Consider the following 144,179-nt stretch of genomic DNA (forward strand, 5'->3'; position numbering starts at 1 on the left):
GATCCTGATCTTGATGTAAAACCTTCAAAAATTATTTTTTGATTGGTGATAATGCGATGATCCATCTTGGACTGTAACAAGTTTTCTTGTGGTTGTGTTGCAATAATTATTAAATGCTTCACAACCTTAGAGACAAACCGGTAACCTACTTTCTCATACATCAAAATCCGTCTTTTTTACATTGATTCAACGTCTGCAGACGTAAAGCGTAACTAACCTAACGTAAAACACATCGTAAAAAAGACAGATTTTGCTATCTGGGTTGTTTCTAAATAGGCTATAACCAACATTATTACCGACCAGATCCATTTTAGATAAGCTTTATCGATTGGATCCACAATGCGTTTTAGTGAAAAATGCTTTTAATTTAGCCAACTTTCGTTCGCTGATTTTAGGGCAATTGCAACTCTATGATAAGTTGATAACTATGAACAACAAAATCCGGTCAGAAAGCAAAACTCTTCGAATTAACACGTAGATATGTGAAAATTACTCTCCGAATTTTAAGGTCATAATGCATTGAAAGCAAGGAATTGATGGGAAACGTTTTGTTGTTTGGGACGGCTAGAAAAGAAATTCTGGTCCCAGGGCTCACCATTGTGACATTATTTCATTATTTGCAATATTTAGTATTGTAGCCTAGTTATCGAGCTTGAAAATTTAAATATTTAATATTGATTTAAAAGTCGCTAGCATATGTACTGTAACTGTAACACAGCTTCAAACATTTTATATTTATTTTTTATTGTTGCAATTAAATGTATTGTTTAGACTATAAGTTAAATGCAAAACTACAATGAAAAATTTTCCTAATTCTTCTAAAATACACCCATGACTAGATACACTATATCTAATACAGTTTTAAAATATATCAGAAATTTGATACCGTAAGAAATTGTGTTTACGAGCTTACTTTTGTCAAAACACGGATGGAAGACCAACTTTACCGATCTGTAAAAAGTTCTTCCTTCTTCGTGAATATTGGAGATGTTCCAGATTCCCATGACCACGCTCACCATTTTATGATCTCTGAAACATGAGCCTAGATAAAGCTTCTTGCCACTTTTGTGCATGGCAGTTGTCAACAGGCGTTTGATAATTTACCAATATTGTAACAAAATGTAAAAACAGGCGAATAACGAGATTTTTTAAACGAATTTGAAAATTTTTTAGCGAAGAGCTAGGCCTAATATTCCAATTTATTGTATCGATGACACAAGTCTGTACTAAAAATGGCGGAAGCAAATTTTAGACAACAAAAATTCACATGTGTTCAGCACTTTGTTGGTCAATACAGCAAAAAGAATTAGATATAATTTGTTTTATAAATGTCAGAAAAAAATTGAAACCAACACGAAAAAACGCAGTATTGGCATTAAATACAACTAGACTGAGTGTTAAATGCAACACCGCTTTGCTAAATAATATTGCCTTAAAGGATATTGTTACATTAATTAGGTTATTGTTACTTTAAACATTATATTGTTCTATCACGCTTTTGTTACAACGTAATCAATAAGCACAAGAAACCAAACAATAACACCTCGTTTATGATCTCTCTAAAAAAAACTGCAAACGTTTTCGGCTATAGCCCTCATCATTTAGCCGTTATGAAGTTAAAAGGGATTTATATTGTAGACTACTTGAATAAGCAAATAACACGGCAATTTATTTATTGTTGTTGAGAATGGTGTGCAGTCATTGGGAAAAAGACTGATATAATTTTATATTTCCAAAAAAAAGCTAAACAAGGACGTATAGTTCTAAAATTAAATAGTACCGGTAATTTAAATTTAATAAAACTTTGTTAGCAAATAATCATATTATTTTCATTTTTACCTTATGCAATGTGCAGACGTTAGGACCCATTGTGAATGGACCAATGTCCCGCCACACAACGACAAACCAGAGCTGTCTTCGTTGAACAAAATGACCGCAGCTTGCCACGGCCACTGCCCCGGTACGCTGTCATGTCCACCTACTATTTTTGCAACTGAAACAAAAAAAAGAAGTTTTTAATAACAAATTATCACCTTTGACAAGAAATGCGAATTAAAATTTAAACCGAAAAAATTTCATTGGGAATTGACATGGGCTTACGACTTCCTTCAGAATAAAAAAAAATTAGAGGCAGCTTGCAACATTTTGATCCATTTTACAATAAGAGCAATACGTTGTTCTACAGTACAAATGGTAGGCTTTCCTTTTAAAGTTAAATGGCAATGCTGTTCAAAATTAAAAATCGAAGAAAATTTGAGTTTGCCAAAAATTTTGACATGCAACTGTTTTAATTCTCAACTATCAACAAACTTGACTGATTTAAAAAGAAATTCTCAATCAAATAATTAACGCATTTATTACATGCTGTTTAGCGATAAATAAGCCAACACATCATTTAAACGTATAAAAATAAGGTTCTTTTTTCTCAAATTAAAACAATTGTGGTTTTGTAAGCTACGTATGTTAATTTTTTTGGATTTTCTAAAAACATTTGTGTCGAGTTAATATTTTTCACAACTTTATTAAACATTTAAGATAAGACAATCTTTCGTGGGATCCTTTGCACTATTTCAATACAAAGTTGCGATATCACGAGAAAGACATGGCCAATAAATTGAAAGCAAATGAAAAAAATACGACACATAGCATTTAGTCAATCATATTAAATACAGGATGCATTTCACGTACGTGGGTCATCCGCCACTGTGGTCGTGTCAACAGGAGCGGAAAGAACAAAAAGTGGAAAAAATGCTATAAGCAATAATGCCCGAATAGCTTGGCTTGACATGTTGCTTGCTGTTGTCGAATCTTTGGATGATGTTTTCACAACGTTTGAATGCATACGTCACTTAATGCTGAGAGCTAAATTGGCAAATATATATTTTTTTTGTTATTACTTCCGTCACGTTAACTTGCCAATTTTGAACACAATAACTTATCGATCAAATTTCCGATCTGAAAAGAACATTTTAACATACTCTCAATGATGACGTTGTGATATTGCTTTTGCTAAAAATAGAACGCACAGGTTTGAACTGTTCAAACGCGCAATTTCTTGTCTGTGGGCTTATAATTTACAAGAGAGGTGAAGTTTGGGTAAGAGAATGTTCGAAACGTATTCTACTGAGAAAAAGGAACATTTTGTTCCACTAAAAGCGGCAGTAAACAGATTAAGAAAAACGAGTTTTGCTTTAAAGCTAAACGAAATTGCGTTCTGTTTTGGAATATTTTTATTTCCAATTGCCCTATTTCTTGTTTGGGTCATAATTTTTCTACCCACTGCAGGTAATTTACTGCAGAAGTCGCTTTTTCACCTGGAATTTGGGAAGTTCCTCAATAGAACTTTCAAATAAGTTTACAAAATATACACGGCATGCCTTGGAAAAATTAAACAAAATATGATTGTTATTGTTGTCAAACTTGGTTGTAACCTTCAGATTGATACGTTTGGTTCTTTTGTTACCGATTACCTCATGCTAAAACCCTATGTTTGTTATAAACTGTTTATTTTGCTTTTGTTTTGTTGTTTCAAGCAAAAGTAACTCCATGCTAGAGAATGATAAAGAAGTTTTTCCCGGTTTTTCTGGGCATGCTTTGACGTACATGAGATAGTTTCACTTGTAAAACATTACGCATTAGGAATAATAAGAAAATGAAAGCTGAAGGTTACGTACCTTTCACATAATTAATAAATTAAACAATAAATACTATTAATACTATAAAAAGTACTCAATGCCAAGCAAAAAAAGCCAAGCAGAGAAAATTACATCAAATATAATTATTACTTTCTAAAACCTCTACAGCCTTTTAGGGTGAAGTAAAGACTTATTTAAATAAAGACCTTCTGATGATCTCCCTTTAAGATCTCCTTTTTAGGGTGAAACAGGCTGTAGAGGTTTTAGAAAGTAATAACTATATTTGACGTAGTTAATAAATTATATTATTAATATGGTTTGAGAAAATATCAGAAGATTTAATGTTACGTTCTGCTTTTCCTTTTATGTCAAGTTTATTCCTTTTATTAAAAAATTGTAAATTGTTGATTATTATAAAGTGTTCATAGTCACTTATTTAATTGCTATTGAAAGCAAAAAAAACAAAAAACAACGGAAACAAATATTTAAAAAGTTTTAACATTTGGTCTCATTTTTGTTTTGACAAAAGAAAAGACCTCACTCCGCTGCAAAAGCTTAATAAATTAAATCGTAGACATTATTGCAATTAAAAAATGCTTTTTACGTTTTAATCTGTCCACTTGTCACCATATACTAAAATAAATAAATCGATACCAAAAACTGATTTCTAAACTTTTACAAACACGCTTCTATCGAAAGAACAACACACATTCGCTGCTTTCCCTGCAGTTAAGAAATTAAAATGCCTACCACCAACTTAAAACCGCGGTTATTATTCGGGTAAGTTTTGCCCGGGGCGCTACATTTTTTCATACTTTTTTTTCTCCAAAAATCGACATCAACGCAACAAAATTATCGATCTCGTCGACAACTTTGTTAGCACTTCCAATCCAACCTCCCAGCCAGCAAATCAATCACGTTTTACATTGATTCAAAGTCTGCAGACGTTGAATCAATGTAAAAGTGATTGTTGTGCTCGCTGGGATATTGCCCAGTGCTGAAAGCATCAGTCGTACCAAAAACAAAAAAAATTTCGGCATGCCTGTATGGTTTACCCTTCTATCCATTTTTCTGAAAAGACATTTAGTTTCAATAATTTTTTTTAATATAATTGCTAAAACAGATGCAAGATACGACTTAATCATTAAACTTTTCTTCAACTCACCTTTAGATATGACGAGTAAGTGCTTAAAGCGTTTTTTTCGTTTAATTTTTTAATTGAAATGTCATGAAATAAGGTCGTAACACCAAAGAATGAGAATTTCTGCTCCTTTTTTTGAACAAGTTTATAATCAATATAAAACATCCACGAGGCAGTATACCTAGATCCAGGAGAGCATGATTTGGCCATGCACCCCCAATGCAAATTTTCTCACTTGCTCAATCTTAGGCCATTACATTGCCGTAGTCGCAATTTTAAACCAAATGTTTTCATTGCAATAATTTCTGCAGCTAGACTTGATTTAATAAATATGGTCAAATATACAAAAGTGTCGTCTTTTGAACAAAAAGTATTGTTAGCTCACAATATACACAAAATACGACTAAAACAACGTAAAATCGTTCAAAATATTCTTGGAAAAAAATCCCCAGACTTCTTATGAGATGGTCGTTTCTTTGTACCTCAGCTTTTACTTTTTTGTTTTATTTTAGAATTTCATTTTGTCGGAACTATGTAGTGACCTGGCCTTCCCACTGGTCTTTTCTAGACCCACGTTTCTGTTGCAAGACCTCAATGAATTCATTGTAGATACAACATACTGTATTGTAGGTATAGTTACGGTAGTTTAAACTGAATGGTTGTAAGTGTAGCTTACCTTGTTTCTTTAACCTTCCAGAAGCAGGGGGTTAATTTCGCTAAAAACAATTGCTCAAAATTTCGTTAATTAAATTCTAAAAAAGCACATGACTGAACGTTTTTAAATTCTATAGCAATTACTTTATTACATAAATTTGCATGAAAACATTTTTCAATCAAAAATTTTAAATATTAGAAAACTTTGCCACTCCCGGAAAATGCAACTGTTTACGTGTCTGATGGCGATAGCAGACAAATTGTTAATTAAAGGTTTGCGATAACTCTCGGCTTTGATCAGCCTGTTAATTTCCCATAATTCAAATTGAGTCTGTAAAAACCTCTTACCGTTTATTGCATCAAAGTTATTTAATTCGCTAGTAAACAAAATTCTTCGACAGCGAGTATCACGATTTTCATCACACAAAAAGCAAGTATTCAAAAGCGCTTGCTGATAGCTTTAGACTTTCCGATACAAAAGCTAGAAACTAAGTTTTTTTTACTACATGTGAAAAAAAAAATTTCATCAACCAATAGTCTTAGCCTAACAAAATGGATGACTAACCAAACTATATAACTTTGCCTGTGTTGTCTATAACTTTAAGATATCCTTAATTCCCTACGTAATGACAAACACCATTTGTCACAGAGAAGAAATTGTCTGTATTCAGCTTCACCTAACGAAAAGTTTTTTTGTCTTTGTATCTGTATTCCAACAGTTTGCTTATGCATACACCAAAACGATTTATGGTTGGCTTTGGTTGCACAGCGTGGAAATAATACCAACAAAATGGATCTCACAAAATTAATGAATCAAATAAATTATACAGTATTTAATAAGATAAATTTTAGTTAAAACATTTAATTTGGTATTTACAATCTTACCTAACATCATCTTCAAATGTCATCATTCATCTCAAAATCATCTTCATCATTTGAAGATAGTTTGGTATTTATGTGGTGTTTTATCTACTGATACCGTTTATTTAGCCTACTCATTCACACATCCCGTGCAGCGGCGTAGTCAGGGAGGGCAAAGGAGCAATTGCTTCTCAAAATATTTTGAACAAACATTTTACACTTTGTTAAAACATCATTTGACTAAGTTTTATTATTTTTTTAGGCTGAAAGTACTCTCAGAACGCGCAATTTTAAAGTGTTTTTTTTTTTAATTTTCTGGGAGAGGCCCCCTGTGGGTGCTCCGCCTTCAGTGACTCGTTGCCGGGTTCACTCAGATCTGCAAAAATACTTATTGGCCTCCCAAATTTTGTGCTGGCTACGCCCTTGATCCTGTGACACCCCATATGCAACAGCTTATGTGAAGCATGCGGTAAATTTCTTCAAGCAAAAACGATCAGGTTCTAGCCCTTATTGAAGAAAGCCAAATAAACTTTACTAATCCAATTTTTTGATTTTTCCTTTTTTTTGTAAAAAAAGAGGTTTTGTTTTATTCAGTTATGTACAAGCCAGAAACTGTTTTCTTCGCTTGTGATCGTAAAAACTAAACAGTAGGTATAGAGTGTAGCAATCGATTTCAGCCGAAAAATGATATTAAAGTTTTTTTACGAATATTGCTCCATATTTCAATGACAATCTTAGCCTATTTAATAAACACCACCGTTGACAGTTAGATCAATTGAATGTTTTTAGACCCGGAATCTTATTAGTAGCACAGAAAAAAAATTATGAGGGTCCCAGGATATATTATAAATACCACTTTCTTGTTCTCCAGTAGAAGAGCTTTTTTTCGTTCTTTAGATTTTTTTCAGAGGAGATCCGAATATTTCTTTGTTGCCATACCAGATCTGGTCTTTCAACGACTTTGATAAGAATGCTTCTGTTTCAACTTTGTGCGCCTGCTGTAGACCACCAGATAACAAAAGTAGCCTACATTGTATTCAAGAAAATGAATTATTTTTTGACTGGTGTCAAACCCACAACAATATGCTTGATATGAACAACTCGGTTACATGTCTTGCAATACAAACGAATTTATTTTCACACAAGTCAGTTCAATCACGAACATTGTAGTGTAGTTTACAGCCTACTTCTTTCATCATATACAGTTTATGGCTCAACTTTGACAAAATCTTTGCCAGCAAGATAACTTTCTACCCTATGAATTACAGTATACTTGACAAAATATTGTGTCTGAAACCTAAAGGCTAGTGCTAGAGAATACCCATTGAAAAATTTAGATATTAAATATAAAAAGATATTAAATCAGTTTAATTATTCACTTTTTTATGACTATTGCCATTGTTAAGAGGAGATGCTTCAAAATGCGAAGATGCCTGGATAAAATTGCACGCACTGAGACAATCACTTTTGTTATTATTACAAGCGATCACCATAAAGAGTCATAAAACTTATATCAATCGTTTAATTTTTTTTTGCCAAAAGCAACTATTTTTTCAGACATTTCAATCGGAAATACACTTCAGGCGATGCAAATCTGATAAAAATTTGTTGTTGTTTATTATTTTTTTTTTTTTCGTAACAAAGACCTCCAATCTTTCTGCTTATTACACTTAATTCAAGGACCGTGAAATTCTAAAATGTAACTCACCAAAACTTAGTTAAATAATAAAAATATCAAGTTTATTTTGCTAACTCTTAATTTTGTAAGCAAATATCCAACCAAGCTCAACAAGAAACTAAGACAATTCGTGCAACCGAAAATCCACCAATATCAATCCAAACAAGAGAACTATTTTTCGAGGAGAAGTGCTTATGTATCTGTAACTTCTTGTATAGAAATATCTAGGCTATCAATAAATAAAAATATTTCACTACGAAATCAATGAATTTTGTTCTATTTGGAGCTTTCGCCACATACATACTGCTTCTTCCAAATAGATGCTGATTCAGAAATATATTTTCAGCATCTTTATCTCTGACTGGTATCATCACGCCAGAGCAAGGCCTCCAAAGTTGCATTTAAAGGCTTCTTTGATTTAAAATTGAACTAAAATTTGAAACCAACTTGTTATGACGAAAGAAACATTTCAGTGATACAATTTTTGATGAAGTTAGGACTTCGAAATATCGTAGCAACCTTGTTGACTAGCTTAAGGATTATAGAAAGTTCGGACGGAGAGAAAACTAGACAATCTATTTTCAGTGTTTTTTTTTTCTTTTTTCTTCCCGTCATGTGTTTTTTTATGATAATAAAAGTGACTTTGCTTGCTAGTCATGTTAGTGTTTTTTTTCGATAAGAAAAAACAGGTAAACTTTAACATTTTTTCCATTTTTTTCCCAAGTTCAATACATCTCACAGTGAAAAGCTCAAAGCGCTCACAACAGTGCAGTGAAATATACAATAGAAATTTTAGTCTGCTATTATAATGATAATAACAGACAATTATCAAATTGAAGGGCACGGTTTATATAACTTGACCATTTGTCGGTAAAGCGTGACCATGGTCGGTTTTCAGACAGAGTGTTTGAAGTCGTCAGCATAATATGCTACTGTCTCAATGTAGTAGAAAAATGTAGGCTATCGCCTATATGCATAAACGAAAATCCGATTAAGTAAATCAAAAATGACAAAAAATACCTAGCTGTAGCCTATGTAAACAGCTTAATATGTATTTGGTCAACTACTGTACATTAATCTTCAGCTAAACTACAAACATTGAAACACTTCATATATAGGAAAATAATCTGCTTTTTATTTATTTTCTCCTTTCTGTGTTGGCAAAGCTATACGATCGGCTATTTCAATTTGTAATCTTTTTATAAGTATGGTTTTTAAATAAATTAAATTGTGCTCTGCACATGTACACTGAAGTTGTTTTAATCAAGCCGAATGCAATACGAATCTCCCGAACCAATCAAAATTTAATACAATTTTTATTCGTTTGCTGTTTTTGTTTTTCTTGAGTGGGACTTCTCCATCTTTCGGATTATCGACTTAGGTTTCATCACATGCTGATTCTAAAAATGCAGTAACTTGCATGAAAACTGTAACAAATAATGCAAATATCTGGTACATTTGGCAAGCTGTTAATTTCGTAAGCAAATGTCCGGCAAAGCTTTGCAAGAAATTGATAGGAACAGAAATTGAATCAATGCTTCCAATCAAAAGCAATCTAACATATCGTTTCTTGACATTAAGGCCCAATAGAAAAGTAAAAATGTTAAGCTTAAAGCTTTCGTTGATAATGGCCATTTTAGAGCCAGATTGCTTAATTAGCCGTTCAACAGAAATAAATTTTCAGCAAGGGTTTCTTAAATTGGGAGGTGCCTGAAAAGTCTCTTAGCGAGTCGCGAATGTGGTACTGGCTGTATCTTACGGTATTGTACAAGTCGTGAACAGAAATGTTAACTTCCCTGGTGTCACGATTAGTGACTAGTGGTGTGACTTATAGTTTTTACTTTAGTTCCTAGCAGAGGTGTACAGAAGCCTGAGTTTCAGAGTATTTAGGAGCCAGAATATTGGGCTTCGGCCGGAGCCGGAGTCGGACTGGAGTGGGAGTCTGACATTCTTGAAAAAAAAAAACAGGAACCGAACTCTGATATTTTGCCTGTTAATACTTTAGCATACAAATATTTGCGCTATAGCCAAGTTGGCACATTAGTAACTTTTTTGGACTTCTATGATTTTCTTTTCCAAGCAGAAATTTTTTCATGTAGGAATATGCTTGGTGGGTAGGCTATAAGTGTTGGTGGTAGGCTATAAGTGTTATTGCATAAAAAAAAAAAGATTGTGGTTTGCGTTCTGAATCGAAGCTAGAAGTCAGTATCCCCAAAATAAGCAGGAATTGAGTTTGGAGTCACAGACTTAGGAGTCGGAGTGGAGCAAGAGTGTAGAAAACCTGACTCCGTGCATATCTGGTTCCTAGCGCATATTCTTGCAATATTGCATATTCCACTGTTCGGTAACAATGACCGTTTGTGACGATTTTTCTGCCAATTTGAAAACTTAAAAAAATTACTAAACCAGACTAATATAACAGCTATGGCTTCAATTTTGGTTAATTTGTTAAAATAGCTGTAGGCTAGGAAAAAAGGGCAAGAAACCCCTTTCATGTGGATGTGGAAATTCTGCCAGAAGAAATAAAGAACGAATGCAACTCTGCTAGCTAAGAGGAATTAGGAGCAATATGTCTCTTAACGATTTCTGGGCTAAGTAGGTTACGCACTTGTATACACAAATGTAGACAACGTCGCAATGCGTAGCCTAATCTACTACTATTTTTGGCCGCTTATATTTGTCTGCGTGATAGTGGATTTTCTATTTTTATCAATTAAAATCTTTACAATGACTGAATATTTTACCTTTAAATTGATAAATTGTCTTTCTTGAGACCCCAATATCCCTAGCTACAGCAATCAAAGAATCTCCCTTCTCTAACAAAGTCAAGGCACAAGATTTTTCTTCCATTTGCTTCTTCTTTCGACCCATTTTAGTTTTTGAAATTTTTTTTGCAAGACCTCGAAACTTTGAGAAAATGAAAAATATTGTGCGATTTCACCGACCTTACTATTCACGAAGCTAGAAAGCAACACTAGGCACGCAGAGCAATGGCTTTACGGTGAAGTGTAGCCGGAGAGGAGCTAATGATGTAACTATAAGCGTTTTTGTGACGCAATGCTTTTGGCGTGAACACTGAACAGTAAGCCAAGATTTTACATGTAAAGTTTTTTTTTGCCGACTGAATGTAAAGATTTTTTTGCCGTCACTGTATAACTTTAACAAGAAAAGGGGGCAGCAGTTTTTTTACAATTGACGTCAAGGGGGCGTAGCCTAAGAAGTTTAAGCATCGCTGCCAGTATGAAGCAATATTTTTAGTGCTTTCAAGCTCGTATGAACGATTTTTTTTATTGGCAACTGATCAATAACTGTCGTGTTTATGACGTCATAAGCTTTATTGTTTTTCTCAAACTAAAGAGAAAATTTTGCATTTAAATTTTATTGTTTTCTTGGCGGGTGTTTCAGGTTAATAAAACTGAATTGTATTTTAGCGGAGACCAAATGAATCACAGAGCTTATCAGCCGTTAACTCCGGGCAACAACAAATTCTTGAAGAAGAGGTGGGACCAAGATCGGTATTATATTCATCGAAGCAGGGTGGACAATGGTAAATATTGTACTGAAAGTTTTATCGTTCATTATAACAATTTAAAATAATTTATTTCACACCAATTGGGTACAAAATAGCGCCAATTAAAAGTCTCGATAATTGGCAATTAATTCAAAGTGGGTCTGCTAACAATTGCCAATTATTTAACTACAATTGTGTAAAATAAAAATACTAGAAAAATATCGAATATTTGTTTTAATGCAAAGTTTTTTTCGCTTTGGTTTCGTTTCTAATCGTTTATCTAGCAACGAATTTCTTCTTTCGCATTTTTATGGCGTAGCCTACAAGGCTACAATTGTATTTGTTTCATTTCGATAAATCATTTTAAATGACGTATAGCCTGTTGTCAGATTTTCACTGGCTATGGAGTTAGACTAAAAATATCAGATCCTGAAATTCGCTAACACCTACTACAGAAAGTCTAAATCTTTTCAATTCAAACTTTAAAGTAGTTCCCACAAGCCGATAGCGTTGAATTAAAATATCCGACTGTGACTTGAGCAACCAACCCTGCGATATTTTAAGAACCGGTTTTCGTAGTCCACAGTTGTAAATTTTGTTTATCGGGAAAATAAAAGTCATTTTAAAATATTTCAATCTACTAAAAAATAAAAGAAAGAAAAAAACAAAACAAGTAGGCTATTGAAAACGTGTTTAAGCATCCCAGACAACGCGCGGTGTGTTAGTTTAATCTGGTCGATTTATTTGTACTGCAGCAGCTAAATGCTAAAAGATCTTGTTGCATGGCTCGTCAGCTACCACCTTAGTTATCTACTCTAATTAACACAGCAATACCTGAACATTTACATTTTTCATCTATTCGCTTGAAAATCATCGGTTTCATTTTGCTCTGCTCGGTGGCAAATAAAAAACGTTAATGGCTAGTTATAAGTAAACAGTTGCATGCTTATCGCCATAAACACCTCTATCAAGGCGTTATAAAATACGACAGCTTATAATTTTCTAATTGCTATATGATGTCGGATGTCCACGGGGTGTGGTGAATTGAAAAAAACATGGGAAAAGGCCCCATTTTTCGCCTAGTACATCGTGATCTGCGTCTTTATTTTTTTGTGGAAAGCAATCAAGAGGGGAAATTACGGGCAAATTGTTTCGAAGCGTGTTCACAAGGTGCAAAGTATTTTAACAATTAGTTTCAGTCTCACACTCCGGGTAGAGACGTTCACCGACTGGCGAATTGCTATGTTGTGTTCATCATTGACGTCAGTATAAAAAATTATATTGGTTTGATATAATTCCATTTTTTTTATAGATATAGTTTCAGTCAAATCACTGCGAGGTGATATTTCATATTCATGGTTTTCTTCATCTGATTTGCGACACTGGAATCAAGAACTGCGCTTAAACAAAAGCAAGAAATGCGGTTTGCTTTTTGCAACAATAAAAAGAGAAAATCAACCACACTAAAGCTTTTCAAGTCGGTTAAATGCAATAAAAATGTTTTCATTTTTAATAACTGTAAAACGTCACCATTAGCCTATGTAGAATGCGATTTCACGCTTATACCTTGTTGAATCATGGTCACCTGGTTGAATTATAGTCATCTCCGTTTGAAATGTACTTTTCGCCTCTTTTGCCGAAGCAGCATGCATAAAGCATCAACGAACGTATTATGAACATGCAAAACTAACTTTCTACGTTGTTTAAATCAACTTTTAGCGCAAACATGAAGTTAAAATGCTGTACACATGGCTCTGTCCTCGTTAACAATAAAAGATTTGATACACACCGCAAAGTACACTGAAAAGACGATAAACCATGTTTCTACCTGGAATTTGCTTTCTGTGAACTGATGCTTGCTTGAGCAAGTCGAGCATGTTGATTTACATAATAGCATAATGCTTAAACGATAAGCCAGATAAGTAGGTAAACAAGAGCTATGTGAATATATACTTTTGTAAGTTTTGTGGGAAAAATGTGATGCTTAGATGTTCATAATGCTGATACGATATTAAGCACGAGTTTAGTATTATTCTTGGTTATGAAAACGAATGATCTAAAGAGAAAACTTCCTTTAAGCGTTTATACTTTTTTCTTACAGTATGTCACAACTACAGTACAGCAGCTTACACTGGAATATTCAAAATAAGAATTTTTAAATTAACCATTGACTTAGTATAGCATACAAAGGGAACTTATGCTTGTCAAAAGACTTTTCTAATTGAAACAAAACTTTTGGTCCAAACTAAACTTAATTTTAAAAAAACATTTTTAAAATTTTCTCTAGGTTTTCACGATCATAAAAAAGTCAAAAAATAAAAGCAATTGAGTGACATAATTCTAGTTCGTTAATTTCGTTATTCATTTGGTCCAGCCGCCTGTCTTTAAACACCGATTGGCTAGTGTTGATGCCTGAAACGGATATACGTTGGATTGCTACCATGACCTTAGTATCAACATGACTTAGAGAAAGAAGTATCTCATCTTCTGACAGGCGGCATACCCATGATAAAGATTTTTGTTATTCCTTTTATTTCAGACTGAAGGAAAGTTTGGTAATCGAATTTTAAATAAACAACTAATTTAATGTGTTTGAATTGCATCGAGTAAAACTTATTGAAAATCAATTGTTGCAGCACAGCCAGGCATAGACAACCGCTCACCTGAGACCTACTTACATTTGCACGTCAAGCTAAAAAAGCTCCAACTGGAAGAGGAGCGGCTGGCATCAGTGGAGAGAGACAACAGAGCTCTGATGGAGAAGATGAGTTACGTCATGCGCACAAAAGTAAGTTTTTACGTCAAACACTAATCAGAAAATCAGTCTTTTATCACATTGATTCGACGTCTGTAGACGTTATATCAATGTAACTTAGAGACGGATTTTCTGGCTGCAGGCAGGAACAGTTATCGTCGTCGGAAGACGGAAACCATCCGTTGCAAACGCAGCTAATTTTCCAGGCAGAAAATCAATCGTTTTTTACATTGATTTAATATCTTTAAACGTTAAATCAATGTAAAAACAGCTAGTTTGTGGAGTTGCTTCAAGCTCCTATCACGTCAAGAGTTTTAATTAAAGCATCAATTAATCATGATAACAACATTTCGAATGAATTTTTTATTGACTTGGCAAGATTTTGCAATTTTTTTAGTTTATTGGTACCTTCATTTGCAGAGTGCAAACTGCATAGCCATCATGTTGAGCTATATTGAACGCATTACACCCAGTGCAAGTACCTGACCGTGTCACGTAATTAATCTCAACAACATAATTTTTTGCTGAAAATTTTAATCATTTTTTTTTCTATGCAATTTGAAATATTCTGGCTTGTGCATTTGTGCAATTGAAGTCAGCCAATAAGAAAAATCGACGTCAAAATCTGATATTTTTATTATTTAACTCCTAAGCGATTGGCTGGACTGTGGACATGGCTAAATGCATTTTGGTGTTTGCAAAGTCGCTCATTAAACAATTGCAAAGTCAGAATCGAAATCAGGTGTTTTTGATTCAATTTAAACAAGTTCAAAATCCATCTTATTCACTGCGCAACTCAAATTGACGTCTTGAAAATGAAGAATAAAGCATATAATACACAGACAGAGCGTTGTTTGGAACGAATTAGAAATATATCAATAGCCAAAAAATGTTTGTTTGTTTTTTTATGATTATTTAGTTTAAAGTGTCGGCTGTAATTTTTTTTTTCAATGAATTTGTTTAATGCTGAAAATTGAATGAGGCTGTTCACCAGGCATTAAATTAAATAATAGGAGATGTTCTACTGGTGCAAACATCTTGTGATAGTTTAGCTCAATTTGCACCAGTAGAACATCTCCTATTATTGAATTTGTTTAATGTTTACTTGGTGTATGTTGAAGTTTGATAAAGCTTTGGTAAAAACAAAGTCAAAAACAAATAAAATAAAATATGCAACCTATCTAATGAAAGGCAAGAATTGATAAACTGAAATATCTTGAAATAAATTTGGGCTTTATTTCGCTGGGTTCTTTGCTTGTATTGTGTATCCAACATTTAGTTATTTGAAATTTCGCTTCTTAATTTCAAACAAATGCTTTTCACATGTAACACAAAATCAAAGGAATGCCTTGACTCCTTTCGTGACATGAACCTTTCGCTGTATCAGGCGACAAGAAATAAAAAGCATTTTTTTTCAGAGATGAGTTTGCTGATTTTTGTCTTACGAGGCTGTTGCTTTGTTTAACAAAGGAAAAAAAAAATTAACACAGACTTAACATAAAACTTATTTTGAAGACTCTAGGCCTGAAATTTTTGAATGGGATTAAAATAAATAAATAAACTTTTTATCTTTAATAGATACATTTCAAGTGCATTTTCTTGGAGATCACTACAATAGTTTGAATTTGTTTCCGAATCTTCTTAGTTTTAAGTAGAGAAAACTCAACAAATTTGAAAATGGTCGCTCGGTAAGCACAAAAACAATGTGACAAGCATCTCTGTTTTGGCGCTATCTCAGAGTGAAACCACTTGAGCACTTTATTATTTTGATATTAAGCTTAACTTTTTTCTTTTTTTCTGCATTAAATAGGCTGTTTTTTGACGAAGACACTATGATAAAGACAAAAGAGTTCAAACTTGCTATGTTTTGTCAATCGCTGCTCAACTTAATTACCTTGTTTTTCATCGTCTATTTATGGTAGAAAGGTGTGCTCCTTATCTCCAGAAGTTACATTTTCCATCTGGCAAACTTACACCTGTTACATTGGTTTGCTCAACGTCTGCAAGCATTGAATCAACCTAAAATATACTCACTCTGCCAACAGGATGAAATGCCAGCCCCCAGCCAGGCCCATGAGATTGTCTCATTAATGTATGCGTAATATTAAGCAGCCTACTTCGTAAAACTAGAAAATGGTTGATATAACTTAGTAGAACTTTTAATTTTCAACCAAAAATGTTGAAGAAAAAGCAAGTTTCAAAATTATGATATTCAAAAAAAGTTTGTTAACTTCTTTATAGTCATGTTATGCACTTCTGCATAGCCGATACCTGGTCAGTTTGTGGCAATGTGCAAATTACATATTGTAACACCAGGGAAGGGTTGACAACTGGAACCGGTATGAACAGAAAAGCTTGAACAAATCGAAACGACAAAGAGATTTACTTCGAGTTACCCACGAAAACCAAGCTATACTGAAACGAATCTCAACCAAAGAACCATATTACAACCATTTCTTATGGGAGGACGACTGGCGAGTATGTGCTGTGTAGCATGAACGAACCTGTCCGTTTCATTAGTTGATCATTACGCTTCAAGCACGCTACCAGAGTTGATAAATGTTTGACATGAACAAATTAACATTGATATCAAAACTTTCTTTTCCTGGTTTTATTGAAAAATAATACCAGAGAAGTTTATCGGATCATAAAGCAGTTTGTTTAAAATATCGCCTTAAATTTTGCCGGACTTGGAAAAAAATCCTTGGGATTGTTCTCCATCGTCCAACTCTACAGTATGTCAATTGTCAATGTGTTTATCAAGTAGAATCTCTTCAAGTGTGTCTCAATCACGTCGACAAGATTTCGGTGATTTTTGTATAAGAGCAGATTAATTTAATGTGTGCTTATTGCTTCCTGCTACATTAATACAATTTCATCAATTGCAGTAGATCTTTTAAGTCTCTATAATAATTGGTAGCGGTGTACTGGAAAAACTATCAACATTTTTAGAACCATTTTTCTTTGAAAACTTAATAATATTCCATTTCTTCCACCATCTACTCTCATCTTCCAAATGATAAAACACTTCATGATTTTAATAGACGGACATTTAAGAACGTCTTAGTTGCGTTTGTTATAAAGTTTTTCTGCAAATTACGGTAATTTTGGATTTTTCTTTCAGATGTACCAAGGCTACATGGCAAATATAGCCAAATACCCGCAAGACTGGGGTTACACTCAAAACTCACTTGCTTATTCGTCGCAGCCCAAGTCGTACTACACAGCCAGAAAAACATTTAAACGGGTATGTAAGATACTTTGAATTCTCATTGGTAAAAATATCAACCATTATCACAAAATTCCTTGTAATGTGCATTAGATTTTTTTTTCACAAATGATTCAAAAGCCATCTTGTGCCACAATTAACAATTGACCTGAGTTTTTTGTTACACTGCACATGTCTCTGACGATGGTTCATTTGTGATTTGCCTAAAAACATGATAACCTAAATAGTAGAGAAAGTAGCCTGGTCAAAGTGCTATAGCTGATAATTTTACTTTGATGAAGAGTTAGGGATTTTGTAACATTCGAAATACAGTGTTGCTGAAACAAGCGAACAATGTTTTGGTTGGAAAAATATCAGCTTCCCTTGTGATGAACTTTGCGAAATAAATTGTTTCATGCTATCAGTTGAGTCCTGCTACTGAGAGGATGATTAAGAAAAATTTTGTTTATAAATTTTTTCCGAAATTGTAGGATTTGCAGGCCATCTGTCAATTAATTTTTTATGTTTTTATATTAAGCTAATTGATAGATATAGAGCCGTTTAGAGAACATAATTTGGGCTCGGTACCAACTGTAGCACACCCAGCATGGGGCTAAGGGGCTCAAGCCCCCCAAAAATCCCCCACCAAAAATGAAGTTTTTGTATGTTTTCTATTTATACCTTTTGCTTACAGGTTAGATATGAATATGTACCGGAGGAATAAGTACAATTGTGACTTCATAGATATAGACTCTGTGCGATCATAAGTGAACGTTCGCTCTGCCTCGTAGTCAACTATTTAAATCAAATATTTTTTCCAAGAGAGCTTGAACGCTCCGCTAGACCCCTGGCACAGGTATCGGCAACCGGTGGGTTGTGGGCCGTGAGTGCTTTTAAATATTAATCAAAGGGATGGGCATTGGCCTATTGTCACTGTCACTATTGTCGCAAATCACTCGGCCGACATTTCTGAATTAGCCCCTCCTAATTTTTTTTCTGGGTGCGCTACTGGGTACCAATGAGATCCTCGAGCCCCAAATCAAGATAATTCTAAAAAAACGCATTATATCCAAAGAATGCGCGTGTTTTTTTTCAAGCTCGCGGTCACTTTGGCCCCTAAAATTATCCCTGGCCGGGTCCGAAAATCTCATCTGGATTCCTCTGCACTGCACCGCTGCTGGGCAGATATGATATCTGTCCAGATCATTATATCTGTAAATTAGATTACATACAGAAACATCAAAAGTGTAACACTCGAAACCTCATGCATAGAAATATCAATAGTTTTTTATGATTGTGAAACTCTCCTATCTATTGTGTAAATGTTAAGCATCGTTTTGTTAATGGAGTTCTAAGTTGAAAAGTGATGTCAGTTATAGTTGTCGAATTTTCACTTTAAGCTGATGCTGTGTAATGCTCAAAGCATGTTCTAGTGACAAACCAAAAAGACAACAACATAAACCAAATTGACTTTGTTGCAACATCTCAGACAATATGCGATTTTCTGCAAATTTGAAAGCTTCAACCTTATGGTGCCCAAAAAGTCATGTTTGTTACACAAGTAATCTTTTCAACTCATATTATTAGTTTTGTATCTAAAATGCAGCTTCTTAAATTGAGTAAATATTCTTTCAGGTGACTCCAATATTGGAAAAAGGAAAGAAGCGAACTCGCTCAGTGTAACAAGCTTTTGTGAATCACTTTTCTGTTCACTGGAGTTTAAATATAGACGACCTTATTATTGTTTCATGGTGCTTCTTTTCAATGAGCATAAAGTACAACTCACAATGCACAGAATAAAAAAACTTTTTCTGTCAATCAACGGTTTAATATCATCTTTAGCAAAATGTATTTACTGGTTTCAGAAATTTAGCTTTTTGTTTAATAAAACGTTCTTTATGAAGAATGAAGCTATCTAAAAAATCATTAATTATTATCCAAAAATTTAACCTGCCCGGTAACGTAGAAAAGCCAATATCTTCAGCGCTACTCATAGTTATCAATTAGCTTTAGAAACCAATTGGATTTCTTGCCATCCTATGATGCCGACACGTTTAAAAATAATGATATGATTATCCATATTTGGAGGGACAAAACAAAGAATTGCCCAAACCTGAGGAATTTTATTGAAATTTCCTAATTATACAAAGTAGGCGTGCATCGAAATAGTAATCTACCAGTAGCCTACTGAGCTTAACAAACTTTATGTACAGTAGTATGCGGAGATGCGAACACGGCTACTGTGGCCTGGGTAAAAGAAATTCTGAATTACGATGACTCTGTCTTGTATGCAGCAGTCTACGAAAACCTTTTGTAGAATACTTACTTTGAAAGTGTAATAATTTCGGTTACAAGAAAAACAGCCTATGTTCTTTGCCATATCGCCTTGTAAAAGTGTTAGGCTAATTTAGATCGCCTTTTAAAAGAGTTGTTTTTTCTGTTTATTCAATGTTGTTTATAAAATATCTTTCATTATTGATTATGGCTGAAAATAAAAATAAACCAGAGTTCCTGTTTTACAAAATAACGAATGTAAATTTTTAATTTAAAAAAAAGAAGCTTTTTAGCCCGGCTTTTTAGCTGCAGACAAAGTGGCAAAAATTGTAGTCAGTGTTTTTTAAAACTTTTTTGTATTAAGGTATTGTTTTGGGCAGTTAGCCTACATATGAATTTGAAAATAACTTCAAATCCGTGATTACAACACAAAGTGGCTTACTACTGTAAGCTGTAGGCTAAAACAATTAAATGAGCACATATATAGCCTACTTTATCTGAGTTATGCTTGTTTTTTCGCTGTCTAAACAGCATCATACGGCGTAGGATCTCTTCATTTCAGTTCAGTTCTCTTGAGTATAATAAGCTGCCATGTTCAACAAAATAAGAAATCAGCACTCCATGTTAGTTTTGGCAGTCGGATAAACGGATTGACCAGATTCAAATAATTTGGCATTTTATTTTTGCACTAGCCAAAAGGCAGCACAGAGGTCAAATGCCTCTCTGCCCCCACGGCTTGTGCCCCTACAATAATTCTATGATTTTTGTTTATTCTCCTTCTTATTGTGGACGTTTGTCATCAATCAACCTCTCTTGCTGAAGCCTGGGAGTATTTTTTTCGCGGCTGGAGTTTGTGTCAGGTGTTTCAGTGATTTGAAGCAAAGTAATAGTTTTTTAGGCAGTGAGACCCAGTGATGGCAGTACTTGCGCGCATGTCTGGAGTTATCTCAAATGTGTTACAAAAGAAAACCCAGCAAAAAAAACCGAAGAAACTTCTTGGAATTGACGAGATTGCGGGTATGCCTGAAAACTCAAGAGCCACATTTTAAACTCAATTGCTCACAAAAACCCACCAAATTTTTCGCATTAAAATATTTTTTTCAGGTAATATGTTGGTGTTTGTGCTAAGTATGCCGCAAAAAGACAGATTAATTATCTAATGTACAACAGGCTTAAAAGTTTGAGAACCACTGCCTTAGGGCGTCGTATCGTGTTTGAATGACTTTTTATCAAACGCCTAATTGTAGTAAATAACTTTCCAGAAGTTAAGAATCTGAAATTTGTGCAAATGCGAATGCGTTTTCAAGACCACAAACAATTTGTTCATCCTACAACAATTGAACAACCAAAATAAAAAATGCTTGAGGGTAAAGAACTTAAAGAGAATGTGGTCAATTCCTTAAACAGAAAGACGTTGGCCATTCCTACCGCACGAGAGTAGACTATTAGTTGTTACCTTCCCACAGCAACTTTGAAAAAAATTTTTCTTGTCAACGACGAAAATTTCTTCTGTAAAAATGACCTTTTACTTTTAAGTTTATGAATTTTTTAAAAAACGTTTTTATGTAATTTTTTGAAATATTGTGATTTATAAATCCTTCGGGTAGGTTTATGATTACCCAAATATCAATCTAATATGATAGCTTCTGCTTGTGTAAAAATGTATTGAACTTCACAATACAGCCAAGCTTTGTCTTTAAAGCAGAATCAAAAAACGCAAAATAAAAGTAGTTTTCCACAGCAAAAAAAAAAGAAAAAAAAAGAGGAAAACATCAAGGTTGGCTAACTGTATTTATCTTCTGTAATAGGCTACCACACTTTTTGAAGCGTCCAGATATGCAGTAAGATTACGCACCCTAAACCTTGCTTTACAAATTTCAGACTTTAGCCTACTACTGAATGTAAAATTTTGTTATAGGCCTAACTAGTTATATTACTGTACATATTGAAAACGAAATTTCATTCTGTTAGCTAGGTAGCCTACCATAGTCTGAAGTTAATTCATCCAATCAACTACATATGAATTGCAATGATATTTAGGCTATAATTCACACCATTGGCTAATATTTAGCCTATTATAGTAAAATTTATTTGTCGGCTGGCTGCCCTTGTAAGAATTTTTTACTATTTTCTTTAACTAATAATATGCTCATAGACTTGATTGTACTAATGTACACGCAATAGTCTTGCAATGATAAGGCCTAAAACTGTAGCTAAAAAAATAAAATTATAATTTGTCTGTTTAACGTAAAAACAATTGATAGAAAAAAACATGCATTTTGATTGCATTCTGTGAGTAACTACCACAAACGAACAGCTTTATTTAGTTAAAAAAAAAGGTTTTGTGGGAGTGTAGGTCATTAGAGGCAAACAAATAGTTCAACTGATCATTGGCCATTTAAAACCTGAGACGATTGCCAAGCTAGTGGCCAGGTTTATGCTCGTTTAAAAACTGTAAACATTTTCAACACAAACGCAGTGAAGAGACAAATAACTGTGGATAATCGGCAAATAATCTGTGCTCATATCACGAGTATTTCATTGCTACAATTAATAAATGTTAGGAGAAAGAATAGTTTTTACGAAATCTCAAAATATTTCTACTAAGTACTTAACTGAAGATTGGCTGGAAAGCCCATTAGAAAATTTTATTTCAAACAATTTATCAATTTGCATTTGAAGCTTTTTTTCATCGCAAAGCAGCCTATTGGCTCAATTGTGCTTGTCTCAGTTTGAAATCAAAGCGCGGTCACTACAGAGTAATTAGCACAGTTTCCCTTCGTGCAACATGATTAGCCTACCCACAATTTCACAAATAAAGTTTTTTTTTTCAACAGCAAATAAGTGGCAAGAATGAACATTAATTATTTACCGTATGATTTAAGTGCATTAAGGAGAAAAAATAAATTTCTTGAGGGTGGTTTTGTTACCGCAGTGCGATAAATAACGGTAGCGATTAAGGCGAGATTCACACCGAACATACAAAACTGTCTTCAGCATACAAAAAGGTCGCACGAAAAATGGCGCATGTTTGTTTTCTTTTACTATTTATATCAGAAATTGTACTTGCCCAGCGCTGAAACGTACGTCTAGATTTTTTCCTGAAATTGATTAATTTGGCCTGAAAGCAGTTTTGGTTTTTTATTTTACATTTTTATGCTCTGGATATTTTATTTTGAAATAAAATTTACTTTGGTTCAATAAAATAACTAGAAGCAAAGGTTATGTGGCACATCACAGTTAAAAGACATAAAACGATGTTTGAAAATCCTTATCAAAAAGCGGGTACACTAGGTAGTTTTGAACATTTGATATTTTAAACAAAAAAACATAGTGCATGGCCATGGCCCCAATTGACAAGGAGTGAACCCAATGGTGCTTGGTGGATTGAATAAAAAGTAGGTAATCTCTTTTTTCAAACTTTGTACTTAACAAGACCCTGTTTTTTTCGTTTGCCCGAGTTGTTAAAATTTTTAATCAGCTAACAAATTCTCCTTTCACATAGATTCAACATCTTCATCTGAGTAGTTATGCAACTGGTCTACAGTATAGTATTTTTTATGACCAGAAAAATACGACAACAACTTAAGAATTTTTTGCTATTCATCTTGTTGACCGGATCCAGTGTGACAGTAGCCTATGTCACGCCTCTATACTATAAGTGTGAATAACTGCTCAGATTAAAATTTTCAAGTGGCTTTTTCTATTTTGACAACGAAAATTTACTCCTCTCAATCAAAACTAATTACACCTTTAAGAACAAGAACAGAATTCGTTTTCTTGTCGACAAAGTATCTTTTATGTAAATTACAGAAGAATAATCTGAAAAAAATTAGACCAGTGGAAAACGTTATTTTGGTAACTTGCTATTCGGCTTATTTTAAAAACGTTGTTAACGTCAGCAAGGTCACGACTTTAAGTGTGTTTTTCAAGCATATATTGCAAGTTCTAAGTAAAAAATAGCCTAAATAACATGCAGTAGTTTTGTTTTCGCGACAATTATTAGTCTCTATAGTTTAAACTGCAAGCCACATGATCAGTTTTTCAAAGCATATATGTTTTTGATACGGTTTTCAAAAGCAGCGAACCAGCATGCAAAAGTTGCAGTAATACCTCAAAAGTGCAATATTGCAGTGAACTGAAATCTTTCAAACAAACTCCATCCGCAGTACAATTGGCTATCCTAGCAAAGACGACATCAACATTTCTTGCGCAATATAGCCTACTTTGGCTATAAGCAATAGAGTTAGCCTAATTGGAAGGGTCCAAGCGGTATTTTTAAGCCCGGGTCAGGCATTTCTCCAGGGGATCTGAGAACGAAAAAAATACCGCATATTATGTGGTATTACTATACTTTTTTAAAGATCTGTTTACATAGAACTACTTTCTCGTTTGTACGGGCTCAAAATATCCTTTCATCGGACCTGGCCATAGGCCAAAGAACAAACATTCTTATCAATAGCACAAGTTAATGAAAATAGAGTTCTCTTCTGTCGTATTCAAGTAATGCATGATTTGAAGCAATCAGACAAAGACCGCCAAAAAAAACAGAAAGCCAATATCCGTGTTGCACTTGCCAAGACACCCCCAAGCGATGCCGATGGGTATCAAACCGACATTCTATCGAACATCGGTCAGAAGCTTGTATCACTCGGTCGCGTGGCCAAAATTTATGCGTGCACAATTACTGGATCAAGAAAGAATCATTGACTTACGGCTTTGGTTTGGTTTTGAATCTTTATCCTCGGACTGACAAAGCCTTGATAGGTTATTCCTGGTAGTTTCGCATACTTGTAGAGGCTTTTGACGCAGGGCCGGTTACCGAGATTGACAGAGTGAAATTTCCGATTGTTGAAGTCTTGTTGCTGGAGAACTATTCCATCCATTTAGTGCCGCTGAATGGAGAGCAGTCCTTAGAATGCGTTGCTCAAGCACACACCCCGAGAGTCGAACCAACGCCGCTTGATCTTGAAGCTTCTTCGTTCACGAAGTCACGCGCTAACCAGCTGAGCTATCAGGGCGGACACGGTCACGCTCATAGTCATAGCCATCTTCAGTTAGAAGAAGGTCATGGTCACGCTTCAAACATGGTGGTTGGCTGCTGTGAATATACGCGGAACGTCATCTGTTCGGCCATTTTGACGTGTTTCACGTTTAGCGCTTTTCGACTACTGCACTGTAGGCTATGTATGGTTCTTAACCTGCGCGCTACGGCGCATTGCGAAAGGTCGCCAGGTGCGCTGCAAGGAAATCGAAAAAATATTCAAAAAACCTGTAACAAAATATTTTTAGAATGAGGGATAGAAAGTATGAGTTTTCTGAATCTGAGGCAATGAAACGGGCAGTTCAGTTTATTAAATGGCGTCAGTGCTGAAATTTTTTCAACCGAAGGTTGTGCTGTGTGTTTTCATAATAATAAAGCTTTATTTCTTATAACTTTTTTTGATTTCTTTTTTGGCTTATCTGATTGAGCATACACTACTTTAAAAATAATGCAACAATGAGCCATATGTAATAAAAATTTGCAAGCAAATCAAGAAAAATACTGGTAGCCTACCCAAAAAATTCGCTTTGTTCGCCTGGGGCGCCATCACATTTTCAGAGGTCTACAAGTGCGCTCTGAGGCAAAAAAGGGTTAAGAAGCACTGGTATACTGTAGTCCTATGAGTTTTAAATTGAAGGTAGTTAGAGTCTAGTGAATGGGGCTGTTGTTAAAGAGGAGCGTTTTTGGTCCAAACAAAGTGAAATTCTTCACAAATGGAATTTAATTGTAATGAAATCAAGGCAAGCGATGTTGGGTCGAATCGTCACTGATCATTTAAAAATACTTTTGATTTGAACAGCTCTAAAGTTAAATAACTTCTATATTAGGCTACATCAGGCGCGGATCTAGGATTTTTTTTTGGGGGGGGGCCAGAAAATTTGAAAATGAATTAAAACGTAATAAAAAGATAAAACAGATATGAACAATCAGTGGCGTAGCCAGGAATTTGGGGGGTTTTGACGGCCAGCGGGCGAAGCCCGGCGGCGTGTTCTCCAAAAGCGACACCCAGCGGCGGGGGGCCTCCCCAGAAAATTTTGAAAAATTACTTTGAATTTGGTGCATTCTGAGAGCATTTTCAACAAAAATGTGGGTATAAATATTCCTGTAAAATGGTGCTGTCCGGTGGCATAGCAAAAGGATAAGATCATGTTTTCTTCGGCATTTTTTCAGTAATAAAGCTAAGGCTCTATGTTTTCTTGTTGCTAATTCCTGGCTGAGATGTTTGAATGTTTGGTATTGGAAAACTCGCTCTTTTAATGCAGTTTCGCTTAAAATTAGGCAAACTTTGTTTTAGAGACATAGAGACTGAAAGCATCATTCTCAATATCGTGACGTCACACGCGTGCCAAAGGGGGGGTTGTAAGTCCGCTGTGGGACTAATATCAGCTGTTTAGAAGCATATCAAACCATTCAACAATTTTTTACAAAATTTCGGGGGAGGCCCGGGCCCCTTGGGCTCCTCCCATAGATCCGCGCCTGGGCTACATATACGCACGTGCACTTCGTGCAGCTTGTAAAGCAACAATTTTCAGCCAAGAGCAATTGTCATCTCTACCAAAGGGGCAAATGTGCTGACAAAAAAATACAGGCTGTTTGATAAATGCTCAAAATCTGAGCTGAAAAAAAAATGATGAGAGATAAATTTATCTTCGTACATTTGGCAATAGGTTAACCAAAGCAAAAAGGTTGAGAACCTCTGTTGTATTTTCATGTTGAAACCTTTTCTAAAACTGACGGTTTGAAATCGCTCACACTTTTTCGAAAATCTTTTGAAAAATTCCACTTTCTTCTAATGTTAAATCAAGCTAGACAATTGTTTTTGCAAAAGTAGGCCATCCGAGAAATAATAAAAAATTTGAATCGAATTAGCCTATATACGATATATTATTCATTGGAAAAAATTGGTGCCAGCCTGGGTGTAGCCCTAATGCAGAAGCAATTATAGGCCTAGTTATGCAAGTAGCCCATAATATAGTTTATAATAAATTTGTACACCGTTTTCTATTTGAATAACTTTGTGCGTAATGATGGCTTCTGCAAGAAACCCAGGGGAGCATGCGTAACATTTTTGTGTCAGTGTTATAACTGCTGCGAGGTAGGCCTATGCGTGCAACTCTTTTATTTGTGATTAGCCTACACTGCGTCCTATCTCTGGAGTTGGATAATTATGATAGCCGACTATCTAAGTTTGCTGAGGCTGTTTCAAGAAAAATATTTCAACATTTTTGAAACATTTTGTTCGTTTGGTTTGAAAAAATAATTTGTTTCTTTGTAAATACGAAATAAAACGATCCGCCGGTCCTTCAGGCTTCAAGGCGTTCAACAAAACAATATTTCAAAATTAACTCGGATTTACAAAGTCCAATTTTTGTGGTTTTATTTCCATCAAAAAAGTTTGTTTCAAAAACTTATAGTAAGTTAGGCTACGTTTTATGTATGCTTGACGATTAGTGGTGGCTACAGGCTATGTGATAAGTTACCACAGGTAACAACTACAAAAAATGCATTGCAGCCATTTTTGACTGAGCTTGTATTTGCTCAGCGCTTATGGGCGATACTCATACACACAAAATTGTTATAGGCTTACTCAACATTGACAATGTCTTGAATCATGCGTTGGCAATTGATCAAAAAAGCAAAAGTTTTATTTCGTTTACCATCACGACAAAGTGCAACTATAATGCACTGATAAACTCATGAGCAGACCGATCTCTGGTGAGCTATAAGCTAAGGGTAATATTAAACACTCCTTTGCTTATACTTATAGTGAAAGATACATTAAATCTCTCCATCTGTTAGCACTGGCCTTTCAAGACATGACAATTTGAAATGGGCGTCTTCACAAGGCTATCTTATTGGCCAACATGCATTGAATCTAAAATTTCAAATAAGATTGTAACATTGAAAGCACATTAAGATTTGTGTTTAGAAAGATTTTTATTTGACATTCTCTTTTAAAGAAATTAAAACTGCGTAAATTCCAATCTTTAGAATAAGCGTAGCCTATTCAAATAATAATCTAAAAACTCTAAGACCTTTGGCGGACAGATTTCCGAAAACTGAGTGAAAAGCAAGGCAATATATGAGTATTTGAGCTTTATAAACAGGCTCTGTTGCTTTTTGCACTTTAGGCTATGTGAGGCGAAATAATTTCTAACTTATGACAGAAAATTGAAGCTTTATCGTCATCATGCGGAAATCTTAAATGTTGTAGTTTGTGATATTATGCAAAGCAACTGAAAATGAAATTGCTGGCGTGCTTGCACCATCCAAATTTAACATGTGTTCTTTTACTATCAGTTGCAAATATTCTTCATAGTTGAAATAAATATTGGAACAAATTCTTAATGATCATTCAGTTCTTCCATGAGCAGTGAAAGTAAGCTAAAGAAATGAAGTAAAAGCAATCAAAGCATATTTTTCAATTCAATCGCCCACCACTTCACAAAATGTTTTATAAAAAGCACAAAATAAATAGTAAAACATCCAATTATTTTTAATTGTAAAATTCGCCCAATGTGAGTGACAGCGACTTTTGATGCCACTTGGCCGCAACAACTTACTTCATCATCGTGATAGAAATTCTGTTCACTGAGTGACACCAATTCTTTCTACACAGTGCTGCCAGTTTCTTCGATTTAATACAGGCAGAATAACAATAAAAATAGAGAAATTTATGACCATTTGATTTATTTATAGCTTGCAGACTATTAGCTTGCTTCATTTTGAGAAAAAACATGAATATACCGAACGATTTCATAATAAATGACTCGAAACTTTTTGCAACACAACTGGCAAGTTCACGCGGAATAGTTTGTCGTTGCTCAAGTCTATTGGTCTTTTCAGTTGAACTAAGATGCGCTTCACGCGCTCTCCAGCCATTTCTGGCGGCCAAGCTATGTACTGGAACATCACTGGCAATATAGGCTTTCCAAGGCTCAAGGCAAGAAGTAGATCTTGTTCACAGTTTTGACAGACGACGTACTTTGGAGTCAAACAACACACAACAACTTTTGACGACTGAAAGAAATAGAATAAACTGTAAAATCCCGGAAAAAATGACAGGCCTAACCAGAAATGGTAGGCCTATCATGTTATGCTTTTGTGTCAGCAAAGCTAGAAGTAGGCCTACAGTAGGGCTACCGTAGGCTATATCAGCTAATTAACTACTGCATGAATTCCTTCCGTTTTAGTCGCTAGGTCAGCTGACAAATAAGTTATAAGTTTCAGTAGGCTAATTAAAAAAATCAAGCAACACTAGTATGACATTTTGTTGATATCTGGATTGGTAATTGAACAGCAATTTCGATATTATAAGTGAACGGAATTATGTTAAACAAACTGAAAAGTACATTACCGACAAGTCAAGTTAATGAGTGGAATGTTTTAAACTTCTAAAAAAAGCGTTTTAAAACCTTTAGCTACATCTTTTTGATGACGAAATGAGCGATGACACCCAACGTACTTTCATATTTCCGTGAATGTGAGTTTGCAGTGTATTTGATTGGTTTCTCTTCCAACCATGTGAAGTAGCTGCTCGGCTGGAGGATCTGGTAACTGATGAAGATGAAAAATGAGGAGTCAGCATCACATCCGACCAACATGGTACTCCATGGCTGTTTAAAAATCGAACCATCTGAAGAACCTACAAAAAAAGAAATTATTATCGTTTGGAAATTTTCGAAGTCCATAAATGATAAGTGCGTAGAGCCTACGTTTAGCGAGCGAAGTTGCTTGAGTAAACCTATCTAGTTCAATTTACTGTGGAATTTTTTTTTTGGCAAAACCAAATGCTTTAAGCAGTAGCGTTGATAAGGGGGTCCAGGGGGTACTTTTAAGCCAGGGGCCAAGATGCTTTTAGGGGCCCGTAACCTTTTCAGGGGGCCTGAGAACTTGACAAGACCATCTCCTGTTCTTTAGACGCAGTGCTTTTTTCTTAAAATTGTCTTAATTTTGCGCTTAAATATCTCATTGGTACCGGACCTAAATTTTCCTCTCAACGGCCCTGGCTTCAAGTAGCTTACATGCTACTTTGCATCACACATAGAATTGCAAAACAGACCTAGTAAAGGTTCTTCTACATTAGCGTAGGCTACTGTAGGCCTGCTGCTGTGAGATTTCAAGTAGGCTAGCCATGGACTTCTAAATAGTAGCATCTGGACTGGAAACTCAGTGGGCAACAGTTGGTACAACAGTTGGCCAACAGTGGGCCAACAGGGTTAGTTACTTGGCTGTTGGCCCACTGTTGGCCAACTGTTGTACCAACTGTTTGGCCCACTGTTGCCCACTGAGTTTCCAGTCCAGATGCTACTATTTAGAAGTCCATGGCTAGATGCTCATTAGGTTGAGTGATTTTTTATATACAAATAATGAAAATCCTGAATACTTTGTCTTGCACGTCCCACTGATAAGTGATGAAGACTTTCGGCACAGCCACTGCGTCATCAGAATGGATTGTTGTTGATGCGACTCTCAAAGAATTTGTGCAGATGACTTGCATTGACTGCACTCCTTCTTTAAATTTATCCAAACAACTCTAGAAATAATTAAAAAAGATGAGCAATTTTAAATGATGCTGACATATGCAAGTGTAGGTGACTGACAGTAGTTGTGATATTTTTTGTGTTTGTAGTCTATATTGAACATTTGAACTGTAGGTCTACAATCGTTGGTTTGTTTTTCGTGACAAAATATTATCTAAACCAGAGATTCTCAACTTTTTTGAGCGACGGAACACTTTATGCAATGAAATAACCTTGCGGAACACTTAACGAAACTTCACAATGATGCAATAAAATAAACAACACAACAACAATTGATTCATTTTCAGTTTTTATCAATGTGATATCTGGGCCTGTTTGGATGAGTACAAAGTTGATATCTGGGCAGAAATTGCAAAAAGACAAACGCAAAGCTTTTGTGATTTTGATTTATGATCTGTGCTCCATGGAACACTAGTCAAACTAATACATTTTGTGCGGAACCCCTGACAATATTTCACAAAATACCGGTTGAAAATCACTGATCTAAACTACCAGTAATAAGTTTTAAACAGTTGCAAACAATTTATAGTAAAACGTTATACAGTAAATAAGTCTCCTTTTAAAAAGTTTCGAGTGTTACACTTCGTAACGGGTTGAAAAAGCCAACCGTCCAAATCAAAACAGTGAACAAAGCACCAAAGCTTTCTTGCATTTATTCAAAATCTATGTGGGACTTTATAATAACCTTCTTGCCTGCGGAATCCTGATAGAAATTTAGCACAGCAAAAGGGAGAATTTGTGCGGGATAAAAAAATAACTTTACAGTGACGTTTTAAAATGTTTTGTCATCGACACTGCGGTTGCACTGCTTTGCTTGTATGACATCAACTTGTGAATGACTTACTTGTTCTAATACAACTCCTGGAAGGACGGGTTTTGGGTTTATGTGATGCTCCAATATGCTCATACTATCCGAGTACAAATTCTTTTCAAAATCTATGGCTGGGAAATCACCTATGACATGGGGGTAAAAGCTTAGTAAGCTATTCCTACTTTGCATTCATTCAGGTTTATATTAAACTGGTCGATGTCATTAAGCTTAGGCTACCACAACCACAAGAGGACTCAGCACTTACCCAAAATAGCTTTCATCGGGTTCTTTAGTTTGCTCCACACATTCTTAAACAGCAATGTTACTATGGAACGGTTTCCGCCCATCCAAGTGTAAAAAAGCAATTCATGAAAAATGAAAGGGGAAACAGCAGCCCCCTCCGTCATCAAGCAGATAACAAATGTCGACTTGGCCAAAGATTCTCCATTTAATTGAAGAAACTCTTCTCTTGATTGGCCAAGTTTATCGTGGGAAAGAACCTGAAGTACCGTATATAGAGTGTATTGGTAGACCAAACAGTAGCGGATCCAAAAAAAAAATTTTGAGGGGCAACTGAATTTCAAAACCGCAGAAATTCCAAGCGAAATAAATAACGTAAATATTGAGATCTTAAAAAAGTGAAAAAGTTGACGGGGTCTGAGCGTTAGTAAATTTTGGCAATTTACTGATCCATCGAGAAACTAAATTTCAATAGAAGTTAGAGCAGCAACGCCGTTGAATGGAGAGCAGTCCTTAGAACGAGTTGCTCAAGCGTACACCCCGAGAGTTGAACCAGGGCTGCTTGTTCTTGAAGCTTCTTCGTTCACGAAGCCACGCGCTAACCAACTGAGCTATCAGGGGGGACTTAAAGAAAAATCTACTCTGCCTTATTTTACATTAGCCCATGGGTTAAATTAATGGACTAAAGATAACTTAGAATACCTGCATCCCTTTGTGCATAAGATTTCCTTTCACAGTGGCAGCCAATCGGGCATCTTGAGGGTCATAAGCCAAATAAACGCAATCGGCCCGAGGAAGGATAGAGCGATACCGCAAGTGCCAACTCTGGGGAAGCCCCAACTCTTGCTTCATTACTCTGGCTAGTTCTGAAGTGATCTTTTTTCGCACTATTCGAGAATCGATTCCTGAAATAAAGAATAAATACTGTAAGCCTAAGACCAGCAAACTCTGCAAAGCTTAGTTGTCGGTGCTTAACTAATTAACTATACACATGCCGTAGCAATACCAATTAAAGTCAAGGTGTAAGGACATTTAGCCTACATGCAAGTAAAAATAAAAGAATACGGTTGCTGGCAGTGTTGGTTGTTAATTAAGGGAATTGAAAAAAACAACATTGAAATGACTCACCTAAGCTCCATTGCAGATCACGTTCGGTTGTTGACAGGAGCAAATAGCCGGATACATTTTTCTCAGCAAATGATTGCCTAAAAATTACTCAAAGTTATTCAACTATGCGTAGGCTAACTTAGCTTTGTGAAACTAATGTGTAACAAATGAAAATATTTTGATTGTTTATGAAGTAGAGTGAAAGATAGCCTACCACAGTTCAGCGTATATATAGTAAAAGTTGTCATATTGTGTATCTAGGTGTCTAAGCATACGTCAGTGGTTCAACCCTTTCCTCGCGGTTACATATAGCCAGTGCTAAAGTGACAAAGCATATTTCAAGGAAACACTTTTTAAATATTATTTTTATAATTCATCAAAACTAATGCGTTGTTTAATTTTACAGCACAAGTAGGCGATATGCACAAGGTATCTACGAAAGCCTACAAGAGGTACAGCATACAGGAAAAACTTACGAACCTGAAAAACTCTCGAATTCGCAGCGAGTAGAGCCACTCGACTACGTCATTACTCGACCATTGAATCACTTTCTTTTTTGTCCACGCTCCAGGTTCACGGGACTCAGAGTTAAGAGACGGAGAGATATACGGCGACTTGATTAAAGCAATCTATTCAAACAATAAGGTTTGCGGTGACTATCATTCACATATTTTTTTGGTACCCTTAAAATAGCTACCCAGCATATCATTTTTTTTGGGTAATTTCTACTTTATTTTGACGTTTGCTGTTACTGAGATGGACAGAGTGAAATTTTCACTTCTTGAAGATTCGTTGTCTGTGTTATAGTCGTCATTTTATTTACGTTGAATATATGTAACTCGTGACCAGCGTCACTACATAATCACAGTTCAGCGTTTTCTGGTACAGACGTTGGAATTGATTACCACCGCACTGCGCGTGTAATCAATTGAGCGTTCTGTACTACATTCCTCAGTTGATTGTTTTGCGTTTCTTTCTTACTATATATTGCGTTGCTTTTATACACTGAATCAGTAAGTAACAAGAGGTAAATGGTTTTCTCACTTGGTTGGCTATCGCTACAATTATTATTGTTTATTTTATATTAAACGTCTGGAAATACAACAGACATTTAACTGGCGTCGTCGGCAGGATCTTTACAGAATTTCTACAGGATTTTAGAAACATGGAGAAACTTATCGAAGTCCTGCAACAACAAATTGCCAACCAAGAACGCCAGACGAAGGAGCAAATTGCCAGACAAGAAGAACGTCACCAAGAACAAGTACAACGTCACCAAGAACAAGTACAACGTCACCAAGAACAACGTCATCAAGATCAAATTGCCAACCAAGAAAAGCGCCACCTTGAACAACTACGAGAAATACGAGCCCAAACTTCAAGACCACAACCAACAACAATACAACAACAGGTATCTTTACCTAAGTTCGTAACGTTCGATGCCACCACTGAACTGTGGGCAGACTATTGGAAGAGGTTTAACACCTTTGTAGCAGCACATTCAGTCGCACAAGACAAAATGCCGCAGGTTTTTCTCACCAATCAATCACCTACAATCTACAAAATGTTAACAAATTTGGCTGCGCAGGAAACAAACCCAAAAGAAGTCAACGATCTCACCATGACGGAAATTACAAATTACATGGCTCAACAATTCGACCCAAAACGCTTCATCGTGAGGGAGCGATTCCGTTTCTGGAGCGAAATGAAGCGCAAGCCCGGGGAAACAGCTCAAGAACTAGCCATCCGCATACGCCAGGCAGCTGCCACCTGTGACTTCTCGTCCATTTCAAATCCATTGGACGAAGCTTTACGTACTCGTTTTATTTGTTCAATAGGTAACGAGGCGGTGCTTAAGGCGTTATTCAAAATCAGAGCTGATGAACTTACTTTCAAACGTGCGGTGGAGGTTGCATCAGAAACCGAAGAGGCAGCCAAGGTGGCCAAAGAAACTGTTTACGGCACTCCACCAGCACCAGTTGCGAAAGTAAGGACCATCAGCAAACCTCCAAAAACTAGGCAACTTACTGGTCACAGCGGTAAACCATAATTCTTCGTGGGAAAATTGTAACATAAAGTTCCCGGATCCGTTTGTCTGTACGTAATGACCGAAAAATAAACACACCTTCGAAACGTCTATTCAAAGTGTATTCCAGTAAAATTAGCCCGCGGCTATCGAAATGACTGGTGCAACGCCGTACACCTCTAAAACTGTCACTACGATACAGATTACTTGGATAAAAGACGGAGAGTTTGTCCAGCTAGCAAGCACCAAATAAACCAGTTAAATGTGCGACCGACTTCCAACAAACAACTTCGAGAATGAATCAGAAAAATTTGTGATAACTCAAAGGCACGAGAGCAGTTCGTGACGCAATATTTCATGTCCAAACAGGTCTCAAACTGAAACAGGTTTAAACCGGTCTGACACGAGTCTTACGGACGATGGTGCAATTTTGGCTCATGTTTTAGGAATTTCCATGACGTAAGATTCAGTAGACTTGAACGGTTTTTATATGACGTTTGACCAGGCGAACAACCGTCTGGAACATAGCGGCCCCTAGTTATGACAGTCTGACATGGCATAACTAAAAAAGAATTGACGACAATTGTGAGCCAATGAATAAAAACACATGATACACAAATTGTTTGAATCACTCACGTTTAAGTTAATACGCAAATACAAAGGGCATGCAAAGAATGAACAGCAATAAGAATAAACACGACGATACATGAAATTGGTACCATAGGTAGTAGGTACACGCAAAAAATGACGCTATATACCATGGTTGCAATAATAACCGACTGTTCTGGGCTCAGACAAGTGTCGGCCACCGCAGACAAAACCAGGCTCAAACCCTAACACTTAGGTGTTCTTTACGGGGGCGAGGCACGAAATATCCCTCAACACATAGTCTACTTTCACTTTCCCCGTACTCTCATCATAGTTGCAGACGGCAACTTTAGCTCTACGAACCACAGGCTTCCCTTTCCTAATTTGTGGAACTACCTCATGCACCCTCCCAAGTTGATACTTCCCACGTTTACCAATGTCCTGGAGAGAACCTACCACTACAAGTTGACCAGGCTCCAAATTCTCGGCCATTTTTAGCCATTTTTTCCGGCCCTGAAGACCTGGCAAGTAAAAATCGATCCATTTACTCCAAAACTGCTGAGAAAGTGACAAATTGAACCGATAATCCCTTCTTAATTGGTCACGATCATGTGGTTGCCCAACAGCACAGTATGGGTCTAAGTATGGGGTCAAAAGTGAGGCAGGGGTGATGACAGTAAAATCCCTAGGGTCGTCACTCAAAGGTACCAAAGGGCGTTCGTTCACGATCCGAACGGCACTACTGGTGTACGTAAGCAGTTCAATAAAACTGGGCTTACGAATTGAAGAGTCCAAAATGTGAAAAAATGCGATTTTAAATTGTTTAACCATTGCCTCCCAGGCGCCACCTTGCGCCGGAGCATACGGAGGTATAAATTCCCAGTTTATCTCTCTCTGTCTCAGGGCATTGTGAAATTCAGCTGATTCTATCAACTCGGGTAACTTCTTAGATGCTGCCTGAAAGGTGCTTCCATTGTCGGAATAGATAGCATTAACCTGCCCACGTAAATCTGTAAACCTTGTAAAGGCAAGTAAAAAATCACTCAGCGACAATGACGTAACCAGCTCAACATGAATAGCGCGAGATGCCATACATGTGAATAAGAGTCCCCAAGCTTTTTTGTGACTCCTACCTTCAACAAAGGTCAATGGTCCAAGATAGTCCAAGCCGCAATCAAAAAAGGGTTTCCTATGGGCAGTTGTGCGAGACAAAGGTAAATCAGACATGAGCTGCCTTATAGGCCGAGCTTTCCCAATCGCACATACACCACAATCATTAAGATACCTCTTCACGGAAGCATTACCATTAGCGATCCAAAACTTCTGTCGCGTAGACAACAAAGTGTGCTGTACTCCACAGTGCGCATTTCCATTATGATGCGACAGTACAACAAGCCTAGTGAAGGGGTGCTTCGAAGGCAAAACAATCGGATGCTTTGCTTCAAGAGAGATCTCGGGAGAATTACTTAAGCGCCCTTCAATGCGGATTATACCAGCGTCATCTACACAAGGTCTGTACTTTTTAAGTGAACGTAATTCTTTCAACCGTTCCTTCTCACGTTGCGAAGCGCCAACACTACCTCGCTTTATCACTTCCTCAAGGGCATCCGGCGATCGTTTGGTCATTAAATGTACCACATCGCCATACACGCTCTTCTGAACAAACTTCACAGCCAACTCTGAAGCACTGTTAAGATAAGATGCATCCAGTTTTGGCTTCACAAAGCTACGCTTTCTCGTTTTACAGCACAAAAATTCAACAAAAGCAACCAAATAAGCGATTCTCTTTTTCATAACATACAAAGAAGGTGCGGCCTCGATCAATCTGTGAAGACCAATCTGTCCAACGTCAAGCGACTCCTCTTCGTCACGAAGATATAGGCTATGGACAGGTACTGGAGTGGCATTTTCTACAGATGGAATTTCCTCACACTGGTAGAGAAGACTAGAACCATTTAACCACAACTCTCGAAATTCTTTCTTTGTAATAAGATTTGGCCTTGTGCCAACATCAGCTGGGTTCATATCGGTAGGGCAAAAACGCCAATCCTGGGCTCCAGACAACAATAAAATATGCTCAACTCGACGCGTAATAAACTTATTCAAACGTAAATCAGGGTTTTTAACCCACTGCAACACAGTACGAGAATCACACCAAAAATACTTAAGGCAGTCGGGCATCTTCAATGCCTCGTAGGCCTGCTTCACGAGTCTTGCTGTATTCAAAGCGGCAACAAGCTCTTTCCTAGCTATCGGCCAAGAAAACTGATTTTTTACAACAATGGTAGATTTACCCAGAACGAAAGACACACTCGGAACTCCGTTAACCAGTCTACGTAAGTAAACAACAGAAGAGAAAGCTTGATTCGAAGCATCACTAAACCCATGCAATTGATATGAAACAATATCATCCGGACTGCACACACCAGAGTTTGCAAAATACCATCTCGGTAACGAAAAATCCTTAAGCAGGTCCAAAGAGCGAAGCCACGACTCCCATTCTTTAACAAAGCTATCAGGGACCTCGGTGTCCCAATCAAACTTGTCTATCGCTAATTGCTGAAGTATAAGGCGTGCTTTTAGAAAAAATGGCGCTCCAAAGCCTAGCGGATCAAAATTTTGTCCAAGCTGACTGAGCATACTTCGGCGCGTGTGTTTTGCTAAGGGCTTTAAGGAACATGCGATACGCATCTCGTCAGACTCGGTTTGCCACACACAACCCAATGTCTTCGCTGATGGCAAAGTCATATTTTCAGTCTGAAAGTCAATGTCACGAATCAAAGGTGAAAGCATCTCATTATCCAAATTTGACAAGACAATCATAGCCTCCTTGTTAGCACTCCACTTACCAAGTTTAAACCCACGGCTATCAAACAAAGCAATTGATTCATGAGTGATTTGCTGAGCTTCCTCTAAGTCTAAGCTATCAGCCGAAAATATAAAATCATCCATGTACATATTATTTGCAATATTGCAGAGAGTCAATTCACCAGCACTGCTGGGATTCTGCTCGATCATTTTCTTTATAGCCAAGCAAGCGATATACGGGCTACTCTTTATTCCCCAAGGGTGTACACAAAAACGAAATGGTACCATCCTACCATTTTCAAGGTCATCATCTTCAAACCACAATATACGAAACAAATCCCTTTGCGACTCAGGTAACTTTATTTGAAAGAAGCATTTAGTCACATCAGCCATGAGACCAAATCTACCAAGCCGAAATCTAGCCAAGACATCAACCAGAGGGTTTAACAAGTCAGGACCCGAAAACATTACATCATTAACACAAGTTCCTCGAAATTCAGACTTGCAATCGTAAACAATGCGCTTTTTTAATTGTGACGTCACAAAGTATGGTAAATACCATTCAAATCCCTTGACATTTCCTGCTTCACCAGTACGCTCAATATAGCCATTTGATTTAAGATCTTTCATGGTGTCAGTAAGGAAATCACGAAGTTCAGGTTGTTTTAAAGCTTTCTTTCTTAAAGCAGCAGCTCTATCTGACGCCAACACAAAATTGTTAGGTAGATCAATATCTTCCTTCAACGGAACAGGTATCTCAAATCGACCATCTTTCAACTCAATATTCGGTTCAACAAGTTCTCTAGCCAACTTATCATTGCGAGACAATTCACAGGTTTCATTTTGCAACGTCAAATCCTGAATGACTTTATTCAGGTCTGCTATTTCCATATCACGAGACTCAATTTTACGCTGAAAGCCAGAGATGACATCCGACTCTGAAGACGTCTGCACTCTGCACACTTTAGCAACGCTTTCATCTAAGGGTGACTTACCACCACAAGCCAACCAACCGAGAGGAGTGAGCAAAGCATGTGGTTCACTACGATTTTCACCAACACGCTCTTTTTTTGCACACATCAAATAAGCGTTGTCGTTGCCAATCAGTACATCTACAGTACTACAATCATTCAAATGAAACATATTCACGTCATGAAAATGACGGAAACCATTTAAATCTTGTTTATGCGGTAAAGTTTTAACATCGTCAGCCCAAGCTGGGTTAACCACCGAAGTTATATCACAAAACAGTTCATCTGTCTCTAACGACTGGATGTTGAGTTTGACAAGGTCAGCACAAGTAGCTTTCTGACCAGCCAGGGTATCCATTTTAAACGACGCTTTATCGTACGGTTTAAGATCAAGTTCACACACCAAATCACTCGAAACAAACGTCAACTGCGAACCAGGATCATGCTGACAATACACCAACTTCGATTTGCCAGTCATTGGATTCAAAACACGAGCAGCAGTAACGCGGTTAAAGGCTGCTTTAACATTTCCAATCTTAACATTACGTACAGGAACTCTGGCACGAGCATCATCTTTCCCAACCGAATCCAGAGAATCACGTGACGTCACATAAAAATCATGCAGAAGAAAATAGTGTTTCCTATCGTTGGTAGGCCCACACTTACGACAGTTATTTGCATGAACGCAATCCCTAACCATATGCTGGCGCAAACAATTCAAGCATTTGCCAGCTTTCACAATGACATCTCTCCGATCTTTAGGTGTCAAGCGCAAAAATTCTTTACAATTAGACAAAAAATGATATTCAACTTGACCACGTGACGAACAACAAATGCATGCCGGTAGGTTTTTACGTCTGGCTTCACCACCGCGCGGTGCGCCAACAGCAGTCGAGTACTGCGAACTCCCTGACATCACATCATCATGGGGTTTTACGGACGTCTGCCTAACCGGACATGAAGGCAATTTTCCTTTGCCAAACTTTTTAAATTGCTGCGACTCACCAGAATCGCCCATTAGCATAATGCTAAAATCAGTCGACTTACGCGTTTCCTCCCGTACTACAAATTCAAACAAACTCTGAAAGGTAGGCTCATCAGTGCCACCATACTGATCACCTAAAAAGTCAAGATAACGCTGCTTAGCGTCAAACGGGAGTCGCTTAGCCAAATCCAAAACAAAACGTCCTTCTAATTTATCACGCTGACCATAAGCTTGCGCATAAAGCAAACACTGCGATAATTCATCTTTAAACTCTTTCAGATCACTGGAAGAGGTCGAAGTCAATTTGCTACCATAGCGATACTTTCTAATTTCTGGTTCTGCGAAAAGACCTCCACGAACCCCAAAACGCTGGGACAAGCGAGCTAACGACATTTCTATCCTGTCTTCCTCTGACAAGCCAGGGGTGTCAGAAACCAAATTAGCAATCGTTTGCGCAGCTGTCCTAACACAAGCTGCTTGTAACAAAGTCAAACGAGTCCCCTTAAAGGGCGAAGCTGCCATTAAGGCCGTAACACGATTTTTAAAGAAGATAAATGGCATATTATTACCATCGTAACCAATCAAGGCCGCCTTATCGAAAAACGTCCTACTATTTTGGTATTCAAAAAAGCAATCCTGCTGTTGAGAACTCGATTTAGCGGAGAAGACAAGCTATATCCCTTAAGGGGCTGAGTGGGCTCAGTCACATGCACAGCCCGATCACGATCCTCACACACGTTAAAATCAGGAGACGCGATACGCCTCTCACAACCACCCAAATTACGTGTAGCTGGGCGATCAAAACCTAGCGGCGCAGAAAACTGTGAAGGGGGCAAAGCATTACTGCTAATGGCGGCCCCGTGACCTGTACGCTCTGGGGGAGGAGTTCGGTTGTAATTCACAGACCTTGGCTCTACAGCATTCGGAAGACCCTTAGCCGCGGCCCCAAGACCTCCTGAAACAGCTGGAAAACGTGTGGATTGCCCTGGTCCACTCACAGGTTGAACGGGCGTTTGGAAAAGGGTATGTAAATTAAACTGCGATTGATGTTCATTTCTGGAATGCCTAGAAGAGCCCTTCTTAGAGCTACGCCGAGAGCCCGCCTCTGATCGATATTCAGCTAAAACTACCTCTTTTCGTTGTTCAGCCCTCAACTGAGCGTCTTTGAGTGCGAACTCAGCAGCTCTCGCTTCGGCTTTCGCGGCGGCCTCTGCAGCTCTCGCAGCAGCCTCAGCTCGTATGGCCTCAGCTCTCGCTTCGGCCTCAGCTTGTATCTGGAGCTCCTCTCGTTTTAACTGTAGGTTAATTTGTGTAACTATCCGTGACGAGCTCTCAGACATCCTAGTGCTTACGTTTGAGGCGCTATCCTCAGGATGTATGTCAGCATCCAACCTATCTGAGAACTCACTTTCTTTCTGTTCGAAGTTATGTTTTAAAGAGTTAAATTCGGGATCTACCCTATCACGAAGTTCTGCCAAGATTGCAGAGTTAAAGATTTTAGTCAAAAGAGCATGGAAATGCAGCAATTCCTCTTCTAAATTAGATAACTTAGATCGAAAAATTAACAGTTCCTGCTTATCACTCAAAGAACCTAGGGCTACAGAAAGTTCCCCAATTTGAGTCAAAATATCCCGTCTAAGATGCCGGGCCTCTCGAACTGACTTAGCCTCATCTTTATTGGGTCCCTCCCCAGAATGGCCTGCCCGACCGCAAAGAACATCATCAGGCTTAAACTCAGTCGAGTCTACGGCGGTCGAGTCCTTGTCGCCACCGAGTGTAGACATATTAAATGTTGGGGCTAAATTTAACAATTAAATAAAATTAAGTTACACAAACACACAAAATTATTAGGCTACAGTAGTTATAAAAAACTTAACTGCAAAGACCGTAAAAATACAAGAAAGAATTCAAATGCACGATACCGTAGCTGTACGGGTATGAAGTCCTTAAGTCCACAAAACTTGCTTGGATTCTTCCACTTGAATCTACAAGCACAGATGGATTGTCTTTTAATCTTCTTTCTTGCCAATGAATGTCAAAGTTATTTTTCTTCTGTACCAAACTGAGAAGAATTGTCTTTACTTTTCTTTGCTTCTGTAAGAGTGTAGACTACCAACCAACAAATCTTCTTTTATTATTTCTTGTACTTCTAAGTAGTTCTTCTGCACTAGCTGACAACAAACACATCGTTTATTTTTATGCCTTCAAGTGCTTCTTGGCCTACCAGCTAACAAATTCGTTTTTTATTTTTCTTGCTTTAATTTCTTCTTGACCTACCAACTGACAAGAACTCGTCTTTTATTTTTTATGGTCACAGCGGTAAACCATAATTCTTCGTGGGAAAATTGTAACATAAAGTTCCCGGATCCGTTTGTCTGTACGTAATGACCGAAAAATAAACACACCTTCGAAACGTCTATTCAAAGTGTATTCCAGTAAAATTAGCCCGCGGCTATCGAAATGACTGGTGCAACGCCGTACACCTCTAAAACTGTCACTACGATACAGATTACTTGGATAAAAGACGGAGAGTTTGTCCAGCTAGCAAGCACCAAATAAACCAGTTAAATGTGCGACCGACTTCCAACAAACAACTTCGAGAATGAATCAGAAAAATTTGTGATAACTCAAAGGCACGAGAGCAGTTCGTGACGCAATATTTCATGTCCAAACAGGTCTCAAACTGAAACAGGTTTAAACCGGTCTGACACGAGTCTTACGGACGATGGTGCAATTTTGGCTCATGTTTTAGGAATTTCCATGACGTAAGATTCAGTAGACTTGAACGGTTTTTATATGACGTTTGACCAGGCGAACAACCGTCTGGAACACTTACAGGTACTTTCTTTACTTCTAAAAATAAAGAATGCTATCGTTGTGGTAATTTCAACCATAACGCCAATGACTGTAGGTTTAAGAAAGCCACTTGCCATTTCTGCAATATTACGGGACACTTACAGAGTGTTTGTCGAAAGAAAGCTAGACAGTTCAAACCTTCGAAGGTAAATTGTATCGAGGAAATTAACATGCTTTCTAGTTCTTGCAGAAAACCTCGAAATTCAAAGTTGGAAGTACCGATCTCCATTAATTCGGTAACCACACACTTAGAACTGGACACTGCTACAAATGGAAATTTCCTTTCCAACGACGTCTGGACTCGGGTAGGCGCACCTCAATTGCAAGCACCAGTGTCGCAATTCCAATCTGCTACCAAGCATCTAGTACCAATCACGGGTTCTTTCACGGCCCAGGTAACTTGTCCTTCCACGGGAAGGTCAGATAATATTTCTTTTGTAGTCACGACAGTCAAAGGACTAAACTTGCTAGGTCGTGATGCAATCTCGTCTTTAGGAATTTCTATCGATAAATTCCTTCTGTCTAACTGTTCTACTTTACAGAGTATCCAGTCATGCGACAAGCCTGATAAGAGTCTGGAGAAAGCATGCTCCCTCTTATGTGACGAGTTCAAAGATGTTTTTAAGCCTGAACTCGGGTGCTTGCGAGATTATGAACTAGACATAGATTTTAAGTCTGATGCTAAACCTGTTTTTCTCAAACCTAGGCATGTACCTTTCGCGCTAAAGGAGGACTTAGCACAAGCCTATGATTCGGGCATTGCACGTGGTGTATGGACACCAGTTCAGTTTTGCGATTGGGGCACACCGGTTGTTCCAGTCCGTAAGCCTTCAAACTCTTCAGAAGCGAAGGCCAAGTTACGCATATGTGGCGATTATTCAGTCACGGTGAACCCTTCCCTGGAGACCCATCGTCACCCGTTACCCTTACCAGAAGACTTAATGCAAAAGTTGGGTGGTGGGTACGGTTTCAGCAAGATAGACTTGGCTGATGCCTACAATCAGATTCGACTTGGTCCTGACAGTCGAAAACGACTCGCATTAAGCACTCACCGTGGCGTACTTTTACAACATGTTTTACCTTTTGGCATATCTTTTGCTCCAGGTTATTTTCAGAAGATCATGGACGACCTTACAGCCGACCTTCCAGGGGTTGCAGTCTACCTAGACGACATTCTTGTCAGTGGCACTACTGCTGAGGAGCATCTCCAGAATCTTAGACGGCTCCTCGATCGACTTCACTCAAAAGGCCTGAGGTGTAGGAAAGACAAGTGTAAGTTTGCACAACCTCAGGTAGAGTATCTCGGACACATTTTGTCCAGGCAAGGCATCTCCAAAGGTCCCAAGGTAAACGCCGTACTGGAGATGTCTGCCCCCACTGACGTATCTTCTCTTCGTTCGTTTTTAGGTTCCTTACAATTTTATTCGAAGTTTCTACCGTTGAACACTTCCACTGTAGCAGAACCACTATACCATCTCACGAAAAAGGACATTCCTTGGAGATGGGGAAAACAAGAGGAAAACTCTTTTGTTCAGCTGAAGCATTATCTTTCTACTGATGAGGTTCTTACACATTTCAATGCTTCACTTCCGGTAGGTATCGCATGTGATGCTTCTAGTGTGGGCATCGGTGCTACTTTGTTTCACCGTTACCCAGATGGCACAGAACGGCCTATAGCAAACATTTCAAAAGTATTAACAGCCTCTCAGAGAAACTATAGTCAAATTCAGAAAGAGGCTTTGTCGATAATTTTGGCGCTAAAGAAATTCTATCAATATCTTTTTGGTAGATCATTCATTTTGGTCACAGATCATAAACCATTGCTTAGTCTTTTTGGCCCGACCAAATCGACACCTTCTTTGGCAGCAAATCGTTTGGCTCGTTGGGCACTCTTTTTGTCGCAATTTACATACACTATTGAGTACAGGAAGACAAAGGATCATCAAAACGCTGATGCTTTGAGTCGCTTACCAGCAGGAGGGGATAAAGTCTTCGATGAAGAGGAAAGTGCGGATGACATTGATATCGTCTGTGCTATCGATGCTTTGGATTTGCAGGTCCAGACCCCAAATGCCGCCTCACTGCGTAAAGAATCTTCTAAAGATCCTATCATTTCCACGGTAATGCGTTTCATTCATGAAGGATGGCCGGCCAAGTCTTCTCCACAAGACCCGGTCGAACCGTTCCGTAAGTACGCAGACTCTCTTTCTACTTGTTACGGATGTCTACTTTACGGTTCCAGAGTGGTCATCCCTTCCAAACTTCGTCCTTCCGTCCTTCAGTTGCTTCATGAAGGACATTTCGGCATTGAGAAAATGAAGCAGTTGGCAAGGACGTCCGTCTACTGGCCAAACATCGATCGAGACATCGCGGAACTTTGTCACAAGTGCAGTACCTGTGGCGAATATCAACCGCAATCTAAAACCCAGGTCCAATCATGGACGGTTCCAGAAGCACCGTGGAGTCGCTTACACATAGATCATGCGGTAGAATTCATGGGTTATCATTGGTTACTCACCATTGATGCTTTTTCTAAATACCCTTGTATTCATGCTACTACTTCCTTATCTTCAACAGCTACTATCAACCTGCTAGAAGAAGATTTTGCTCATTTCGGCTATCCCCATACTGTAGTTACCGATAATGCTATTACTTTTAAATCCACAGAATTCCAAACTTTCTGTAAGGAGAGGGGTATGGTACACATCACGGGTGCCCCTTACCATCCGGAAACCAATGGAGCGGCGGAGGGCCTCGTACGTACGTTCAAGCAAGCACTTCGCAAATCTTCCCTGCCCCCGAAACAAGCCGTCTTGGAATTCCTACAGCAGTATCGACGCACGCCAACTCCGAGTGGCTACTCTCCAAGCCAATTACTCAACAATCGTCAGATTCGAACCAAGATCGACACGCTTCTCCCCACATCGTCTCAAGTGGTACCCCGACAAAACCCTCACAACACGGACGCCTCTGAAGTTACAAAACGACATTTCAAACCGGGAGATCCCTGTTACGCGCTATCATTCACTCCACGACGGAGCCAGGATCCTCGTTGGGTTCCAGCCGAGGTGATTAAGCGACAGGGTAGCCGAATCTTCCTGGTACGTCTGCTGCCACATGGTCCGACGTGGAGGCGCCATATGGACCAACTGCAACCTCGCTATGCATCATCGGAGGACCAGGAGCCGGGAGAAACTCCTGCACCAACAGTCGACTCCTCCGCTGTCTCCACCTCAGCTCGAACGGATTCGGACGACACACCGACTGTACCGGAATTCGGGCCACACAACCCACGAAGGTCGAGCCGTCGCCGCAGACCTCCGGCCCGTTTCGGACTTTGAGAGTTATTGTTTAATTCGGTGTCTTGTTCATATTTTTCTTTGTGTATAAAAATTATCGGGGGAGGTGTTATAGTCGTCATTTTATTTACGTTGAATATATGTAACTCGTGACCAGCGTCACTACATAATCACAGTTCAGCGTTTTCTGGTACAGACGTTGGAATTGATTACCACCGCACTGCGCGTGTAATCAATTGAGCGTTCTGTACCACATTCCTCAGTTGATTGTTTTGCGTTTCTTTCTTACTATATATTGCGTTGCTTTTATACACTGAATCAGTAAGTAACAAGAGGTAAATGGTTTTCTCACTTGGTTGGCTATCGCTACAATTATTATTGTTTATTTTATATTAAACGTCTGGAAATACAACAGTCTGTGAATTCTTTTATTCACTACGTGCTGCTAGATGGAGAGCAGTTGTTATAATGCGTTGCTCAAGTGCACATCTCGAGAGTCGAACCAGTGCTGCTCGATCTTGATGTTTCTTTGCGTACAAAATAGAACGTTTAATCAACTAAGGTATTGAGATGTACTATTGCGAGTTCTAATGTTGCTGTTCTGAGTGAATCAGACACCTCATTGTCTGGCAACCCTGGTTCAGCTTTACCTTGTCCAGTTTATCACAGAGAGCACCAACTGCCCACGAAGTTCTTTCTTCCACAGAGACGTGAAGAAGATCTCCAGAAAGATCCACTATCTCCGCGTTTACCGACAGAAGACAATCTAAACAAGTTAGCCCAAGCAAAAAAGAAATTATTGCTTTGTTAAATTGTATGATTATAAAAATGATAAAAGAAACATGAGAGCTGAAATTATGGTAGCTTACTTTCATAAAAATTGAAATAATCGCAATCTATTAATGTACTGATTTAGTTTTAGTAAGCATCTGTTTTAATAAAATTGTTTAAACAAGTTTCTGCAAAAAGATTCGTTTTCCTGTCTATGATCACTCAGATCAACTCAGACTTTTTATTATAAAATCAGCATGGTTCATGTTACTTACCCGCAAAGTTGGCTGAAAACTGTATCGTGTCAAGCAAGACGCAAAATACAAACGGCTTGTTGGTGCTTGTGTCTGATGAGATTCGCTCCAATATGATCTAACAAAATATAACAAATCAAAAACGCTAGTTTTCGAGAAACAATATTCAAAGTGATAACACAGAATAAACATAATATGATAATCCAAATTGCGTTCAGACAACATAACACTTTTAAGTTAGTTTCTTGTCCATGTACAATTGTGCATACTCATCCAACCAACCTTTGTTTCATAGACTGTCACAGGACAGGACATGTAATCCTTCGAGAGTAGCATAACAATCGCTCTGCACTTGTCAGCTATCTCCAACCGCGATGAAAGCCAGAATGGTTCATCAACAACGTTCTCATCTTTGTCAAACCTGGAAATAAAGTTTAGCGACGATAATACGCTTTGTCTATAGTATACTTAACAACGCTACTACAAAAGTTCCTCAATTGGCCAGTTTTTAGCGTGTTTTTTTCTATTGAATGCTTTGATTTGTTTTTTAAAATGGAGTGTTAAAGATGATAAAGGATCTTGAGCCTAAAATTTTAACATCCACTTTTAGCATTTTCAAGTTAAGCCATCCCTGGTTAAGCTAATGGATATTTTAGGAGAAATAAAACGTTTTCCCAACAAAATGCGCAGTAAATTTTATGAATTTTAATGACACAAAACTGCAGGCTTAAGTGTATTACCAACGTGTCAAAGCTCAATCATAATTCATAAAACGATTTTCTACGGTGTTTTGCATTGCAGCTACTCACCATATATCGTCCGCAAGGTTGTTTTCTTTAATTTGTTGAACCAGATCAATTACAAATCGCTTCTCACTGAATGACGAGTCGGAAGAATAGGATATAAATATACCTGCAAGTTTATAAAAAGCGATATTAGCTTTTTAGGCAAAAACGATATCAGCATTTGCAAAGGTTCTTCGACAAAAACACACTTCAGGATCTGATGGTTTTCACATCAGTCGGATTACTGTCGTTGGTCGAGCTTTGAAGTTGTGTTCAACAAAAGCTTAACGGTCGTAATAGGCTTCTTCTGTTCACTGTAAAGTTTCATGTCAATTTAATTTCATTTCAATGCACTTCTAAACAATTTTGAGTGTGTTTTTCCCTTTCAATTAGTTTTTCTCTTCTGATTATTTTTTCATGCCAAACGAAATAGATCACTTTGCTAGCGGCTGTATCTCATCTAGGCTGTCGTAGTTTATGTGTGCACCTAAGCTACAATCAGAGGTAGGCATGATCTTGATCTTCAAGATCACTTTTATTTTGGTTATCTGTTTTTGTTTGAAGCGGTTTATCTAACCGCAGACCTCTAAACGTTTTTGACAGCAGACAACAGTATTAAGGTTGCCAGATGGGTAAATGGCGCAACAAGCGTTAACACAATCAAGCGAAAGTTGAAAATACTTAGTAACACGAATAAAAGCTTACCTTATGAACCAAACAAAATTTTGTTGAAAAATGTTGCAGTTCAAAAGTTTTTTTTTTTTAATAAAAGTCACAAAACTAATTGCAAATTTTGTGACTTTTTCAGTAGGCCTAGGTTACCAGTAGGCTTCTAAGCCTTGGTAATGTGATTACAACGATTGATAGGCTACACGAAGTACAACGATTGATAGGCTTAATAGTAACAGTCACTAACTTATTGCAATTCGTAGGCCAGCGATCGAGTAGTTAAAAGAAACAGTTAGCTATACCAACCAACTTTAACCAGGCTGCTTATAGTGAAATTTGTTTTTTTTTGCAACATCATTGATCAAAAACTTCATTTTTTCAAGTTTAAAAAAGTGATCTCGATCTTCAAGATCACGTTGTTTTGGTAATCTGATCTTCAAGATCACATATTCTTGGTGATCTTGATCTTCAAGATTACTAAAACTGGTGATCTTGCCCAGCTCTGGCTACAGTATTTCAGCTATAAAATATGACTTTTTACAACAATTCAAACGTCTAATCAATGTGAAAACGACCATTTACTTAACGGTACCCGGTCATTTGGTCGACAGGACGTTTGGTCGACAGACATTTGGTCGACAGGACGTTGATACAAGTTCAACTGCATAGATTGTACCCGGTTATGTATTGTACAAAACGGCAAATTTACTCATATCCTGCTTACTTTTTTTCATTCGTTTGTGTTTTGAAGACTTCTTTGTTGATTCCGACGCATCGTTCTTTGTCTTTTCTTTCTTTCCCTTGCGATTTTCGTTTGCTGTTTTTCTAAGAACAGATTCAATTTAATTAGCAGTGAACCAGTGATATTGTGTAAACTCGTGCTTGAATGAATTAATGCTTTAACTTTGAGCCTACTGCTTTTCCTGCTAGGACAAACCGTAAAAGAAATGCCCCAACGTGACTACAGGCTAAATGCAAGGCCACCATATCTGAAAAAATCTCTCCCAAATGACTCAATCGATGATTTTGGAAAAGAAGTGCCTGGATTTGGTAATAGCTTCCCATTCAGCAGCACTAGGTGATTAATAATAGCATATAGCCTATTGTAGCTTCAGGCAAAAACACTTCAACAAGCAAATAAAAACTTTATTCGTATCGAAACACTTTAAACCTCAGTGTTTGACCCTGGGTCAGTGGTTCAAGGCATTTCTAACTTTTAAACATGCAAAACTAGTAGAATTAGTGAGCGGTTTACTACTAGACGACAAAATATTCTTTAAGAGCAGGCTTGGTTAGAATAGGCTATTTTCTATGGTCCTACCTGTAATTTGATCAAACAGAAAAAAAGGTTATCTTTGTCTAAGTCGATTGAACAAAAGCAGGCCAATTGCAATTAGATTGTTTTTTATCTACTTTGACAGGAAAAAGTTAGCATTAAATTATACTTTTTCGATGTTCCATTATCTTTCACTTTGCCTTCTTCCATTTGTTGCTCTTCTATTTCAATCTTCAAGGGATGATTGTTACAAAGTTACACCGGCCATGCTTTGCTAAATTACCACGCTTCTCATTAACTTGTCCAAGTCATTTCAACAATCACACATAACTTTTCTTGCACAATATTTGTAATCAAACTGCAAGTATGAATCAAAATTGTCACTTGACAAAAATATTTCTATTTAAATTATGTGTAGGCCTACAACTAAACGCCTACATCATTCTAACAGTTTGGTCGTCTAACACTGGGTTTTAACTGTTACGGTACTGTCTATCGTAACAAATCTGTGAATAGGCTTCCCGTTGTTTGCAGAGCTTTTCCGCTTTCAAGATTGTGCTGCTAGTTCCAAATTACATCGTCACCAAATCGACAAAGATTAGGCTACCGCTTTGGGCAATTACTTAGTTTTATGTGTTCTACTTTTCATGTTGGCCCACGCTTTACTTCCTACAACCTAACAGCTAGTCTAGCCTAAAGATAAAGCTACAAGTTTAAACATAAATAAAAGAATATTTCAGTGAACCTGAGACCACAAGTCAGTCCTTCGGTAAACTGTTTCAAAGCTGAATGTTATCAAAATATTGTCTGAAATGTGTCCAAGAGATTTATGCGATTGTAGTACAATGTGTCTTTTGTCGCTGGCAAAGGTTTCTTGCCTAGAACAGTTCTTTTATGGAAAGGTAACATGAGAGTTTGAGAATAATAAATGAGCAACACACTTATGTGTATGGTAGCGGTGGCCAATAGAAGGGAAATACTACACTAAGGACACATGTAACAATCCTATTGTGTCGGGTGCAACAAACCTAAGTACGTTTACGTTTATTCTACCGAAATTAATGTAGGATTGCTTGGTTTAAAGTGGATTTGTTGGTTTACACAAAATATCGAGTTTAAAGTGGAAGTTTATCTAAAGAGATCCAACTTGTAATGGTTGCTTCAATGTTAAACAACATTAAATCGATGAAAATATTTAAGTCACCGAAAACAGCTTCCAACAGTCTTGTATCATCAGTTTCTTGGTCTAAAACACCAGCGGAAATGAACTTTCGGAAAGTTTATTTGAGATAAATTGTCGGATGCAATTAGATTGATAGATCAGGTACAATGATGAAACTACAAAAAACAATACAGTAGAAGCATAGCAAATGAACACAAGTTTGAAAACGAAACGTCACCTACGTCATGGAAATGAAAAAACGAACTTCAGACGTCACCAGGTCACGTCATGATCTGAATCGATCTGTCTCAGTCAGAAAATCCGTCACATTGACTTAACAGACGTTGAATCAACGTAAAAAATAACTGATTTGTTGACTGGGAATGCAGAACACTTCAATTAAGGATAAGAAGCATAATCGAATAAATTCAGTTTTCTGGAGCAAAATAACAAAAGTGTCAAGGAATCAGTCTAAAAACAGACGAATTTAATCACACAAGGTTTAAACACCAACACAATCAAAAAAACTTGACCATAGAAGCCAGTAACTACTGATTGCACTTCTGCCTCGTACTGTACAAGCAGCGAGGATTGATGCAGCACGACATGCGCACGTCGCATCCACTTGAAAATGGAACTAAAGCACAAGAAAATATCAGCTACAATGGGGCAGGTTGTTGATTGTACTATAAACAACATATTGCAAATTAAAACAAAAATTGCTATACGACGGTACTTGTAAGTTGTATAATGTATATACACCAGGAAGTAATAACTCGCTTGGAACAATGCAGCTTTTTAAACAGCACTTTTCTGAAGTGATAAAGATTAAGAAACTAGAACATTGGATGTCAAATGATTGAGATTTCAAAACTTGATATATGCAAATGCAGGCAGCAAAATCTGTCATTTTTACATTGATTTAACGTCTACAGACGGATTTTGCTGGCTGAAAATGTACTTCAGACGGAATATCAACAAAATGAGTTGCATATTTATTCGATGCAAAACTAAAATAATTATCAGTGGACAAGGTTAAAATAACTATAAACATTACTGCGCTGGATGCAGTAACTCCTCTTGCAACATCGGACACTTTGCTGACACCAGAGATGCTTCGCAAAAGATTTTCAAAGTTTTATTTTTTCATCAAAAAGAAATAAACGAATGTTGGGAAGAAAAATTCACCGAAACGTACGTTTTGCCAAATACTAGATTTGCAAAACTCCAGAGTACGACACCATACAGGACAAAGCAATATGAAGACAATGAGCACCAGCGCGCTCTTCTATCAGCTCTCGGCTCACAGGTACAGGATATAGTGGTTTGAAACAGTGTGCCACTGTCTGTAGTAATGTAATGATAAAAGAAAGTCATAATTTGCATCACTGAAAGCCAATTGACAAAGTACGAAAGAGGGAAATTATAGGGAACTTGATAACGATCACAAACAGACGAGACCATACTGAATGGAGCAAGTGCGGCAAAATACCACTTGTTTGATTAAAACCAATTTTTTCATTGGTTATCATGCGTGCTACGTTGTAAAAACGTTTCTTGATGACATCTAGGAAGTCGTAGGTCGATGAGTGGGGGATCTCTTGGTACGGAATGGTGACATGGTGTGACTGGTTCCTTGCGTCGAGAGGAACTTCTCTCGCAGTTCTGTGTTGGTTCGTTTTTTAGCTGAGAGAAATCAAGCATTTCGGTGATTAGCAACTTTTTTAGGTGAAATTACTGTGTAAGCTTTTGCTATGTTAACACGAAAATCAAACTTAACAAACCAATAACAGGTAGTAACCATGTCAACGGTATAATTTAGCTAAATTTGTTCACACTTTCGGTTTTTTATAACTTTGCCGTCTTCATAAACGTGTCTCACTAGACCGTCTTCACATTTGGTTGAAAGAATGTTTTTTCATGCATTATCAGGTTAAAAAGTTGCAGTTTTAGACAAATGAACTTGAAAACATTGATGTTGCCTACCTCGACAGGGATCATTCTTAACAAGGAACTCATCTAACGCCATCCATCCACCACCAACGCGAACCATGACTGTGCTCTTCAGTATGCGAACCAATCGCAACTGTTGGTTGTCTCCGAACTAGAATAAACCGGATTAAACTGGATATTTTAGTCATCTTTTCAAAATGGATTTTCAATACAAAAGTACTATCGAACATACTGATTTGAAATCAAGAACTTATTTGTGAGACAAATTGACAACACATGGACTCCAATATACAGCATCTAATGACGCACGTTAAGCAAAGCAAAATACATCGTTTAGCATAATAAAGGGTCATGTTGCAAATGACTGACGCGAAAACTTTGCTTTGTGAAAAAAAAACACGAACCACGAAGAAACTCAATCAAAAACTTCACTAACCAATACATGAGTTGCCTTTTTTTGAGAGGCCACTTTGTGTAGGATTACCAGCCACCATTTTGGTGCTAAAGCTGAGAGTCAAAAACCCCAAACAACACGTAGACTCATCAGACTTACCCTGTATTTATTCTCAGCTATCTGTTGTACGTTGAACCTCTTGCAACATGTGCACTTGGCCACTTGTCTCACCACCTGTGACGTAACAAAGGCAGATATAAAATTGTTGCCTGCCGTAGGAATATGGCAGCTGCCTCGTGGTCACTCATGGGAATGAATTCATCGGTTTTAAAATGAAAGTACAAGATTTTTTTGCCAGCCCAGTCTAAGCTACAAGATGCTGGTTTTGCTTCGGTCATTTCGTCAGCCAGCATGACTGACTTCACAAAAATTAAGATAAAACAAAAATTTGACGACGTAAGTTGTGTAAAAGGAAAATACAATTGCAATGGAAACGTTTACAATGCGTTTGGTGTCTTTTATGATCAACAACAATGAAAAATTAAAAAAAATTGCTTTGGAAAAGAATCGAACTCAAACTCGAGTTTTAAAAAAAATTGACCTCATTTTCGATCTGGTCGGCTTCCTTCTCGTGCTTCATCATATCCTTGGCCGGGTAGAGAGCAGCCACCAGCTTGTAGTAGTCCATGGTGTCATCGCTTTCCTGTTCGAAGTAGTCACAAACCTTCTTGATTTCAGATTCTTTGATCGGCATGTCTGAGAATAGAAAGCTTGTTGCAAGCGACTTTTTTCTGGCAATTTTGTGGGATACATTTGAACAGTGATACTGATCAATGTATTTGATGAGACACTTGCTGTGATGTTTGAGTTGATTTAAACCGTTTTACACAAAAATAACCTAAAGCTACAGAACAAATTTTGAAGAAATTTCGTATGAATCAATATCTTGATGATTTTTGTATATGTGAACATGCAAACGCACTTGAGTTCTTCAAGCCGTCCATGAATTCTTGTCTGGTAATTGTGCCGTCCAAGTCTTTGTCCATGGCCCGGAAGAACTCCATCGGTTTCAGCTTGCGGCTTTTGAGCCACCTCATGAACTTCTTCCGCCATTTTTCAAAATCGAAATCTTTACCTTTTGCTTGCTGCGAACCACAAACAAGGAATTAGTTTTTATAACAAGAGGATGTTTGAGAAACAATTTTCAATAACATTATTTTTGATATCATGCAACATAGTATTACAACGTCAAATGAACTGCATAAGTTATCGTAAGGCAGGAATAACAATATCAAATCTAATTATATAAAATCGAGCAATACACAAGCAAGCCTTTGGAAAGGCAGTACGACAAATTTATGGGAAAAGGCGAAACTTCTTTTGCTTATGACGTACCGGTTCCTTGGCACTACTGATGGTGGATGCCTCTTGCAACCTCTTCTGTCCTTCGAGCGTCATCAACCAGACATTGTTCCACTGCGTTTGTAATTTCTCACAATCCAAACGTATCCCGCTTTCTCGCTCGTCGTCCTCTGCAAATAACATTGGAGGTGTATCTAATTATTATCGATCGCGGCATGTGTGTTGGAAGGATTTCAGGCACGTGAGGTAATTACGATGTTATAACAAGAACAGCATGACAGAAATAAGGAAGCAAGATATTTAGTGGAAGCCTGGATCCATTGTAATTGAATGCATAAAGGGAATATTTGTCAATAAGGCATATTTACCAGAGCTTTCACATCGACGAGTCATGAAAAAGGAGAAGTGATATTTAGGTAGCTTGTTGTGGCACAAAAGGTAAAACTATCGATCACAATGAACCGAACAGCAAGATTTGCACCAAAAACCATTCCGCCACTTACTTTTCGTTGTTTTTCCACGAGGGGATTTCTTGGGCGCGGGTTGGCTCTTCCTTGTGCTGTACCTGCTCATCAGTTTGTCGTATCCAGGCTGCTGGGCTGTCATCTCGTCTTGATGGGCTTGGAGCTCGGCAGTGAAGCTAGGAAATAAACACGAGATTTCGATTTGAAGTTTAGTCGCAAATAGCTTCAGTTTAGACAAGGCGATTGATTGGCAGAACGCGTTGGTTTTGAAAAACAACAATATTTTACGCTAACTGATATCATAGCGATAACAAGGGCAATGGATTGTCACAGAGTAATCACGAATCGGTAGGCTGCATCCTATACTCAAAAAATATTGATAGCAAGCATTTAATAGTGAAAATAAAAAAAACTTTAAAATTTCACTCATGATTATGGTTCAGAGCATTGTGTACAAATTCAAAAACAAAGATGTTTAGTAATAGAAACCCGAGGCTTACAAAGCAATGTTCTCTGGGGTCAATGGCTGCTGGTTTTGTTCCTTCAATTGTTCTTCAGTCGAGGTCAACCACTTCTTGAGCTTATCAACCAACTGGAAGTCCTCCTCCAATTCATCGATCGTGTCTTCAATCTGAGTTGTGTAGTCGTTTGCTTTCACTTGAATCTGTAATAAACATATTTTAATTTTGCTGGTTACGTCTGAGGAAAGGAAACTTCACATTTAAAGATACCAACAATGGAAAGAAATGGAGGAGTCGCCGCAGACAACTGGTCGACCCTGATGTTTCGGGATAAAAACCAGGCTTCTTTAAAGTAAAATGGAGAGAGAGATAGAGAGCGAAGAAGAGAGAAGGAGAGAGAGAGAGAGAGAGAAAATAATAAAAAAAGTAGAGGATAAATAGAATTGTGATGCCCAAGTTGAAAACTTGAAACGCACACTTATAGCTTTTAATCACTGCCCACCTCAAACCATTTGGACTGCAATACTTTGATCAGCTGTCGGATCGGTATCACTGCATCAGGGTGAGCTTTGTCGAGGATTTCGTTTGCCAGGTCAATGAGTCTGTCAAATTCCTTTTCTTTTTTACCCAAGTCAGCCAAGGTAGCTTGGTGAGAAAGTTTCAATTCCTGGAAAATCAATAAAATACATTTGAAAGCAAGGTTAACAAATTCTACAACCCACATCTATTCCAAATCTTTTCATCTGACCATTGACAGACAGACACGACTGGCCACCAATCATCAAGCTGAGTGAATGTTTTTAACTTGACTTTGTTAACTTCAATTTCCTCTGGAGTCCCTTTGAAGCAATTCGAAAGAAAAATTTGGCGTGTTTTTTTTCTTCAGCAGAACTTTGCTTCGTGTATTATTAAAAAATTGCGTCCATTAGATGTACTTTACGTGGCATATACCTTTTAAACGATTGAATTACTTGGCAGATGCCAGCGTTTGAAATCAAAGTAATAAATACAAATTAATGGCACTATCAGCCTTAACACAGCGTCAGCAAAGCACGATAAGTAACGCCTGCTGCTACACAGGACAGATGGAGAACGATGTCTCCTCCATTCTTGCTGCATTATTAAAAGTTTTCTCCAAACGGCATTGGCTCTGAAGGTGGATGGGAAGAGGCAAAGGAAACGTACAAAAAAATATGTGAAGGATGCGGTGGACGAGGTCGGACTAGAGCAACATGCGATGGACAGAATGAGATGAAAAATAGTAGACAATCAATGCAAGGAAGGAATCGGTCACCTCCACTAGTGGGGATAAAACCGAATTTGGATGATGATGATTCCCTCTGCATCCCACTCACCTGCAGTTGAAAGTCGTCCTGTGGTAGTTTGATGTTTGCATGCAGATCACTTTCAACCTTTGCTAAGTGACCGAGGAGCTTGTCGGTTGAAGAATGGAGATCTTCAGCCTGAAATATTCCACTCCGTTAACAATAACATTGCAAGATGCAAGGTATTGCGACGTTTGGCTTCAGTCACCGCAGTGCGCACAGTATCACTGCTTGCATAGTGGTTTGTGGAACATCCATTTCAATTTTGATGTCTCTTGTTTTATAAGTTACCTTAATAGCTTTAAATAATACAATACAACCGTGCATGGCAGTGCATAGATGAAGTTTAAAACATTCTTAATCTTACTTCACAATGTAGATATTAACGACTCTGTGTTACACAGAAACTCAATAGACAGCCGCCTCAAGCCAAGCAAAGCAGCCGCATTAAAGAACGACTCACTGACTTCAACACCATTCGTCATAGCACATGACTAGGGAACTGTGTTTCGAAAGCTCGTGTAATTCGATATTATACCACAGCGAACTCGCAGCATCAGGCTAAAACAGGTCTTCAATATCTACATTGTGAAGTAAGCAACGATCATGCTGCTAAAATCAATCTATTAACATTCTTAATCTTGACAAGAAAAACTAAAAAATGCAGCAACGGCAAATGATATCTGAGCGGAAATGACGTAACGTCTGTAACGTTAGTTTCACCTGCTTCTCTGCCGAGTTGAGAAGATCTTGTTTTGCGTTAGCTTGCGTTGATATATCGTTCCACTTGGTGATTAGGTCCTGCGTTTGGTGTAAAGACATTTAATCACGCAAAGTTACACCAAGCTACGGAGAACCATTCGTTCTTTAAGTATCTAAAGAAGTAGGCTTCACGTACGTATATGGCTTCAATTTCACGAATTTGTCAAAAAAAAGTTTCGAGATGAGTAAAAGATCAAAATTTCTGAGTAGGGTTTAGTTATCAAATATCACTGAACTGCATTCCATACACATTACACAAGGTTGCAGTTGCATGACTTAAAATTTCTAGTAGCAAACAGTTAGTGATGAGAATGCCTGGGGACACGAAAAACAATACTTTTATTTTATGAAAAAAGCATTTTAAAATTCAATATTCTACGGTAATATAGTTGTAGATGTTTCTAACAACCTGCATTTGATCGTTCTTCCAATCATCGCCCTGCTCGTCCCTCAAGGATTGTTGCAATGCTTCGATCGTACTGCGGCGTTCTTCCAATTCGTTTTTAAGAATCTACATCAATTATGGGGTTAATGAAATCTATTTCTTCTTGCTTTAGTTTGAAGACATGCCAGCATACCAATGACCAAAAGAGATGGCGGATTCTTCATAATTTATAAAATTATGAAGTTTATGATTTATTAAAAGTTTTTCTGGTTTATGCGATTTCATCTCAAAACACAGATGCAAATGAACTGACATGCGGCAGTTTATCATTACGTCACATCTTACGTCATGCTTGGTGATGAGCATTCTGACAGTGTTGATGTCACCGAACACTCGGGTGTCGGTGAGCGAAGGATCGTTGATGAGGAGCCACTCCATCTCGGAGTTCATCGCATCCGAAAGATTCTCGGAGAAAATGAGTGAATCTTCAAGTTGTTGTTTTCTGAGACAAATCAGTGAGAATGTCAATCGAGGAGCAAGGAGATGGGAAGTGAAACCAAAACCCAGAAGCAAATCAACCGTTTTTTTACATTGATTCAACGTCTGCAGACGTTGAAGCAATGTACAAAACGATGGATTTGCCGTTTAGAAAGCCACTTCATATTATCACAAGTTTGGAAGTCATAATATACAATACGTGGCATATTTGTTTAAAACCTTGATAAATAGTGAATGAACCAATGAACGCGGGTTTGATGCCCGGTCGGGTTACAGCAAAGACTTAATAAAAATAGCTCTGGGTTTCATTTCTGCTTAATACACGGCATTGATGGCATGTGCTTCACGCAGCGAGGTTCTATGGTAGGCAGAGTGATTTAAAGTAGGCAGACGTTGAATCAATGTAAAAAATGACTGCTTTGCTGGGTGGGATGCTACGCATGGCAAAACGATAAAAGGAACGTTTCTCTGCGATGGACGCAGCGCTGTGTATAAAAAACAAACTACCACATGCCTAGACAGCAAATTACCCGTTTTTTACATTGATTCAACGTCTGCAAACGTTGAATCAATGTAAAAAACGGTCGATTTTCTGTCTGGGGGAGATTGCACAGCAAACAGTTACAAACCGTTTGATGGAGTTTTGCTTCAGAGCAGTCCACTCTTTCTTTAGTTCGTTCAAAATTCGATCAATCTCGGCCTTATCGTTGAACAGAGTCGCTTTTTCCAGCAGCACCGCACCAGACCTCGCCACAGTGTTGTACACAGGCTGTTTCGACGTCAATGCCTTTTGGAAATCCTAAAACAAAGCTTGCTTAAGAAACTAAGATGCCCTTTGTAGCTGAAGTGCTTGACATTGGAATGATTGATGGTGGTAATTGAAGAGTTGAAATTCACTTTCTGGGGTATATAGTTGCAAGGAAAATGTTGAATCACGATTTAAAGCATCCAGATGTTAACACTGTACTGTAGAAGTTTGTCTTTTACACATGAAAGTTGACAAAGCTGGAAAAAGTCTGGATGAACAGTTCTAGCCTCGATAAGCGTTTGACTGTAAGTGGTCTCTTGGAATTAACGTCACTTGGTTTTCTCTACCGACTTGTCATTATTATGAATCGAACAATTTTAGTTTGGTTATTTTTTTGCATTACAAGAGTGGAAGTTTATTCCATTGACTCTCTCGCCATTTGCTGATATCTCCTCAAACAGCAAATCAGTCGTTTTTTTACATTGGTTCAAGACGTTGAATCAATGTAAAAATGACTGATTTGCTGTCTGGGTCAGTACCAACAATTGTATGCGCTTACTAACAAATGTCATGTGTCATTATACCTCGTAAACTTTCACATCTGCCGAGTCATTGTCTTCAACCTGATGCGGGACATCCGACTCCAATTTGACAGCAGCCGACTTTATCCAATCCATGAGCTCGGTCGAGGTCTCTGCAAACTGGTCGGAAGTATGTTGGTTTCATAAAAGCTTGACAGTAAAAGTTACTTTGTAGGTTCAGTAGCCGAGTTGTGAGAGAGACTGTATGACGATCGAAAGATCCCCAGTTCGACACCTCTCCAGAGCAGGCAGCCTTGTCTTGGCAGGACAAGTTACCTTGTCTCCAGTTTATACTTCGTTAAAGGTTATTCGGTATAGCACTAAGGTAAACTCCTTAAATTGAGTACACATGAAAGTGTTTTAGTGTAACTCAAAACAAACGACTTTCTTGCTGTGTACCTGGTAAGCCTTCTTCGACAAATCGTTGATGGTGACAGTGTAAGCGGCAGCTCCAGACAGAAGTTTGTCCCACCTGAGAAGAGTGATAATTGCATTACGTGACATAGTGTTCTTTGCTATGTAAGCTAAAGTAGCATGTTCATTGTCCAATGTTCATATTAAGAATGGGTTAATTTTTACAACAAAATAAACATGACTTGACGAAAGTCATTTCTTAAACTATCTTCGCCAAGAAAACAAAACAAGCATTAGTAGAACAAGATTGACTTGCTTGTGTGGTTATGGGAATACCTTGAATGTGCAGATAATAAGAGGTTCTTGATCAGTGTTCCGTCTTGTTTTTGTGCAAAGTATTTGAGACGTGCTCCCATTTTGTCAAGTTCCAACAACTCCAGACGGCGATCTTTGAAACTTTCCTCAAATTGCTAAAAAATGAAAACGGTTTGAAAATATTGCTTAAAAAACTATTGCTCAGCTTAGTCTACTGTACAGTGACGACCAACAACTTTATACAGGAAAAAAAATGGCAAAATTGTGGAGCACTTTCACGAAATAAGCTTTCATTGTGATTTATCATGTTAAAACAGTGAAAACTGCCACAGCAAGTTTTCTTGATCACTAACTCACGGCGTGATCCGCAATTTGTTTGGTGACTTTTTCGGGAAGGACGCTGATCGGCGCCTTATTGGTTGATTTCAGTTTCCGTTCCGCTTCATTGAGCCAGTTCATAAACGCTTGTAAGCTCTCGTGGAAGGTCGTGGCTTCCTTCAAAGCATCGGTCAGCTTTTGCTGCAAGTGCAAACATGGTCAATCGCAGCAACGGGAAAAGCCACTGGGCTGGGAATGTAAAAGTTGGACGAACATATCGCTTAGTGACTTTGTTTCTTGCTGTATTTTGTATTCTGCATACTGTAACTATCTTTCGAACCCCGTTGCTACTTCGCTAACTCTGACACATGATAACGGGCCACCAAGTACTATCAATCATCTCAATTCCATGGTTATCAACAGCAAACTCACTTTTCGCGCATCGGCGGCCGCTTTCAAGGCTTCCAACTTCGGTTCCAATGTCGAGTCGTCGATGGAGCGTTCGCTCAGAAACTCCTTGATTTCAAATTCCTTTTCTTCTATTTCTTTGTCAAGCAACTGAAAATATAAACAAGCAATTTAGTGTCAATGGCATCAGACGCAACCACGACCAGCCCACAGCACAGTAAAGTACATTTTAACCCTAACTGCTAAAAATCAGTGTCTGCTTGGGCGACTAAGCTGGATGTCAAACCAGAAAAGTAACCTTTTGTAGGTGCAGTCTCACATAAACCAATGTTACATATCAAGTTGGAACGCACCAGGTGCTTGTCCAAGAATCCTTGAGCAGTTTCTGGCAGCCCTCCGCAGGAAATGGATGATGTCAACGCCTCGTGCTTTTCATCAATCCACTCGTCAAACAAAGCTAACTGCTCGAACATGTTTTTCTGCAAAAGCGTGTCGTAGGTTGGTTAACTTCACTGTTTCCTAACGTAAAAGCAACGTCTGGTAATTTCACACCCCAAACAATAAAATGCGTAAAAAATCACGGATTTTGCTGTCTGGGATGAGAAATCATAAAATTTCGATCAAGCATGTCAACAAAATACAGCTAGAAACATGCAGTTTTAATGTTGCAGGACAAAATATAACATTTCTAATGCACAGAAATTCCTATACTACTTTTGGAATGTTTTTGCCTGACACAAAGTGCTAAACAAATATGGCAACACTGATTGATGAAGACATCGAAATTTCCTTTTGTTTGACCACACGCATCGCACAAACGACACAATGACTATCTTACCTGCCATAAGAAAAAAGCAATAAAATCATTTCGAATGTTCTCCTGTTTTTGTTTTTTTTTCAAAACACAATTTCTGTTTATTTCGGATGTATGTGGTAATAGAAGGGTTCCCTTTGCACACTTTTTACCTCTGTCAAGTCGTCTTTGTCTGATGCTTCATCGTCCTTCTCATCAAAGATGGAGGCATCGAGTTGCTTTTCAAGCTGGCCACTCAAAACATGGATGTCTCGTAAGTAAACCGGCCTGACACCAGTCTCGTCCGCTTGCTTTTCCAACGCTAAACAACAGCAAACAAGTAAAGCAAACTAAGTTGTCACAGATGTGAATCAATGACAGCGCCTGGCGTTTCGAGGCAAGGTTTGTGAACAACAAGCAAATGAACAAAATTATTCACTGAGATAAAAGAGACAGTGCAATACGCATTAGAAAGTGCAATTACGCATTGAAAAACAACAGCGGCAGACAGTGGTTTTCCCTTTGTTTGCCTCGTCAATGCCGTAGCAGTTGCTCGTTTCCTCTAATTTGCCTCATCACTCATCAGTACTGTGGCGACCACTGGTTTTCTCTCCTTGTTTGCCTCATAAGTACTGTGGCGACCACTGTTTTCTCTCCTTGTTTGTCTCATCAATACTGTGGCGACCACTGGTTTCCTCTCCTTGTTTGTCTCATCAGTACTGTGGCGACCATTGGTTTTCTCTCCTTGTTTGCCTCATAAGTACTGTGGCGACCACTGGTTTCCTCTCCTTGTTTGCCTCATCAGTACTGTGGCGACCACTGGTTTTCTCTCCTTGTTTGCCTCATCAGTACTGTGGCGACCACTGGTTTCCTCTCCTTGTTTGCCTCATCAGTACTGTGGCGACCACTGGTTTCCTTTCCTTGTTTGCCTCATCAGTACTGTGGCGACCACTGGTTTTCTCTCCTTGTTTGCCTCATCAGTACTGTGGCGACCACTGGTTTTCTCTCCTTGTTTGCCTCATCAGTACTGTGGCGACCCCTGGTTTCCTCTCCTTGTTTGCCTCATCAGTACTGTGGCGACCACTGGTTTTCTCTCCTTGTTTGCCTCATCAGTACTGTGGCGACCCCTGGTTTCCTCTCCTTGTTTGCCTCATCAGTACTGTGGCGACCACTGGTTTCCTCTCCTTGTTTGCCTCATCAGTACTGTGGCGACCATTGGTTTTCTCTCCTTGTTTGCCTCATCAGTACTGTGGCGACCACTGGTTTTCTTTCCTTGTTTGCCTCATCAGTACTGTGGCGACCACTGGTTTTCTCTCCTTGTTTGCCTCATCAGTACTGTGGCGACCCCTGGTTTCCTCTCCTTGTTTGCCTCATCAGTACTGTGGCGACCACTGGTTTCCTCTCCTTGTTTGCCTCATTAGTACTGTGGCGACCACTGGTTTTCTCTCCTTGTTTGCCTCATCAGTACTGTGGCGACCACTGGTTTCCTCTCCTTGTTTGCCTCATTAGTACTGTGGCGACCACTGGTTTTCTCTCCTTGTTTGCCTCGTCAGTACTGTGGCGACCACTGGTTTTCTCCTTGTTTGCCTCATCAGTACTGTGGCGAACACTAGTTGCCTCTCCTTGTTTGCCTCATCAGTACTGTGGCGACCACAGGTTTCCTCTCCTTGTTTGCCTCATCAGTGCAATGACGATTACTTGTAACTCCAGAAGCGTGGTAGATGAATCTAACTTCAAAAACGGCACCATGTGTGGATGCTGTTCTACCACAGCAGCAACCTCTTCATTGAAAACTCTACGTAGTCACCACTGCTGGTCAGTACAATGCAATTGCAACACACAGACAAACTCACCATCGGTGTAGGACACGAACATCTTGATCTTGTCAGCGGCATCCTGCAGCCCATCCAAGTGAGGGCAGTTATCTTTGATATATTCAAGTAATTTGACGGAATCCACCAGCTTCGTTTTCAGTTCTTCTGCTTTGCTTTGAAGCTCCTAACGCAAGAAAAGTTTTATTACACAATGCGATACTTTGCAGTTCGTAAAAACTGTTCTTTTCACATTAATTCAACGTTGAATCAATGCAAAAAGGACACCTTTCGCTGACCAAATTCAAAAGATTTCAATTTCGTTTGCATTTGAATAAATTTTAAAAATGTATTTCATGTTTAAAAAACAAAACAAAATAGCCCATAAAACAAAGCAAATTCACTGGCTCATTCTGTGTGTGGAAATCATGGCATTTCTAAACGTAGTTTGAAGCATCTACGACAAAAACTAGCTTAGTGATTGTGCTTAGTCTTACATGAGGTAAAGGTGGTTCAATACGCGGTTTCCAAGCGTATAGAATGAATAACGTTCCCACAATACGATGCCTATGTCACTATTGAGAGTAGCGAAGCCAGTCGTTTCTTTAAACCGTTTTTTCTTCAGAAGTAACTCTTACCAAAGTCATTAGTCTGAGTGGACGATGCAGGCGGGGGTTGTCGACACCTACCTTAGCCGGGTATCAAACAAGGTTTGAATAGTTAAACACCAAACAGTCACCAGTAGCCACCCTGACGCTTTATTTCAAATGGAAAATAATTTGACCCCGATAGCTTATGAAAACTGGCCAAGCAACGGGTGAGCTCCCCCAAAATTTACATTCTCTTGAAAATTAGAGAAATAGAGAACTCTATGGTTCAACAAAGCAAACTCTCTACTAAAGCTTTATCTTGAAAATGACTCGGAGAATAATCAATTTTGCAACTTTTCGCTGTAGCGAGGATTTTTTTTTACAGAATCACACGCTACCTCTGTTTTCTTGTCAGCAAATTTATTTTCGTCTTCAGGTGAAGTTGAGTTCTCCAGAAGAATCGAACCACATGCTCCTGTTAGTCTCGACCAGGACACAACATCCCGGAACAATCCATCTACATCACTGATGGACTTCATCAGCTCAACCACTTTGCGATCTTAGAAAACGTGATGAAAATTCAAATTACGGTTAAAAAGCGTAAAAGCAACGTGTTTGAACTAAAAAAATAGGAATGAAAATTTTACCGAGTTTGTCTTCAGAAGAATCTCCATTCAGTAGATCGAAGTCATTCTCAGCAAGCCTCTGCGATACGTCATCATTCTCCAGCAGTTTGTGACTGATCGGGCAATAGCTAGCTTCTTGCGCTTCCTGGTGGATCAAACAATAAATAAAAACACCGCTAGAGGGCCACATGCTTTATGGTCGCTCTGCGTGAAATGATGTTACCTTAGCGAATGTATACACTTCACAATATAAAGTCTTCGCATCTACATTGTTACGAAAAACACACAAAGCATCAACCAACTTAATCAGACAGACGCAAAATTGAAACAGAATTTTACAAAACCATTGTATCGTGCAGTGGTGCGAAGAAAAAGAAGATAATTTGTACGAGCGAAAATGCAAAACGTTTGAAATCAACACAAAATTCGACAACGTTTACACACATAATCAAAGGATCACGAATCAATGAATGGGGAAACGAAAAACATCGCTGAGAAACCTTGACACCAAGAAAGAAATGTTTCATAATTCGAAAGCTTCAACTGTTTGCTACATGACTGAATGACTTGCTGTCCAATGCTCTGCAGAGACACTCGCTAACATTACTTTTGCCTTCTTATGTTTTGCTCTGATGTCTACATGTGGTTTGCTTCTTCAAATAAACTCTGCCTTGTGGTCTGCAAGAATAATGACTCGCGGAAGAAAACGCCACAAAAAGGGTTGTTTAGTTTTTGCTTATATTTAGCACTAAGTGAAAAATATGTTGTGCATTAAAAAATTAAATCATGCCAATTAAGCATAGTACGAACCGTATGCAGATATCTACAAGAAACTACTTCATTGCGTTCATTTAATTTTTGATAACATAAAAACACAATTTAAAAAAATTTACTGAAACCTAACAGGCAAAATCAGCCCCATTCAATTTTCAAAAAAACTGATTTTGTTAGTCGGGAGCAATCAGTATATGACAAAGCATCAATCACACAAAACGGGGGATAGCGTGATCCAGAAAGCTATTTACAAGGAATACAATTCGAAAGCAACGCAGCACCAGGAAAGCCACGACCAATCCTGTATGTAGAAAGATAGCACCTTTTGCTAACTGGGTATTGTTATTGGAAAAACTATAGTGTTACACAGTTTTGCAATTTTCAAAGTGTCGATTTACACGCTGCTAAAAAAATCATCTTTTATATGAAAAGGAATTTTAACAACGTTATTATGGCGTAAACAAACATTATATGAAGCTGCATCGCAAGCTGCAAGTCGGATTACCGGGATTACATTAAAAAAAAACATGATACAGCATAAAATATCCAAGGTTGCAACCGGTATAATGTTGAAAATTAATAGCAGTGTTAATTGATATGCTAGTTCGCTGACAGTGTTGCAGTTCAAATGGAGCACAGCGAATGGGCGTGCAATAGCAGAGGAACTCCACGACAGCAAGTGCATATTTTGATATAAAGGCGAATTCAGTCAACCCTGTTCTAGGTCCTCGTCGGTGACTTAGTAAAGGAAAGATCTTCATCAATGCTTCCTCTTCTGGAACTATACAAACTTCCTTCAGGGCTGCCAGCTGAAAATTTACAAAATTGAAGTTAGAACTAGAGAACAATTGTTACAAATAAAACTTTTTAAAATCAAGCATTTTCAAAAGTTTATTAATAGATAGGCTAAATAGAACCACCAAAACAACTTTAAATTAGAGGTGCGGATATTATCCTTTGCCACGTTCAGCCAACAAATCAGTCCTTTTTTGCGTTTGCAGACGTTAAATCAATGAAGAAAAGGACTAAATTACTGGCTGCGGAAGCATTAGTGATAAAAATACATTGAAAGAGACAGCTTCCCAGGTAGTCGAGAAATCTAATAAGGCTGCGATTTCACTATAGTCACTGTGCTAATGAGCGCTGTAAATAAAAAAAGTGTTGCCAATCCTTTTGACGACGGCTATGCCACGATGGGAAGATGAACGTTCTGCGTTTGGGCATTTTGTCATCTTACGAGCAGTCATTCTTCAATACATAATATGTTTGTTTACAAAAATACCAAAACACGTTGCTAGATGTAAATTTTCACGCAAGTCGTGTGTGTTGTTCAAGTAACAAAACATAGAGAAACAAAGAAAAATGCTATAAAAGTCACACATTGCTTTGAAAATGTAAAAAAAAAGGCAGTAGCCCAAGCATGGGCGGCTGCTCCTGACCACAACCCGGTCAGCTTTCTTCTTACCTAAGGAGCTGGCCAGGGAGCTCGCTCTAGAGCCATATAAGGAGGAAGCCTGTACGGTGATGCCACCACCCATCCTTAAATTCCTGTCCAGACGAGGAAGAGCTTCCAGGAGTCTGTGTCCTGTCACCGGATCAACCACAGATCTCTCCAGTGCTTCTGGATAGGTCATCTAAGAACAACAATTTCAATGTCAATAAACTGTACACTATAAATCTTATGTCATAACATTCCATGAAGACGTTTATATAACGTATTTAGATGTTTAAATGATGCAAAAGTCATTTTCTCACCAACAGATTTGTCTTTAAATTAACAATCGATTTCGAATATCGCTGAAAGTTTTTAAGGCGACTCATTGTCCTTGAATCGATCCATTCTTGGTTGACTGCCTGCTCAAGTGGCACTCTGCTGCTATCTTTCGGATTAATTAGGCCACCTGCAACACCAACAATCGATTCAGTAAAACGCTCGAACACGAAAGTTGATTAACTTGTTTTTGGTTGAAGACAGGTAGCATGGGGTCCAAAAGTTATCTGCCAACTCAAGTTTGATTCCTGGCATTTACGACTTCTTCGATTTGCCCTTTTCTTGGTTTTAAAAATCTCTATGGGTTTCCCGAATTATGAGATGTTGCCACCCAAACTATTTTAGCAAACGTCACTAGTTTCAACTTTGTAAGCAAAAAATTGTGCAAAACCAAAACAATAAGGGGAAAATGTTTGCATTAACATAATCGGAAGAATTGTAAGTAGAATTAGTGAAGCTTCTCATCAATTAAAATAACGAAACGTTTGTGTCGATGCTTTGAGCGTACCTGTGCAACATTGGAACTCAAGAAACCGGCTGCCACTTTCAAAGTAACAAAGTCCTTTCTTCATCGCTTGGCCGAGTGAGTACAATTGCTTTGTCCTGGCACAATGGAACCCTTTGGCCGCTTTCTCAGCCACTTCCAGCTTCTGAGCAAGCCTTCGCTCTATCAACCCGGCCGCTGTAGCCTCGTTCAAGGTGTACCGGCGGTCCGTTTTGTCGGAAGGGTTTATAATTCCGCCAGTAGCCGCCTAAAACCAGTTAGAAATTGTTTTTTTTTTAAATGGTGGATTGTTTTATTGGTAGACAAAGGACACTGACTTAGAAGTTTATGCTTGCGCCCAACAAATCATACGTTGAATCAATGTAAAAAGAAACTGATTTGCTGGAGGGTGGCTACAAGAGAGGTCACAAAAGCTGAAAACGTTAACAGAACGAATCACGCAATAACCATAAAACGTAACATTACAACTCAACAAAATAATGTTTCCATAACGTTTGTGGCTCAATTATCATCATATAAAATTTCAAGTTTAAAATGACCCCGAGAAACACACAGTTCCCATCAGCCATCACCATCAGCTTACCTGGGCCTCGAGCAGACGCTGTGCTGATGTCCTGTCAATCAAACGTCGCTTTTCTGCTTCCTTGAAGCCGATGCAGTCTCCCTTCTTGAGATCAACGATACCGGAGATAGGCTGGAAGTATCCGCTCGCCATCTGCTCCAACCTGGCGTGCAAGTGCTCACTGAAGAGATCCTGGAGAAAACAACGCTTGAAAAAAAGCAGAAAACCAACATGACTTAACCTAGTTTCAATATTTTACATGGATTTCGATACACAACGTACTGACGCAAAACTTTCAGGATTTAAAAGCAGAATATCTTTAAGGACTACATTATTCAAAAACATTGAAGCAAATTCACAATCTTACTTTTTGTGACATGTCTCCATTGGAATTTGGCAGTGGAGGTTTTGAAGCAATGTCTGTAAAGCTTGAATCTAAACTAAGGCTCTGCACAGTTGTCGTTTCAACACGAGACGAACTGGTATTATCCGGTTTTGACTCGCTCACTTCGGTCCACTCTCCTTCTTGTTCAAGCAGTTGAGCAGCGGCAGCTTTGTCAATAAGCCCTAAAGATTAAAATCAAAAGGTAAAAGATGACATCTTAAAAAATTAATCTTTTTTTGCATTGATTTAACGTCTGCGGTTGTTAAAGCAACATGAAAGAAACCGAATCACTGGTTGCATTAAGACGGTTTGAGATAACATGTTTGATCTACAAACTTCTAACATTAGAAACAACGTTACAATTGTATTGCAGAAATGTGATAGGACGCCTAACGTGAGAAATTTATAAGCAAGGTTTCAAAAGTTGAAGTGAATTAATCAAAGAACTCAATCTAACCGTTCAGCGATGGTAAAACAATGTAAATATGGCAACTCTTGCTAACTGAGTAGATTCATTAGACAAATAAAACTTGAAAGAATCATGTTTCAAATGGAATTAAGCAAATGAAACTCGGTAATAAAATAACCTGCTTTCTTCTGGTGACCGCACAAGGCTACCACAGGATGTTCAGGATGGTACCCAGAAGTCAACCAGCAGTCACCAGAAGAATGCAAGTTATTTTATAATCAAATGCCTAGTGAACCGTCTTCATTCCGTATAAACTAGATTACGTAAACCAATCTAGAAAGTAGTTTGGGTCATCAACTTACCCTTGCTGTAAGCTTCCTTGATAGAGAGCTCAGCCCCGGTGCTCGGGTCGATGATGACAACTTTGCGTGATCGCTGAGTCGTTCGCTTCTTCTTCGAGCTGCCGCTTTTGCGAGAATGCCGAGAACTCTTCGCCTTCTTTTGGCGGAGAACGAGATAGACCAAGCCCGTGGAAGGCTCCACCTGACACCTCGATATCAGCTCCAGGTAGGTGAGATTCTCGTTGGTGTTTGGATCGAAAAAACCCTGAAAAAGTCGAAAATTATGCTTTTATTTCATTGGGTTAGTTTTCTTCACTTACAAATACAGCAATGGAAAAAACCGGTAACAATGTTATCCTTGAGCGCCCTGCTTATAAAGCACTAAACAAGATGCACGGCCTAATGGCACAACACCAAACTACGTTGACATGAAGTTTAGCAAAGATCTAGCTAGAAACTTAATTTTATCAAAAAACTACTTGAAACTGTTAATCTTTTTCACCTTTGTGTCGTCGGATGGGTCAGTCAAAACGCCGAACATCTTCTTGCTGATGATCCCACGTTGGTACGCGACTGACAGCGGCACCCTGTGGTTGGTTGAGGGGTCGATCAAACCTCCAGTGGCGACTTGAGCCTCGAGTAACCGTACACCACGTGACTCCGTGACGTAACCTTTGTTCATCGCCTGAAAGAAAAAAGGATAATTTACAATCGATTTTGCAGTAGAGTACGTTGCATTTGCAAAGCATAATAATCACCAAACACATGGTGAGGATCTCAAAAGTACAAAGTAACTACAATGTAGAAATAATCCAGAGGTGCCCAAAATGCGGTCTGAGAGAACCCCGAAAGAGGAATCTCTGTGGCTCTGTCTGGGCACATCCACATTACAATCATGAAGATAAAACCGAAACCAAAAAATAAAGATAAAGAATATTAAGCTGCAGGCTATGAATCATGTATGGAAAAATGCAGCCCACAGGTAGAAAACTTTGAGCAACCCTGATCTAATCTTCGAAAACAAAATCTTTTTAAAGAGCTTTTTGAAACTTTTACAACCAAGAGAAAACATCTGCATCGATTCATGAGTAATCGCGAGTCAATTGATGCATCAAGTGCATAGACAGTAGACACTTGTAACCACACTCACCTCAAAGAGGGAAAGAACACCACTGCTGACGGGGCTCTTGTAACCAGTGACAGCCCTGAGTGCTCGCTCCATGGCGTCCACCTGTGTCCCATCAATCAGGTGATGCTGCATGGCCTCTCGGACACCGAACCTCTCACCAGTGGTTGGGTCAATGAGGCTTCCAGTCGCTGCTTGGGCTTCCAGGAGCTCAAGACCTGACAATAATAAGTTTGTCAGTGGAGGTTTTAAACCGTAAAATTTACACGACATAGAATTTTAAAGATGACGTTTCATGTAATGTTTCCTAATTACTACGCAATTACTATTGTGTTGTCACGACAGACGACTAAACGTTCTGTTACGATTTTTTAAGTTTGAATTACTGTAAGTGGGCAGTAAGACAAGTAGCTAGTCTTCCTGTATCTTTAAGAGTTTTGGCAAGACACAGCCGCGTGCTCCCAGTGGTCATCGAACCTATGCCCCCTTTGAACGTCACTCTGACGTTCTCAATACCGTGAACTTTCAACTTTAACGTGAAATTCCCAACGAAGGAGCTAGGTTGTAATGTAAATACTAGGGTGTTTCATTTTTTCACCATTTTTGAAATTCAAAATGCCTGGGGTCCCATCTGGTGGTATTTGGGGTAAAAAGTTTACACCGCAAATTTTTTTCAATTATGACGTCACATTGAGGTGGTCCACGAGGTTTAAAATTTTTGGTTTTCAAAATCTCGAAATTTGGCCGTATCTCCGGAATCGCTCACCATATATCGACAAAATTAGTATCAAAATGCGCAGAAGGGTCGGTTTTCTATACCTGATGTAGAGAATATTAAGATCTATCTGCTTCAGAAAAAAAGTTATTTCAAAAAATCTGATTTTCGGTCTATTTTCTTCTGATGAACAGAGATCAGGTGATCAAGATAAAAGTTTTTCTGTGTTTTTCCATCTTGGAAGCTGCTATTGCGTAATAATAGTTCTTGTTCGTTTTGCAAGAGATGAAATAGTAATTTGAAGGTATTACTATTATAATATTAATGTAACCGTTGAGGAAGAGGTATGCTGCTCACCTGCTTTAGATTAAGTGTCATTATGGCATTAAGGTCAGGTATTAGTAAGTCGATGCAAAACTTCATGGAATTGGAGAGAAATGTGCTTCCCCTGAATTCAGATATAGCCAGTCACTATTTTTACTTGAGGAAGAAAGTAGCCGAAACTAATCCTAAGTTTTTGAAGAAAATACTCCATTTCAAAGATTTGAAAGATGAACTGCTGAAAGATGTAGTTGGCATATGGAACAAAGCTGGTCTTCCAGTGCTTAGCAAACAGAGAAACCTAGCACTTCTGGCATACAATCTGCCAAAGCATCGGCACTACTATGTTTGAAACAAAGAAAAATAAATGAAGTAGTTAGATGTCTACACAGTAGCGAAAGCGACTCTGATGGTGATATAAATTGGGAAGATGATAAGGAATACGAGCCTCTGAAACCAGCTGTTTGGGGAAAAGTGTACAAGAAAGTACATTCTTTTTCCATAAATGATAGAAGTTGTGTACTTGCTGATCGTAGGATAACTTCGGTACGCCAGCAGTAAGATCTTATGAGGTCGGTTCTTGGAAAAGATCAAGTAGCTGCAATGCTGCATCACCTTCGACAGTATACCGCAAACGACAAAAAACGAGAGAAAAATCTCTGATGGAAAATGAGAACTTTCTCAACTCAGCTTCTGCTCAACTCAGCTTATGTTATGATGGGCGCGTTGTCGATCAAATAGATCGATACGTTTCCTTGGGCCAACTTGTTGATGATAATGGCATGAAGCACGAAGGTGTGCTTGCTGTTAAATCTTTTCCCAAAAGTGTGTCGGTCATTGCAGAACTGATTTTTGGCACCATCATCCAGGAGGCTTGCAGAGTTCACCTATCCCAATATTCAGTCATGGCTGATACGACTGCTCTCAACACAGGAAAAAAGTCCGGAGTCAATACTCGACTGGTCAATTATTTTAATGGTGAAGTTGGTCATGATATTCATACCCTTTAATGCATGTTCCACATAAACGAAATATATCTTTCCCATGTCATTTCTTTTGTGGACGACGACAAGAAGAGTCCCGGAGCAATGCAAGATGGGGCTTTGCTTAAGCAGATATCAAGACTAGACAAGCCCAGTACTGAAACCTTAACACCAACTATTATTACGCAATAACAGCTTCCAAGAGTGGAAAAATACAGAAAAACTTTTATCTTGATCACCTGATCTCTGTTCATCAAGAGAAAATAGACCGAAAATCAGATTTTTTGAAATAACTTTTTTTCTGAAGCAGATAGACCTTAATATTCTCTACATCAGGTATAGGAAACCGACCCTTTTGCGCATTTTGATACTAATTTTGTCGATATATGATGAGCGGTTCCGAAGATACGGCCAAATTTCGAGAATTTGAGGCCTAAAAATTTTAAACCTCGTGGACCACCTCAATATGACGTCATAATTGAAAAAAAATTGGGGTATAAACTTTTTACCCCAAATACCACCAGATGGGACCCCAGGCATTTTGAATTTCAAAAATGGTGAAAAAATGAAACACCCTAGTAAATACACTAATTATTTTTTATGTTGCAACTACTTGATGCCAAACCGACTACAGCCAAAAAAGATTAAAATCGAGCCATGAAGTACAACGAGATCAAAACATAACTCATTACATCAAACCTGTGCCACGCTTGATAATCCCATTGCGAATACATTCCAGAATCTTGCATTTCTGGCCAGTAGCCTCGATGATGATGCCGGCTATAGGTTGCTCGCCGACCAGATATTGTCGGATTGAGTCTGCTACTTCGTCTTCAGACAGCTTACCTTCTTCTAAAGCAGCCACCGTCTCTTCAGTGACTATGCCAGCTTCTAGCAGGTGAATCAAAGACGCCCGTCTGTACAAACGTTATGTGAATGTGATGGTAAGCCACGAAAGTGAAGCAAAACTGAAGTTGGTCCTTTGAAAAAGATCGTTACAATAGCGGGAAAAGAGTTCAGTAAATTATTGAAAAATAATATTTCAAACAGAAATTTCCAACTGTCAATTTTGATCACAGGGACTGGGTCAGTGGATTAAGCCTCCCTCAGCGTGACGGATAAAGCTTCCGAAGAGGGTTTTTCAAACCGATGGTAGATATTTGTCAATGAAAATATGTTAAAAAAATCACTTCTCACTACTCATTCATACGTACTAACAGATTATTTCCATTTTTATAAAATAAACCGGAACAAACCTGTTTAAAGTAGTTTCAAAGTAAATGTCGGTTCGTTTTTTAACTTTGGTGGTTGTAGTTATGGTTGTGGTTTCCGTAGTGGTGGTGGTCTCGTTCTGAAGAGGACAGATATTATGATCCCGAGCAATGGCGCAGATTATGACACTTCAAACAGCTCACAAGTTACTTCAATTGTAAGTTGTTCTACTTTAGAGCGCTGTACAATTTGTACAACAACAATGGCCAGATGTTCAGATGACCAAAATCAAAGCTTAGCTCGCGACTTTGTAAACTGGTAATATTTTCACTCCCAATACAACTCAAAGAAACTACTTTGCCTCATCAAAAATCACATACATCTCATCTCTTGACAGTATAAGCCTTGTTAGTCACTTAACAGTCTACCTTTTTTTTGCTCTTCACATGATCAAACTGAGAATGCTGTGATGGCAAAATCGATTTATGATTAAAATATGAGGCTGGTAAACTGTTTGTTGAGCGATTAACAAGACCCATACCAATGATATACGAGACAGTCAACTGCTTCAAGTGGACAGCTTGCTGGGTTGATTCACAGAAACAGAAAGGTTTCATTAGACATCTCTTGAAAGAAAAGGAAAAAAATGTAGTGCAGACTGCAGAAACAGCTTGTTCAAGAAAATGGATAGCCCTACAACAGACTTTTCTATCACCTGTGGATTGCGTTGTAAAAGATTGACACCGGTAACTGGGTCATGGTAACAAGACTGGATTACTTCTTCGTAAGATTTCGTCGTCTTCGATGTCGGATCAACGTAGTTTCGCTCAACATCGGAGTCACCTTCAAGGCAGGGGGTCAGCTTGGGACCGACCGATGCCTCAAGGAGGGGGCTACCCCGAGGGAGTCGAACGCATTTCTGAAAACAATGATAATCATCATTAGAAGCATTGTGAGTACATAGCAGAGTTGAACGTTTAGACTTCTTTCGCGATAACACCTCAACATTGTGATCAACTGCTACCAGGTTTGCTTTATATCAGGTCAATAAAATCAATTATTATATGTTCGGTAACTCATAATTTATTGTTAAAGCTTCGGTTCCGCAAAGGGTGCTTCTTCAGTATCTTATTCAAATAGACTCATTTTAAACAAGAACAATCTTTGCTCATTTCACAAAAGTGAAAGTTTAAATATCCCTTGTTTCTATTCCTACCTTAGCATCGATGGCACCCCCTGTCGCAAGTTGGCATTGTAAGTATCGTGCTGCGTCGCTTAAATTGATGATTTCCTTTTCTGCCAACTCAGCAAGTGTCATTCGCATCTTGGCACCCAGCTTCAGATATCTGGAAAATAGAACTCGAATTATTTCTTTAAGAAGCTCAAAACATTGTTCATGTAAACAAATTTCTCATTATCACTTCCCAGACAGCAAATCAACCATTTTTTACATTGATTTGCTGTCTGGGTTACAAAATAGTGCCATTAAGTGCACGAAAGTAAGGCCACTTTAACGTGTGTCAGTTAAAAACCAACATAAAACTGGTAGCACGAGTAAGATATAGTCAGCATACCCCAAAACAACTTGTTCGGCTTGCTGTAATGAGGAGATGTGTTTTCGCTCGATCAAGCCTGACATGTAGGCATCCAACACTGTCAATGCCTCACCATTCTTGGGGTTGACAATGCCACCAGTGCAAGCCTGGAAATGAAGTGGATAAGTATAAACGAAAACGATGGAGCATTAAGAGTTTGTCCACATACTATTTATTTTTACGATTTTGGTAAAATAATAGGGTGTTGCTGCTTTACCTAGGGGTTCTTAAAGGCCTACTGCAACTGGTTGGTTGTAACCGACATTTTCTTGTGGACAGGGAGTTGTTCTACTTCCAAAAGAACACTCATTTTTTTCTGACCACACGGACACTTATTGTCCAACCTACAACGCAGCTTGCAAAAGTTGCTTTTTTGAACGTTGAAACGATGTAAAAGACAACTTTTAAGGATGGAACTGTCAATAACGTACCTGAGCTTCCAGGTATCGGTACGCGTCATCGCGCGTCATAATTCCACGCTTCGTTGCTTCCAAGAACGAGAGTTTCTCTCCAGTCGTGTTAATGAAGACGCCGCTGATGGCAGGGTTGCCAAATAAGTAGGGACGAATCATCGCTTTGATTTCATCGATGCTCATACGGCAACTCTCCACGTCCAATGCTACGCTTTCTTGCACAATCCCGTACTTGACTAAGTCGTCCAACGAAATATCAACGTTGCATATTGTTGGGAATCTGAAAAACAAAATAACGTTTTAAAAAAGCTTCTTGTTCTCGTTGAGAGTCGAACCAACACCATTCCAAACATCAGGCACAATTCCTTTCCATTCAGCCACGCGACCACTGTTGGTTCAGAACCAATGATACACAACAGTCCAACGATTGTATTTTATAATAACTAATGAAGCCGGTCAGTGTGGAGCAAGGGGGAAGTCCTTGCTTTTAAATAATATGTTATACTTTATGAATTCATAGAATGATAATGATAAGCTTTTCATTTCCAGAATAGGTCTAAAGTAAGCTTAAAGGGTAGGACAACTACAAGTTAGTCAACGGTTGTGACCTACTTGATGGATTTCCTGTCGTTGGCAGCGGGTGCAGCATCTACTTCTGTCACTTGCACAGTCTGAAGCACAACAAAATAATTGTTAACATTTGAATAAGGAACTCTTGATGATTTATAGGTGAATAGTATCTATAGTTTCTATCCATATTTGATGTGATTCCTTTACACGCGAAAAAAGAATGTTCGTTTTATTAAACTTCTGTTTTTAAGCAATCCAATAAAAATTGAAGTATTACTACAGGAAGCAAAGAAAATCTTAAATTCTAAATTTTCTGCATTGCAACATCAGCTGATGCGTGCACAATGGCATCACTCACTTTGACAACAGTGGATGTTGTTTTGGTTCTGGAACGCTTCTGCTTCTTCGGCTTGATCATCAAGAACCGGAAACCAGCTGGAGGACGAATCTCGCACCTGAAAGTAATAATGACGTTGATTTGATGTTAATTTATATATTTATTAATCATTTTTTACATCAAACTTATGTTGGGTGGAAAAAAACTTTCAAAATTAGAAGGAAAGGCAAGGAGCCAATCTTCATCCACCTCCAAGCATATGAACATATATGAAGTTCAGTCAGCAAATCAGTTCTTCTTTACATTGATTCAACATCTGCAGACGTTGAATCAATGTAAAAAGGGCTGATTTGTTGATGGAGCCGTGTATCTGCAGGACGCACCTTTGCATGAGGTCAAGATAAGAGAGATTTTCCTCTGTGTTGGGATCAAAGAATCCCTTAGTGTCATCCGATGGGTCTTCCAGAATCTCGTTCATTCTTTGGTCAAACAAACCTCGTTCATAAGCGACAGATATTGGCACCTGATGAAGGAAATGAGGAAATAAAATCGCCGCCATGGTAACTTCCAAGCCGAGTAATTGAATTGCTGGCAAATGAATGCGTCCAAATGGAAGTAAACTTTTTACAAATCTATAATGGAGTTAAACGTGAATACACAAATTGCAATGAAATTAGTGAGCAATTTACCCTAAAGTTTTTGCAAATAAAAAACACATCAAATTTTGAAAATCGTACAGAAAGTTTATTTGGTAGGACAGTGTAGACCAGTATGGTCACTTCTAAAATTCATGATTAACTTTACTTTGAACTTTTTGGATATGAACTGAAAAGCAAGTTTTCTCAACCTACCCTGTGGTGAGCTCTAGGATCGATTAGACCACCGGTTGCTATCTGCGCTTCAAGAAGGCGAATCCCTCGAGATTCCACGACCAGTCCTTTCCGCATTGCTCCAAATAATGAGAGGATTTGATTGGTTCCTGGAACTTGGTAACCTTTGACCGCCCGCTCTGCCCGTTCAAGCGTGTCCACATGATTGCGATCGATCAAGCCTGAAAGAACAAGCAGCTTAGAATTTTAATGCACTACAACGCAATTTCAACCATCTTATTATACACTGTAGAATTTCACACTAAGATTTTAACGTTTATATCTCCGAGGTAAGTTACAGTCAAGGCTGGGTACCATTCACAGAATGACAATGGGGGTTTTCAGTGTTCGGTATGCATGAAAAGAACTTGTCCGATTTAGGGAGTTGGCGATAGAACCGTAGGCCAATGCAACAGAAATGGAAAAAAGGGATTTTGAGACAACGAAACCTGCCTCATGCTAAACAGAATTCACAAAACCGATCAAGAATACGATACCTAATAAAAACATAAACAATGTGTCGTAATACAAAAATATCCAACATGACACGTAGTGTGTATATCCTATGTAAAAAAAAGTCACAACGGTTCTTACGGTTACAAAACGAGCTGTTTTTAACTAAAATACAAGTTAAAACTCACCCTTTTTGTACGCCGCGGCCACGGACATCTTTGAAGCACTTTTTGGGTCGATGATATTCCCAGTAGCTGCTTGGGCCTCAAGAAGCTCTATGCCTGTTCCTCTCTTAATAATTCCTTTATTCGTTGCTTCCATAATCGATAACATCTCACCTGAGAATGAATGGGAAGTTAAATGGCGTCTCCGGATATTTTTTCTCGTCAACCCCTGGTAACGTTACGTTTGTCAGGTTGAGAAGTCTGAGAGGGGTTGACAAAAACATTTCAAAGTTTAAAACTTGATTGTTTTAATTAAGTCTGAAGGTTTGTGATGCATTGCTAAAATTTTTTCATGACATCCTCCAATTTGAAAACAAAACCGTGTTCCGGGGAGCTGAAGCACAAAATTGGCCAGTGGATTACATGTTGTACACCCCTGAAACTGAATAGTCTATCAAAAGCTATATGAAAACTACACAAAATTTAACCTCAAGATTCAAAATCATTGTGCAGAAAAACAAAAATTATTTTAAAAATTGTTTAAACAACTCACCAGTTTCTTCCACTATGACGCCACACACTGGTTCTTCACCACCAAACAAGTAGGGCTTCAACTGATCGTACAAGTCCGACTCAGTTATGGCTCCCGATTCCAAATCTCTGACCTGCTCTTCCGTCACCAAACCAGCATCATATATGTCTTGCAATTTTGCTTCTTCGTGATAGGCTGTACTGAACCTGCGCAAAGGAAATGCATGTTACAGAAATGTCGAAGTCGTAAGTCGAGATCAGATTATTTTTAATTAGTGAGAGAGGATTTGAATTCGGTGAAAGAAAAGAGAAAAGCAAAACAAATGACCTGATATCAGAATGGATGCGCTTCTTCTTCTTGGGAGCTTGTGGCTCCAAGAGCTTGCTGATATCAATCTTCGAAGAAGTTAGCTCAAGAAACAAGAGCTTTGTCTCCTTCTCTTCTTTACACTTGCCAACCAAGTCCAAGTAAGTGAGATTTTTCTGAAAAGCAATTGCCATGATCGTGATAATATCATATCATAAGATCGTGATATTAGCTTTGTTACTTTCAACAGCTCATATCGATAAAACAATTCTTTCAACGAAACGCAGTTTTCAAAACAATGAGAGTGTGTACCTCTGTGTTGGGGTCAAAAAATCCTTTTGTATCATCGGTTGGATCTTCCAAGATCTTGTTCATTCTCTCATCGAACAAGCCTCGACGATACGCGACTGATATGGGGACCCGGTGGTTGGCCCGGGGGTCAATCAGTCCTCCAGTGGCTATTTGCGCCTCTAACAATCTGGGGGGAAGGAGTTTGTACAACTAAATAAAGTGACAATGCTCAAGAACGTTAATACATAGCCAGCAAAAGTTGTTATTTTTACGTAGCTTCAAAGTCTGGCGACGTCTAGGCAATATTAAGCAGTAACTTCGTCTTCTTCTTTGTGTACCATGCCTGTTTCAGGCTTAGGTATTCATGCATAGTTCTTTCCAGTTATCCCGGCAATTAACTGTATTAAAAATAGTTGTGGTTGGAACGTGAAGGTGATCCTTGAGGTTACTGAGAAAAGTGAGGCGCGTTTTTCCAAGAACTCGTTTTCCTTTGATCTTTCCACAAAAAGCAGTGTGATCTAATTGTTCTTTCCTCATGACAGTTACATTATCAGCTAAAAAAAATTCAACACTGATAATTTAAAGTTCTTGTCTTGCAAGTACAAAGATGCACCAATGATGTACCTGATTCCATGGCTCTCTACAATGAAGCCTTTCTTCATGCATTCGTACAAGGACAATATCTTGTGGTTGATTGGGTCTTCATACCCCGTCACAGCACGTTCTGCACGCTTCAAGGCATCTTCATACTTAGCATCGACCACACCTTTGTCCACGGCCTCAGCGACACTCATGTGCTCGTTCGTTAGAGGATCAATCATGTTACCAGTCCCGGCTTGGGCTTCTAGTAGCACCAGCCTGAGATATAGACAGAGTTGAGTTAATAGAAGTTGAAGACAGCAAATTGCAGGACTAACGACCCTATAGTGGTATTGATATGACGACTAATAATTTTGTTGTAGCTGAAGTGTGCATTTTTTATCTAATGATTTTCAAACAGAAGAAATAGAACGGTTGAAAACCTATCCCAGTGTTGTTTACGTTGATTCAACGTCTAAATGTAATCACCCAGTGCCTGTCTTGATTAGACCGCACTTCATTGCAGTGTTGATGGAGATCTTCTTGTCTCCAGCTTTCTTAACAATCAACCCGGAAATCGGTTCAGTTCCTTTCAAGTATGTCTTCAGTTCATCTTCAACCTGTGTGAAACAACACGTTGGGATGTTTTTTAACGTTATTATTGCGTCAGAACTGAACAGAACTAATCATTCTGGTCTGCAAGTTAAAAGGGGAGTTTCTATGGTGGACAGATACAGGACGGATGTTTGATTGCAAACATGAAACTGTCTTTTATATAAAGTGTTGTGTCCATTGCAGATATGCAGGGCATTTTTCCTGTTAGAAACATCAGCCCATTCTACGTTGATGCAATGTCTGTACACATTCAATGAATGTGAAGAGAACAGATTTTTTCTAGCTGGGCAACGCTTTATTGCAAGCGAGTGGTTAGAAAATTTTCTTACAGAAAAGGTGTTTGAATTCTGATAAAATTTTGTGTTTCGGAAATTTATGAAGAACTAAAATCAATATAAAATTAAGTATTTACTGTTTACTAAATTAATAAATGTACAGTTTTATTACTTTGTAAACATATGACATGAGCACATATCAACAACAAAATATCAACACAGAATTTAACAAATTCTTACATCTTGTTCACGCAAAACTCCGAGCTCTAACTTTTCTGCCATATCCTCAGGAACAATTCCAGCACTGTACAAGTCTTGGGCAGTGGCTTGTCTATGCAAGTAAGTTTCAAATTTGATGTGATCCAAATGTCGCTTCTTCTTTGTCGTTGTTAACGTGGTTTCGGTCATAGTGGTGATGGTTCGGTTGGTCTGAAACAAGAGAGGGAGTAAAGAATTTCACGCTCACGTTTTACAGTCCTGGTGTAACACTAACACTGCTAGCCTAACAAAGAAAAACTATGAAGCGACACTAAAGTAATGACATTTGGGCAAGCCAACCATCAGAAACAACTAAAAACTCAGGTATTCTCAACTTTTGTGATAATTCTGGGCTCATTCTGAAACTCGTTAATACCTCGCTGTGGCTGCACATAAAACTTGCATTTTTTTCTTGTTTTGACTCTCCAGTAATCATAAAGCAACATTTCTCAACTTGTTTCTGACGTCAGCTTAGCCGTGGCTACAAGGCGAACACTATAAAGTATATGCATCGACCAGTGTTCTTACATCACAAGGTATCAACAACCAGTCACAAACATCTAGCTAGCCAGTCAGTTGTTAGTGAAAATGAAGGATTAGGTAATGTGAAGGATTTCACGAGCTATAACTCTTTAAGATCATATTTTAAAACCTTTAAAAGATTCGCTATTTAAGATGAGACATTTATGTAATTCCAAAATAAGCCAATTACTTATATAATTATGGAAAACTTCAGCATAAAAATACAAAAATCTATCAAATCAACAATAATTACTCATGAAACCGACACATTGCATCGATGACATTCGCATCTTGCAGCGTATGTTTGGTCGTCGTTGAATCGAGTCAATTCAATAAACACATATCAATACGTAAAACAAAGTGTCAAAGCAGGTACTTCTAACTTGCGATGAAACAACCGATTGACTTTTCAAAATTTGTTTTTGATAAATCAGTAAATTAGCTTCTTTATTTTTTCAAAGATCATACATATTTTTACGTAAGTTAGTCTGGAACGTCACAGAAGTGTAAAGGTTTGAGAAAGCAAACACTACGTGCAGCCAATCTCCCTTTCAAAACGTCGATCACACAGCAACTGGGTTGTTACCACACAGGTCTAACATTGATGACTTCACCATGTTCTGATGGGATTTAGCGACCACACAAGCAAGCAAGTGATTATTTTAATTACAAGAAATTACAAAGTCGTGCACACAAGCGATTAAAGATGAGTGGGCTACTAAGCATAGTGCGGGATTAGAAAGCACAAAACAGCATTCCGAACAGCAAAACCTACAATAGTAAATATACGTTTTATTAATGCGCAATTAAAGTGGCATGTCATGCGGTGATAAGTGTAGAGAGGCAGAAGTGTGGAGATGACCGCTTGGGAAATCATTAACGTTTCTACTGCAAAGCTCAAAGGTGAAGTTAAGCGAAAGGTTCACAAGTTACTTGGTGTTGGTTGGAACGAGATATTAGCCGGCCTAACGTGAGGATGAAAATCAAGGATTTTGGTGAAGCGAATGCTATGCTCGCAGTGAAAATTCAAACTACCCACCCACAACCGACAAGATTTCGTTTTATCAAAGCTATTACCTTTCATGCGCAAGCATTTTCAACTGCTAATGTCTCGTTGTAAAAAGCAACTTAACTACAAACGATTAGTTTAAGGAGCTACAAAAAGAAACAGCCTGTGTTTCAGACACACCCATCTGTTACGCAAGTTCAAACCCAACTGCACAATTTCAAAAGTTTGGGGAAAAACGTCTCATTATAAGCCCTATCACACTACGAGCAATGCCGCTATTTGACGTTACGTTCCGTTACGTTCACACGCAAAAAAACGTTATCTCGTTAGTACGTCATCACATCGTATTCATTTCCCACATTCGAACGTACAAGTTAATTTTTGAATTGAATTCTTGTCCAGAGAGTTACAGTTTTTCAAAACTAGAAAGTAAATTTTGGTTTGCTGGTTTGAGTTGATAACTAGGAAGAGACTGACAGGCCAGCGATGAATGTGACGGTTAAAGAACAAGTAAGTCTAATAGTAAAGCTACCAGGTAAGCTGACATAGTTGAACTATGCTTAAACAAACAATGCCTAGGTCATGCATGATTACTGCTAGCAACCTCATTTATAGTGCAATGTGTGCATATAATTTGGATAATTAAGATTGTCATAAAATTTTGAAACATTAAGAAAAAGTTATTCAAGTCGAAAAAGTTGCAAAGAGAAAATTAGAAAACTTTTTGTTTCCAAGATTTACAACGAATTTACAGCATGCAGAATTTGCAAGAGATATAATAATATCAAGTAACTTTTTACATTTGTTTTTGTAAAAAAACACTGGTTTGAATACATGTGAATTTCATCCAAAAAGGATTCAAAATGTTAGCACACAATGTTTGTAATACTGTATTAGTAACCACTCACCTCAAAAATGCTACTAAATCACTAAGTCCATGCTGCAAGGTGTCTTTACCACTGAGTAGGGGTGAATCAGGATGCTTATTGGTTGGAAAATCAATTTACAGAAAAGAATTGCAACGGATCGGTCGTGTTAGTACATAGAAGCACAAAGTACAAATTTTGCATTGTAAATTGACGCCGTTTACGCATTCAGTGACGTTCCGTGACGTTGACGTACGCAAAGACTCTTACGTTTGGTCAATTTTTGAACGTAAACGACGCACCACCGCATGAAACACAAGCAACAATACAATTCAGCACCAATGACGATCAAGGCTTGCCCAGTCAACAAATTAGCCTTTTTTTACATTGATTCAAAAGCTGCAGACGTAGCATCGATGTAAAAAAGGACTGTTTTGTTGAATGGAAAATGGGTCACAACAACAGAAAAAATTAAGCTGTTAAGGTTAAAACAACTCAATCTTTTCAAGAGACTTAGATGCCAAAACAGTGTGGACTAACCACTTTACCAACCATAGCTAATACGCAACAAAACCTTGGCTATGTTGCATGGTAATCTATGGTTAAGATACAATGACGGCATGCGTTTTGCGAATATGAATGCAATTGAAAAATCGATTTCTAGTACAAGTGACATGAGAGAAAGACTCTACTCACTGTCGAGCAAACTCCGTCATTTTTACGTTGATTTTTCGTCGGAAACCGACGAATAATGACAAAATTTGCTTGTGCGTCACTACAGTATGGCAATGATTGCACCCGACACACGGTTTGGGATTAGGTTTAAAGCACTCACGTTACATAGTATGATGAAACTAACCTCCTCGTCAATGGCAACCTGGTGCGCCATCTTGTACTGGTCAATCCGCTCCGATATGAGATTCTTTAGTTTATCGAAGCGCTGAGTGACTTTGATAACCTATCGAAGCAAAACAATAGCAAAAATGGTTAGAATGAAAACTTTCATAAAATTTTATTGATTTAAAAAAAAAATATTGGGCATGTAGAGAAAGGGCTCAATAAAAAACCCACAAAAAACTCACAAATGAAGTCACATCACCATATTTTCACCTTGTACTCGATGATTTTCTGGCGCTTGCAAGCCCTGTCTTCAATTTCCTCTTCTGTTGGCTTCGCCTTGCCAAGGTCCTCCTCAATAGCTGGATCGTCGTACGTGGCAGCCACCTGGTCGTACTTCCGTGCCACGGAATCGAACTCGTTCGACAGCTCGTACATGTGGCCCACTTTCGAATATTCGACTGTCAGGCTTTCTTGGAGTTTCTGGGACACGTAAAATTATGGCATCAACATTAGGTAAGACTGGCAACCTGATCATTGTCGAATCTAATGGTAATAACCTAGTAGAATTTGCTTAATAAATCCATCTCGGTAGAACTTTTAAGTGCTGCATACAATGGTGGTTGGCGGATGAAATAACTCTTCTTACAATAAAAATCAGCATAATATACACTGCAAAGTTTCCAATCCCAACGATTCGCATTTAACGGAGTTGGATCTATTATGCGATTTTTACTTCAGTTACTAATGACACAACAAGTCAATCTAACAACCAAAATCCGTAAATTCCAAACTTAAATTTTCCCTATACAAGGTAAACCTGCTAGAAACATGAGCAAAAATCAGCAAGAAATAACAAAGATAGAAATCATATAGCATGCACGTTTGAACGATGTCACTGCAATATAGCATGCATTGGTTGCATAACAAGGTACAAGCTTGCTACAGTATTCCAAAACAACCTTAAAAACGAGATTTAAAACCAAAATCCACGACCCTCGAAGTGGCGAAGACAAAAGAAGTTCAAACGAAGAAGAAAACAAATAGAGAAACTTGCAAAGGTAAGAATCTTGAAGTATTGTTAAGTTCACAAATGCAAATGCTCTCGCAACACCAAGTTACTTCAAACGTTAAAATCTCGCACTCAGGAATTGTCAGCATGTACTTACGATTTCTCTTTCGTAGAGCTTAGTTGTCTCAAAGTGCTGTTAATTGGCAACACATTGTGTGTGAGTGGTTGGTGTCATTGATGGTAAGAGTTGTAGAAGAAATAGAATCAAACAGGCTAACCTCTACTTCACCAAGCAAAGGTTACCACGTTTACGCCAATAACACGTCATATACTGTACAAGTGTACATCAATATGCCTATATGAAGTGGATACATTTGCTAGCTGAACCATATGCTCTGTACAAAGTAATAAGCATACCGCAGAATATTCCTGAAACAATCAGGCATCGACACTAAGTTCAACTCAAAAGTTTTATAAAGCTCAAAGGAAAGTTATATGCCGGTAATCTCCAAAAACTACTAACAACCATAACAAAAACAGGGAGACTTGAATTAAGCAGAATAAGACCAAACAGCTGATGTTTAAACAACTGAAAACCGCAGTAAAGCAGCCACTTCAAACCGTCATCACAGAACAACCTGACCAACTATCATGCGAAGTGCACCAAGTCCAATACAACAGGGCAATTCATTGGAAACATCGAGGTTTTACACGGGTGGTGCAATTGTTTGCATCAAAGACATTATAGACTGTCAATTTGTTCACAAGAAGCAAACAATTTTAACACACTCAAAACTTGTCAGAGTATAAAATTAATATGTTTTCAAACACACAAAAAAGAAATACCAGTGAAGACAAAGAGACACTGGACACAGAGAAGCAAACGGAAAACATCAAATAACCAAGCTGTGTGAAACCGTTATTCATGCATTGCTTGAAATTTAATAAGGGTCACATTTTGGCATTCGGCTTTCTGTTGAGCTTACTTCAGTGTCTTCAATGAGCTTCTTTAAGTCAGCGGCGCTGCGTTGCGATGGATCAGCAGCATCCTGCTGTTGGACGATGTCTTCCTTCTCTTGGAGCATGGAGTGATGTTGGTCCACTTCATTCTCAAGCTCAATGATCTTATCCTCACCTGCTATCACGAGGGAGAGTCTGAAAGTAAAATGTTGCTTTGAAGGCCAAGTTTCAGCCAGCAAAGGTTGTCGTTTTTACGTCGTTACAACGTTTAGCGACGTAGTTTTTGGGCCGAGAAGCTGCTTAAAAATGTAGTAGTTTTATATAACACTTTCATACGTTTAGTGTGTGATTTTTAAGCCTGCTTACGCCTGAATTTTTTAAAGCCTGGTTAAGACAAAAAGGCATTGATAACGGTAGAGTTAGTCTACAGTCTACACACGGTTCGCTTGTGCTACCTTTCAGCAACTTGCTCCTTGGCGGTGTTCCATCTTTCGTTCAGGTCATTTGCAAGGCTGTCAAAGTTGCTGTCCGAGTCCAAACCTTTCCCTTTCAACGAGTCGTTGAGTGCATGGAGATCCTGGCAATCCTGCGTCATCGAATCAAACTTGGGATCATGCTGTGGCGCTTCGTCCGCAAGTTTCTGCGCAAAGAGATCGATGGTAAAAGGAAGGGTTTTATTTTACTGCAACGTTTCAGCATTTTTTGCGCTGATTGTGTGATATTGAAAGTTTGAAATCAAACGCTATCTTAGTTTGACATTAAGAAGTGTTGATTCGAGAAATCAGATTAAACAATAAATAAATAAACCAACGACATGTAATTAATTATACGTTAGAGCAGTGGTTTTCAACCTTTTTGGTGGAACGGAACCCAATCGAACATTCCAAAAGCTCGAGGAACCCCTGTTCAATAATTTAATTGGCTTATGCAAAAAACATCGTTTGATTAATAAAAATAAATTAAAATACTCATGTTCAGGCTGTAAGCAGAATTTTATAAATTATAAATATGTATAAAAACAAACCTAATACTGGCAAAACAAAATGATCTCTAACACGTTCACGGCGATTTGACCCACCGGTGTACAAACGATTAAACTGTCTGAAAGAACTCCTTGAAGCGAAGAAAACATGTCGATAAATTTGAAAAGCAGAAAGTTAAAGATAATCGCACCACAAGAAAACAACGAAAATTCGGGATCGCAGCGAACGTGTTGAAGTGTAGCAAATTTATTAATAGTGGCAAACCTAATCAATATTTGATTATATTTAAACAATATGCATATAATAATAAAATAGACTCTCGGATTTGAATGTAATTTTGCGGAACCCCTAGACTAACTAGCGGAACCTTAGGGTTCCGCGGAACCCTGGTTGAAAACCACTGCGTTAGAGAGATGTACTTGTAAAATCATTTTTTGTTGTTCCAAGCCCTCTCTGTTATCCGCCATTGCATCTTGCACGTGCAGCTGGTTGGCGTAAGAAAAAATGACCTCTTGGGAAACACACATCGCATTGGCTGCTTGGATGGTCAATCGTAGTCTGCAAAAATCAACAGATGTAGCAAATCATCACATGCACCAATAAAAACTTGTTTATCAAAAAGTGATTTTCATTTCATTTGGAAGCAGTGGTGTTAAAGTTATCTTTTTACAAAAATAAGCGCACTGATCACTGTGAGGGGTAATTTTTAAAGATAGCTTACTTCCTCATGCATTCTTCGTGAAGCCTGTAGACAACCGACCAGTTTTCAAAGAACTGGACAAATTTAGCTTCAAGTTGTTTGACAGCCGGAGAGTCGTTGCTCTTCAGATCATCGCATGTCGAGTGGAGCGACTCTCCGTCATGCTTCAACGACTTCAATCTCTCGCCCATTTCCTGGGTGAATCACATGACATATAGTGATGACGTCACATTTGCAGTCAGGAAAAATAATAATCTACACAGAGTATGGCGGACAACACAGTCATACAACTTGACCGTTATGCAATGAAAAGGGACTAGACTATTCTAAACCAAAATGCCTCGGGTTTCAATAATTAAGCTCAAACTCAGCCGACAAATACAGTAAATCCGCTTTGACATTGATTCAACTTAATTCTGCAGATATTGAATCAATGCAACAACAAAAAAACATTTGCTGGTTAAGATTGTGTTCATAAGCGAACTACTTTCTGCCGATTGTTAATTCAATGAAGTCAATTGACCCCCTTGTGAGGCGTGTGACTACCCCTTGAGGCCCATGCTTCCACAAAAATTACTACGATATAGATTCTTATTGAAAACAAGTTTACATCAAACGTTTCACAATGTGACATCTTACTTCCTCCTGCTTGATGGCAGTTTTAATGCTCTCGGACTCTGGAGGAAGACTGACACAAATCCTCGCCTGGATCACGTTCCTTATGTCATCCAGGTCCTTTTGGAGGTTGATCAAACGGGAATGAATGTCTTCGGATTTCTGGTTCTCAGCATCACCTATACGCCAACATTGCTATAGTATAAAGTGATGCAGATTGGGATTTCCTACTGGGCTATGGGCTACAGATTTCCTACTGGGCTATATTGCAAAAAACAAAAGTAAAAGCATGGATAGATGGAGAGAAATTAGAAGAACTCATCAATTAAATGTTCTTTCTTCAATCACGTAGTGACTAGCTGATATCGAATTGAGTTTGTTAGTTCCTTTGTGATGATAAATTAGCTCGCTGAAACTGTATGAACATTGATTTGAAATTTGACAGGATTTACGTTTTTCGGATAATATCAACTCATCGGCTAGCTTGATGGAGATGTCATCCAAAGCATTCTTCAAGTTGTTCCAATCTTGCTCAAGGACTATTGTCTTCTCAACAAATCCTGGTATATCTTGGTCGTCTGATGCGTTGGGAAGACTACGGCACTTCTCTAAAGCTTGCTTGACATCCGTTACTTTTCCCTCGTCCTCTTCAATCTGATCTTTCAAGTTCTGGAAGAGAATGCAGACAGATGGTTGATTTGAAAAAAAAGAGAGGTAAAATTGTTGATGTAATAATATTGTAATGTGTTTTTAAATCAAATATAGTTATTACTATCTGAAGCCTTTACAAATTGTTTCACCTAACGGATCATCAGAAGGTCTCATTCAAATAGACATTCTATTTGAATAAGACCTTCTGATGATCCGTTAGGTGAAACAATTTGTAAAAGCTTCAGATAGTAATAACTATATTTGATTTAATTCGCTCTGCTTTGCCTTTTTGCTTGGCATTGAGCACTTTTTGTAGTATTAATAGTTTTCATTGTTGTAATGTGTTTTTATATAGCGTTGTATTAATTGTAGGTATACGTCACACTCAGAGCCATACGACGCAGACGGTGTGAGCGAGGACAAGCCAGAGCAACAGCTCACTTCAGTAAACTAAATGTAAAGTTATGTAGAATTTTTGAAATGGTACCATTTTATCCTCATGTTTCCTTACAATTTCTTTCACAAGCGTTTCACTTTCATCCATCCCATGATAATACAATGGCAAATAATGACCATTCAAAATCTAGTATTTCGTATATACTCGCCAGTTTAGTGTTGAGCAGAAGCAGTTACCTGGATTGTGTGCTTAGCCTCAATGATCTCTGCAGTGTCGTGGTAGCCGGATGCAGCTTGGGAGAGGAAGGTGTTGACTCTTTGCACTTCAACTTGGTAAGCTTTCAACTTTGCTTGAGCCATTGTGTAGCATCTCAAGAACTCTTGCACCAACAAAAGTCTGAACATTCATAAACAGAAGGTGTTTTTCGTATGCAAATGACATTTACAGTATATGATTATAATTGAAATTAAAAAAGATATATGTGATTATTAATTGATATGGAATATAGTATGTACAGTTGTACACATGATATTTCTTTTGTGATATATCTTAGACCATGCACTCACTTTCTCATGTAGCCAACGACGACAACGTTGAGCTTTTCCCATTCCAAGCAGAGTTTAGTGAAGTTGGAGTGGAGGATAGAGATGGAAGGCAAAGCAACATCACTCTGGAGGATAGCTTGAGATCGGGAGAAGATGTCGTCGTATCTTTCTTTCATCTCTCCTTCCAGTTGGTCAGAAATGCTCTTTTGATGAAAAGGAGTATTTACGACGATAAAGATTCAAAAATGGCAAACTATGGTGTATTGCGACTTTACAGTTAAATTAGTTGATAAAATCGACTTTGGTTAACAAGCCTTGAAAAACTTCTCAAAGAAAATACTTTTCACAATAAACAAATACATGGCATCCCTAGGATTACAGTAATTCAAATACAGAACACCACTTAAAATCATGAAAATAGTTTCATTTAATTGTCTTTAATACAGCTTTCATTGTTAAAGGAAAATACATTTTCATAATTAAGATTAAGGATTGGTGACAGAAGCTGATGTGGTGCCTAGATGAACAGTTGGCTAAACTGTAACGCATCTACAACACACAACTACATGCTAGACATCTGCAGGTTATGCGAGTTCTGTTCTCAGTATCAAAAAAAGCTTTGAGATATTTCAATAACATTTTATTAATAACGTTAAAACTCACTTCCATCACTTCAAGCGCAATAAGAGTAAATGGGATACGTTAATAAAAAGCGATCAATAGTTTTGATCGCCCGAATGAATCAGATCCTTGTGGTTAGTGGGAAGGCTACAAACCTGTTGTTGTCCGATGATTTGTGAAATGGCCGCTTCATCTGTGGGCAGCAAAACGCCAGATCGCACAGACTGCCCACTCTCAAGCTTGCTGATGTCAGCTCGAAGGTTCTCCACGTCTTGCAGCAGCGACATAATGGTGTCGTTATATTTTGCTTCTGAAAGACAAAGTTTCAGTTTAATTAAACGGTAGATGAATTTAAGAAAGTAACTGACCTTTAAAAAACAACAGCAATGTTTATTTAATCTTTCAAATGTTCATGGAAAATACATGCATTGTATGAAAAAGAAGGTAAGTGCGTATGAAGATATTTCACAATTTTCAGCCATAATAGCTTTGAAAAATTTGACAATGTTGAGAAAATTTAGTGGACCAAAAGTTACAAAATATCTCGAAAATAGCATTACTACTAGACATCAACCACCACCAACGGTAGGGAGTAAGTTTGTTAGGTTTAAAGATAAATTGATCTCTTTCAAATGCCTGTAGTTGAGAAATCAACTTGGCAATTCAGGAATCACAAGTCCAAAAGGCAAGATATGATGTTTCAATGACCTTTGACTACTAAGGCAAGCTGGTAACAACGACTGGACTTCGTGACTACCTAGCCAGCAAATCAGTTCATTTTTACATTGATTCAAAGTCTGCGGAATGTAAAATAGATTGATTTGTTGCCCGAGTAGCGTATAAACATGAAGAAACGAACACCTCACCGTTTTCTCCTTGGTTAATTGCATCTTCCAACAAAGCCAACTGGCGAGCGATTTCCTTCTTCTCACTCTCCCAGCTATCAGTTAGTGAGTCAACCTTCTCCTTGCAATGGGAGATCTCTATCGACTTCCTTGACTCCTCATCCAGACTCTCCAAGCTCCTGATCTTGTCTCTCGTATTCATTAAATTATCCACAGCTGTGTTGGCTTCCACAGCGATGGAATTGTTCTCTGGGATTTGCTTCGATAGTTTCTGCAAAAGAAAGTTAATAAAATAATATGTAAGCTAAATGAAGTTGATTTCATTTGGAGATCTCCCTATGCAAGTGTTACCCAGCTGGGAAAATCCGTTATTACATTTACTCAACGTTCAATGACGTTGGGTACTTCTTCAACACGATAATTACGTTTTTACTTGATTAAACACTTGTGCGGCGTAAGCTTAGAATCAAATTCATTTCTTGATAAACAGCTGGATATTTATTTTCACCAGTACGGTAGGCTATTTGTTTTATTACAACACAGGGCACCAACTTGCATTAGCAGTGAATTTGCAAATTTGACTTCGTAAAACTTTGGATTTTTAACACAATTTTACGTTATTGACAGCATGCAGGGTGGATCCAGAAAAGTTAAGAATGTCTATAAATCTTTGCTTCAGAAAATAACTTTAAAAATGTGGCGTACCAATACATCTTCTCTTTGTTGCATGAGCAAAGCCAGGTTGGTAGCTTGAGCGTGCTTGGAAAGGATGTTCTCATTATGTTCGACCACTTCCTCCAATGCCTTAAGCTTCTCAACGGCCAGTTTCAAGTCATTCAACCTTATGACGAAACAATGCGATGAAGAAATTTGCAAAGTAAAAAAAAACACAAGTCCGCCGACATTGGGAACATGCCCATAAGTGCACTGACCACTATCAAAGCAAACATCTTACTGTAAGGGGTAATTTTTAAAGATAGCTTACTTCCTCATGCATTCTTCGTGAAGCCTGTAGACAACCGACCAGTTTTCAAAGAACTGAACAAATTTAGCTTCAAGTTGTTTAACAGCCGGAGAGTCGGTGCTTTTCAGATCATCGCATGTCGAGTGGAGCGACTCTCCGTCATGCTTCAACGACTTCAATCTCTCGCCCATTTCCTGGGTGAATCACATGACATATAGTGATGACGTCACGTTTGCAGTCAAGAAAAATAATAATTTACACAGAGTATGGCGGACAACACGGTCATACAACTTGACCGTTATGCAATGAAAAGGGACTAGACTATTCTAAACCAAAATGCCTCGGGTTTCAATAATTAAGCTCAAACTCAGCCGACAAATACATCCGCTATGCCATTGATTCAACTTCTGCAGATATTGAATCAGTGCAAAAAAAAAAAAATTTGCTGGCCAAGATTGTGTTCACAAGCGAACTACTTTCTGCCGATTGTTAATTCAATGAAGTCAATTGACCCCCTTGTGAGGCGTGTGACTACCCCTTGAGGCCCATGCTTCCACAATAATTACTACGATATAGATTCTTATAGAAAACAAGTTTACATCAAACGTTTCACAATGTGACATCTTACTTCCTCCTGCTTGATGGCAGTTTTAATGCTCTCGGACTCTGGAGGAAGACTGACACAAATCCTCGCCTGGATCACGTTCCTTATGTCATCCAGGTCCTTTTGGAGGTTGATCAAACGGGAATGAATGTCTTCGGATTTCTGGTTCTCAGCATCACCTATACGCCAACATTGCTATAGTATAAAGTGATGCAGATTGGGATTTCCTACTGGGCTATATTGCAAAAAACAAAAGTAAAAGCATGGATAGATGGAGAGAAATTAGAAGAACTCATCAATTAAATATTCTTTCTTCAATCACGCAGTGACTAGCTGATATCGAATTGAGTTTGTTAGTTCCTTTGTGATGATAAATTAGCTCGCTGAAACTGTATGAACATTGATTTGAAATTTGACAGGATTTACGTTTTTCGGATAATATCAACTCATCGGCTAGCTGGATGGAGATGTCATCCAAAGCATTCTTCAAGTTGTTCCAATCTTGCTCAAGGACTGTTGTCTTCTCAACAAACCCTGGTATATCTTGGTCGTCCGATGCGTTGGGAAGACTACAGCACTTCTCTAAAGCTTGCTTGACATCCGTTACTTTTCTCTCGTCCTCTTCAATCTGATCTTCCAAGTTCTGGAAGAGAATGCAGACAGATGGTTGATTTGAAGAAAAAGAGAGGTAAAATTGTTGATGTAATAATATTGTAATGTGTTTTATATAGCGTTGTATTAATTGCAGATATATACGTCGCTCTCAGAGCCATACAACGCAGACAGTGTGAGCGAGGGCAAGCCAGAGCAACAGCTCAAATCAGTAAACTAAATGTAAAGTTATGTAAAATTGTTGAAATTGTACTATTTTATGTTCATGTTTCCTTACAATTTCTTTCACAAGCGTTTCACTTTCATCCATCCCATGATAATACAATGGCAAATAATGACCATTCAAAATCTAGTATTTCGTATATACTCGCCAGTTTAGTGTTGAGCAGAAGCAGTTACCTGGATTGTGTGCTTAGCCTCAATGATCTCTGCAATGTCGTGGTAGCCGGATGCAGCTTGGGAAAGGAAGGTGTTGACTCTTTGCACTTCAACTTGGTAAGCCTTCAACTTTGCTTGAGCCATTGTGTAGCATCTCAAGAACTCTTGCACCAACAAAAGTCTGAACAGTCATAAACAGAAGGCGTTTTTCGCGTGCAAACGGCATTTATATGATTATATTGAAGTTAAAAAAGATAAATGTGATTATTAATTACACATGATATTTCTTTTGTGATATATCTTAGACCATGCACTCACTTTCTCATGTAGCCAACGACGACAACGTTGAGCTTTTCCCATTCTAAGCAGAGTTTAGTGAAGTTGGAGTGGAGGATAGAGATGGAAGGCAAAGCAACATCACTCTGGAGGATAGCTTGAGATCGGGAGAAGATGTCGTCGTATCTTCCTTTCATCTCTCCTTCCAGTTGGTCAGAAATGCTCTTTTGATGAAGAGGAGTATTTACGACGATAACGATTCAAAAACGGAAAATTATAGTGTATTGCGCCTTCACAGTTAAATTAGTTGATAAAATCGACTTTGGTTAACAAGCCTTGAAAAACTTCTCAAAGAAAATACTTTTCACAATAAAAAAAATTCAGGGCATCCCTAGGATTACAGTAATTCAAATACAGAACACCACTTAAAATCATGAAAATAGTTTCATTTAATTGTCTTTAATACAGCTTTCATTGTTAAAGGAAAATACATTTTCATAATTAAGTTTGAGGATTGGTGACAGAAGCTGATGTGGTGCCTAAATGAACAGAATGCCAAACTGTACCGCATCTACAACACACAACTACATGCTAGACATCTGCAGGTAATGCGAGTTCTGTTCTCGGTATCCAAAAAAGCTTTGAGATATTTCAATAACATTTCATTAATAACGTTAAAACTCACTTCCATCACTTCAAATACAATAAGAGTAAAGGGGATACGTTAATAAAAAGCGATCACAAATTCTGATCGCCCGAATGAATCAGATCCTTGTGGTTAGTGGGAAGGCTACAAACCTGTTGTTGTCCGATGATTTGTGAAATGGCCGCTTCATCTGTGGGCAGCAAAACGCCAGATCGCACAGACTGCCCACTCTCAAGCTTGCTGATGTCAGCTCGAAGGTTCTCGACGTCTTGCAGCAGCGACATAATGGTGTCGTTACATTTTGCTTCTGAAAGACAAAGTTCTAGTTTTATTAAACGGTAGTTGAAATAAAGAAAGTAACTGACCTTTAAAAAACAACAGCAATGTTTATTTAATCTTTCAAATGTTCATGGAAAATACATGCAAGTATGAAAAAGAAGCTAAGTGCGTATGAAGATATTTCACAATATCGACAAAGTTAGTTGACCAAAAGTTACAAATATCTCGAACATAGCATTGCTATTAGACATCAACCAACAGTCCAATACCAACGGTAGGGAGTGTGTTTGTTAGGTTTAAAGATAAATTGATCTCTTTCAAATGCCTGTAGTTGAGAAATCAACTTAGCCATTCAGGAATCACAAGTTCAAATAGCAAGATATGATGTTTTGATGACCCTTGACTACTGAGGCAAGCTGGTAACAACGACTGGACTTCGTGACTACCTAGCCAGCAAATCAGTTCATTTTTACATTGATTCAAAGTCTGCAGAATGTAAAATAGACTGATTTGTTTCCTGAGTAGCGCGTAAACATGAAGAAACGAACACCTCACCGTTTTCTCCTTGGTTAATTGCATCTTCCAACAAAGCCAACTGGCGAGCGATTTCCTTCTTCTCACTCTCCCAGCTATCAGTCAGTGAGTCAACCTTCTCCTTGCAATGGGAGATCTCTATCGACTTCCCTGACTCCTTATCCAGAGATTCTAAGCTCCTGATCTTGTCTCTCGTATTCATTAAAGTATCCACGGCTGTGTTGGCTTCCACAGCGATGGAATTGTTCTCTGGGATTTGCTTCGATAGTTTCTGCAAAAGAAAGTTAATAAAATAATATGTACGCTAAATGAAGTTGATTTCATTTGGAGATCTCCCTATGCAAGTGTTACCCAGCTGGAAAAATCCGTTATTACATTTACTCAACGTTCAATGACGTTGGGTACTTCTTCAACACGATAATTACGTTTTTACTTGATTAAACACTTGTGCGGCGTAAGCTTAATATCAAATTCATTTCTTGATAAACAGCTGGATATTTATTTTCACCAGTACGGTAGGCTATTTGTTTTATTACAACACAGGGCACCAACTTGCATTAGCAGTGAATTTGCAAATTTGACTTCGTAAAACTTTGGATTTTTAACACAATTTTACGTTATTGACAGCATGCAGGGTGGATCCAGAAAAGTTAAAAATGTCTATAAATCTTTGCTTCAGAAAATAACTTTAAAAACGTAGCATACCAATACATCTTCTCTTTGTTGCATGAGCAAAGCCAGGTTGGTAGCTTGAGCGTGCTTGGAAAGGATGTTCTCATTATGTTCGACCACTTCCTCCAATGCCTTAAGCTTCTCAACGGCCAGTTTCAAGTCATTCAACCTTATGACGAAACAATGCGATAAAGAAGCTTGCAATGTAAAAAAAAACACAAGTCCGCTGACATTGGGAACATGCCCACTCAGTGATAGTATGCCATTGCACATAGCAGTGATTGTTATTTTTAAGTACGTTCTAAGCCTGGGGTACCGTAACTAATGTGCTGAGACTACAAAGTGCCATTAGCCACTTCACCGTATCATTCAGGTTTTTATCGGCATACTCGAAAACAGGTCTACAACGTCACAAAATAACGTTAAAATAAGTTAAGAAATATACAACATAAGTGTCTTAAGAGATCTTACTTAGTGTAGAAAACATCCACTGTCTGGTTGGCATTCTCCCAGTTGGACACCATAAGCTGGTGCTCATCGAATAGTTGGGTGACCAAGTCGTCGTCTGTCGGTAAGCCATCGGTTTGCGTGGTGCTCAAGTTGTCGGAGCAATCGGCACAGATGGCGTAGTATTGACCAGTCAGCAAGTGCAAGTCTTCAGTAACCTCCTGCAAACAATCATTGTTGTTTTAACGTTGTTGGTCGTTGTATGATGCAAACATTGATAAGGTGAACATCAATATTAACCGCCTGGACGTCGGACAAAACAGATCAACAACCATCTACTTTAAAGCACAGTATTTTTTTTTTTTCATTAAGGTCCGGATCGAACAAAAATGGAAGACGCCATACTCGCGCTTCACCCTTGTTTGGGATCATCAGAGGTAAATATCAATGTGTTGAGCGGGAATCGAACTTATAACTTTGATGGGAATTTTGGACGTCTCCGACGAGTGGGAATCGAACCTCCGTCGAGATTGTACTATGTTGTCCAGTATGCCGTTCTTAACCACTCTGCCAGGTCTCAAGACAATGAACCGTTGTTAATTGCAGCCTTATTCCGTTCAATAATGTCCCAAAACAAGGGTAAAACTCCAGTATGATGTCTTCCATTTTCGTTCGATCGGGGATTTAATGACTTTACAAATCCTCACATCTCGGTGCGTATATATTAAAGTATATGTGTACTATAATATAAACAATTAAACATAAACTATAGTTTCCAGTATATTCTTGTAAATGATAATCTGAACTTATTTGGCATTTTGTCAATCCGACTTCCTAATACAAAGAACGTTTTCGAAGTTACGTTAAGAAAATGCAAACTAACGTATTGTCGAGCGATGCTTTTATCTAAAGCTGCCGCATCCAGAGAATGAGGCATCGAGATTTGAATCTTCTGACTATCCAGGACCGAATCCATCTCCTTGTTGAACTCCTTAACTTTCCTCATGACGTCAGATAACTGGCTCTTCAAGTTTTCGGCTGAAAGTAACAGAAAAAAAATTGTTTGTAAAACCATTATGATACTCACTAACGAGTTGATCCATGACCACAAGAAAAAGGTTACTTCCCAGACAGCAAGTCAATCGTTTTTTACATTGATTCAACATTTGCAGGCTACGTTGAATCAATGCAACAAACGACTGATTTGCTGTCTGGGTATTGTTTTACTTGGAAAGCACTAGCCTAGGGAAAGTCTGAAACTAACCAGGACGGAGAATGTTTGCTCGTGCTATACAGTACAATGATGAGTAAACGATATTTTAGGAAAATGTGATGAGTATTCCATGAAGTGGTAGCTAATTCCACAAACGTTACTGCTTTGTATCTTTCTAACATCGCTAGATGTTGAAACGAACTAAAAAAATAAAACTTTTGCTGGTTGGGTGAGATTCGGACTGCACAAAAAGTGCGACAATGGCAACATTTCAGCTTCACAACAACTTAAAAATCACTGGATGATTCCATGAAGAATATATTCTAAGGACAAAGATCACAAGAACCTTTTTCGAGATCTGACAGTTTGGTGCTCAAATCGATGGAGAGCTGTTGCAGGCGTTCTTTCAGATCTTTCCACCTCTGATGAAGATCCACCACCTTGACGTGGTACTGGCTCACTTCATCACAAACGTCAACATCCTCCGGAATTTGCGAGACCACTTCCTGGGTGGAGGAGACGTTTGACTTCAAAACCTCCATGTTTTCATCAACTGATGGGCAGATCTTGATTAATCCCTGGAAGATTAGAAATATTTTAATGACAATCGAAATCTTTGAAGGAGAACATACAGTTTATTTTCAATTTTCTTAAGTTTTAGTTGATTGTACTACAATTACTGTAATGTTGGTAGATTTTCTGTAAAAAAATGTTTTTTTTGTCGTATCCAGGCTTGCGCTCAGTGGTTAAAGATTCAGATTGATTGGACAGGAAAGCAAGGAAGCCAATCTTCGTGTCCACCTTCAGGCATGTTTTAGAATGTCCTGGCAAAGGCACAGCCGCTTGCTCTTGAGCGGTATCGAACCAGGACTCTTTCGAATGTAATAATAGCACTTGAAAAATATTCAATGTGACATCAATCTACAAATAAAAGACCTCGATCTGTTCGTTCCTTGCACGCAACTCAGCGAGGTTGGGTTGGACTTCATCGCATTGCTTGACAACATCTTCAACGTCATCCACTGTGGCTTTGACCTGCTGGTATCCACGGACTATGTGGAGGATACCCTTCAACCTGAGGAAAATATGGAAGTTGCTTGAATATCATTTCAATTCACTCAAGGTTTGTTCAATCAGTTCAAAAAGAAATCAAGGCAGCAGTATGCGATTACGCACGAGCTAACCAAGGTAACAAAAGTGGTTCTTTTTACATCATTTTAACGTTTGAAGACGAGACAGAAACGTCAAATCAAGACGTTAAAACCGACACAAAAAACAGAGACGTTGAAACCATGTAAAACTGCAACTCTTGCTAGCTTCAAAAAGACTGTAACTAGGTTGTACTTACTTTTCAACGTGAACGTGGGTTACCAGCCAGACTTTAGACCATGATTTTTGCAGGGTATGAAGTTCGTCGCGCAGTTGAACCAAACTCTTAGCCTTCCCTTTCGCTTCATTGTTGATAAAGTCGACAATTTCCGTTTGTACTTTATCGTATTCTGGTTTTAAAAGCTCTATCTCGTACACGACGTTCTAGAAAAGCAAAAGCAAACTATGCACAAAACTTGTCCAATTAAGGCTGCCTGAGTATGCTGAAGTCTTCTCCCAGACAGCAAATCAACCGTCTCTAACATTAATCGTTGAATCCTTTACATACATGTTGAATCAATGTAAAAAAAGGTTGATTTGCTGTCTGCATGGTTCATCCAAGGGCACATCCATATTAGGCGTGATCATTTAGTCGTCAGTCTTTCATGATTAAAGGCAGTTTAACAAAGCGACTGGAGCGTTTAAAAAGTGGATGATAGGTACAGGTTGTGATACCATAATGCATAATTGCATATTATAAACTTTAATATGTAGTAAGTGAAATATTGTTTGACAGTTTTAAAGGCGATTTCCTGCAGTCGCCTTGGGCTTTTTGTTTATCTGTCTATTTCACGGCAAATTGACTTGAGGTGTTCACTATCTTACATTGGCCACATAAACATTATAAACAAGCGTCACTCCAGCTCTCCAGGTAAACAGATTCTTTGCAAATATACAAGAGCTGCCAAGTCTACACTCCTGAAAACATTTCCAGTCCTAACATTGACGTAATCAACGTACCTGCTGATCGTCCAAGCTGCGTTGAATGGCTGACGCGTCGTCTGGCAGTGGAGTGGAGAGAAGATTGGCTTGCTGGGAGTCGATGGCATCGATTGTCTTTTGCAAACCGTTGACTTTACGCAAGAAATCTTGGCAAGCTTTTTCCTCTGCGGCAGCTGCAAGGAATGAGACTAGTGGTAACCATAGACACTCATGGTAAACATATATATATTCATGGTAATCATATGTTATTGTGGTAGCCAAAGACACTCATGGTAACTACAGACAGTGATGGGAAGATTTTCTTTACTCATACGATCTCCCATCGCAGAATATATTAATTTATCCACGAGCATCTAAACAACAATGAGTGAACAACTTCATAACAGGAATTACATTTTGAGCTTCTTCATGACCTTTGATTACATATTTTTGAAATATCATATGACGCCATTTCTTGGCTTGCTTCATAAACCCATAAAATGCTAAACATGAGGTTTGTCGTCGATTTCTATATTACAATTGAACAGACCCTTACAATAAGATAAACCTTAAATAATATATTGTTGCATACCTTTCTCGGCTTCAGGAAGAATGTCAGTTAGCACCCCCAACCTGCAAAAGAGGCGGTTGATTACACAAATCAGACATAACTAGCAGCAAAAACAACGGATTTTGTGAGTTGGATATGGAGCCCGCACCGTGGCTTGTATAGTATACTGCTAGTAGGAAAAACAATACCAATAAAAAATAAAATAAAAACCAGCAATAGCCATTGTCTCATTTGAGCTGGCAGGAAAATGACACCAGTCATGGTTCAAAATCACGACGATTTGCAATTTTTGTTTATTTCTAAGCCGCTTGTAGCTGAACCTTCGTCTATTTGTGGGAAACTGACACAGCAATAAAAATAATTTCTTAAATTTACCTGTCGGAAACAGCTTTCTGGCACTTTTGCAAACGAGTTGCAGTTTTATCTACTTTGTTGGAGTACGTGGAGTCCAGAGACTCTAAAGAGCGATGAACATCTTCATCTTTCGTTTGGATGGAGGAGTCGACAGAAATTGGGTATTCAACTTGTGTAGAAATTTCAGACAACTTCACATTGTTTTCCTTCAGTTCCTCAGCCACTGGTGTTTTGGAATTGACGACAATTTGTAAGTTCTGCCAAAAATCAATACAATTGACTCCATGCTGCAGTCCAAAACAAATCATTTTTAAACGCTCGTAAAGAGACTAGTCACCTGAATGAATGTCTTCTGCTCCAGAACCTTGTCCAGATCACCATCACTGTAATCTACATCCGTGGAGGAGAGTTTTTCTTCCGCATCAGATATCGTTCTTTCTACATCGTCTATTTGACCCAACATGATATCAACCATCTTCAACCTTAAAGTTAACAAAACATCAATGGATGACATTTTAAACGGAGATAGTTACTGATCACAGAGGTACGAGCTTTTAAGAAACTTACTTGCCAAAGTACATGTGTGTCATGTTCCAAGTGCTCTTCCATCTTGAGACCACCACGTTGAGTTGGGAGCAGAGCTGCTCGCTGGCTGGAAAGTCAGGATCCTCCTCCACCACAGCGCGGGACTCGGAGCATACTTGGTTGTAGTAAGGCTCACATCTTCCCAGTTCATCCACAGAGGACTTGATGTAAAAATGACATTGAAATATGTCTACAAGACTTGTATTGCACAAACACAACACACAATAAATTATTGGAATAGTCGTTGGGGTTGAACGGAAGTCGAGTCTTCGAAAGACGAAGTGTATTGTTTATTTAACAAAACACTGTGCCAACAAACACTGGTTTTTATGTTGTTAATCTAACGATGAAATGCAAAATAAAAATTTTTCATTCCTCTTATTTGTGAAAGATTTGATCTAGGATCATCTTAAATGGGCTATAAATAGGTCGTTAGACATAGAATTATTTCAGTAATAGCACATTAGAAGTTAGAACTACGTGAAATACATTTGCTTAACAGCAACCTTAACAATAATCTCAAATGCATCCTTTGGTGCATAAGATACAACAAAGCATTCCCACAGCAAACTATTTCGGTCGTAAAATCACTTTTCAATCTTCGCTGAGCATATTGTGGTTATACCTTCCTAACGCAATAAGAATTAAAGTTACTATGCCATTCAAGGAATACCTTGTGGTCATCTATGACAACCTCAACTTCGCTCCTCTCCTCTGGCAATGTTGTGAGCAACCGAATGACAACAAACTTCTGCAAGTCACTCAGTCGTCTCAGGAACACATTGAGTTGGGATATGTACGTGTGGCACTTCTCTTCATGCTTGTTGTCTGCGGACATAATGTTAAAAAAGTTTTCAGGTTATCATTAGGTTGAAATCGGTTGGATGGTTATCTTGAAGAAAACGTTTCGAAAGAATTGCGTAAAAATATTTTCACACAACTCGAGTCCACTGATCCGTTTCTCAGTTTCATAGAAGCGACCTGTTTAGGAATATCAATCGCGTTTAGCGTCACGTGGTTACAATCTCCGATTACCCAGGATAAAAATGCAATGAAACGACCTCCGTATCGTGTAAGTTTGTAGTATAATATACTACAAACTTTGTAGTTTGTAGTATATAGCTACCGATGCTTCTGTGACTTTGTATGAGTTTCACTGTTCATGGTAAAAGTTTGTTGGGTGGCAGAATGGTGAAAACATAACATAGACGTTCAAAGGACAACAGTTGCGCCCTTAGAGGGCATGCGGCTGTGTCTCGGCATGACTGTCAATAACATGCTTAAAAGTGATCACGAAAATTGTTTTTTTTTGCTTTCCTCTCCGCATCGTTAATGTTCAACTACCAGGCGTATGGTTGACACGGCGAAAATCATGACAAAATTAGACATAAGTGGCAGCATCGGTTCTTCTTGGTATTGACAATTGTGGACTTACCTTTATCGAAGAGCGAAGATAGTTCAGAGACATGCAGCGTGCATTGTTGATAACTGTCGTTGCATTCTTGGATTTTCTTCAAATCGTCGTCGTCCGTTGCGTCCGCAGCGAATTCGTTGAGACGAGACATGTCTTCATTCAGTTGGATGAGGATACTCGCTTTGTCAGAAGGTGACATCTTTTTGTACTAAAACAAAAAACAAACATTTAATTACATAAACAAAGTAGTAAACAAAAGGGTCAACAAACATCACGCCATATGACGTAATAATGACGTCATTATGGATAATTTTAATAACTTTTCACTATAGTATTAGACTTAGTTAAAACATCATCAGAAAAACGGTGGCAAATGCAGTCAATGCGCTGTTAGTCCATGTACGTTCTCGACATTCGCTTTTCTGGAGGTGGCACATCAAAAAGAAGTTCAGGATGTTTATACATAGTATGATTTATACAACAACGTATAACAACGATGGCTAACACCGATATGCTTAGATGATAAGGTTAGATAGATAGATAGTATAATACTCACCTAAGTCTACATTCTAAAGTGAATAAAATTGGTTTGCATCACTAACACAAACAAAACATGACTTTGTAAAAAAAAAACTTTTGAATGTTTTGCTCCATTCGGCGATATCTGATTAGTAATAGTTTCAACTTATCAGGCATCAACTTGGGCTAGTTTAAACTAGTCAGGCATCAACTTGGGCTAGTTTCAACTATAGTCAGGCATCAACTTGGGCTAAAAAATTACAAACTTACATCTTCAATCGTCACCGTTAGAATAGACTGGCATTTGACGGTGAATCTTGTCAAAACAGTGTAGAGTTGGAATTGAACCGTGAGCCTTCTGCACGTCTCTGTCAACTCCCATAATGTCACGATGAGTTTGTCTGCTCTGTCCGCGTTGATTTTACTGTAAGGCGACATCCGCAGCACCAGAGCTGGCGCCACACAGCAGTCGCTTGAAAAGGTTCTTACTCGCCACAAGTTTTCGTCCTTGTTGTCGAGCAAAGTGCAGTCCTCGTTTTTCACAACTGCCACCTGGAATTTGATCAATTCAAGCACCTTGAACATGTTAGCATAACCATAAAAACTTATTGACAAAAAAGAACCCAAAGTAAAAATAAAGAAAATACCTCCTCAGCTTGCAAAGATTTCGGATGTTATACTGTTTTAACGTCTGACAATGTTACAACGTTGTAAAAAGGGCAAGCTTTGCTACCTGGGTCTCGTGTTCTAAAAGTGTGCTACCAAAGCTTGATTAAATTTTGGTTGTGTGAGCATATGCAACAACTTACATCCTTCCCAGTGTAGTTGCATAAGGAGGTAAGCGGCATTTGAGCGCTCTCAGCCATCTCCATATTTCTTTCTTTAACACAAGGTAGCTGTCGACTAGATTTTGTCAGCTTATCAATGGTTTGCTGCAGGTTCTTCACGTCTTCTTCGACAATCTGTGAAAAAGCGAATGCTCTATCTTAGCTAGCGAAAATTGCCGTAATCAGATGTTCGTCGTCGTCGTGTAAGCCTCTGAGGCCGTGGGTCTATCCTTTTACCACCCCAGATTCACGATGTTCCCGGACTAAAACCATCAGATGTTGAAACAATGTAAACTGGCAGCTTTTGCTAATTGAGATGTTCTGATCCGTTAGAAAATGAAGTTGACATGTTTCTTTAGCCTGTTAACTACTTGGGTGAGGTGGCTAACGTGTATCGCGTTTAAATACGGCACAACATGACCAAAGACGAGTGTATTGCGCGCTAAAGCATTCATCAAGACTGGGCCGCTGAGTGAAGAATAATAAGTCCGTCAATAGCTAAAGGAGCACAGCCTTCCAGCAAAAAAAACAAAAACGAGCTGAAGTTAAGACTGGGGCCAAACTAACCAACCACGTGAAAAACAGTCAGCCAAGATAACGATATCAAACTCAAAACTAAATGACATAAAAAAATGGTCAATGAAACGACCTTGTCTGTAACACAGTCATGTTGTTGAAGTTTGCCAGGCAAACATGTCTTGGGTTTACTTTTTAGGTTTACAATTTTTGCAACAATGAAACTCAGTCAATAAGCAATGTACACTGGACTGGTGGTAGCATTAGCATACTATTATATACTGAACAAGATGCGCAAGTACTTTCACAGACACTCGCCGAAGTTGGATTTCTTACATTGAATTGGTTCGCCATCGTGGAAGAGTCGGTCGAACAATCACCCCTTTTTAACTCTTCTTCAATGTCACGTAGTTTCCTGTCATTCATAGAGATGGCTTCCTCACAATTCGAACATGACTTGTCGAACTAAATCGAAACATTGTTATTACTAACTCGTTAACATTTCTTAATGTTTTTTAAAAAACATTTTTATAACGTTAAGTTGCCATTGCTTTTACAAAAGAATGGGTGATGGTATGCTTTTTTTTAAATCAAACCCAAAATGATTCATGATATGCAGTATTCCTTAGATTCACATGAAGCATTGTATTCAACGCAGGTACGTGGTGCTATCCACGTAGCACAGGCACTGGCAGACAGTTTTATTGCCGAGTTCGATGTGGTTTGCAAGCATAAAGTGCAATAGACAACCAGAAAAAGGCAGTAATCCTTGAAATCTTGTTTAACGAAGTGCAACAAAACTCTCAAGCATTGGCGACAAAAAGCATCTTCGCATGAGGACTCTGTTCAGCACCAGGCAACCTGTTCTTGGTTCAATGCACAAGTTTATCAGCCAGTCAAACGGTGAGAGCACTCGACGGACAATTCAGAGGTTGTTAGTTCGACTCCCACCGAGGGGCAGATGGCTCTGCTTTCACTTGCTTGAACGTGAATACGAAGGTTGGCTTTTTTGCCTTCTCGTCCAATTAATTTTCATTTTACAAGCACAAGCCAGGAGTTTGAACACGAAGTTTTTGAGACCATATCAAAAATGTTAGAACATTCATCCCCTTGAATGGCTTAAATACTGGTAGAACTAAATTTCGACAAAAATTAGCAGTGTAGCTAAGTGCACATATCGCACATGCACTGGGAGTGTAATTTATCACTATTATTACATCAAAACAACATCAAAGTAGCAGACTCGCATGCCAGAACTGTGAAAAGCTTACTGACTCAATCCAGATTTAAGCATTTTCCCTGGCGTAGATGAAAACGCTCAGACAAGTCCAGGAAAGCTTGAAGAAGGTTTATAAGTATGAAACGTATCCCCGCCAAAACGTTGCCATTTTTACATTGTTTCAATGTCGCCAGATGGTGAAACATTCAAAAATGACAACTGTTTTGGCTGGGACCTAACCAAAGAAAGATTAAATCTTACATGGACAAATACAATATAAGTGACATAATTCAAGCTCATAAAAAGAAAGATTGGGAAATGACACTAGAAATCAATTCACTGCACCACGTAAACAATGAAGCTAAACAAATAAAAATGGCAGTGTTATGATAAGAACAAATATACCGAAATGATCCATTGTCCAACATAAACCCAAGAAAGTTATTTCAAGAGTGTCAAAAGTTGAAACATATAAATTTACAATAATTTTATTACTAAGCCACGTACTTACAACTGAGATTTGTACAGAAATTATTACACGATAAATGGACATTTTAGGCAATCACAAAAAAACAACACTAGCTTTTCTGAAAACAATTACAAGACAACCGCGAAGAACTTAAAAAACGTTAGAAACACAGCTCATTACTGCAATCATCATCTTGCAGCGGTCTGTAGTCAATTAGTTACCATGGGAATGAGATAAACTTAGATTAGCGTTCGACTGATAGAAATGAAAAACACATTCAGCAGATCTTACCGTCTGTTGTTGGGTCATGTCTTTGATATGTTGTTCGAGGCAGAACAACAAAGCATAGAGCAACTCCCATTGCTCGTTAATGGCTGTGATGTAACTGGCTACTGTGGCTGAAGCAGGGTGGTTACGAAGATATTCCCCACTTTGCAAGATGGCGACAATGTGGGGCTTTCTGGCCTCGCAATCCCCGGTGAGAGTCTGCATCAGTTGGTATCACAGTTACAACAGTTTTCTAATATCACTACGCAGTAGGGACTTGGAAAATACTCAGGTTTTTGGTACTTGTTACATAAGTTGCTCAACTAGCACATGGTTACGTACAGTAAGTTGCGCACGCTTGCTTTGTTAGTGACTAGAGTGTTAAGCGTAAAAAGGGAAAATTTTCGGAAACAGTAATCGCTTTTGGTATTCCATAGTGAAATAAACGTAGAATTATCTGAAATGACGGATTGCAATAGCTCAGTTTAAAAATTGCAGTTGCGTAAAAAACAGTTTAAATATAGAAGAAAAATCATCAAAAAAAAGAACATATTGAAGAACATATGAATTTAACGTCTGTAGAGTAGACGTTAAATCGATGTAAAGATCGACTGATTTGCTGTCCGAGGTGGCCATTGTGCGTTAACAAGACAGACTACACGCAGCTGACCAACCATGTTAGTTTGCTCCATCATGGACACGTCGAATGAAGATATGTCTTTGGAGAGCAAGAGATCTTCCTTTTCTTGCATCCACATCAAGTGTTCAGTCGCCTCACTGATGAAGGAGAACAGATCATCCAGGTGAGATTTCTTTGCTTTGCTTGTCTCCTGGAAGTAATCTTGCATCACAATCGACAAAATGTTTTATATAACGTCATTTGAGCAGGTATCGTAAATAAACCGTCGGTAAACAGTAACAGGAGGTAATTTTATCTGCGATATATTGTTACATCATTGTTTTATGTATATATTAACCGCCGGTAAAGGTACATAAAACTCTTTACTTCGATAAAAAAAGATGCTCAACTAAAGATACTTTCAGTGTACTCTATGCTATCGTTCTGACAGAAGATTGGTGCTGAAGCACCCATCGAGGTTCGCATCAAAAATTGGTTATAGAAATCATGAAAAAGCATTTGAATACAAACAGAAAACATCTAGTTACCTCAAGGGTTTCCATCTTCGATTTTAGAATGCCAAGTAAACGCTCATAAGTTGACAAATCGTCAAAACGTTCTTCCAAATTTTTCTGAATAAAAATCTTAATTTGGTGAAATAGTTTAAAAGCTTTTAATTCACGAAGTAGATTGTAAATTGCTATCGATTTTGAGAAGTATCCGCATAAAATAATGAACAATTTAACTTCATGCATGCGGGAATTATTTTTCTTTAACAGTTAATGTTACTACGAGCGTATCTTTGGATGGAACAGCTGCTTTGTTCAGATCTGTTCTTGCGGAAGTTTGTGAAAGGTTACTTGTAGTTGAGATGTTCTTCAACGCTGCAGTGGCATCTTGTTGTGCAGCGGGACATATGTCATATATTTTTCAAGACAGTAGCTTAGGCCAAATTTACAAATGGCTTTACAGCAACACGTGTAAAAAAGACAATTCCATTCAAAAATTATGTTGATGCAGGCAATTCGGCCTTAAAAACTCCACAACAAATAAAATAACACAATCTGGATGACTGGCAATTAAAATATAAGCTCACCTTATGTTCATGTTGGCAAGTAGCGAGGTCCTTGCTGAGATCATTGACTTTATGTTGCAGTAAGCCAAATTCTTGAATTTGTTTTTTAACGCCAGGTAGGTCATTGCCCCATGGTAGGTCGTCGACGGAACTCTGTTGAAACAAATGTTTGTATCAAATTATCGCAGTGGGTTATGTGATAAATGGGATGTTTTAGTCTTGGGCTGAGAAACTATTTTTAAAAGGCCATGACCATCAGTTTAGTTAATAGAAGTAGATTCTAAACTTGGAGGATTTTAATGACACATGTCCCGTCGCTGACATTGGCTCCGATGCTTTCCTGAGGCCGGGTATCGAACCGAATACGGCTGTTCGTGTCACCCAAAATATGTCTACCCTCATTGAATCAATGTATACTTTGTCGATGATATAAACCAGTGCTCTTCAATACGAGTCCCGCGGAACCATAGGGTTTTAGGGAAATTGATTTCTTGCTTTAGTATGTTATCGTCATTCCAAATTTTTAAATCACCGTGCCGCATTCACACTCCAAGTACCGGTAGGCCAGTTAGTTAAGAGATTATTTATGATTTTGTGACTTTTTTAAAAAGTATAATAACTGATTATTTAATTTTCTCACAAGCAATTAGTGTTTTTTAACTGTTTGTTAGTGGCGGATCCGTGACAAACGAGAATGAAATCTGGGTTCCGCGATGACAACAAGATTGAAGAACGCTGATATAAACATAGCGAACCCGCTCTTGTAAAATAGCTAGAAACGATTTCCTACAATTGCAATTACAGTGTTCCATTACCACGAATATGTAAAATATGCGAGGTTATTACGAGTTCTCTTTCTACATCTATTCAAAAGCATTAGACGATGAAACGATATAACGTGGCAGCTTTGTGAGCTGGTTAGTTCGTGAAACATGAAACAATGTGAGCAATCGTCATGTGAACCCGTGGAAAGGCAACAACGCGGTTGAAAACGGAAGAAGATAAGTTGAGGGATACACAAGTGGAAAAGTGTGACTGCAACACTGTAGTGTACAGTGATTGCTGAAAGTTTATTAATTTATTATAACAAATAACAACGCAATTAAAACGTACAAAAACATCTGAAAAAATTCTTAGATAAAATCGATAAAACTGGCATGTTAAATTTCAACTGCTAGAAATAAATTTTAGCAGCCCATTATATGCCAAGCTACTGACTGATATACAGTACCTGATATACATCGGCCAAGCTGATGCAGTGTTCGATGAATTGATACTCCCTGGTGTCCGAGACCTTCACATTCTTCTTCTGTTCAGCTTCCAACCTCAATCTTTCGAGGTGTTGAAGAGCAAGGTTGTACTCTGCTCGCAGCTGCACTGACTTCTCATGCAGAGCAAACACGCTGAATGGTAAAAAAGAATATGAATAAAGCTACAATGAAGAAAGTAGAGAGTGGCTATATGTCAAAGCTTATATTTCAAAGCTAAGCTACGACCACCCAGACAGCACTATCCGTCATTTTCACATTAATTCAACGTTTGAAGATTTTGATATCTAACTTGATATTCTATATCATATTGTGTCGATACAACCGGAAAAATTAGAGATTCCACGGAAAGTCTCTTTGAATTGGTTCGCTTGAATGGGATGGTAACTAGAGTAGTTATATAAAAAAAACTTGACACTTTTACTCAGTTAGTACTTCAATGTAAGTAAGACAGTGTGACAAATCACGAATTAGCGACAATTTGGATTCACATGCATTGAAAAACTTTTTCAACGTTAATTTACATCACAATGCCAGAAAAACTATAAAAATATTTTAACTATTTGAAGTTTCGTAGCAAAAACCAAAGTTTAACGTTATCAAACAGAACAAGGGGACGTCACTTACGTTTTGTACAAAGAGTCGGCTTGCTGGCAGTCTTCGTCTTTCAATATTTGAACATCGGCATACATGATTTGGATCTGCGACTGGCAAGATTCTAGCAAGTTCTTAGCATCCTCAGGCAAAGTTGAAGTCTCATCTCCGTCAGCCATCTGTGGTAAACGCAGCCATTAAAAATTGCAAACTTTGCTCTTCAAGGCGCTCGGTTTGATACACTGAAGCAGCAAACACAACGGAATCAAGTTGAAATACTGTACAATGATAGTTGCTAGCATGTAAAGGCCGTCCTGTTTACATTGGTTCAGCGTCTGCAAACGTCATTGGTGTTTTGAGCACAGCTAAAATCTACAGCGTTGGCATTTCGTAATAATTCAACGGTTACAGTAGAATGTGAATAAAATTTTGTTAAGCCTACTAGAGTGGCGGCCTATTGTGCTTTGGTGACGTAATCAAGCGTAAAGTTTTATTCACAACTAAACCGGCACATTCCACGAGAACTACTCTACTTTTTCAAAAAAAAAAAAGCATTTTCTAAACCAACTGTTAAGATGAAACCCATTTGAGAATTAATGCTATTGGTAATGATATTTAATAATTACTTATCGCATAACATAACCGCTTACAGCTTACCGCTTACAGTTAAGCAGAAAATTTATCATAAATATTAAGAAACTAAGCCTACAAAATGGAATAAGAAAATTACAAGGTTGATGGCGATCTCCGCTTTTTCGAGGTCTTTGTGGCATTCAGTAGCCGCAAGATTGGTCTTACACACCAAATCGTTCAGATACTTTAACCTGCAATCGAGTACAAGTCATTGAAATACTTTTATAACCAATGTACACATGGATTACGGCAAAACCAGCCGACTGCATTTATCACAACGGAGGTCAATAAACATGAGCTTAATTTGGAATCAATACGAAGCCAAAACAGGATAGCCGAAGGATTTAGTACTTTTCGTCGGACAAAAGCGGAATTAAAAACCTCTCAAGGAATTTGTGCACTCCAAAACAAAGTACTTTCCATAAGCATTCTGGGGAGTATTGAGTGCCATGCATGTCGCGATTAAATACAAGGATTACTCTGCTAAATCGTCTTTTCTTAATAAAAATAATGACTTTGTCGCTGTGCATTACGCAAACAATATTTGGCGCAATAAAGGTAGCGATTAACCACAACTGCAACGAAGTACTTCAAGCATGGAACGTGACACAGCAATAAGTTAGTGTTGGCAGCAGTTACCACTATGGTTAATACAAATGAAATATTGGAAGTTACTGACCGTTCGTGTTTCGAGTTCAGCTGCATTGTCCGCCATCTTATAGCATCGGACAATGTCTCCCATGCACTCAAAGCTTCAAGTGGTTCATTGCCGCTGACTGGTTGATATTTGCCACGTGACTCCAGGCTTATTTGTTCGATATTCTGATACTTGGGAACAAGAGACTGCAAGTCCGCCTGCATGTGAAGGTTATCTTAGCTTCATTCATAGACTTCATTTGGTTTATGACTGATAAATATAAAATTTGAGATCACACAAAAGGTAAAACTAAAGGTTTGTATCGGAGTTGCCAAGGGGCTCGTTGGTAACATTTGAATGAAAATAATATCTTTTACCACAGAATCCTAAGGCCCAGGAGTTACAACTTCCCCCTGTTGTTTGTCTGTTATGTCTGTGGATGCAATACCTCAGCGATCTTAACCCATTAGTGCCCGCGCGTCCCTACAAGGACGTGAAAAGTGGGTATTTTAGATTCCGAATTGCTTTCTTCAGATTGCTGATACTTTTTCTTCTTCTTTTGTTAGAATAACATTGTAGCTATAGAAACAGTTCAAGAGTATTTTCTTGAATAAGTTTTAGTGTTCATTATACAATGTTCAAGGTGGAGCTTTTGTGAGATATGGAGCCAGTACATGGTACACGAACTGTGACCTACAAATCGAGCTTTGTATCATTATTTTTTAATCAACTTTTTGGTTTGATAAATCTATTAATATGTATAGCTACTGTATGTGCCCAAAGCAAAATATTTCATTTTTCTCTTACGATTTTTTGTGAATATAAGTTAGAAGTTAGGTGAGTCCTTGTAGGGACGCTTGGGCACTGGCCCGGACGCTTTGTGCGAAACTGTAAACATATAGGCAGGTTTACATATTGCTATAGGATTTCATGTGTTTTCATGTTTGGTGGAAAAACGAACGTTATTTGTAACAGTTTGATATTCAATTACCAAAACCGTGCGTTTTAGTTTGGGTAGTAGGTTAGAGGTCATCATTGCGTGTGCGGATGGTGGTGCTTTAGAATCTAAGCGTTTCACTATTTTTGTACGGTATATTGAGGTCTTGCTGTAAATGTTCATTTATCTTTAAAAGAAGTTCATGTATAATTAAATTTTTGCACTTTATATGAAAATTCATTTCGCTGTTCAAGAAATTTTAACAATTTTGGAAGAGGCTCCACCCAAGGAGCCCACAGTTATTCTAATTTTTTCTCCTGATGAATCCGGCAACATGAGCAATGAGGACAGTGCAAATGAAGATGAAGGTGTCAAAAACGTTAACAATGTCGGAAAAGGAATCCTGAACAGAAAGGTGAATTAGGGATTCATCACAATGAAGATACTCAGGACATGGATTTTGTTAAAGATAAGGAGAGGCCTACATTTGATAACGATGAGACAGAGCCGCTACCGGGACCATCCAAAGCCAACCCATTGCGTTGGAACCCAAGAAGAAACGTAAAGAAAGTACTGGCAACACAAGAAAGTGAGTTAACGTCAGTTGCCAAAAGAATGTTTACAGAATCACCCAAACAAACTGGAAAGTCACACTTGTAACTAAAAAAAGGAAGAGCCGTCCACAAAAAAATTGTGCTTCCTAGCTCATCATCAAGTAAAGAAGAGTTAACAGAAGAAAAGATACCACTTATACGAAATTGTCAGAAACAAAGATACCACTTGTCAGAAACAAAGATAGGATCCAGACTACCGCCACAAATCAACTGGGGAAAAATTCCTCCTTTTCCTGAAGCCGAGAAATTCAGCCATGATAATGTACCCATTGATCCTGATAATGTGAAAACACCGTATGATGTTACGAAACTCTCCATCTCCGATGATTTTGTGAACAAAGTAGTGAGAGAGACCCAGAGGTATGCAGAACATCAAATCAACTGGCCTTCCAGTCAAGGGTGGATAATTCTTTAATAAGGGCAAGTCATGCAATAATGTTTATGACAGGATACATCACCCCTTCCACACGCAGGATGTATTGGGAGAGGAGAGATGATACAAGCAATGTGATGGCAAGAAGAGCCATGTTAGTGAATCTTTTTGATGAGGTAATGGGCTATACCCATTTCGCCAACCCAAACCACTCAAAAGACGACTCATTTTGGAAAGTTTCACCTCTTTTTGAGACTTTGGATGAGACAGCAGCCAAATTTTTTGAGTACGCAGCTGTAGACGAATCAATGATCCGTTATTTGGTCCCCACCATCTCAAACAATTTATAAAGGGCAAACAAACAAGATTCGGGTTTAAAATTTGGTCTATGTACATCCCCTCTGGAGACCTAATCCAATGTGTCCCCTACGCTGGAGCTAAAACAAACGTCTTCAAGTATGGATTGAGTCAGGGGCCTAACGTTGTTTTTGGCCTTGTGGAAAGTGCTCGACTGATTCCTGGTTCGAAGGTTGTGTGCGACAATCTTTTCAAGAGCCTGGATTTGATAGATCGTTTGTCTTAGAAAGGGATACGTGTTTTAGGGATAATGAGGCAAAACTGAATGAACAATCTATCTTTACCATCAAAGAAAGAGACCAATGATATGAAGAAGGGAGATATGAAGCAACTTTACTTTGGAGATGATCAAACCATTGTTGCGTGGAAAGATTCTGGACCAGTAGGCTATACGTTGCATCTAACTTTGTAGACAAGGAACCTTTGGGAAAATGAACTAGGTGAGTAAATATTATCAAAGCTTGGAGGTTTTATAGAAAAATTGGGACGATCACAGAAGAGAGAGAGATATGGAAAAGATCAGCCTCCTTGACTTTATCTGATCATGTGTAGAAATAACAATTATGATCAATGGGAACAACAATTTTTCTCTATTAGCATCGACGCATGCACTTGCCAACCGTGAAGAGATCAGATGGGATCAGGGCAATCACCTGATCATCAAGACGGACAAAAAAAGTGTCTCCAAATACTGTCACAAACGCACGCCATGCAGGTGCCGTCGGTGTGATGTTGGACTGCACCCAGATTGCTTCGAAATGTATCATAACTGAAAGGAATTTGTAACATTATCTGTTTAGATCGAGTTTCGTTTGTTCGTTTCTCAATAAATGTAATGGAAAGCGATGCATTTTTATTAGATATTCATTTTTAACGTATCTTAGAGCAGTAGTGTTGCTTTTTACGACTTCAAAAATCTCCATTACCGGAAAATGCTAATTTCGTTTATTTTACATCAATCATTCGTACGAATGCCCAAGCGTCCATACGGGGACGTACCATTTTCTGCATTCCTGGTACAGATATCAAAAAATTTTCTTTTAAATAATCATATTCAACCTATAAGGACCTTACATAAAACTTTTTGTAAAAATATTCCAACTAGAACGATGACCGGGCACTAATAGGTTAAAATAACGCCTTCAAATCCGTAGATAAATAGCAGCTAAGAAATGCATCGTGCTGCAATAATGCAGTGTCCGTGACAAATATAACTAAAGTAGTAACAGAGACGGAATAACCGTGACTAGTAACCCAGACATAGTCACTGGTTCAGCTAGTCGTATGTCTATTTTGAAGCAATCGCTTTCTAACAGAGTATGCTATGATGGCATGTTGAAATTATGAAAACCACGCAAACAATAAAAACAGTGGAAATGCATCGTTTCCCAGACAACAAATCCGCTATTTTAACATTGATTCAACTTCTACAGACGTTGAATCAATGTAAAAATGACAAATTTTGCAGTATGGGACTCGACAAATTTGTATAAGCTTGATCGAGGTTTAGAAGTAATTGCTTACGCTCAAAACGTTTCGCAAGACATGGAAATGTTTGAAACGTTCGATGACTTGCAAGAAAACATGATTACAAGACGCCACTCATTTCGATTCTTTTGCCACAGAAGTACGTTTATTGCATTGGCATCAGAAGGCAAAACAAAACGAGACAGCGTCAGGGGGAACTTGGTGGACAGCAAAAACTTCAGAAGATAAACATAACATCAGCAGTTCATTAACGTGAAAAAAGATTGATGATATTTTCAAATTTATACTTCAAAGTGTAGATTAGTGAGTCATGTCAGTGAAAACGGACGTCCAGTGATGTAATTTGTTGCAAAAGTGTATGATTTACATCAGAACTGTGTAATTGCGATATGAACATAATTCACATCAGCCAAACAAACATAAAAACTTTACATAGCAAAAACCGCTCCTTCTATCGAGTCTTCTAAATTTGGTTGATCCATCACAGATTGACACATTCTTTACGACAGAGTTATATACTAAAAGATTCCACTTAGTGCACCCAAAAAATGCTGCAAGTAAAAATGCTTGCTAACATTTAAAAATTAGTTGGCTAAACGCCCATGCTTTTTCAACTTACCCTAGCAATGATGTTGTTACAGGAGATTGCCAAGCAGCCAAATCAGTTTTATTTACATTAATTCAACCTCTACCGCATGCAAAAAAAGACCGATTTGCTGACCGGATAGAGTCATGACGTACAAGTTGACAACTACGCTGAATTTAAAGTTATGATCAATTTTCACCTCTTTCTGTGGAATGTCTTCGGCTTTAAACCTTTCCAACTCATATTGGAGTTTCTCAACCTCTGTTAAAGTTTCTGCAGCATCAATATCTTTAGTCCGTTTCATGATAATGATCTGTTCCTTAATCCACTCCAAGATGGTGACTTTAAGGAGCAGATACTCCTCCCAGGTGAATTGCCATTCCTGTGTTGTGGATTAAAAACAAGATTTTTAAAGAGGACTTCCAAAAACCTTACAATCAAAGTTGTGAAGCTGTAAAAGGTTGGGGACAGTTGAATTTAAACAAAAAATATTTGAATTCCTTGTGCATGAAAAACGAGCTAACTTGGCATACAAGTGGTTTCTGCATTGACGCCCTGTACTAAAAGGATAAAGTGACGCCTTTCTTGATAAACGAGCAATAGCACACAGTGATACAAAAGACAAAGCAATGTTGTTTTTTTAACATCGCAATAACAGTGGACTTATGATATCATTTCAACGTCATCATCCATTTTACCGATGTAAGCAGCGCATCTGGGTTCTGTAGGCATCAAAATACAACGCAGATTATATAAAAATCCTCCACAAGTCGACAATGCCTAAATGAAGTTAAGCTAGTGGTGCTGAAGTAGCCTCCATGTAAGTTTATTTAATGACGACAAGTACACATAAAACCTTTCGATAGCTCAAGTCGACCTTTGGCAGATAAGTAACCAAAATTTAACATCAATACTACGTTTATATACGTTACATCAACTTGTTAATGAGTATTGAATAAATGGTGGGCTTCTGCGTAGTGCTGGACCGACATAACTTTGTCCACTCCCTTTTTGCAAAAAGTTTGTGTTTCAAAGGCTTCAATAACGTGTATCAGCAAATCAACGAAACTAAACATTGCTACAACAGCTTAGCTCCCTGGTAGCTTACTTCAGCAGTTATCTTTATTGGTAGAGGGGGAATCTGTGGAAACATATCGTAGAGGGAAGACACGTATGTTATGATGGATCGCTCATCTGGGTTGTTCACGTTCACGTCTGAAAAATACATTGTCTTGTTCTCGTATCCGGTCAAATCAGGGACTTTTTACACCGATTTAACGTCCGCAGACTTTGTATCTATGTAAAAATAGACTGATTTTGAGTGGGTTGGGCTAGAACGGAATCTGTTGAAGCACGAATTTAACGTTTGCTATCAAAGAATAGCGGCATTAGATTGTCATCTCGTAAAGCCATAACCCAGACAGCAAAATTAACTGTTTTTTTTATTGATTCAACGTTTCCAGACGTTAAATTAATGCAAAAAAACGGTTGATTTGCTGCCTGGGAAGTTACGCAGCAGGCTCGTACGATATCAGTTTGTTTATTTTTGAAAAAGTTCAATCACCACAAAACTGTCATGTCACAATTAATTTTAAGCGGTTTAGCGAAGAACAATTTATCAAATCGCAAAAGCACGTCCTGGGTTAATTTAGTCTGCAAAATCAGTATTTTTTGCATCGATTCAACGTCTGCAAACGTTGATTCAATGCAGAAAAGACTGATTTTCTGACTTGATGTTTACCAATGAGTGGTAACATTTTTGCCAACATTGCCTCTGGCCTTGTATCTCAACAATAAACATGCCGGCAAATACCGGATCAACAATTAGTGTATATACGACATTTCGCGACGTTAAAATAACGTAATCGAGCGAACTAAACGCAACATCTTTGTAAGATATCGATGACATATTGCTCGGAACTACAGTGTAGTGTAAACACCACCATATGGTTCCCTATGTACGTTGTTGAATGCGTTATGTGCTGGTTAAACCCGGTGAAATACATCCGCCTGAAGACTGATGTCACTAACTATAAACAAGATTTTGTTTCATAATTTTGATACTGTGATCTCCGATCGTTGCTTAGTTGCCAAATTGGTTCTTTTCACGTTGATTTAACGTTTGAAGACGTTGAATAAATGTGAGAAGGATGAATCTTGTTGGCTGGGTGTGAATTTCTAAAGTTTTGATGTGTAATTAATAATGATTGGACATTGTTTCAACGCCAAGAAAAACGACAAAACCATTACCATGTAATTTATTGCACTCTTCCTACGCGACACAGACGTTGAATCAATGTAAATAACGACTGATTGGCTGTCTTGGTTGGGTGTGGAACTCACCTTCAGGATCAAGTAGACGAGTGATGCCAAATTCCTTCTCGGCTACGTTGAAGGCCTGCTCCAGGTTTGTTGCATTGTCGTTGGTCATTACTTTGTCCATGTCAATGACTTCGCACCTGCAACAAGTACCAAGTCAAGAACGTTCCAATGAGATCATTTTTTCTGCAATTCACCCACAATCTTGCTCTTTTGAGAAACCAATTAAAAGTTATACAGATTGAAGCCATTTTTGAGATGGTTGGCGAAACATAATGCTCGGTGTTCTGCAGTGAGTACTCAGCCTTGTGCTGATATCAGGTGGATCGCTCCTTCTAAGCAGTGACATTAAAATTAAAAATAAATTCTTTCAGATTCGCTAAATCTACATCAGTTATAATAATTATCGTTCCATAACTAAAGAGGTATAGCAGCGCACAATGAGTATTGAATATGAAACATATATAAACAAAATTCATACCGAGGTTCTGCAAGTTATTTATAGTATCAGACGAATACCAATTAAATGGACGTTAATGAACTGCAGTCAATTAATAAACGTTCATCACGTTTAACAGACGGTCCCGGGAGAGTTAATGACGGGTGAACGATAGACGGAATGAATCAATGAGAAATTGAGAATGTCACGTGGTTAACAATGTAGGCCGATGAAGAGTAATCTATTTGAGCTAAGAGAAGAACGCTTGAAGGCGAAGGAATAATAATTATGATCATAATTATTAATAATGCTTTTGTACAGCGGTTGTTGACCACAGTAGCAAAGATTTCTTAGAGAAAAGGGAAATTTCTATTCAACAGACTTTCTTCGCAGCTTTATGCACTTGCAGGACTAAATAGGCGCTGCCTATAAACCGACCAGAAATTGAACCCAAGGCTACCGAAGCAGAAAATCTTCATTGACCATAAAAATATAAAGTTTACAAACAGAAACATAAAGTGTACAAACAGATATATAATTACGTTGGGATTTATGCAGCATACGTTAGACAAATTCTTAATTTAAGTCCGCTACATAGAGCAAAATGTATGAAGCAGGTCTACTAACCCATTCCTATGCAAGATCACGTTGAATGCTTTGCCATCTTGCCAAGAGGAACTGAAGTTTCTGACATTAACTCCGTTGTAACCATCCATGTTACGTTGTGCCCAAATCAATAAGGCTTGCTTGGCAGATAAGTCCTCGCTGCCTTCCACAGATATATCTTCAATCTAAAGTCGATAAGGTAACAATGTGTAACAACTGAGTGATCTAAATGCCGTGAATTTGCGTTGAAATTAGAGATAATTATTTTTAAAGGTAGTACTGTTAGTAGGAACCAAAAAACTTACTTGAAAATGTAAAATTATCGTCCAAACTAGTCCAAGGGTGAGTTTCGGATTTCCATCCGTAATGTCGTCATTTCGAATATTTACAAGACGAAGCTGCAAGGCAATTAGCACATAGTAACGAACACTACCAACAAAGTTACTCACAACCCAGAAAGCAAATCAGTCGTTTTTTACATCGATTCAACGTCGGCATACGTTGAACTTAAATCCATGTAAAACAACGCCTGATTTGCTGTCTGGGCACCGGGGTAGCGGTAAAAGGACATCACAATAATTGGTAATAATGTCCGAAAGAATTGCACATGCGCACTACATACTGGTAATTCTTACCTTCCGCTGTTTTAGAAAATCCAGAGCTATCTGTACATTTTGTAGCCGGTGGAATCTCATTCGGCCCTTTTCTCGAGGCTGCAAGTAACAAAAAGAAAAAATTGTAAATGCACTTTTGTTTGTACAATGTACATTGCTTGATTTCGGAATACACGATTACATCATTACGCTGTGTCGTACCATGCGTTCCACACATACGACAAGGCAGCTAATACTACAGGCTGGATCATGATTTTAAACTACGACAATTAACAAACCAATGACATAGAAATGATGCACAATGACATGAGAAATGATGCATGCCAGGAGATGAGCATCGTTTTTACAGGGTACATTGTTACTTGTTTTGGGTGAGCACAGAGCTGCGTACGATACTAAAAATAAGGAAACATATTTGCTATAAGGTAACATTGTTTTCACAACACAAAAGGACGCCGATGGTGATTCGATCGATGCTGACAAGACAGTGCAATACAACTTTAACAAAGATATCTTGTGAAAAGAGTATCAATGTGAGATGTTAGGCTACGATTTAGCTTACAAGTATGTTCACATGTAAGTTAGAAATACGGTTTGGTCGTGCACGCGAGAACAGATTTTCGAGCCAAACTTTGATGTGTATGCCCATTACCCATTGAAGTATTTGATTGTATTGCTGATTTAAAAACAATCTATTGCTGATAAACAATCTCAAGATTTGCGTTTAAAATTGTAGCTGTTAGAACATGGGTATTTTTATCGCTTTAGGCGCATCATAGATTTCAAGTAAATGTCAAAGCAGACATTTCAATTTCAACCGCAGTGCAATATCATGCTACAGTGGGTTGGCATTTCGTGAGCAAGACTTTTTATCAGGTTCGCTTCCAAACTACTGTATTTTTAGTTACACTTGGCTTCCCTTTGGACGTCAACGGGAGTTTGTTTTTTGTTTATGTACGCACAATCGCACATGCATGCATAACCGAAAATAAAAAACCTTCAAGTAAACTCGATTCGCTGCTGTTTTATCACTAAATCTGTTGAGCAGGTTTTTTTTTAAGGTTTGGTTTGGGTGACCGCTAAGTAGTTTTAAGAGACCGCAAGTGTTTTATTTAAATACCAAAAAATAGCCATATTTGCTTAAACGAATTATTTATTAGGCTACTGGCAGGCTTCTGCTTGTTATGTTTCCACGCGTAAAAACTGATCATTATGCGCCATAAATCAGAAATAAACATTGACGAGTGTCGAGTATCGAAGGTGCACTTCTTTTGTGAATAACTCTTTGATTCAGCTGTTAGCTGTACCTCCACTTATTCTTTTTTCCGGACGTGATCTATTGATCGTATTCGCAGGCTATATTCGTATTATCGACAAGACATAGCGAGAAACAACCATTACTTTTCTACTGTAGTTGCAAGTCCAACTTTTGGGAAACCGCTAGGGAAATTTGGGGGACCGTTTCGGTCCCCCAAAACACCTTAAAAAACACTGCTGTTGAGTATCAAAGTTAAATTGTAAGAAGTAGAATTATCTCAGATTGTACTGTGTACTATGACGCACAAGAAGCTATGAGCAAGCATTTTGCTGGACAAAAATGAAAAGAATGTTTTCACAAAGCTTATCAAAGATGATTTACCCAAAAAAAGTGATAGCAAAACAACAGACAGAAAATGTTTGAAATGCTAAGCACATATAATCATTCATAACTGCAATTATACTGATAAAGTATGTTGCAAAACACAACAAACGTCCCGTGACATGAAGAGATTTGAATGAAGACGACAATAAAAGCTTACCAGTCGCATGTGCGCAATGTAGTTCCCTTCTCGCCGCTTAAAAAGAAAAGAACAGGAAAGAATCAGGCAAACCCAAATTACAAGTTAGTATTTTTAATCACACCAGGCACACTGACAGCAGTCACCAAGCACACCACAAAGTCAAACTAGATCAAGTTGCAAGCAAGATTGTTTCCGGAATGTTTTTATCAAACACTGAACAGTCTGTTGAACGACTGAAGACAAACCAAAGCGAACGACAAATTGAGTACCATACAAGGTTTAATTTACAAGCTAGTCAAGCACTTCACGACCGTCTGCTTCACATCTGTTCTCTTCAGCAATTAATCTCGGAATATCTTTATCCATGCGCAACGTAATCCAAGGTTAAGAGATCACATGTAAAGTCGTAAAAGTGGCGCATTTAAGCCCGCTACGTTTCGTAGTGTACTGTAGGTTTTCCCAATTTTTGTGATGTTTTTTAAAACACAAACAACTAATTTTTGAAATTGTTTCACATAAACGTTTCAGCTGGCACCAGCAGAGCGAGCGTGAATAACTACGGTAACACAATGTAATCTAACCAGACACAACAAGATTTTGGATTGGCAGATGGTAATTTAGTAAATAGTCTGTTGCTTGAGGTAACAACATCTCTTTTTCATGACAAGTCTGTCTTTCCATAGACAATATCTTCTGATAGAAGCAGTCCTTGTATATAATATCCTTCGATGCCAATAGGGCAGTGCATTGGACTTCATGCGCAGTTCATTTTATCTTATATATTATTTTGGTAGGCCTGAATTTGATATTTTGCAATCTAATCAAAGCATTAGTTGGTTAATCGTTTTCTAGGAATATTATATCAATTCATCCGTTTAATTAGCCAGTATCAACAGAGCTAAAATCAGATAACTTAGGAATATCATTCATTTAATATAAACTTTCGTTAGTAAATATTACACGGCTGTTCAAGCATTGACACACCCAACCGAACTATCCAAGAGAACGTTTATCGGGCAAGACGCTTATTTGTCTTCAGATGAATTATTATTACATAAGGTAACCCAGCTCTCTTCTAACAAGTATAAACTGACGTCACCAAGCCTTTAGTGATTGCGGTAATGAGAATGGCTTAACTGGTGCATAGGAATGCTCTAATTTCGAAAAAAGGTAAATCACGATTTCGTTTCCAACCAGTTTTCATAATTTTTCGCCGTGCTAGCTATGCCATGTCCAAAAAAATAATCCGCATACCGTAGTTAAAGTAGCAATGTGTATCCTATTGTGTACTGTATCAAGTTCTATTTGACAGGCGCTCAATTGTCGGGTCACGGCTGAGTACACACTACACCGGCAAGGTTAGATATCAACCATGTGGAAAGAATGGAGCCTCAGCCATTAAAAGTTGCCATTTTTACATCGTTTGAATGTTGCTCCATGCAAAAACTGAAGGACGACTGCTAATGGGGTCAAACGCCAGGTCTCACATCTACGAAAGAAGGGATAAATGGATGATGATGCTGCTACATCTTGAAACAATGTAAAAAAGCAAATTTTACCAGCTGAGCAGCAGTGATGTGGCTCTGGGGATGGCTATCCCCCACTTTATTCAACCTACTGCCCACAACAGGTTAAACAGATAGCCTGTGTTTTTAATGTGATTAAAAATTGAATGAGGCATTTAGTTCAATAGCATGATAGCATATTATGTTTTAAATGTGATGCTCAGCAAAAAAATTTTTGCTGAGCATTTGAAGCAGAGAAGCAGATAGGGGTATTTGAAGCAAATAACTATAAAGATCACAAATCAATTCCATACAGTAATTGCAATCAAGCAACCTACTCTGTCAAACGAAACCTTCCTTAAGAACATCGCCAAGCAAAAATTATTGTTAGTAGGGTGGATGTGGAAACGACCTCGCATTAATGACATGAGCACCCCCACTGCATGAACACCAAAGTAGCTCTGGTTATTTCAGTTAACGCCATGCGTGGGTATGATTTGAGGGTGAAAAGAAGGTGAAAGAAGAACAGGAAAACCAAGTTTTAATATTTGTGTGACTTGCCAACAAATCTGAATATATAAGACAATAAGACATATATACAATTATACATACACGCAATTATGATCACAAAGTAGAAATTCAATGGAAAACACAATTTAATGAAAAAAATACATATATATATAGTTATGACTTGAAAGAAAAATTGCATTGTGGTGATATTCTAGGATGGTGGCCGCTGTAAACAAGCACCAAAGTGGTAAAACAACACAGATTTTGACAAATCTTTGAAATTTATCCTTTTTAAGGTTTTGTATTATATTGAAGTAATTCTGCGTCATTACAAGTTCAAGGAATTAGAGTTGGAGTTCAGTTTATCTTATTACAGACCTAACCTCAATACATAATCACTCAGATGCTAAACTAACGTGATATTGCAGAAGCAACTGCAACCAGTCAACAATGCTAAGTAAATCCCTCTCCATCTGGACCACCGGTCTAGGTTAAGCTAGTAATTTTTGACGCTGTTTGTTCAAATTGCATTATTAAATATGGTTGGATTCTCGGCTTTGGTAAATGTCTACAGTACAGTACGGTCACAGCAATGTGAGGTGCAACACTTTTGGAGTGAAGTCAAAAGCACCATGAGTCAGCTAAACAACATTGAATCCCACCGTGAATTTTCATGATATTCTTAATACCAGGACAATGAAAAAATGACACACAGCAATGGACTTTGAACCTATAGCGGTATTTCCTTTATGCACAATGTCGATTATTAATGACTGAAATTACAACTAGCATCGATTGAACAAATTGAATTTACGTTTAAGTTGCATATTATAATGCAAGTATTGTGGTTGACACAATTTCATTTTGGAAACAGATGGGTTTGATTTCGCACAGTCACCCAGTTTGTCAAATTGAGCATCACTGTTGCCTGTTGCAAAGTTGCTCTTTTTATATGGTTTCAATGTTGGGGACAATAATAATCAATAACCATGTAAAAAAACGGAAACTTTCCTGACTTAACTCCACAATCAGTTGTTTAGATAGGCTATACTATTTGCTACTTTGCATTCATATATATAGTCTTGAATTTAATTGCACCAAATTTATGCAATCAAAATAATTGATTATGTTGCTTACCAATGTAACTCCTGAAAGCGCTTCAAGTAAGGCAATGAGATTATGGCCATCTCTGAGGTCTTCATAAAGATTGCCCACATTTCGATTTACCTGAGCCATATTTGGGTGTTAATAGTATGCTGCAGTGTATGAAAAATAAATTAAATCAAAGGAATTGCTTATTGTATATATAGATTATTTCCTATCAAAAATACAAGGTATTAAATAAAATTAATGCTTCACAGTATTGCAAACATGTATGCACACGGCACATTTATACGTACTTTTGCTAAATACTGGTTAACCCATTTGGTGAACGTCTTCTTTTGAACTTCATCCCTTGCATCTAAAAAACATCAGGTTCATGAAATGCTGCAAACTACTAAATATTAAAACTTAAATGGCTAAGATATTTATATATCAAGCTTTCAAAGCGAAGTAAAAGCTATATCAACAACTACAGTTTTACCTTTGATTCAACAGTAGGCCTAGAAAAAAAAATTTAACAGGTTGGTTGAAATTGCAACTAAAAATTGAAGTGTCAACTGGAACACCACAACAACAAGAAAAAAAGAAAACAGAAAACAGGCCTTCAAACTCGTGTTTTTTTCCGGCAGCCATCGTGGCCTACCGAGAGCTCCTTCTCGGCGGCCAAATCTGCGTGCTTAGAGGCCAAAATACAATAACGATAGCACAAGTAAATAGCATTAAACTTCCAACAATGCTAAAATGATCACTTAGCGTTGTTGAAGTCTGGGCGACGTCCTGCAATAGAATCGTTGTACCACGCATTAAATGCTTTATCGGGATTGTAATCCGGTATTGCGGGACCATGTAATGACCCTAAATTGTTTTAACTGCTCGCAGCTCAGTAAATTGTTTCAACTGCATATCGTACCGCGTTTCATAAAACCTGACCATTTATTCCGTTATGATGTCACCATTGAGGGTGTAAAGTCAATAACCCACAGCGTTCTTAACTATGAAGACACATGTTTTACCCACGGATGTCAACTAACCTAGTTCTCCTTTTTAACAACGATTCAATGTCCGACAACATTGAATCGATATAAAAACGACAATATTGCCAGCCGATGTAAATTAGCACTTCGGATTAACACTTCGTTAAAATAAACACCGGGAATTGCAAACAAGACTTACAGCACTGGTGATCGCAGCTGGATATATTCAATACAACAGTGATGTGATGCACTGACCTAATTCTGCGCTACTCTTTGATACTATATATTTTCGACATTTAATCCACGATCATTCTATTGCGAAATTAAATAAATGGCTAGAAGAAACCGGCGGCCAAACTTGGCCGACAGAGGAGGTAGCACAGGCGGTCATTCAAGCACTACCGTACTTAGCGGCCATGGCCGCTGGCTGCTTTAAGACTTCGAAAAAGATTTACAACAAAACTCAACAGGGTGACAATAAAACTAGGTTTAAAACCAAATTGTAGCAGGTGGACAATTAAAAATGAAAATTTGTAATGTAACATGTAAGGTTTATTTTTGCATTTACAAAAAGTCCAGTAAGATATTTCTTATGTATCACTTGTACGTGTAGTTAGCAAACAGAATGAAGCCATGAACACACACAGTGTGATGAAAAGAAACCATAAGCTTTTAGCCTTATTTTTATTCATGATATAGCTTTACCTTCAATATGAAGTACAAGACAAGTAATGTTGCGCAGTTAAGACTGCTTACCATTTTTGGAGCTGGTGTACTGTACAAGTCTCCGCCCTGGTAAAAAATACCATGACATCATAGACAGTAATCGAGCAAACATATAGGGTGAGACTACTATGCCTTTGCTTTACTGTTCACACATTTTAACCCATGTGTCTTGGTCGATTCCTGTCTATGGCGTCATGATACTTTTTACCAGGGTAGAGACTTGTACACGAGCTCCCAATTTTTATACTTGTGTAATTGTGTATCCTAATACATTTACAGTAGCATGTCAACTTGGTGCCAAACCTGTTGCTGTTTACATTGAACCAGAGAATTATTATCAAACCAAAAATTTAGATTTCTTTTCCGCTTGTACAAAATAATTACACTGCTTAAACATTTGTTTAATTTTCATTATCAGGGTTCGACCTTAACTTTTTTTTGCACTGGCCAACCGGACCAGCGGCTCACCATTTGCACTGGTCCGCACGAGATCGCACTGGTCCGTCCTGTTTACTGATAAAACAAGATTGTCGTGGGAAGCACGAGGCCAACCCAGGAAAAACCACCTTAAAACGACAATAATGAATGGTGGCAATAACATGGAAATATACAATGGAAATTACAGTAACAACAATTTATCTAGGCAAGACAATCGTCAATCAATCTATTTGGGGCTCTTCTTCAATTTCTGAATCCGATGATGGGACGATCATACTCGGAATCCGATGTGTGTTTGTCTGGCCTTGTAAACACATAGCCAGTGTCGGGCCTTCTTGACCTCACAGATGAATCGTTTGCCAGCCATAGACGTATGGCAGATTTGGGGTCGAAATCTTTTATTTCTACTGACTGTAGCCGGATGGTCAGAAGATCTGTTATGTGGTTGTTGCGATTACCAGAGCTCACGAGCTCACGTGTTGTTGCGATTACCCTTTTTCTTACGATTTAACAACGTCACGTGATGTTGCGATTGCCAGCCATAGACGTATGGCAGATTTGGGGTCGAAATCTTTTATTTCTACTGACTGTAGCCGGATGGTCAGAAGATCTGTTATGTGGTTGTTGCGATTACCAGAGCTCACGTGTTGTTACGATTACCCTTTTTCTTACGATTTAACAACGTCACGTGATGTTGCGATTGCTTTTTTCTCACGATTTAACACTCACGGATCACGTGTTTTGTTGTTTGAAGAGAAACGCAAACGAGAACCACGCACTCTAAACGATCAAACAACATAATACGATGATATTTTCGCAGTGGACAGTCGGACCAGTGCGAAACGATTCGTACTGGTCCGTGGGGAAGTCGCACTAGACATTGGCCAGAGGACCAGTGCTAAGATCGAACCCTGATTATTTAAAATATATATTCAATGGTATAACTTAGTGATGTACCGTGATCAATAGCAACATCACAAAAATATGTTAAAAGTTTGCAAGTTTTTATCAATACCAAATACAGCTGCTAGGTACTCTATAGCGAGGAATATATACACTGTGAAGACAAGTTTAGTAAGTTACAAATGGGGTTAACCTCTTGCAATGTCAATTCTTCCTTCAAATGTATTCAGATGAAAAGTGGGATGTGTGGCCATCAAGACAGAAAAGTTTTTGAGTGGAAGTATAAATGATGATTTTAAACTATACGTCTCAGTGAGTAAATATGATAAAATCACTCATAGCTATATATTCAAACATAAAAGTCAATTACACAAGCTTTGAAAACACATTAAACAGAAACAAAGAACATCCAACTTAATTTAAAGCAAAGTTTTGAAAATGGGGTTAAAAAGACAATGCAGTGATGAATGATAAAACTGCGTTGAATTGGACTTTCATTACGAGCGGAGCAAACGCATATAATGATATTTATTCAGTTAATTCGCTCTGCTTTGTCTTTTTGCTTAGCATTGAGCACTTTTTGTAGTATTAATAGTTTTCATTGTTTTTAATGATATTTATTTAAGTTTATGGGATATTGACAGTTTTAAGTTTTGCAATTTCATTTCTTCAAGTCCAAACTCATTATTTTCATGAACTTGAAAGTTACAGTTTGATGGTTTTCCAATTGATTTGAAGTATTTTAAGCAAATATGAGTTCTTTCCAATTCTTCATGAAAATTCATTTATATATCATCCAAATATTGAAATGATGTACTAGTTTGGTAGCCTTTCAAATTAATCAGTTTAAATTCAATCAATCTTTACTAGGTGTGAGTATAATTCTGAGTTTGGCAGAACACTGGGGTTCTTCAAGATTACCGTACACTTGCATCCCTTGCTGCAATTAATAGCTGACATTATTTATTATCAATTTTGTGAATCAAATGGAAGTGGATTGCTTGAAACAAATCTTAGTTAGAACTTCACCATTGCCTCGTGAGAATAGGCTAGGCTACATTAATCCACTCAGTTTTAGAACGGCATGTTAATCTGATTTGTCTTTTTGATGCTAAAATAAAGTGACTAGATTGCTCATATCCAAAGTCTATCCAAATTTTTTTTATTTTTATTAACTTGTATTAATTAATATACAGATTCTAAATGAGTTAGATGAGACATTTTAAAATTTATACAATCATACAAAGAAGTGGAATGATCATCTAACCAAAAGTTGTTGACTATTATTACTGTACACCAATCAATTCTCAAGTCTTTGTAATACTGCCACTGGTAACTAAATATAAAAATAATACTTCAAGTAGACAAATTCAACTAACAATTACCATGACAAAAGACACATATTATGTCTAGACCTTGACAATCATTAAAAAACTGATTTACATTACACTGAAACCATAGGCCACATGCCTGTACCTTTGTAACCAAGCTGTATTAGGCAATGTTTCTAGCATTTTTCGTATCTGTGATTTAACAAATCAAATTCTACAAAAATTGAATGCTTTCATGCACATTGCGCAGGTAAAGGTTAATAGGGTCAAGCAGACTACAACTAAAGCTGCTGCAGAAAGACACAGATAAGGCTAAAATCTAAAATCTTTTACAGTATTAAATTAGCATCAATTTGCAGCACGTGGAATGAAAATAGCCAACTAAAATCTAAAACTGAAGGATCATTTCATGCTCTTTTCTGTAACTTAACGACTGCAACAGCACTAGATGACCTGGCTACTCTGCAACAACCCACTGAAGCTAAACCAGCACCGCAGTTTTAGTGTGTCAACTGTCAATGTTTACTTTACCTGACCTTACTTCATTTAGTTAACCTCTATTATTCGCCCACATATTAACTATTAAAGCAAATACTATCTATCTTTGCAGACAGAAATTATTTCACAACGTAATGATGAAGCATAGCTTTCTTGAATTTCAGCGCCGATTTCTTGCATTTATCGTCATGGCATTCTCCGCAGCTGCAGATTCAGAATGCGTTCGAGCATGACAACAGAACGAAAACAGACACATTGAAGCGGAAAGGAAAAGGCAACGAAGCAAATAATTTACTTTTTTTTTTTTAAAAAGGATGTACAAAATAGGCACAATAATTCTTTAGAAAAAAATTGATATGTATTTGTATTCTCTTACTATTAAATATAAAAGAAAGTGGACAGTATTACACTAAATCAGAAAAATTAGTTTGTTTATAGAGATTTCGCCAGATAAGTGTGGCTTTTTGATATATTATAATCAATCAATCAATCAATCAATCAATGTTTTATTTGTCAGTAACAGGAACATAGGTACATGTTTGAAATATGCAATATACACAGTACAAAAGTTACACAAGTTCCCATACCGACAGGGAGACAACGAGACGACCATACGGTCTACTAGTCAATTGCCACCCTACGGAAATTACGATTTTGCCATTTAAAATAAGCCTACAAGAGAAAAATAATAATTGAAACGTTCCCGCGCTTCAACAACAGCATACGCACAAAAAAAAAACATATTGATGATAACGTAGGCCAAAACACAAAATTCCATGAAGCAAGCAGAAAATAATAAAGTTTCCGAAGCAACTGACAAGTTGGTTTTCATAACATATCACTTACGATGCACTGTAGCTTTGTAAAATTAACGTTTTGATCTCTTTTTTGAAACAATGAAATGATAAGTTTTTTAGCCTACTTGGAACCTCTGACCAGAGCATTGGTCCCAATACCTGCATGGACTTCTTGCCAAATTCTGTGTTTGATCTGTTTATAATCACATTAAATATAGGCTAGTACAAGAGACGTAGCCTTATAACCTATGAAACATCGCAGTTGTCAATCAGTTGTCATAATGTTGTTAGTAATGCAATATTAACCAGCAAAAGTCGCAGTAAAACAAACTTTCAAGCCAACTTAAAGTGGTCAGAATCATGTTGGCTAAATTCGGACACATGTAGGCTTACACTTGTAAATATAGCCTACAATGTGCATACCTTTTCTATTGGTCATTGCATTATCGTATGCTTCAATTGCAAGTACTTCTTCTTCTGTTAATGTTCCAGATTCTCTGCCATCCATATTTAGCAAAACTAAATCGAGCTATCGGTTTATTTCTAAAACGTCGGAGTAAGCAACAGGAAATGTTTCTACACTTTCGGTTATTGTATTTACATCTGACAAAAATGATTTCAAATGATTAGTACTGGCAGCAGAAGACTGACTATTTGACTAAGCCCTTCAATACAGTGATGGTCAAAAATAAAAACAAGCTGAACTGACAGTAGGCCTGTGAATTGGAGTTCCCATTTTCTACGTTCTAGAAGCCTATTTACGTTATAATTTAAAACACACTTGCTCGGGTTTTACTGTAATGGAGTCAACAATTTAAAAAGCATATAGCCGTTGTATTGTGAACAGTCTAACTAGGATACATGCTAATTGTTTATTACTAAGTAACACAAGCCTTTCTACTTGTCGCTGTGCTAAAAATCTAAATAGCTTATCTCTATATTTCAATGCAAATAGAATGTTAAATCTTTGAGAGAGCCGCGACAGGTCACTTGCAAACCAAGCACAGATTTTTAGAAACCTAAACTTGCCTGCCTCGATCAATTCTTGAACTAATTTAATCAACGTAAAACGGAAAACTGTTCAGTTGTGACTTGTTTCAGGCAATCTTCGGCTTGGCAATGTTATGAAATATTTATAGCTCCAACAGCAAAACGACCTTGTTTGGTTGAAATTCAAATGAAAAATATTTTTTCATTTCAAGTTGGCTATTTTGCTTTGTATACAATAGGCTGGAATTTTGTTTTTACCAATGAGCTATATGAATGCTTTTCTTTTTGACTTCTTTCTGTACAAATTTGTTCTTAATCTACTGTCTTTCTTAAGCCTACTGCTTACCTCCTGTCGTTTAAGAATTTGGATCAGCAACGATCAGCAAAGTTGCTACATGCAACAGATTTTCTATTCTTTGAATGTCATCTTTATATTTTCAAAATTGATTGGTGGTCTCTAGCCTACTAAGTATTGCTGTGCTGAAATTATTCGTTAGTGTCATTCTAGCGATGATCACTTGGTTAAACTTTTCAACGATGTTCAAGAGCATGAAACTAACGCCACATGAAACCCGTGCAGCTGGTTAAATTTATGACGCTGATCGAATAGAAAAATCAATCTCTTTTGTTGGTCAATCTCTGCACAAACGTTCTGAAAGTCACCTCTTGGGTAAACACTTGCCATACTGCTCCTAGACATAAAAGTTGAAGGCTAATCAACACTGCCATAAATCACAACAAAATAACCTTGGCTAATTTGTAGAAAGTAGGCTAAACGACAAGCCTATAGGCCTACTATTAGTAGTAGGGCAGCATGAAGAAAACGGACTTTATGACATTTAAAAAGTTTATTTAACAGCATACTATTAAACTGAATACTAAAAAAGTTTAGGTGTTCATGAGGTCAATTAAGCTAGAAACGAGCATACTATTATACGCTTAATAAAATTTGATACTAATTTCCCAAGTTAAAAACCTGATGAATTTTGCAATGACAGCAAGCATGTATCCCCCTTGACTTTTTGTCCACTTTTAATAGACATTATACTCACTATACTCAGCCAAGTAGGCTACAGCACATCTAGATATCGATTTTCATTTTATTGAACTGCCTTTATTTTTTTCTGTTTACAGTCTGCTATACGAAGTCAAAATTGGATTGACTACTGATTTTGTGTGTCTAAAGTATATCAGTTCCTTTCTCATCTTGCTTACTTTGAACTAAAAGGTGTTGTGCTCTGATCGCAAAGGCACGTAACACATGAAACAAAGCTTTACACTCTGAGGTAATCTTTCATATTCTGAATCGATTTGCAATAGCTGGATTCCCAAGTAATCAATACGTTTCTTGTTTCATCTACATGTGTCATCACTAAATATGATTGACTGAACATCTGCAAGAAGTTGCTGAGCCCTGCGCAACAAACGGGTGTCAATTGTAACGTTGTTACTTTGTTAGGCGACATTGAAACAACGTACAAAAAATTGTTTTTATAAAGCAGCAAAACCGTGATGCCTCAGTTTGCCCTTCAGTTTCTCAGTTAGTTCAGGCTAATTTAAGCCATCAGAGTAACTTCATTATTAGATGATGTTAAAATATTTGTGAAATGTGGACAAGTTTGAGTTGCGTGTTATTTGTTTTCATTGAAATGAGATTTTAAAGAAAAGTATCAACATTTTAGCAGCCCGTTCGTCCGCCTAACTCTCTCGTTCGTCCGTCCATCTAATTTCATCAATTCCTCCAGACAGCTCTGTTGGCAAAGCTCTTAACCTTGTGAGCAAAAAAATGACAAGAGCAAGCGGCGCTTGTTCGACACTCGAGGTGTGCGCTTGCAACGTACTTCAATGACAGCTCTCCATTTAGTGGAAGCAAGTAGTTGAAATAATTCACTGTTTACCAGCTGAGACATCACTCTGTCAATCTGGATGACTAGGCCTGTTTCAGCTCAAAGCCTTTGCAAGTGTTCGAAATTGCTAAACTAAGCTTTCAAGAAGTGTTTTTGAATCGGAGCATACAAATTCTTTCAATCAATCAAACTTGCTATGATAAAAAGACTTCTCTGACATAGTAGACCAGCCCATCTTTTTCCCTAATGGACGAGGCGGTGGAAACTTTATTTTGCAGGCATAAGTTTGAAAGCTTTACTGTAGAGCTCGAAACAAATCTGATGTTTTCAAACAAAAATACGTAGATAGGTTGATGCATTACAGTGTAATAAAATAATTCACTCTGCAGTGTAAACGTTCTGATTGCACCTCGAGCGATGAAACCATCAGCAATCTTGCGGTTGTATCGCAGGCAAGAAAATATCACAGATAGTTGCCAACTTGCCATGCTGCTGTGCGCTTGCATGCCAATTAAAGTATTTTCATAGAATTTATAAAACATAATCTATTCCTTTGTGGATTGCTCTCATATAGTCTGGGTACAATAGGCTACATCAGCCTATGTGCAGTCTGCTGAGAACAGAAACTTAGCATTGAATGAATAACAAATCACCTACAGTAAGCTAAAGTTTGAAGAAAGTATAGGCTACATTGAACAAAAACATCCGATATGAAAATGTCTGAGTATAAAATGAAAGCTTGTAGTTGTAGAACAAAGAGCATGCTTAACAGAAAGAACTTTTAGTACTTTCATATTTGTATACGTCTTCACTACATTTTTAGCCTACGTAGCCTAATATTGTCTTCCTAGCTAAAAAGTTGATTTAGATTTGCTAGAGCTAGATCATCTTCAGATGATCTTATTCAAATAGAAACTTTGGAATTATTAAGCAACTCGCAATGTCTAAAGCGGCTACCTTTTACGTTTACAATTGAACGTATGAGAACAATACAGAGTGAAAGATTTTGCCAGGTATAAAATGTGGACAATTTCCGTTTTATTCCATATCAATATGTTTTCCACAAGACCAGCCCATTACGTCAACAAACGTGTTCACGTTGACATACATGTGAATGTGATCACAGTTTTTGATGAAGAAAGTAAATAAAGCTATTCTATTTAAAAAGGATTTGCCCCATAGGCCTACTACTCTAAAACTATCTCACAATGTACGCCAGTCTGATACAAGGCCTTCGGTAATCGGTTAAAAAATATTGATGGTCTTCTCATTAGGCCAATGCTTGACCAGAAAAAGTTGCCATTCAAATATTTCATCTCTAACGAAATCGATCCAACCTGCAGGCTACATAATTCATTAAAAATTAAACGTAATTTTGTGAGCAATGTATTGTCAATACAAATGAACTTAAACTTATACTACAGTAAGTAAAAATTTCTGTCACCACAGTTCAGCTCTATTTGGCTTACACTTTACGGTGTAGTTTTATAGATGTATTCATAATCACAGCGGCAATCAAATAGTATTTAAATGCAAATCTAGATGATATGGTTGTGAACTGTCATAGATACTGTTACTGGTAACATAACAACAACAATAAAATTAATTCACTTTCAGACAAGTTTTAACTTTTTTTCCCAAAGTCGTGGTTGTTATGCAAACTTCTGCCTCAAATGCCGTTACCTCCAAAACAAATACACCACAAGAATGTCCAGTGTTGATACGATAAACACTTCAACATCAGTCCGTTGATCGAGAAACTATTTTCAACTGAGCATACGTTTAATCTGTTTTTTATTGCTAAGCTTATGTAGGCTACAATCAAACAATGCCTATGTCAACGGAAAACGGTGTAGCTGTAGCCCATAACCTGGTTTGAAAATCGAATAATTAATAATAATTAATACAAAACGGTAAATTTCAGCGACACAATTAGGCTTTATAGTTACAAACAAGACAGCAAACAACCCCTAGCTGAATTCAAACGTCGATTTATGCTTCCGTTTGTAAGCTGTTGATTGGCCTCAAAATAATTCGACGTTTAAAATAAAACTATTGGAAGCAATTCATCAGAACAAGGCACCTCACCCGCAATGACATAAAACTGGCCTCAGAAGTCAATGTTTGTACTGTTCAATTGGTATTCAAACATCTTGAAAACATTCTTCTGGCATTTTGATATCTCATTTTCTTTGTGACAACAATGCAAACGTAACTTGTTTTGGCGCTTGTTCGCCATCTTACGATCAGAATTATTGAGTTGTGTTTAATGTTTATTGCATGTTGAAAGAGAAAATTGTTGTGACTTGTTACAGCTTCCACAACCAAGTTCTCGCACATGGCAATGGCTTGGAAGACTCTAGAGCAGTGGTTCCCAACCTTTTTGTGGTCACGGACCCCTTTAGACAAATAATTATTTCTGCGGACCCCTACGTAAATTTTGCCTGAAACTCAATTAACATAGGCTATTGACTATTTAACTTTGGTTGCACCGTATGCTTTCTGTTACGTAATAGACGAGCCAATCCTGATTTAACTGTAATCGACATGCGTTGTGGTAGATGTAGTTTAAAGTCAATGTACGTACACACTGTAGGCAGCAGCATAGATTTATTTTTAAGCATACGGGTACAGTTTATTCTCGCGGGCTTGAGCTTGACACATATGCATTTAAAGAGAGAAATGAAAGTAAAAAGATCGCTTTTCGTTTTTTTTCCCAAAATTCATCAAGGTAATCACGGACCCCCAAATGCTTTCTCACGGACCTCCAAGGGGTCCGCGGACCCCAGGTTGGGAACCATTGCTCTAAAGTCTAGACTGCATTCTTAAAGGTGGACCCGAGTATATGTTTTTTTGATCTTTTGGTACATTTTTTAGCAAACAAAACGTGTCCTTACATTGATTAAATACTTGCAGACAGTGAATCCATGTAAACGACATCGATTTGAATAGATGGGTTAATTCAAATCCACAACTGGCAGTCTGGCAAGCATGAAGAATTAAATAGGGAAACTCTTACCTGCAACTCGAAGAATGGCACGTTCTGCCGCATCCATACCGTCTGCCTCTTCACTTGATGCAGATGTTCCTTCTGCTGACTTTTTGAGGTTATCAGAACTTTTTTGCTAAAGATGCAGTAGTTTATAGAATTTCACTTGAGTTTTGCTAAGTTGATGGAAAGTAGGCTACTCTCTTGTTTGAAAACTATTGAAGTGCAAATGCAAAGTTTTTTGAAATTAGATAATCTCGTTAATAAAACGTCTTTATTCCTTTTCTACTTTGCAATTTCAAACTTGATTCCAGCAACATCAAATCGATTCACAGATACAAAAAGTCAAAAATTGTCGTTGAATTTGTTACGTTTCTCATATCAATGACATTTAAAACAAAGTGTTTGTCTTTGGAAATTTACTTTTAAAGTTCACGCCATTTCTAAGATTGCGCGTGAGTGATATTTGATAGATAATAAGGTTATTCGGCGTCAAAGAACATGAAAATATATCAACGTCTAAACGCCTTGGGCGATCAGACGCCGCATAACAAAAATACTTCAAAGGGTAAGGAGCTTGCTTTGACGTAACCGAGTACAAAAGATAGATGTGGTCTGCTTGATTTGTTATTGTTGTTTACATTTGACATTAGGCTATATGACACCAGTTGGACTTATTTTGTTAGAATATCTCCTGTAATGTTGCATTACATGTTTTATACACAATAATTTTTAATATTACCTAATAGGCTATATCAAACTCACTTTGTCAGTCAAGACGAATGCCAAAAGCGTTAGCCAACATGATTGGCAGTGTAGTGACCAAAATTACACCACACAAAACTGTACATCTCTTGGCAAATGCGAGAGGCAGTAGCGTATTGATTACAGTACACAATGTTTCTACTATAATATAGCTAGTAAGCTGTTGTCAGTCCAACATTAGAGCTTAATAATTTCACCATAATACAGTTATTGGCGACATACTTTACTCTTGGTTAACTTAAACTAAAGCACATCTTCAATATCACTTTAATCATAGGTCTAACTCCAAACTAAACTCTTAAATCGTTGCATTTTTTTCAATGTAACAAGCGCAGTTGAATATACCCAGTAAACAAAACATGGTTATTTTAACTTTGAGTGTAAAAACAGGCGAATTTTGTAAACGAGGTAATTGTATTTGTACAACTCGATTTACATTCTTTTACAAGTTATTTTGTTATAGATTTATTTTACTTTGCTGGACATTGAACCAACGGAAAGGTTAAAAAACAGAAAATAAACAAACCCCACCTGCTTGAGTGCTGATAGATAAAAAGCGCTCAATCTCCCACTGGACGAATCTTCGGGAGTAACCTGAAAATTTAGATGAATTTTATTTTATAAGTTGTCAGATCAGATCCAGCAGCCTTCCTGCTGCAGTTCGATACCATAGCTTTTGATGGGCGACTATAGTTAAAATAATTGTTATGAAACTTTCTACCTTTATAAGAGTTACAAAAATGAACGTGGAAACGCAATTGCTCATATAACTTCAGAAAATTTATAAAACTTATCAAAAAAAAGCAGCAATTTGCAATTGTAATCCTAACAGCGATTTAAACAAACGAAATCATGTTGACAATGTAAGTCCTAAATTGCGAAGATTATTATGCTACTGATGACAAATCTAAGCCTACCCAAGGTTGTTTCTATTATTGCTTTGATTAGTGTTTTATCGTTATCAGCTCATCACCCGTTTTGGGCAATTAAATGTAAGTCATAGTCAATCAAACATATAACCTACCAAAAATTATATGAAAAAAGGTCTTTAAATTATTAATTAATTCCTTCAGAACAACTGTATTGATTCTGAATGTAATCAACTGCCAAATGAGATCACAGTTTGTCAAAATTGCAATTAATTCTATACTTTCAGGGTGGCAATAGAAAATTAAGCTAAAACTACTTCACGTCAATCAACTAAGCTAATAGTGTTTTTTCTTCAATAGTAGATCATTCGTAGTTTTTGTGTTTTCTCAAAAGGAAAACTTTGTCACCATATTATTTTGAATCAGTTGAAATATTTTGATCGAAATTCATTTCAGGTTCAAGCAAAATCGATTCATTCATGCACCAGTTGTTTTCTGATTTTTACCTTTCTTCTATTTTTGAACTACGAGATCACCTTACGTTTGTTTGATGTAAATTCTTCAATTATTTCAACTGCATAGAAGACGCAAGTTGTGAAAAATGCAAGATAAAAAGTTTTTCAACACTTATATGATTGAGCTTATGCTTTAATAAAGAAGTATTGGCATTGAAGTTGTAATATTACAAATGTTAAAGCATTTAAACTATCCATCATAAACTGCTCAATAGTTTTGAACGTTAAGCTAGTGTAGCAAACGTTTATGTTCATAAAATGTCATAAAATACCGAATTTCTACATCTGTTTGATGTCACGTTTGCTGTTTATGTGATGTCACTGTTTGATGCACAGCCGCCAAAGTTTAATGAAATTTAACTCAGACTAGGAAATATCACATCTTTTTCTATCCACAGTGGAATGATCAAAGTGTTGGAATTTGCACTGATGAGATAAAGCATGTTTTTAATTGCACTGAATGGCATTTTCAATGCTCTTGCATCAATACTTGTCCCTGCAAGCAGTGTTGCCATAAAATAATGAAATAATAAAGCAATGCTTCAAACCTCATCTGAATTCTCGACTTCCCATGACTCATCATTAAAACTTCGGTTTAATTTGTGACTAGAAATTGACGACCAATCTTGATGAGTCTTGTTGGAATTCCAAGGGTCTTTACCACTTCTTCGTTGCATGACCTAATGCTAACAGCATACCTACAGTATTGGTACTTACGAGAGCTAAATTTGATAACATTTACTTTACTACTTTAAAAATTAAATTACGGTATTACATTTTGAAAAGGTTCAACAACGACAATTGTTCCTTTCTTCCACTTTCTTTAGATTTTAAACTAAAATCATAAAAAATGTAGTTTGTAGCCTTTAGGTCTAATATCGAATTATTTTTTCCAAGCAGAGACAAACTTTGCCTTTTTTACACTTTGACCCTTACGTACAGGCACCTACATTTCTATCCGTATAAATTAGTGAATCAGCTGGGTCAGAAACTAAAATGTCCTACAAAATTTAGTGCTCATGTAGCCTACATTTAAAATCAAAACCTTTTCTAACTGCATTAAAGTAGTGGAATTTATATGATACACCTATAGAATTTACTTATTATTATTTATCAATACAAAGGTCTTGGTGAAACGATGCTTATGACGCCTGAAAATCAAACAAAAGCAGACCGAACCAAAGTTAATGTTTAATCTTTGTTACCAGTACCATGAGGAGAACATTAGGTACTTGACGTTGATATAACCTTCTATGACAAAAAGTTAACAAAAAATTGACTAAGATGTGATGGGGATGAAGCTGCGAAACTGCTAAGAGTTGTCAAATAGTTTTGATCTGACAATTTATTGCGATAAAGTAAAGGCAGATTTGCTATGGCACTCACTCTTGCTGCAGCGGAATGCTATGAAGACTGCTGAGTTTCTTTCAAATTGCAATGAAAGTCCTGACCACTCTTTTTTTCTTATTGACCAAAAACACACTTAGCGTTATCAAAACGCTTGCTGAACAACTATGCCTGTAAGGATTTATAAATCAAACGATAGGCTACGTCCACATAATTACTCAGCCGTGTATAAGCTATACAACACTCACACTGCATTTGCTGATTGTTGCTAGCTTCTACACTACACTAAATACCATTTTAAATCAGTCAGAAAAATCGATACGGTTCAGCTTAAAGTGATTTGAATTGGAATGAGTTGGATTTTGTGAAGTCGTGTAATGTCTGCTTTGTATATTAGGTCAAAACAATGATTCAAAAAGCGTACATTTGCTAAAAGACTTTTTCTGTTACACCCAGCACCACAATCCACGAGCAATAAAATGTAATATAATTATTGAAAAAAACTTTTAACTGAATTGAAGCTGAACTAGACTTTCCAATTGACGATCAAGGTCTGATTGCGCAAAAAAAGTCTGATGGGCCAGATAGTAGCCTATATTCCCGTTTGTAATTTGCATGAAAGAAAACATAACAAGCCTGCGATGTGTAACCCCCTGGCCCCTGGATATCGACCTTAAGCTCAAACTGTTGCGAAAAAATGAGATGAAGATGCACTTGATTGAGTTGAATATGAACTAGACCTTCCATTTGACGTTCAGTGTCAATAATCTTACCATTCTAAAGATTGAACTAAACAAAATGGTAAGGTCCACTCACATTTAACGTTTTTCGTTTTAAAACGAATGCAAAGTTTGACCTTCTACGATCAGAAAAGATCGTAATGCTACCTGATAAAACAGATGGAAACACTTGGCTGGTCATTGTCATCTTGCACCGCCCATGCCCCCCATAAATGAACTGCACTAGTGAGTAGTGAGCGCCGCTTTGTTCCTATCTCCGACAAGAATGCCAAAACTGGTGTAAGCCTATGAAATATGTAAGTAAGTAATTGCTTCAAAGCTATAAGAGCCGAAATATAAGCTGCAACAAATATGCAGTTTGCTATGTTGCATTTATTAGATTTTCGTCCAGTAACAAAGTTATTTACCTAACTGTGATGTAAATTTCACGCTTCACTAAACACGATGTTGTGCGGTTCAAAACCATTCGCTAGCGTACCTCAAGGTTTTTCAACAATAATGTTATGGTTTTATTTATTTTCGTCCTGCAACTACTAAGGTATTTTAACGACATACTCCATCTTTAACTCCTGTATCAGATTTACGATATCACCACATTATTACCGAACGTATCCTTACTGCGTTATCAAAGAAAGAACACATTCTGTGCCGTTTTTATAATCTTCCATATGACCCGACCTGGAATCGACTTCGATCTACCAGCACTAGAGCCGGCGATATCCACTTTACCACTGATTTTGTTAAGTTAAGCTTTTATTATATTTCATGTTAGCAAGCTGAAAAAAAAACATGCTTGTATGTAAATTTTTTGACACTGTCAGCCTGTGAACATTGCAGTTAGTTCCTGAGCCAATCTCACAATGCAAGCAACTCGGCTGTCGCTCAGGCTTTGTGCAGTCTTTGATGTAAATTACATGGCTGGCTCTCTAAGCTGACATCTCTGCGTTACATACAATGCTCAAAATCCTATATGAAGCATACAGGTATTGTCAAACTTCGCAATTTTCTTGCAACAAAAAAATAATAATGAATTTATGCTAACTATCAGGTGTTAACTGTTTAGTTTTGAATTACCAAACTACTTGCTGCACGCATGAACGTGACTAGAAAGTAGATAGCCTTTTCACAATCAAAGTTTACAGACAAGCGTCACGTATTTATTTTTTCTCAATTCAAAAAAATGCTATTTCGTAATTGAAAGCTAGGAAATTTTTCATTCACTACTGATAGTGCGCCGGCCTAATCGATTTGTTTGATCTAATCGGGTACGATTGAAACTAACTCTTTGCATCGCTTTGGAAGACCCAAACGTAACCACCACAAGGATAGCCTATTCTTTTTAATACCATTACCTACGGTATCTGTGCTCAATGGACTATGCCTATGGTGATTGTTGGTGTCAACCCAGTTTCTTTGAGACAACTTGCTAACAAAGGCGCGAAACAACACAAAAGACTCAATGAAGCATTTAAATACAGGCTTCTGCCTTTCCACTATCCGATGACAGTTTGCGCCTTGTTGTCAAGTACCACATGCAATTGTGTACCGGGATTAGCGGACAAACTTGACATTTGAGTTGATTTTTTAACTTGAAATATCTAGCAAACAATGAAGGCAATGTTTTGTTGAGTCTGCACATGAATGCAAGCTGAAAAAAACCTTACCTGCCCCTTAACCTTGCCTTGCATGAAATAATGTGAAAACACACTCGACACAGTGGCGTAGCCAGAAAAAAATTGGGGGGGGGGCCAAATATTTGATGAATTGAAGAGAACGACAAAGTGTTTGATTTAAGACATCGCTACTTGATGTGCAGTGGCGTATCCTGGTGGGTTAAGCAAGGGAAACAATAAAGGTGGTGGGGGTTAGAGCGTGCCGAAGGCACGCGTATTCTAAGGGGGTCCGGGGCCATGCTCCACCGGAAATTTTTTTTTAAATTACACTCAAATAATGGATTATAGCGCTTTCTGGAAACACTTTCAGGGTAATATTTGTATGAAATTTATTAGCAGATAAACAGCTATTAAGTTATTAAAGGTAAGTTAGCTATTACACACGAACGGGCAAAAACTGCGGCTAAAATTAGACAACACAAAAAACTCAGCTACACAAAAACTACACAAAAACCCAACAGAGTAGCGATTCTGAAATTGCTTCCACAGATTAGTTAAAAGAAGCGTAAATCTCGTAAACTTTGCGCGATTTACGATTTGCAAAATTTATTGGTGTCTTTCTGTGTGTCTAAAACAAGTCCTGGGAGGTGTTAATAGCCAGATGTCTTGGAAAACGATATAAATTTATACAAATTATATTATATTTTCAACAAAGGGTTCAACTTCGGAATCCAAACTTTGAAAATTTGGGGGGCATGGCCCCTTTTGCCCCCCTGGCTACACCTATGACTCGACTCGACATACCACCTTTTGGTGTAGGCCTACTGTACTGTAGGCTAAACTAAAAGTGGGTTTGTGTGTGACCACATCTGCACGTTTCGCTTTTGTACCGACTTAACTTCATTACGTCATTTCATACCCTAATGAAGAACATCAGTCAGCTGTTTTTTTTGTTTTTTTTTTCTCTACTGAGTTTAAATCTCTTTCGAACCTGTTAAATCTGCAAATGCACAAACAAGAAGGTATTCCCTGAGCAAGTGGAAATGTATATTCGAAGACACTCAGCAACGATCAACATCATGGCTAGCACAAAGATAAATCGAAACATTAGACTATTTCCATCGACATTAGTTTAGTTGTTTTTTACTTCAAAAATTCCATTTGGGCATTCTTTGCGCTTAATAGCACAGCACGCTACACAGTAAATCCCACAAAAAATTACAGATAATGCAAGTTTGATTGAATATTAAGTTGGTTGCCTGTCCCTGTTAACAATCAAGTTAAAGTACCAAGAAGCTCATAGATGTCTTTTTTCAGTTGTAGGACCAACTTAAAAACACATTTCTTTTCTTTCAGGA

General features: G+C 37.9%; 4 protein-coding genes across 5 annotated transcripts in view; 1 reads left to right on the forward strand and 3 right to left on the reverse strand.

Moving 5' to 3' along the window:
• LOC145785181 (chymotrypsinogen A-like) overlaps positions 1 to 2,788 on the reverse strand; it is a 9,099-nt gene extending 6,311 nt beyond the window's left edge. Inside the window, exons 1-3 of the mRNA XM_082596875.1 lie at positions 2,689 to 2,788; positions 1,840 to 1,993; positions 914 to 1,029 (exon numbers count right to left, since the gene is read on the reverse strand). Coding sequence (XP_082453001.1) covers positions 914 to 1,029; positions 1,840 to 1,993; positions 2,689 to 2,788 — 370 coding nt within the window. The remainder of the gene's footprint in view (positions 1 to 913; positions 1,030 to 1,839; positions 1,994 to 2,688) is intronic.
• Positions 2,789 to 10,379: 7,591 nt separating this feature from the next.
• LOC145785619 (sperm axonemal maintenance protein CFAP97D1-like) lies at positions 10,380 to 19,192 on the forward strand. The gene is made up of 6 exons (XM_082597294.1): positions 10,380 to 10,564; positions 11,401 to 11,516; positions 14,117 to 14,268; positions 16,552 to 16,713; positions 17,360 to 17,482; positions 19,079 to 19,192. The coding sequence occupies exons 1-6, from the start codon at positions 10,539 to 10,541 to the stop codon at positions 19,124 to 19,126; spliced, it is 627 nt and encodes a 208-aa protein (XP_082453420.1). The 5' UTR covers positions 10,380 to 10,538; the 3' UTR covers positions 19,127 to 19,192.
• Positions 19,193 to 27,224: 8,032 nt separating this feature from the next.
• Positions 27,225 to 50,080, reverse strand: LOC145785422 (uncharacterized). The gene is made up of 14 exons (XM_082597079.1): positions 49,920 to 50,080; positions 49,199 to 49,299; positions 47,830 to 47,932; positions 47,303 to 47,441; positions 47,042 to 47,138; positions 46,646 to 46,761; positions 32,943 to 33,091; positions 32,484 to 32,560; positions 32,058 to 32,260; positions 31,381 to 31,615; positions 31,149 to 31,258; positions 30,148 to 30,297; positions 29,227 to 29,406; positions 27,225 to 28,781 (listed from the first exon to the last, which is right to left on the reverse strand). The coding sequence occupies exons 1-14, from the start codon at positions 49,958 to 49,960 to the stop codon at positions 28,518 to 28,520; spliced, it is 1,965 nt and encodes a 654-aa protein (XP_082453205.1). The 5' UTR covers positions 49,961 to 50,080; the 3' UTR covers positions 27,225 to 28,517.
• A 934-nt stretch (positions 50,081 to 51,014) lies between these two features.
• Positions 51,015 to 120,673, reverse strand: LOC145785046 (uncharacterized). 2 transcript variants are annotated; one of them, XM_082596747.1, is made up of 76 exons: positions 120,601 to 120,673; positions 120,271 to 120,363; positions 119,987 to 120,150; positions 118,945 to 119,060; positions 117,710 to 117,816; positions 116,801 to 116,983; positions 112,289 to 112,464; positions 111,707 to 111,800; positions 111,010 to 111,155; positions 110,346 to 110,517; positions 109,136 to 109,267; positions 108,588 to 108,671; positions 108,095 to 108,250; positions 107,445 to 107,639; positions 105,802 to 105,930; positions 104,932 to 105,084; positions 104,393 to 104,674; positions 103,625 to 103,811; positions 102,863 to 103,017; positions 102,172 to 102,350; positions 101,942 to 102,086; positions 101,626 to 101,861; positions 101,272 to 101,312; positions 100,719 to 100,873; positions 99,958 to 100,142; positions 99,546 to 99,684; positions 98,956 to 99,187; positions 98,280 to 98,434; positions 97,421 to 97,617; positions 96,983 to 97,118; positions 96,299 to 96,548; positions 95,617 to 95,771; positions 94,861 to 95,042; positions 94,564 to 94,723; positions 93,979 to 94,195; positions 93,577 to 93,731; positions 92,970 to 93,142; positions 92,690 to 92,825; positions 92,006 to 92,255; positions 91,295 to 91,449; positions 90,540 to 90,721; positions 90,210 to 90,369; positions 89,378 to 89,594; positions 88,950 to 89,104; positions 88,332 to 88,504; positions 88,030 to 88,168; positions 87,083 to 87,267; positions 86,654 to 86,822; positions 84,929 to 85,138; positions 84,678 to 84,776; positions 81,404 to 81,592; positions 80,763 to 80,893; positions 80,319 to 80,552; positions 79,716 to 79,881; positions 79,425 to 79,579; positions 79,119 to 79,303; positions 78,590 to 78,739; positions 77,931 to 78,130; positions 77,463 to 77,602; positions 77,101 to 77,197; positions 76,785 to 76,843; positions 76,191 to 76,452; positions 75,739 to 75,866; positions 75,381 to 75,510; positions 74,880 to 75,083; positions 74,209 to 74,303; positions 73,652 to 73,869; positions 70,958 to 71,151; positions 70,310 to 70,492; positions 69,829 to 70,072; positions 69,040 to 69,239; positions 68,694 to 68,864; positions 68,114 to 68,357; positions 67,590 to 67,735; positions 67,300 to 67,468; positions 65,214 to 66,643 (listed from the first exon to the last, which is right to left on the reverse strand). In XM_082596747.1, exons 1-76 carry the CDS (start codon positions 120,658 to 120,660, stop codon positions 66,555 to 66,557), a joined length of 12,489 nt encoding a protein of 4,162 aa, XP_082452873.1. In that variant the 5' UTR covers positions 120,661 to 120,673; the 3' UTR covers positions 65,214 to 66,554. The 2 variants fall into 2 exon arrangements, with proteins under 2 accessions (XP_082452874.1, XP_082452873.1); XM_082596748.1 differs by lacking the exons at positions 65,214 to 66,643; positions 67,300 to 67,468; positions 67,590 to 67,735; ... (21 more) ...; positions 80,763 to 80,893; positions 81,404 to 81,592 and adding exons at positions 51,015 to 52,598; positions 52,899 to 53,016; positions 53,419 to 53,493; ... (19 more) ...; positions 64,833 to 64,993; positions 65,082 to 65,205.
• Between the last annotated feature and the right edge of the window lie 23,506 nt (positions 120,674 to 144,179).

This window comes from Aplidium turbinatum, chromosome 16 (assembly GCF_918807975.1).
Source record: "Aplidium turbinatum chromosome 16, kaAplTurb1.1, whole genome shotgun sequence".
Taxonomy (NCBI): domain Eukaryota; kingdom Metazoa; phylum Chordata; class Ascidiacea; order Aplousobranchia; family Polyclinidae; genus Aplidium; species Aplidium turbinatum.

What these genes read in the sequence shown, in the direction of transcription:
- LOC145785619 (XM_082597294.1), top strand. Translation starts at nt 10,539, where the DNA reads ATGTCTCTTAACGATTTCTGGGCTAA. An exon ending in TCGAAGCAGGGTGGACAATG is followed by an intron (nt 11,517 to 14,116) that starts GTAAATATTGTA and finishes CAATTGTTGCAG; the next exon opens with CACAGCCAGGCATAGACAAC. An exon ending in TATGGGAGGACGACTGGCGA is followed by an intron (nt 16,714 to 17,359) that starts GTATGTGCTGTG and finishes TTTTTCTTTCAG; the next exon opens with ATGTACCAAGGCTACATGGC.
- LOC145785422 (XM_082597079.1), bottom strand. Translation starts at nt 49,960, where the DNA reads ATGGAAGAAGGCAAAGTGAAAGATAATGGAACATCGAAAAA. An exon ending in TCTGTGATAAACTGGACAAG is followed by an intron (nt 33,092 to 46,645) that starts GTAAAGCTGAAC and finishes TTGTTTGAATAG; the next exon opens with ATTGCTTTAATCAAGTCGCC. An exon ending in TGATCTGCAATGGAGCTTAG is followed by an intron (nt 32,261 to 32,483) that starts GTGAGTCATTTC and finishes TCTTTATTTCAG; the next exon opens with GAATCGATTCTCGAATAGTG.
- LOC145785046 (XM_082596747.1), bottom strand. Translation starts at nt 120,660, where the DNA reads ATGAGATTCCACCGGCTACAAAATGTACAGATAGCTCTGGATTTTCTA. An exon ending in ATTTTCTAAAACAGCGGAAG is followed by an intron (nt 120,364 to 120,600) that starts GTAAGAATTACC and finishes ATTGCCTTGCAG; the next exon opens with CTTCGTCTTGTAAATATTCG. An exon ending in GTAGAGAGCCATGGAATCAG is followed by an intron (nt 79,882 to 80,318) that starts GTACATCATTGG and finishes CCTTCCCCCCAG; the next exon opens with ATTGTTAGAGGCGCAAATAG.